The 144179-nt window shown below is 43.3% G+C and overlaps 2 protein-coding genes across 2 annotated transcripts; both read left to right on the forward strand.

Annotated features, from left to right (window-relative positions):
- The first annotated feature begins 2561 nt into the window (after window positions 1–2561).
- LOC116779967 lies at window positions 2562–9046 on the forward strand. Its single transcript, XM_032674475.1, has 4 exons — window positions 2562–2894; window positions 5256–5822; window positions 6315–6575; window positions 8981–9046. The coding sequence occupies exons 1-4, from the start codon at window positions 2562–2564 to the stop codon at window positions 9044–9046; spliced, it is 1227 nt and encodes a 408-aa protein (XP_032530366.1).
- Window positions 9047–28688: 19642 nt separating this feature from the next.
- On the forward strand, window positions 28689–98466 carry LOC116779968 (splicing regulatory glutamine/lysine-rich protein 1-like). The gene is given in 15 exon segments (XM_032674476.1): window positions 28689–28849; window positions 38841–38974; window positions 46472–46587; window positions 49766–49930; window positions 50894–51072; window positions 51600–51730; window positions 53079–53193; window positions 78819–78938; window positions 81616–81767; window positions 81770–81861; window positions 82013–82108; window positions 96057–96151; window positions 96856–96905; window positions 96908–97008; window positions 98314–98466. Coding segments are annotated over 15 exon segments (1860 nt in total).
- Window positions 98467–144179: the final 45713 nt, after the last annotated feature.

Consider the following 144179-nt stretch of genomic DNA (forward strand, 5'->3'; position numbering starts at 1 on the left):
AGCCCCCTTCTGCAGCCTGGTTGCAAAGGGAGGGGGGAAGAAGAGGGCTTAGCAGCAAGGCCTGCCTCTCTCTCTCTCCCACTTACCAGTTGTTTGTGAGTCACGTCCCTCACAAACACTCACTTCAAATTCTGCCTCTAACTCTGGCCTAGGCAGAGTTGGGAGCCGCGGGGCTCCCCTTCCCCCCCCGGAGGGGGGGAAGAAGAAACCCAGTCACCCCCTGGCCTTCTACATCTACACACAGCAGACACCAACAGAAAAACTGCCAACAGTTTCCAGTGCTGTGTATATATGATTTTTAGCAGAAGCGAACAAGACGAGTGGTGATTGGCTCTCCAGGGAACACTGCCCTGGCACCCAATCACCTCTGAGCCCCCGACTCTCAGGGGGGTCAATCTCAAACTATGACATGCCTGAAATAAATACCTCACTGCTTAAAGACTAAAGATTGTCTCTGAGCAGTTCCTTTGCACCTTTTGGGGCACAAAATTGGCATCATTTCTGGCAAGCCAGCCAGGAGATTTCCTGCTCCACCATGCTGTAATCCAGGGGGCCTGGGGACGCTTGTTGGGCCCCCCGACTGGATCTTCTGTCGGCAAAGTCTCCCCAACCCCTTGGCTTCACACGCCAGCGGACAAGGATCTCCTGCTATATTCAGAGGTATTTATATATTCATATGCTTAACTCATGAGATAAAGACAACATGAGGACAGGACGCTGTAGCTCAAGGGGAACAGGGGGGATGCCCCCGCATTTACCCCAGTTGGGTTAGAGTTCCAGGTATTTAAAGTTGCAGGTTGGAGTCCTGCAAGCAAGGGTCCCACGAGGGTCCCCAGAGGGGGTTCGAGTCCCACCACTGCAGTGTAAAAACGCCTTTACCCCATGTTGTTTTGTTTGCCTTTTGTGTTTCGTGTATTGCTCTGAAACATGTTTTAAAGTTATATATGGGAAGTGGTTGTAATTCAGAAGGGGTAAATAAGATCTTACCAGCGTACCAAAACCCTAGGATTAAAATTTGTCCTCTTTGCTATTGTTCATTATATGTGAGAGTTTTGTGTAACAACTGTGGAAAGTATATTTTAGGGCGGAGAGGAACACAAGAAATAGTGTTAGAATGAACTGCAAGTTTCTATTGTATTTACTGTGGGGCTAATCAAGATCTGGCAGAACCTAAGTGGGTAAAATTTTATTACTGCCTCACCCATAGACAATTATTAGTAACATCCTGTTCACATTTTCTGTAAAAGGTATATTTTGTAGTTCACAGTGACATCTTGTGACTTTGTGGTAACATAGACTGACCGATCAGCAGAGAACCTGTATTTCGCAGTCCACAGTAACATCTCGCCACCTTATTTGGTAACGCAAATTATCCAGTAAAGTCGTAAGGTAGGAAAGTCTCTAATCAAGTGTGTGTGTGTGGCAGTGTGCTGAGAGAGTGTGAGACGCAGTCTGACTGTGAAGCGATTGCGGAGTCCCACTCTGCGGTCCCGTGTTCTCCGCGAGGAGGTCGGCCAGAAACGGACGAAGCGACTGGATATTGTATGCATGAAGTGCTGGGACAAAGTTAAGAAATACTTTAAGACGGTGGAACAGATTAAGGAAAGTGTTGAAACTTAAATTAGAGTTTGATCATATACCAGAAACCACTCAGCTGGATGATATCGGTGGGAGCTTAGCTCAGTTAGACCTGGAACAAAGAGCCCAAAGGCAAGAATTGCTTGCTGTGATAGTGTATCATCTAAGTGGGTTTGTAAAACAATTAGTTCAAAGAAGAGATGAATTGGGGTATGACCCTCTAGTAATCCAGAGTATTTGCAACTGGGAACCGGTTTGGGAACATGATCCCTGGGTCAGTTGGTACATTACTGACGCTCGTATGGTTGGACGATCCAGTGAGGGTCCTTCCCTGAGAGATTAATATCTGTACATAGTGGGATAGATTGAAAAAAAATACCTTTAGACGGGAACCAAAAATCCATAAGAAACCAACGCCCAAGTAAAAGAGTGATATCGCGCAACCCCGGATAAGTGCATATTAAGCTCCTATAATAATGGGAGGTCAACAAAGTAAAGAAGTAAACTTAAAACCCCCCTTAGGATGCATCCTGAAACACTGGAAAGATTTGGGAGGAATCCCAGGGGGAAACGTGAATAAAAAGACACTTTTAAAATACTGCCAACAGTGGTGACCATTGTATATGTTAGATGACGGTGAAAAATGGCCACCGGAAGGGAACCTCAATTATAATACAATTCTACAACTTATGCTGTTTCTCCGGAGGCTCCAAAAGTGGGACCAAGTAATGTATTGCGATATGTTTTTTACCCTGAGGAACAAACCTGAATGGCAGAGGGACTGTGGAATAAATGTTCCACCCCAAGATCCCTTCATTCTAACGTTAGAAAGAAATGGGAAAAATCTCAAACCAAAGGAACGCTGTTGTGATGCCTGTAGCATCAGACAGCGATGCCTTAAGTTAGGAAGAAGGGACAGTGAGGAAGAAAGTGTAGTAAATCTCCGAGAATTACAGCTTTTTGCACCAGGGTATGGGGCGCCAATGCCAAGACCAAGGGATGAAAAAGAAAGTAACCTGCTAGAATCAGGAAGAGATGAGAAGGAGAGCACCCCGCAGGAGTCAAAACGGGATGAAAAAGAAAGTAGTTTGCCAGAATTAGGAAGGAAAAGAACAGAGAGCAGTCTTCAAAAGTCAGAAAGAGATAGAGAAGAGAGTAACTCGCAGAAACCAGGAAGGGATGAAAAAGAAAAGGACAAAAAGGATAAAGATGAAATAGATACCGAAAACTTAGAGGACGATCCAGAAGAAGGGACTAGCCATTCATACTATACTAGGGTTGCTGAACGGAAAGTCAAAGACAAGGAGGGGGGGAAAGTAAAAGCTAAAACTAAAGTTAGCCATACAATAGCCCCTCTTTGACGAATAATGCCCCTCATGGAAGAACAAGCACAGGTAAAGGTACCATTCACAACAAGTGACTTAAACAGCTGGAGGGAAGAAGCGAAATGCTTTAGGAAAAACCCAGAAGGGGTCACCAGGAGATTTGAATTAATTGCAAAAAATCAAGATATTGATTGGGAGGATATAGATCTAATGCTATCAGAATTAACAAAAACAGAAAAAGAACTTGTGTTGAAAACTGGGAGAACACATGCTACCTTGTTACCAGGAGACATAGGGAACATATTCCCAGCAAATAATCCAGATTGGGATCCGAACAACCCAATCCAATATGAATGGTTAACACAATATAGGAAATTAATCGCACTGGGCTTACGAAATACAATACCTAAAGCAATAAATTGGGCAGTTCTATATGATGTTAGACAAGGACGAGATGAGACACCTTCAGAGTTCTTAGACAGAGCTGCTATAAGGCAATATACACCCTTGGATCCTGCATTAGAAGCAGGTAAACAACAATTACTAGCGTTATTGATGGGACAGAGTAACCCAGATATTAGAAAGAAGCTGCAAAAACTCAAACATCCTGCAGACAAAGACTTGGAGACATTAATGAATGAAGTTTTGAAGGTATACAACAATAGGGAGAGAGAAGAGAAAAAGGAAGAGGACAAGAAGCTCGCTAGGGCTGTAGTAGTAGCAGTGGCAGCCCAAAACTCAAAGTTCCCAGGGATGAATACTAGAGGCAGAAGTCATGGCTACCCTTTACGGGGAAGAGGAGGTTTCCTCTCCCAACAAGCAGAATAGGATCAAACCAATGTTCCTATTGCTTGCAAATAGGTCACTGGAAACGAGACTACCCTAAATTAAATGGGAAGTCCGAGAGTGCTGCTATCGCCCATCAAAGCAGTGACTGAGGAGGACTGGTGAGTCATTCCCTAGCAGACCCACTGGTTAAAATGGAGCTAGGGGAAGGTGAAAAAGAATTAGACTTTTTAATCAACACTGGAGCTACATTTTTGGTTTTAAATCAAGAACTAGTGCCAAAAAGTGACAAATTTGTACAAGTCATGGGAGCGATGGGTCAACCAGAAAAAGTTTTTTTTCTGAAGCCCCTTAAGTATAAAATTGGGAAACAGATGGGAATTCATCAATTTTTATATGTACCCAATTCTCTGAGGCCTCTACTAGGTAGGGATTTATTAGAAAATTTAGGAGCTGTAATAAGATTTGACAAAGATAAACTTGAATTCCAGGTAAACGAGGAACAATTGATAATGTCTTTAAGCCTGACTATCAGTTGTGTAAAAAACCAGAACCTAGCAACCGCAATATTGAACGAATCATGAGTGAAACATATCCATTGGTATGGGCCACAGACATACCTGGGAAATCAAGACAGGCAGCCTCTATTATTATTGAACTAATACCAGGAGCAAAACCAGTAATCAGAAAACAACACCCACTGAGGTCAGAAGATAGAAAGGGAATCGAACCGATAATAGAGAAATTTTTAGAATTAGGGTTACTAGTAGAATGTGAATCAGATTTCAACACACCAATTTTGCCAGTTAAGAAACCAAATGGGACTTTGTACCAGGGTGAATTTATGCTGATACTTTTGGTCTGTGTTTGGCCCCAGCCACCTGCAGTAGTTTATATTCTCCCTGCCAAGTTCACTGATAAAACAGTGAATTCATCCTTGGAGGGAGAACTTCTGTATAAACTGTTTTAATTGGTGTTCTGTGATTGGCTAGTTGTCCTCCAAGGTCACTTGAAGGAGAAAGTGATGAGCAGGGGAGGAAGATTCGACCCCCCAACTCAATTAGAAAAGACCCCCAAAGCATACTGCATGTGCATTAGGGGATTTCCTAAGTTCTCATGCATGCGCAGAAGAGATGCACTTACATAACTGGGAGGTGGGACTGAGGGCCTCGGCTTGGGCGGTGCTGGCCACACCTGGGAGGTTGTGGTCACTCAGTTAATTGTATAAAAGTAGATAGTGCTTTCTTGGAAAAAAGTTAACTTCACACCAAGGACAACGTTGCCTTTTGGCAGGGATGCCTGCCAGTTTGTGAACTTACTGACTCTCCAAGGATGCAGTTTCTGCTATGGGTAATTATAGACATGCTAGGTCGGTAAGATAACTTTATGGGCAACAGTTGGGTAACTGGGGAGGTCATGCTGGGGGTTTATTTCTCTCCTCCTTCCTCCCTTTTGGGTTTGTTCATTTTGTTGGCCACCTCTTGGTAATAAATATTGATTTTTGTTAAGTTTTTAACGGTGTCATGGTTTCAAGATTCAGTATATCTCGAACCGTCCCTAATACAGACTTACAGACTGGTTCAAGATCTAAGAACTGTAAATGAAATCACGAAAACCCTACACCCAGTAGTAGCCAACCCTTATACACTTCTGACTAAATTAAAAGACAGTCTGATCTGGTTTACAGTGTTAGATTTGAAAGATGAATTCTTCTGCCTTACCCTAGCTACAGAGAGTCAGAAGATCTTCGCCTTTGAATGGGAATCTGTTAACAAAGGGAGAAAGACTCAATTAACCTGGACAGTTTTACCTCAAGTCTATAAGAGTAGTCTCACATTGTTCGGAAATCAATTAGCCAAAGAATTAGAACAATGGGAATGGCCACAGGGAGATGGCACTCTTCTACAATATGTAGATGATTTACTAATAACAACTGAAACAGAAGAAGAGTGCGTAAAATGGACAATTTCTTTATTAAATTTCTTGGGTTTAAATGGATATCGAGTCTCCCAACAGAAAGTGCAGCTGGTGCAAGAAAAAGTAGTATACCTGGGATACGAAATCTCCAGAGGACAACGATCCTTAGGAACAACAAGGAAAGAAGTCATTTGCCAGATGCCCAGACCAGAAACGGTGAGAGATCTACGAGCCTTCCTAGGGATGACAGGTTGGTGCTGTTTGTGGATATATCAATACAGGATACTTGCCAAACTTCTGTATGACTTGCTGAAAGAAACCAAAAGCATTCTAGTTTGGACTCCCGAGGCAGAAACAGCCTTTAAAAGACTGAAACAAGAACTTATGAAGGCCCCAGCATTGGGCCTGCCTGATGTAACAAAACCATTCTGGCTGTTCTCTCATGAACGGCAGAGGATGGCTCTAGGGGTCTTGGCACAGCACTTGGGACCATACAAAAGAGCTGTAGTTTATTTCTCCAAACAGCTGGATGAAGTAAGCAAGGGATGGTCCACTTGCCTGAAAGCAGTGGCTGCAGTGATTATGAATATAGAAGAAGCCAGAAAACTCACACTGGGCCAGAAAATGACTGTGTTAGTGTCCCACACTGTATCAACAGTGCTAGAACAGAAAGGTGGCCACTGGTTGTCACCTTCTCAATTTCTGAAGTACCAGGCGGTCTTAGCCGAATCAGACGATGTAACCATTCAAGTAACTAACATTGTCAATCCAACCTCATTCTTAGAAGGAAGAGTGCCAGCAGAACCAATCGAGAACGACTGCCTAGAGACCATTGAAGCAGTGTACTCCAGCTGCCCAGATCTCAAGGAGGAACCATTCAAAGATACAGACAACTGTTTCTCCGATGGCAGCAGCTTCATGAAACAAGGAGTAAGGGTGGTCAGCTATGCAGTAACCACAACAGAACAGGTAATTGAATCAAACCCTTTACCTGCAGGAACTTCAGTACAAAAAGTAGAATTGATAGCTCTTACCCGATCTCTCGAACTGGCAGAAGGGAGACAAATTAACATTTGAACAGATTCTAAATATGCCTTCTCTATCGTACATGCCCACGGAGCAATCTGGAAGGAACGAGGCCTGTTAACTGCCCAAGGAAAAACAGTAAAACACGCACAAGAAATTCTACAGTTGCTAGAAACCGTCCAACTCCCAGCACAAGTGGCCATAATGCATTGCAGGGGACACCTGAAAGGTAACACCGTTCCAGAAGTAGGTAATAGAAAAGCTGATGCAGAAGCTAAATTAGCTGCTGCAAAGACCAAAGAGTTGACGATAACAGCTCTAGTACCAGGAGAGCTGGATACCAATTTTCAACCAGATTATCAGGAATCAGATCATAAGTGGATTCAAAGAAATAGAGGTAAGCTATTAGATAATGGGTGGGGTCAATTAGAAACAGGGTAACTAATATTACCAGGGAAATTAATGTGGCAATTTGTAAAAACAGAACATGAAAAAGTCCATTGGAGTTTAGATCCACTTTATCAGTATTTGCAAACTAGAATAGCGGGGCCAAAACTATTCACCACAATAAAACAGGTCACGTCCCAATGTGAACGATGCCTGAAAAACAATCCAAATACAGGAACTAAAATACAACAAGGGGCAATAAACAGAGGGAAATTCCCGGGTGAAGTGTGGCAAATTGATTTCTCTGAGCTCCCAAGGAAAGGGGGGTATAAATATCTTTTAGTATTGACTAACACATTTTCTGGATGGTCTGAAGCATTCCCATGCTGAACAAACAAAGAAAGGGAAGTAATCAAGGTGTTGTTAAATGAAATCATATCACGATTCGGAGTGCCTAAGAGCATTTCCTCAGACAGGGGCTCACATTTTTGTGCAAAAGTTGTAAGAGCAACAAGCAAAGCATTACAAATCAAATGGCAATTACACACGCCCTACAGACCACAACCCAGTGGGCAAGTAGAAAAAATGAACCATCTTATCAAACAACAAATTGCTAAAATATGCCAAGAAACCAATTTACAGTGGTATCAAGCTTTACCTATTGCTCTGATCAGGTTAAGAGTCAAGCCCCGATCGAAAGAAAAGCTGAGCCCATTTGAAATTTTGTATGGTCGACCTTATGCTATGCAGATTGTAAATAGTGATGCTGTAGATCAAATAGGTAATCAATATGTATATGATTATGTTATAACTGTAGGAAAGTACTTTGATAAAAATGCCACAGTAGTAATAGACCGACAACCCAAACAGCCTGACTGTAAATTGCATCCATTTAATCCTGATGACTGGGTGTATGTTAAGAATCTTTTAGGAAAACCTCTTCAAGAAAAGTGGGAGGGACCCTTCCAAGTGCTGCTGACCACCTTCACTGTTCAGATAAAAGAGCGACCCACATGGATCCACTATTCCCGAATCAAGAAAGCTCCAGAAAATAAACAAGAAGACCTATGAAAAAAAAAACCAACACCATGAACTCATTTTTCTCCCAGATCTTCCCAGCATTGGCCCTTGGACTCTTGATAAGTATTGTCCTATCCCAGAGCCCCACTCCAGAATGACCATGGTCTAGTGCACACATATTTAAATCACTCTTCGATGATGAACCAGTTCTTGCCATTTATGCTTTACATAGCAACCAACCATACACACCACATGACTGGAATAGAGTTGAAGAGACAGGTAGGCTACTAGGACAGGAAGGAGACAACATTCAAGTAGGATGTAGTGATACAGGGGGTTAGGTCCAAAAGAGTTAACTAAGAAATTTGGGCCTGCTAACGAGTTACCAACAACTAAAACGATCTGCACCCGTTCTGTTCTACTTAGTGGACCAAAAGCTTAAGAGAACAGTACAAGAACATGTAATAGGCCTAGAGGCAATAAATTAGAAATACAGCAGGATCAGGTAGACATTTGAATAGGAGAAATAGGCCTGGAACCAGGGCCTTTTTCCGAGCTTCAGTGAGCGGGTCAAGAACAATGGAAAGGAAGAAAGGTCAAGCTGAGGAAGATGAGTTGAAGCCCCCTGCCCCATGGAGGAAGATAGGAACTACCCCTCGAAATGGGGTGCCAAGAGAAGCACCGCCCCAAGCTCCGCCTATTCTCCACCTATTTTTAATATGTATTGATAGATGTTGTAATCGTTTGAATATGTATTTAATCACATCTAAAAATTGTATAAAAGTGCTGATTTTCTGAAGAGCCGGTGAGCAAGTTTGTCCAGCGCGAGCTGGCTTACTCCCAACGTTGAATAAACAAATACCTTGCTGCTTAAAGATAAAAAAAGTCTCTGAGCAGTTTCTGGGACCGACTTTTCGGATTTATTTGGCGACCTGCGGCAGGACACCTTCTCCACCCGGCTGCAGAATCCCTCGGAGGACGGGACCCCCTTGGGCGCCCTCGGGTAAGTCTTTTTACCCCAAGGGGTTCCCTTCTTCGGTGGCTTCTTGCGGGGGCTGGACAAGAACACTGCCTATTGATAAAAGGTATTTGTATCTGGTTTCTGGTTTTGTCTGGTTATTCTGGTTCTGGATACCCGTGAGTCGAGGCGGGACGCCGTCTCGCAGGGAACACAGGAGAGGACGCTCTCCCGGGGGAATATCCCCTCTGGTCTGGTCTGGTTTTGTTTGTATTTGGCCAAATATTGTTGTTGTGTCCCTGATATATCTTGCTTACCTTGAAACATCCAGGGGCACATAGTTAAAGGTATTATCATGCTAAGAGTTGCTATATGAGAGGTAGTGCTGAAGAGTTAACTATAAGCACATCACTTTGGATAAGACCTAGAATTAAGATTTGTCAGTTTTGCAACTATTAGTTCTATGTATGAACCTTGTGTAACAGATGTAGGGTTTGCCTCCCCGACAGACAAGGCTGGGTCAGAACCAGTGTGCATATTGCAGAAAAGAGGGACACTGGAAGCAAGAATGCCCTGAATTAACAAGTTGAAATACAGGCATAGGAGGAGGGGCTGTTGTTGCTTACAGAATACTGAGTGAAGGGGGGAGCCAGCAGACCAGTGCCTAGGGGACCTGCTGGTAAAAATTAAGCTAGGGGAACAAAAAAGAAGAATTAGATTTTCTAATTGATACTGGGGTTACATTTTCTGTTTTGAATTAATACCTAAAAGTGATAAATATGTTTAAGTCGTGGGTGCCACTGGCCAATCAGAAAAGCTTTCTTTTGAAATCCCTAAAGTTCAAAATTGGAAAACAAATGGGAGTGCATCAAGTTTTTGTATTTACCAAATTTATCCAAACTCGTATTGGACAGAGACCTACTAGAAAATCTGGGAGCTGTAATAGAATTCAAACAAGGTAAAATTGAACTTAAGGTAAAGGAAGAACAATTAATAGCAGCTCTGAGTTTAACAATGAGCTATGCGGAGCCAAGCCAGGGTAATTCAAATGTCAGTCAAATTTTAGATCAGGTATACCCAGGAGTTTGGGCTACTGAAACATTGGGAAAGTCAAAAAGAGCAGTTCCCATCAAAATAGAATTATGGACAGGAGCAAACCCAGTAGTTAGGAAGCAATATGCACTGAGGTTGGAAGATAGAAGAGGAATTGAGCCAATAATAGATAACTTCTTGAAATTAGGGCTTTTGTGGAGTGTGAATCAGATTTCAACACCCCAATTTTACCAGTCAAAAAGACAAATGGAACACATAGGTTGGCTCAGGATTTAAGAGCAGTATATAAAATAGCTAAAACATACATGCAGTTGTTGCAAACCTATATACCTTATTAACAATATTAAAAGAAAGTGTAATTTGGTTCACAGTATTAGACTTAAGAGATGCCTTTTTCTGCCTTCCCTTAACACAGGAAAGTCAAAGGATATTTGCCTTCAAGTGGGAAAATCCCACCACAGGAAGGGAAACTCAGCTCATTTGGACAGTGTTACCTTAAGGGTTAGAAAATATTCCCACAATTTTGGGAATTAATTAGCTAAAGAATTGGAACAACGGCAGTCACCACCGGGAAAGGGTGTACTTTTATAATATGTGAATGATCTATTGATTGTTACTGAAAAACAAGGAGAATGTGTTCAATGGACAGCAAACCTCTTAAACTTTTTGGACTTAAATGGGTATCGAGTCTCTCAACAGAAAGCACAGCCGGTGCAGAAACAAGTGGTGGACCTGGATTACGAAGTATCTGAAGGACAATGATCACTGGGGACAACAAGAAAGGAAACTGTCTGCCAGACACCGAAACCAGAGATGGTGAGAAACCTTCGAACCTTTCTAGGAATGACAGGTCGGTGTTGTTTATAGATATATCAGTATGGACTAATTGCAAAGCCTTTATATGACCTGCTGAGAATGACTAAGGGCAACCTCATCTGGACCCCCGAAGCAACCCCCTTCAAACAGCTGAGATGAGAACTCATGAGGACTCCGGCGTTGGGATTGCCTGACGTAAGGAACCCCTTTTGTTTGTTCTCGCATGAACGACAAGGAAAGGCTCTGGGGGTCCTGGCTCAGCAACAAGGGCCATACAAAAGAACAGTAGCCTACTTCTCCAAACAATTGGATGAAGTAAGCAAAGGATGGCCCACCTGCCTAAGGGCAGTAGCAACAATGATCATAAATATAGAAGAAGCCAGGAAATGTACAATGGGACAGAAAATGACTGTGTTAGTGTCCCACACAGTATCTACAGTACCGGAAGAGAAAGGAAATCATTGGCTGTCACCCTCCCAGTTTCTGAAATATCGGGTAATCCTGGCTGAATCAGATGCCATAACCATTCAGGAGACTAACATTGTTAACCCAGCTTCATTCCTAGAAGGAAGAATCTCGGCTGCACCTGTCACGCACGGCTGTCTGGAAACCACTGAAGCAGTGTACTGCAGCTGCCTGGACCTTAAAGAAGAACCACCCCTGGATGCAGAAGACCGGTTTACTGATGGCAGCAGTTTCATAAGACAAGGTGTGAGGATGGCTGGGTGTGCTGCAACCACCACTTAAAGATAAAAAAAGTCTCTGAGCAGTTTCTGGGACCGACTTTTCGGATTCAGTAGAGATATCAATACACTAGCACAAGAGACAGAACAAATCACATTGACTATTGTATCTAAACAAAACTCATCAATTATATACAGTCATGTGGGAGACATGGGTCATATTGTTTGGGTTCAAAGAAAGGGACCGATTTCTTGTCAATGGGATAGTACAAGAAAAGATAGACAAGTTAGAGCACAGTGTGAGATTAGGTTACTATTAAACAAACCAGTTTCAATTTCATCTAAGTGGGAAAATAAAGATAAAAGCCGAACGGAACAGTTCAGTATTAAACCCACAAAAGGTCCTATCACTGATCCACCTGAAGGAACAACTAATATTGCCACGACTCCTTTTCCAGGCTGTGAAGGAGTGCATAATTTAACCTTCATAGGACCCCATGTGATAAGGCAGTCAAATGAATTAAAATTACTGTTAGATCCCACATATTCACTGAAGAAAGTTCAGGTAAACATCCAGACAGACATAACACACCTGCAAAAAGACTGTCGGCCTTTTGTGCAGCAAAACCTCAAGGGTTGGAATGCATGACTGGTAGCTAGATCACACCCCAGACGAACACGAAGAAATATATCTGGATGGGCTGGCACTGGGCTAGGTGTATTGAACACAATAGATCGAAGAAGTGTTGATAAATAAACTGCGTGCTGTCACTTCTATTTTAGGGAAAGCTCAAAGTTCCCTTGAGTTCATCTATGCTTACTCTGGCAGAAACCCAATCACTGGCAGTTAAATTGATAACCCTAATAGCTAACCACACTGCTGAAGATTTCCTTAAAATTGCTGACTATACTGATGATATCAGTAGAGAAGTTGCACTTGCCATCCAGTGCATCCAAACACAGCAGTGGGCACAGGGACATTGAAAGAAGGAACATCAGGGAAGAAATAAGGGAAATAATAGCAAGAAATAGCTCCACTACCCAATTTGAGAAAGATCATCAGGCCTGGTGGCAGCTAGTAAACTTTACTTACGATTCACATCACAAACAAATTAAGGCCTATGTTCTCACCATTAGCGCTGCAAGAGAGAAAATCATCTTTCTGGTTCTGACACTGGGAGCTATACATCAGAATGCTATAGTTAGATTCATAGGCCATAATGTTTGGGCAAGTTATGATCGTACCAAGAACAAATGGCAATCAGTTATTACAGAAGCATGCATTCCTAAGGGACAGTTAGGTCATATTTGTGAAAATGCAGTTGTAGAAAATGAAGACTTATGCTTAGATACTGAGGATAGTGTATGTCCCTTTGAAATGCTTCCTCAGAATAAGGCTCAATCACAAGGATTTTATGTAGGAAATGGATGTGCATGTGTTAGAACTGCTTGTGTTATTATTATAGATAACTGTCATGAGATAACTAATAGTACTAATTTTTGTGTATGTAATTTCACTAAGATTATAGGTTGTGATTTTAGTTATACTGTCCCTCTAACTACCCAGCAATTGATTGAAGTTGAATATACTTTATATCATGATGTACCAAGACTACAAATAGGTATGGACACTAATCTTTTCAAAACAATGCTTACGCACCCTGACATAGAGAAATTAGTCCAGGAAGTGAACAAAACCACTCAAGGCATGCTCTGGTAAGTAGAACATGACTCAGTAAGTATAAAGAATGTCTTAACAAAAGCTGAATGAGTGGGAGAACATCACTGCTGGGATGTCTTTACAGAATATTCCCCAACAGCAACACAGGTGTTCCACTACTTAGTACACCCGATGCTAATCATAGTAGTAGTTACGCTTCTGTTCCAATGTGGGGGTGGGGGAGGGGGTCTGACGGGCCGTGCGGTCACAGTGGGGAGGAAACCTGTGTACCCCTATGAGGTTGAGAGCTATGCTGGCGACGGTACATGCCGTCGGCAGGGTCTCCCATGCCAGACAGGTCAAAACCGAAGGGTCAGATATAATATGTCCATGGGCAGGATGGGTTCACTAGTCCTCTGGCAACCAACCTAGGAGAAGGACAACTCTAATCCCAAACCCAGGCAGATGGAGCTAGCTTAGCCCTGTAAGGCCATCCATCTAAGAGAAGGTCACTCTAATTAAACCTACGTCCTGAGGACCTCGCTGCCACCGTCCAAGCTTGCTCGGTCCTGGCAGATGAACCTTAGGATTAAAGGGTGGGTTCAGTTCCACGCATACTGCATCTCACCTAAAAAAATCCATTGCGCAGGCTTGAAGGCTTTACCCACATGCAAAAAGTCCTGTAGCAACAGGCGAGGGTAGAAACAGCAGGTGAAAGGTGCACTGGAAGCCGCAGACCCAACCCTGCATGCAGGCGGTTCAGGATATTGGTCATTTGAGACTGACCGGAGATGACAGTCTCTTGGGGTAGCACCCTGAATGACCAAGTAGCCTTTTCAAGGACAGCACTGCTTGCTCCACTCGGAGAGGGGTCTAGAAAAGGTGGTCTAAACAAAGCTCATCTCCCCCTTCACCCAGTTGGTTAACAACGAGCCAACGGGCATCTTCTTCCAATGCGGTCGCACAAAGATCAAAAGACAAAGGCATACACCTGCCTCCAAAGGTGTACCTAAATTAACTCTAGCATGTTGGAACACCAGAACCATGCTCTATTCTGTGGATAGCGGACGTCCTGAGCTACGTTCTGCCCTAATTGCCCATGAACTGGCTCGTCTCAACATCGACACTGCTGCTCTCAGTGAAGTTCGCCTTCATGAGGAAGGCAGCCTCAGAGAACATGGTGTCGGTTACACATTCTTTTGGTCAGGTAAGCCCAGAACCAAAAAACATCTCTCAGGAGTCAGTTTCATGATCAAAAAGCGAAATAAACACTTGAAGAAAAGTACAAAGATCAGTGTTTACAGAACCATAGTGCTGTCTACTCTCTTATACAGATCTGAATCATGCGTCATCTACTGCCACCACCTGCGTCTCCTAGAACGTTTCCATCAACGCTGTCTCCGTACAATCCTAAACATCGACTGGTCAGATTATGTGACCAATACATCTGTTCTGGAACAAGCAGCAGTCACAAGTATTGAGGTCATGTTACTGAGAACACAACTGCGTTGGGAAGGGCACGTCTCAAGGATGAAGGACCACTGCCTCTTTAAGATCTTGCTATATGGTGAACTTGCCACCGGTTGCCACAAGAGAGGATCCCCTAAGAGAAGATACAAGGACTCCCTGAAACAACATCTCAGCCTTGGCCATATTGATCACCGTAACTGGTCTACTCTGACCTCCAATTGGGAGGTCTGGAGACACACCATCTATAACGCTGCGGATGCTTTTGAGAAAGCATACAGGATCACCCTTGAGGAGAAAAGACAACGCAGAAAGAGTTGTGCCTTGCAGAATATACCACATAAGGAGTCTTTCTGCTGTGCCTTTTGCAACTGGACATGCCTATCTCGTATTGGCCTTTGTAGCCACCAATGTGTTTGTAACAAACGTGGGTAGAGCCCTTCCCAAATCTTCTGTTATCCCTCTTAAATGTGTGGCTGTGGTACAAATTAAACTCAATAGCCAAAAGAACACAAATTATCTGGGCAACGATGCACGCATATCAGCGCCCTCTGTCTATGGAACTTTACGAAAGAATTCGTAAGTTCTAAGAAAAGGGGGGAAATGAAACAGAGCAAGGCCTGAAGAGTTAACTGAGAATGCATGCTCTGAGCAAAGAAATAAAGAACCAAGATTCAAGGACTAGTGGAAGATAACACTTTACCAAAGAATGCTGACACGCTGACGCAAAAGAACATAAAGTAAGAGCACGGCGAAATAGAGCACCAAAAATGCTAACACACATACATAAATAGACATAAGGAAGGAACACAGAGAGATAAGGGGAAAGAGAAGGACCAGAGTCCAGAAACCCCTGCCAAATACATGTTGGAGTCAGCAGAATTAAGGAAAGTTCAAAAGTTTACCTGAGGGAGAAGAGCAAAAAGACGACCCCTGAGGTTGAATAACAGGAAGTACCACTGAGATTCTCCCCAAAATGATGACCCCGCCCCTAACTCCACCCTAACTCCACTTGCTATGAATATTATAACTAGATGTTGCAATAATATGAATATGCATGTAAAGATGGTGTAATCTCTCACAAAAATTGTATAAATAGTCCAACTTTTCACTGATTGCTTTGGAACTCTTTGTCCAGTATGAACTGGGAGTTCCCCAACATTGGCTGAAATAAATGCCTTGTTGCTTAAAGACTAAAGATTGTCTCTGAGCAGTTCCTTTGCACCTTTTGGGGTACAAAATTGACATCAATATATATGGCATGGGGGAACTTTATATGATAAAGAAGGATGCACACTCTTCTGAGATGGAGAACAAAAAGATTTATTTGAATTTGGTGCTTCCCTTTATACCCTGATATCACGTGACCTTCTTAATCAATAGGGTTATCCATTTAGACGCATGCTTCTTTGGGCTTCTCTGCCCCGGTACGTCCCCCGTACCTTGGACATGCCTCCTACATCACCCCCCTCTCAATTATATAAGAAGGTCACAAAAATAGTGCAAAAACAACAGTGCAAACAATCAGAACAGTACATTGTAAACTACCAAAGCTTGCAATGACCCAGTACATCGCTTGCTTGGCCTCTTATACCTCTATGGTAAACCTTATAAAACTTTCTTACATTTCTAAAGGGTAGCGCAACTTGGAGAAATAACTTTATTAACCTAAAGGTCTTAGCCCAACTGTGCATAGATTTATAACCTTTATTATTATGAGGGTTTTGAATAACTGGAGAGTTCAACTTTATTTAAGAAACAGGCTAAGTTTAGCAAAACTAAATTCTCTTAAAATGACCCTGTGGCGGAGGTAGTGTTATCTTGTGAGGTGTTTTGTGTTTTAATATTTGTCCAGTCAAACAACTCTTATTCATTCACCTGCTCATTCACTGACGGCTGTCATCCATTCATCACACACACACTCACAGATTTTTTACAGACTGCTTTTTACCACACTGGTCATCCCTTAATGTAAACCTGAAACATAAACATAACTCTTTTATAACTTCTGCGTTACTCTGGTTCTTGCTGCTGTGGTTGTGTCCTTAAGTAGGGTCTTACACAACTTGAAGAAATCCACTTAAGCTCTTTTCCTGCAACCACACAGGCGTAGCCTCGTCTCCAAGTCACGAGATCTAGTGGTCCCGTCCACTGTCCCGAAATCAAGTCTCTTACCATGATCGGTGGTTTGGGAGAGGCACAAACCTGGGGCCTGTGTTGCTTTTCATACCTGTTTCTTTCCAGCACTGTCACAATTTTAAAAAATTGATAACATACATAACTTTTTTGAGATGTTCTTGCAGGTTACACAGATTCCCCCCTTTTTTTTGTTGTTTATCTAACATGTATTTCAGTGTGTGATGTGCCCTTTCAATAATTGCTTGTTCAGTTGGTAAGTGTGTGAGATACCTGTGACATGTGAAATTATTTGATAGGAAGTAAAGCTGTTTTATTGTCAGATTTTATTTGATTTGGGGTACTCAGGGTTGCTAAGCAACTAAGCCAGTGTGTTTTTACACTCTTGGCCTTTTTCTCCAGTGGGTACTGTGGTAGTTATGTATTTTGAATGTGTGTCTACAGTTACATGTACATTCTTTAATGTGCCAAATTCGGAGATGTGTGTGATATCTGTTTGCCAGATCTCATTTGCCATTAACCCTCTGGGGTTAACGCCTTCCTGAGATGGCATGGGTGTGATTTTCTGACAGTCTGGGCATGCCATGATAATGTCTCGAGCTTGATTAAGTGTTATCTGGAATTGTCTCTTTAGAGAACGTGCGTTCTGATGGAAAAATGAGTGAGACAATTTTGCTTGTTCTAAGACTCTAGGTATGGTGTTAAACATAGTTGCTTTATCAGTTTCCCGGTTCCCGTTAGCTATTGGCCCTGGCATATCAGTGTGAGATCTTATGTGCATTATATAGAAATCAAACCTTCTATGATTGACAAGAACCCAAATAGTACGCATTTCAAATAACAGGTAGGGGTTGGAGACATCTCAAAGAAACAGGTTCTCAAGACGAGACACTAGCCCTGCAGCATAACAAGAGTCAGTTACAATATTAATAGGTTGATCAGAAAACTTCCCCAAGGCAATGCGAATAGCAGCCAGTTCCAGAACCTGTACAGAACCTTGGTTCATGGTCTGTGCCTCTCGTTCCCATTGTCCTGTGTCAGGGTTTACCCAAGTCATTGCAGCTTTTCGTGTTTTTCCAGATACATCGGTGAAGACCGTGAGGTCTTTCACTGGTTCATGTTTGCATCTGGTTGTGGTCTTTAAAGGTAAACTACCAATTTCTGCCCACAATCTGTGTTTAGGGAGATGGATTGAAATGTCACCGTCAAAGCTTGCTAAGGCAGCTTGGAATCCTGTGTCCTCAGATAGCATCCAATCTAAGTTGTTCTTCGTAGTTGGAATGTAGATGATGGCAGGATTCCTTCTGTGTAGTTCCTGCAGTCTTCCTCTGCCTTTAATGACAAGCTTTGCAAACATCTCATTAGCAGTCTACACAGTTTTAGGTGGTGTATGGGGCAGAAACAGCCACTTAGAATTTGCAGGGAAGCGGCGGTAAAGCGGTGAAAAAGCGGCGGAGGTTCCCCCGGGGCCCGCAGTGTTCCTGGTGAGTCTTTCTGCGGCTTGGAAGTGTTGTGCTGTTGTTAGAGGTAGACAGGGACCGGCAGAAGTTGGCTCTGGGGTTCCTGGGGTTCGCTGGGCAGAGTGGGGGTGTTCGAGTGCCGGCTGCGTTTGGCGCAGTTTCTGCAGGTCCCGCATGGTTTTTAAGTGCGGTGCGGGGGGCTGGCGGGGTCCCTGCAGCAGCTGTTTTTGTGCACTCGGCTGAGCTGCGGCGGCAGGGGGGGCAGGGGGGCGACTGGCAGCACATGCGTGGTTCAGCCGTTTCCCCGCGGTTACTGACTGCAGCACGCGTGGGGGGCAGGGTGGTTGGGCAGCATGTGGGGTTCTGGGGTCCCCAGGGCATCCGGGGAGGCGGTACGGGGCGGTTTTGCTGCCTTTGTTCAGGTCTCCATTGCTTTTTAGCTGAGGAGCGCCCGGTAGTAGCTCGCGAGGTATACACAAAGCAGCTCTGAACCCCCCTTGGTGGGGGTTGGGGGCTGCAGTGTTGATAACTCACTCAGCTTCACTGTTCGCTGCCCGCTTCAGCCTGCGTGGTCCTCGGTTCCTCTCTTCGTCACCCACTGGTCCGTTTCTCCTTTTTCTTTTCTTCTTTCTTTTTTCTTCTGTGCACTTTTCCTAATATTTTTTGAGCACACTAAACTAATATTGCGTTTCTCAGACGCCGCTGAGACAACGATTTACAGACGTCTAGGTTTTTTTCGGTGAAAATTCCCATCTCCAAACAATTGAGATGATATCCAGAATTACCGAGTTTTCTGCCTGATTCAGGAATGTTAAACTAACCTAATATAGGTTCAAAGTCCAGGTTCAGGGCGTCAAATATGGCGTGAGGGAACTTTATATGATAAAGAAGGATGCACGCTCTTCTGAGATGGAGAACAAAGAGATTTATTTGAATTTGGCACTTCCCCTTATACCCTGATATCATGTGACCTTCTTAACCGATAGGGTTATCTATTTAGACGCATGCTCCTTTGGGCTTCTCTGCCCCGGTACATCCCCCATACCTTGTACACGCCTCCTACAAATATATCCGGGAGGTACCTTCTAGTGGGTTAGACATGTCATAGTCCTGTCTGTTTTGCTTGACCCATGCCCACTGGAAACTGGCAATGCATTCACCCTTGCTGACTTCTCTTTTGCATTTGCTTTCTCCTTCAGTTCCTGTACTCCGGCTGCTAGGACACGGGTAGGTTTCCTGTCCCACCAACTCATGTCTTCTCCATTCTCAAGGAGGAAGTATCACAAGTTGATTCATGGGGAGTAATCCCCTCCCCCAGTTGGGGGGCATCTGTTTCTGATCTTGGGAGCTCTGGTTTGCACTGGTGCCACATGGAAGCTGTTCTCCTTAATCTTCTCTTGAAGTTTTTTGTGGCTGTCTTTGATTTTGTTGGTAATCTCCTCTTTGAATTTCTGGAGATTCTCAGCCAGATTTTCCATGGATGAGACTTGAGTTCGGGATGGAGCATGGACAGTGTCCTCATATGCCTGCAACTTCCTTGCCATGGTGCTCACTGTTTCCTGTCCTTCAACCCATTGAAGCGTGGCTAGGAAGTGGGCATACATCTGTGGTCTGAGTGGTGCAAGTTTTATACACATCTATGACGTACACCTGACGTTTTCTGGACTTCTGGAGTCTGGCCTATTGTTGGAGAAGATTATCTCGAGCACAGTTAGCTCTCTGAGTCATTAGATCCCCTGTTTCATGGTATTCCAGGAGCCTTGCTGCAGCTGCAGATCTCTACAGAAGTATCTCTCCCTCACACTCACTAGGAGGAGTTTCCAGACGCTGAGAGGTTCTTGCATCTCTATGAACCCCTGGTCGATAGCTGCATCTCGGGACAGAGATCCTAGGTGTCTTACTTCAGAACTGTCCAGGATGGTGCCATCACCAGAGGTGTTCCAAATGCAGAGCAGTCAGGTCACTATGGGCTCATCTTGTCATCAAGTGAGGTCTTTTCGCAGATTATGCAGCACATCTGTGGTGGGGGGAAACAGTTTTCCCCCTGAAGTTATAAAGTGGTAAAACCCCAGGGGGTGGTGACCCTTGAAATTTTGAGGTTTTACCCAATGAGCACTTCTGCAAAATATAAACATATTACAAGCAGAACGGAAGAGAAGGTTAGTTGTAGTTGTTGTAGAAGAAGTAGCCATGTTGTAGAGCCATGAGTGAAAAGGGCAGGAACCCCCTTGGGGGGTTCTGGCCCCCCAGCCCCGGCTGGGGGGGCTGCAGGGACTTGGAACAGCGGAAAACTGGGCTAAGTACCTGTGGTTGAAAGCTAAAGAAGTTTTCTCCACCGTGAGTAAGCAGAGACAGAGCAGCAGCAGAAGCAGCGTCCAGAGATTGTGGCTAAGAGCCAAGAGATAACTGAAGAAGCAGCAACAACAGCATGCAGCCAAGGAAGACACAGAGTTGTTCGAGAGAGAGAATCAGCAGCAGAGAGACAGAGTTTGGGTAAGAACTGAAACCAAAAACCCCCCAAACTCTTTGCAGACCCCTCACGTCCTAGAAGGGAGAAGTGCAGCCTGCACTGCAGAAAAGAGCTGAAAAGCTCCAAGAAGGAATGCAGAGAGAGTGACCTTGCCCCCCCCCCCCGTTGCTTGAGACAGAGCACAGAGCTCTGTAGGGAACTTGAATCCCCTGAAGATAAGGACCGTCATGAAGACCCCTGCGCTTCATGATATGACGTGGTGATAGTGCCCTTGTCCCGGTGAACACAGCCTATGGAAGAAGACCCTCGCTTGAAGACTAGTGGTCAAGGGGCTTGGATACCCCCTCGTGTGTACTGGCAGAGATCCAGCTACAGTTGCACCATGAGAAGAGGATAGATGCCTGCTGCCTTAGAGACATTGCTGCTCTGAGAGTGGAAAGGGATCTTTTCCTTCTTCCCTCCTGGACTTTTATTTGGAGGGGAGAAGAGATTTGATCCATTGTAAATACTTATGTCATGGTAGAGATAATTAAGATTGTATATAATGTATTGTAATATTTATTTTGTACAGTCATTGTAATATATTCCCTTTCCCCCATTCTGAGTCTCGTGTAGTGTCTGGAAAAAACACATCTCACACTGGGTTGAGATGTGGGAGGGGGTTTGGACTAGGGAATTGGATTTTGGAGCTCTCAAACCATGACAACATCTAAGGACAGGGACTCAGTGATGATTTCAGGCTCTGATTCCTCCACTGGTTGTGAAGGCCCTGGTTCCCCATCCTCACTAACCGGGTGTACCAACTTAGTTTTAAACTTTTTCTTTTGCACAGGGGCAACTGCTGCTTGCTGTGGCTGCCCTTCTGGTTTGGCTGCAGCCTGGGTGGTCATGATGTCCGTTGGTTTTCCTGCTGCACTCTTTTCCTTCCCTTCCAACTGTAGGTGGTGTTGCACAGTTAAGACCATGGTATAATAAGCATTGACCAGGGTCCAGCACATTGCAATGAGTTGATCCTCTCTGGAACTGATAGAGTGATTTTCCCTCAAGTACTCTGCTGTCTTACTAGGGATCTGTGTTTGGTCAGGGGGGAGCTTCCAAACTATTGAGGCAGAATATTCCTTCAAAACTCAGCCTATCTCTTCCCACCCTCCCATCCAGTCAGGATGGTTCATGTCTGGAGCAGGCTGTTGGGTGGTGTCAGCAGCCCCCAGGGTAGGTTTTTGGGTAGCGCCCCCAGCCTCTGGGGCAGACTTCTGGGCAGCATCCCTAGTCTCTGGAGCAGGTCTTGGGGTAGATCTTGGGATAGCTACCCAAGAAAAGCTCAGCCTGTCTCTAAATACATAGTGGACCGTAGTGAATAAACATGGCAGAAACATCAGCAAGAATATGGTCCCTTTAACATCCAGAGGGAATTTAAACACTTCAAAAACTGTTGTGGTGGACCTGAAGGAGAAATGGGTGAAGGGTTAGGAAAAACGCTCCCCTGCATTTTTCCCCCAAAATAGGTGCCATTATCAGTAAACCCCCAAGGACTATAGCTTAGGTTATGATAGCAATACAGCCCTGAACACACATTCCAAAGGAGACTTATAGGCATTGAATTTACCACCCCATGGATCCAATTTATGAAATGAATAATAGCCACAGTTGCCAGGTAACAAGCAACAACAGGAAATCACCTCAAGTTGCACCAGGGGAGGTATAGATTAGATATTAGGAAAAATTTCTTCACTGAAAGGGTGGGCAGCCATTGGAACAGGTTGCCCAGAAAAGTGGTGGAGCCACCATCCCTGAAAGTGTTCAGGGGACATGGAGATGTGGCACTTTAAAATATGGTTTAGTGATAAACACAGCAGTGTTGGGTTAACAGTTGGACTTGATGATCTTAGAGGTCCTTTCCAACCTTAACAATTCTATGATTCTATGTTTGCAGATGTCTCATTCTGCTACATGCAAGGAAAGTGATAAGTAAAGCTTTCAATACTGTCTCTCACAGTATCCTTCTGGACAAAATGTCCAGCACACAGCTGGATAAGCACATCACAAGGCATTTTACCTGGATTATAGATGTCCTGGATTCAACTGCTACCTCTGCAAGATTTTCATCTGTCGTGGCTTGAGACCCTCAAAAATCCAATTTCCAAGTCCAAGCCCCCCTCCCATAATTTGTTTCAGTGTGAGGCTGGTGTTGTGTGGTGTGTGCTGGAAGTGTGTGACTCAAACCACAGAGCAAGTAGGAGCCTGAATTTGCGTCTCTGTTATCTTGCAAAGGGCACAGCAAGAGGCAGGCAAAGTGAAAACTGAAAATAAGATGAAATACTTTATACTGATATATTCTTTGCTTTGGGGGAACACCCAGAGTAGCAGAGAGTGTGTGGCATTAATCTGGTCTCGCGAAATCCGTTTGTCCTAACTTTAGAATGAAAAAAAATCAAAGAGAGGGAATAGGAAAACTTAAACAATGTTGTTCAACATGTTTTATAAGACAAAGGTGTTTAAAATATAAAAACAGTGAACCAGAAAGTGGGTTTGAGGATTACATAAGTCCCTTTGGAGAAAGGGCAAATGACCTGTGGAAGATAAAGCTTCTGTCCCCCCTTCAGGGCTGGCAAAGGATAAGGACAATTTATTGTCCTCATCCTCAAGACAGCAAAAGAGGGATAGAGAAAGGAGAAGAAGAGAAAAAAAAAACCAAACAAACTTCTCTTTCCCCATCTTTATCTCCCCTGAGCAGGTGAACGTGCAACAAGATAAGAACAAGACCCGTCTTAAAGTTAATTTCTCTATGGGAAGTTTAAAACATATATTAAAACATATATTAAAACTTTAGGTCTGGACTGAGAAAATATTGATTTGATGCTAGATGCTTTTAACTGAAACTGAAAAGGAGTTGGTATTAAAAGGAGCAAGGGCATAAGCCCAAACTTTGTTAAAGCCTGATAACCAACTTCTTCAGACGTACCAGGGGGTTTGCACTCCAGAGACTCCTGGTTTTAATGGAACTGGGAAAGGACAAACATAAAATAGAATTTTTGGGTGGATACTAGTGCATCATGTTCTGTGTTAAGTTAGTAACTAAATGTTATCTATCTTTGAATGTTATAAAAGAAACTAGTCAACATCAGAAGGTACTGTTTATGAAACATTTTAAGTATGCACAAATTCCTTTATATGCTTCATACACCTATATCACTTTAAAGACAAGATTTATTAGAAAAATTGAATGCAAAAATTAAGTTAAAAATAGGGAGAGTTAAAGTACGAGAAAACAAACTAATCGAAATCTTAAGTCTTGCTTTAATTCAGCTACAAATACCAGGAGAAGTGCCATCATCAAGTTTTAATCAAGTTTTACCCTGGAGTTTGGGTCGACAGGACCTGAAAAGGGCTAAAACTAAGCAGTAAGGTTAAACCCAGAACAACTGGTAAGAAACAAACAATATACTCTATCTCCACCTAGTAGTAGTAAACCCATATACACTTTTGACCAAACTAAAAATAAATATGTTTCTGTTCTAGACTTAAAAGATGCCTTTTTCTGCCTGCCTTTGGACCCTAAAAGTCAAAAATTGTTCGCCTTTGAGTGGGAAAATCTGGACACAAGTCACCGATCCCAGCTCACCTGGGCCGTATTAGCTCAAAGATTTAAAAATAGTCCACAATCTTCAAAAATCAACTTGCAAAGATCTTAGAGAATGGACTGCACCGTCAGACAGTGAAGTCCTCTTGCAGTACGTGGACAATTTGTTAATTGCCACCAGAACCCAAGATGAATGTGAAAGCTGGACTGTGAGTTTATTAAACTTTCTGGGACTGAAAGGGTACAAGGTATCCAAAAATAAAGCCCAGATTGTCAAGAAAGAAGTTACTTACCTAGGATATGAAATCTCAGGAGGACAATGTCGACTAGGAACTGAGAGAAAAGAAGTCATCTGTAAAATACCTTTGCCCCAGACTCCGAAAGAGCTCTGCACATTTTTAGGAATGACTGGCCGGTGTAGACTTCAGATCTACAAATATGGACTGATAGTAAACAATTAACGTGGACTGGAGAAGCTAAGCAAGCTTTCCATCAACTTAAGAAGGAACTGATGCAAGCACCTGCACTAGGCCTTCCAGATGTGACTAAACCTTTTGCTTTTCTCACACGAAAGGCAAGAGATTGCACTGGGAGTCCTAATCCAACAGATAAGAACATATCGATGAACAGTGGCATACTTCTCTAAACAATTAGATGAAGTAAGCAAAGGATGGCCAGGATGCTTGAAGACAGTAAAAACAGCAGTGCTAAACATACAAAAAGCACAAAAAGTTTACAATGACACGTGGTTTCAGCAGTGCTAGAATGGAAAGAGAGTCACTGGCTCTCGCCCTCCAGTTTTAACATCGACAATCCAGTCACCTTTTTGTCCAGTTCAACGACTACGGAGGAATCAGTGCATCACGGTTGCATAGAAACAATTGAAGCAACATATTCCAGTCGATCGGACTTAAAAGATACACCGTTGCCTGAGGCAGAAACGTGGTTCACGAACGGGAGCAGCTATGTGAAAAACGGAACCTGCAAAGCAAGATATGCAATAACAACCACGGATCATATCATCAAAGCACAGACTCTCTGCTGACACCTCTGCACAAAAGGCAGAGATGATTGCATTCACCAAAGCATTGCAATTAGGAAAAGAAAAAGACATTAATATATGGACAGACTCAAAATATGCTTTTGGTGTAGTAAATGCCCAGGAAGCAATATGGAAAGAAAAAGGGCAGCTCTCATCACAAGGAAAACAGATAAAGCACGCTGAAATCTTTAAGCTCTGTTCAATTACCAAAAAGCTTGCTGTTATGCATTGCAGAGAACATCAAAAAGGTAATACGGACCAGGAAAAAGGCAATCGATTAGCAGATTGAGTGGGAAAAAGGCAGCAGAAAATGGCCAGGTAGGATTTGCATCCTTAATCCCAGATGGCAAAATCATGGAGGTAAGTTCTAATGTATCGTATTCAAAAGAAAATTTAAAATTAATAAAAAATCAACAAAGTCAACTCAAAGGTAATATATACCACTTAAAAACAGGATAAGTAGTAATACCTGAAAAGGTACTATAGAAAATTGTACAGACAGAACATAACAAAACTCATTTGGGGACAAATGCACTGCATAAACAACACTACACAATAATCCTCACACAACCAATAAAATAGAAACAGGGACAATTAGCAAGGGTAACCTCCCAGGGCAACACTGGCAGATAGAGTTTTTAGAACTACCTAAGAAAAAGAGGTACCGATACCTATTGGTCCTAAAAAGATACCTTCTCAAGTTGGTTAGAAGTTTTCCTGACCTGAAACAATAAGACTCGAGTTGTCAAAATATTACATTTTTATAACTAAAAGATAAGCAGCATTCTGCAAATTGATTGGCAATTGCATACTCCATATTGACCACAAGCAAGTGGTCAAGTGGAGAAAATGAATCATTTGACAAAACAATAATTAAAAACTCTGTCAAGAAGTAAATCTGCATTAGTACCAAGCCTTACCTCTAGCCTTATTGTAAATAAGAGTCAAACTTAAGACTAAAGAAGTGCTAAGCCCTTTTGAAATGTTATACAGGAGACCCTATGAAAATTATTATCAAAGAGAAGACCTCATACATGCTGAGGAAGGATATATAGGGGACTATCTGATCACATTGAGTAAACAATTGTCAGAAACTAACAAACAAGTAATGAGTACTCACTCAAGGAGAATAGACCAGCCCTTACATAACATTTCCCCTGGAGAGTGGGTGTATGTTAAAACTTTTTCAAGCCAACCACTAGATAAGAAGTGGAAAGGACCATACCAAGTGCTTCTGACAACCTACACAGCAATCAAAATCAAAGAACAACCCACCTGGATTCATTATTCATGAGTAAAGAAGTCACCTAGAGAAACATGGATGTCAGAACCTGTAGGACCAAGAACCCTCCAGTTTACTCGACACTAACCATTGGAACTCTGATAAGTATAATAACTCTGGACTGTACAAAGGGCGATGCAAAAGAATTTGCATTAGTTAAAAGAAAAGAGGAGAACTGAAATAAAGACAAGACAAAATAAAATAAAAATTTAACTATGTTATTAAATTTAGCTATGTTAGTGACTCTGCAAATTGTAACTGCTTGAAAAAAGGTTGCTGCCTAAACTGTGGGCAATTAAGATAAAGCAAACTTACGTAAACAAAAGGACTGTCAGGAAAGCAAGAAAGACTTTTAGCAGTAACAGAAGGAGGGGTGGGGGGAACCTAAACTGTTTGAAATGATAAAACTTTATGTAACTACTCTATTGTCGCTGACAATGTCCAAACGGCCAAAGCTACACAGATATCAGAGTCAGACATAGTCCAGGTGCAAGGTGATCAGGAAGCTGTTTATTGCTCTCAAGTGTTTCTTTTATACTCTTTGTACACTATCGTGCCATAACACAATTGGTCAAAAGTCTCAAGCATAAAACACTGCACACACTCTTATTGGTGCCACTGAAGACACTGTGCATGCTGTGACATGCTATTGGTGACACTATACACATTTTGATTGGTGACCTTTGATCTGGGCTGCATTACATTTGTTCTGTCCACCATTACAGTAAATATTCCCTAAAAGTTGTTTAAATTCCTCATCACTAATTGCCAGGCTGCTGACAGGTTCTCTGTCAACCCCGACACTCTATAATAGTAAAAATAGGAGTTAGGCAATCAAATGTCTGTTTAGATAAGGCAGACTTCATAAAGAGTGTATATGATAGATAATTTTTGAAACCCACTGTATAAAAAGTTGTGTGTTTCTTTTCTCAGCGGACATGCACGGGGGGACGAAATCCCCTGGCATTTCCCCGGTCGTAATAAAAGTGTGCTTTATATATATTGTTTAAGGATTTCTTTGAATCACTATCAGTGGTACATCCTTCTTCCCAAGCTTTGTTAACCTCCCCCTAGGTCTGAGATCATTGAAGCATGTCAAGCCCTAAACCTTAACAAGGCCATTCTATGAACAAGTAATTTATCTTTCTAACACCTGGACATTAAAACCATTAACAACCTACTCCATTATAACTCTTCCTGTTTAAACATAGTTAGGTAAGTTTTCAAGGGTTTACTCCCTAGGGTAATTTAGCTGCCTCTTACTGAACTTGGCTACCAAAAGAGCATGGGAAACCTATTTTTCCTTCCATTTCTTGTGGGCATGTTTTAATTTGCTAACAGAACATTCAGTGGATTCCATGCCAAATCAATTAATAGAGCTAAACATGACCTATTAAAGGTGGGGCTTTGTACCTAGACTCTTTGGTATTCCAGTTTTAAAAGAAGAAGCCTTTTGCTTTGCTAAAGGACAAGGAAACCAGTTAACAAGGTACTCCAGACCCTGTTCATGCAAGAATTAGGCGCTCGCAGCTGAGCTTTCCCCACGAGTGATGGAACTATCTAAACCCCCTGCGTGTGGCGTCCGTGCCGTCGTGCTCGCTTCCTCCGCTATGCAGCCTCCCCCTCGCAGGATCTGTGATCCAGTCCCCTGATAGCCTGGGACGGGTAGCGCGTGTGTGAAGGGAGGCCGGGGAAGGGGGGGACGCGGTCCCGCCCTGGTAACGGCGGCCTGGCTGGCTCCTTGGGAAAGCGGAGGGAAGAGAAGGTTGGGGTTTTTTTCCCCTCCCCTCTTGCAGGGGGACCTGCAGAGCTCGGAGTCCCGTTGGCGCGGAGTGAGGGCGCCTTCTCCTCCGTGAGCCCCAGTCGGCATGGGAGGAACGGCTGCCCGCCCAGAAACACCTCCAGGGAGCAGTCGAGTCCGCCGCTAGAGCGCCTGCATGCTAGGACGCTCTGGCAGGCGCCACGCGCTTGCCTCTGTGGTCAGACCCGCCTCTCCAACTGTCGGGCACTGCCGCGAACGGAGCAGTCGTGCAGGCTCCGCCATGATGAGCAGCGGAGGGATCGGGGTGCCGCTAGGCTTCCCCTTGGGCCCCACGTCTGTCATCCAGGTCACGAACGTCTCCTCGGCAGTGACCAGTGAGCAGATGCGGACTCTCTTCGGCTTCCTGGGAAATATCGAGGAGCTGCGCCTCTATCCCCCGGAGTAAGCAGGGTCTGCGTCGGCCTCCAGAGCAATAGAGACTTGGGATGAGGAAGAGGCCTAGAGGGGTCGAGAGGATGGAGGGAAAGGAAGAGGCAGAAGGTCCTATGTAACATTTTGAGTGTGGACACCAGAGTCTCCCGCGCGAGGGTGGGGGGGAGGTATGTGTTTGTCACGTAGTCCCAGCCCTTTGTGTGGGGCAGGAGCGTTAGGGGAAAGGGGTTTCGCCCGGACCTAAGATGGCGGCCCCGGTCCGCGGGAGGGGAGCAGTTGCGGTATTTCTGGAGTGGCCTGTAGAAACATGGCGAGTTTTGTGTTCTCGTGGTGGCGGTCAGAGCCGCGGTCACCCGGTGGGGGCTGTCGGCACTGAGTCGCAGCCTGACCAGAAGCGTGTTCGCAGGCTGCCCCGAAGCGCTTCCCAGGTGTAGGACTCGTTTCCCGTTTTCCTGAAAGCCTGTCTTCTGTGCCCTACCTTTTTCTTCGCTCGGACTCATCCCAAGTGGAGGAGGGGCGGGCGGGAGCGCCCCAGGCCTGACCCGCCTGCCTGGCTGGCTGGCAGCCCGCGCCACTTGGGCGATGCCTGCCGGCGAGACTAGCTCTTTTTGTTCGAACGGCTCTTTTCTCCTGTGAGAAGGGGCCACTCGAACAGAAGTCGGCACAGCTGTTAACAGAGGAACGGTACCAGCCCTGTGCTTAGAAATGCTTCCGATAGGACGTTTGCAGTAAATCAAAGTTAATAACGAACATTACATGTTTCTCTAAATTGTAACTGTCCTCATTATGTCAACTGCACACGCTCAAATGGGAGATAATATTGTTATTTTGCAAACCTCAATGTTTCTTCCAAGCAGATGGAACAACGGAGGAAAAGAAATATTTTTTTCTTACCACATCTGTTGTATTAGGAAGTGAATGACAGATGTGCCCTTTCAAACCATTTTGGTTTTGGTTGTTTTTTTTTTAATGAAAATTAAATAGGAATAGCAGGAATGACAGAAAGGAGCAGGGGGAGTCATTCACATTCAGACTTCAATTTTAATGTGAAGAAGATGGGAATAAAATTTCATTAAAAAAAAACCTTGCAAAGAAAGATGGTATTTGTCCATTTTAATCTGTTACTGGATTATACTTGGCTAGGTTTGAATGAGGAACGTTCAGAAAAATTCCCCCCACCCCTCCTTCCATGTTCTCCCTCCTCCCCCCCAGCAGTGCAGGGGGATGGGGAATGGGGGTTACAGTCAGTTGTTGGTCAGTTGTTGTTTCTGCTGCTGCTCAGAGAGAGGAGTCCTTCCCCTGCTCCTGTAGGGTTCCTCCCAGGGGAGACAGTCCTTGATGGACCTCTCCAACATGAGTCCATCCCTCAGGCAGCAGTTCTTCCCAAACTGCTGTCCCGTGGGTCACTCCTCCATGGGGTGCAGTCCTTCACGAATGAGTTGCTCCACTGTGGGTCCCTCACAGGGGCCACAAGTCCTACCTGGGAAAAACCTGCTCCAGCATGGGCTTCCCTCTCCACGGGCTGCAGGTCCCCAGCAGGACCCTGCTCCATCTTGGGCCTCCCACAGGGTCACAGCCTCCTTCATGCATCCACCTGCTCCAGCATGGGCTCCTCCATGGGCTGCAGGTGGGTCTCTGCATCCCAGTGGTCCTCCATGGGCTGCAAGAGGACAACCTGTTCCACCATGGTCTTCACCACGGGCTGCAGGGGCCTCAGCTCTGAGACCTGGAGCACCTCCTCCCCCTCCTTCTGCACTGACCTTGGTGTCTACTTTGTTGTTACCATGTTCTCAGTCCGCTCTTCCCTGGCTGGAATTCTTTCTGCGCAACAATCTTCTTAAATATGTTATCACAGAAGCTTTACTATTACTTCTGATTGGCTTGGCCTTGGTCAGCATCAGGAAGCCAGTTCTGGAGCCGACTGGCATTGGCTCCACGGGACAGGGGAAGCTCCTAGCAGCTTCTAACAGAAGCTACTCCTGTAGCACCCCCCCGCTACCAAAACCCAGCCACAGAAACCCATTACACAGGGCCACATCCATCCGGGTTTTGAACACTTTCAGGGATGTTTCCCTTTTTCCAGTCACCTGGGACTTCCCCTGACTGCCACAACTTTTCAAATATCATGAAGAGTGGCTTGGCAACTACATCAGCCAGTTCTCTCAGACCTCTGGGTCTGTACATAGACTTATGTACATTAAGGTTCCTCAGGTCATCATGAACCTGAACTTTACTTAGACAGAATATATAGACATATATACATGTACATGTGTATATACACGTACACGTGTATATACACTTTATAAATCATAGACAATCTCCTTTTTCTATTTCAGCATTATGATCTTCTCAAATAAAAGTATAAATTTTCCTTCATCTCTTCCAAATCAGTCATGTTTGTCAGCCTTCTACTTTTTCCCTTAATCTGCTGAAGTCTAATCCATAAAATCTGATTTGTCAGAGCAATCCAAGAGATTTTTAGAAGTGGTGAATTTGATCAGGTGATCATTTCAACTTTATAGGAAATTCATTTGAAAACACTGTTCCACTATAATTGTGCAGCACCCTACTGCTGACTTGAATAAAAAAAAAAAAAGAGAAGGTTTATGACTTAGTGGGGAGTGAGGATGATGTATCTGGCACCTATAGGCTCTTCAATGATTGTAGAACAAAGTATAGGGCTGTGCTATGAACTATCCTTATGAGAGGAGTTCCTTCTTATATGATGGTAATTTAATATATTCCACCTATCTAATATATATTCAATGTTTACTACTCTGCTATTGGTTACTCATAAAAGGGCTGATTGCACAAGGTATTTTGTAATTCATTATTAGCTACTGTGCATACTTGGGGCTCTTTCATTTGAATCAGGGGTTGATTGATGGTCGTGATCTCCCCCTGACGGAATTACCTTTTACCCAGTCCGAGTTGATTTCAGTACAGTTGATGAGTTGGCTTTGTTAGTTTCTTCTTATCTTGGGCAAAGGTCCTTTTGGTCTCTACATTTTGCATTCTTTGTGTCCATTATCAGTAACCTTCCCCTAGGTCTGCGACCCCCAAACCACGTCAAGCCCCAAACCCCAACAGGGCAATTCTACTGACAAGCAACCCATCCCAGACATCACTGTCATTAACATGTCCCTTGGTTTTATAGGGTGAAACAGAGAATTTCTTTAAAAAACTAGCAGAAAGTCTCAATTGTTGAATCTAATTACTTACAGTGTACATTAAATAGAAAACATATTAATGTTAGATTAGTTCGCTTAAAGTTCTTGTAAGCATGCACAATGAGGAGAGGGAGAGAAACCACCTCATTTTTTTAATGCATTGAATAAAATGCAGGTTCTGTAAGATGACTTTTCAGTATTCCTAGTAAACTTCCTGAACCTGGTGACTTTTCCCAGCAATTAATATCTTAAGACTGTGGTTTTAAAGTAGCAGTCAAGGTCCTTTATTTTGTATACTGAATTGATTTGGATAACTTTTATGAATGTTGAGCTAAATCACACTATGCTCTTTGGTAGTTTGTCAATTCATGTTTTATCTTCATTCATCAAAGCCCTTCAGTTTCCTCAGTCACTGCTAATCAGACATCCCAATAAGAAGGATGGATGTCGTATCTGTCATGTTCCTAAAAACCTAGTTCTCCGTGAGGAAGTGTCTCTCTCATGTATTAGAAGTTTTCAATCTTTATGCAGATGGCAGTACATGCTACTTTATTATTATTGTCATTTTCTGAAGAGACCTGTGTGAACTGTGAGTAGTCCACTTTCAGATTCAGCATTGAGGGCATTGGAAACTCTTGGTACTGAAGAAGTTGTTTCTATATGATCAACATCCTGATTTCAGCTATTTGTCAGTGAGTCTTCATTGACACTGAAAATAATATTTCTTTTTATTGAAAAACTATTAATGTGTATCATATTTTAGTGGGTCATAATGCTTGTTACTGGTGGCTGTTGGTATTTACCTATTTTCTTACAAGAAAATTTTAAATTTTACTTGATTGTACAACTATATACTGTTCTGCTCTCTGGAAGACTTTCCATTGGAACTTTAAAAATTGAAAACACCTATTTGATGAATAACATCAGTAAACAAGTTATGTGGAGGTGGGAAGAGGGTTGGGTATTTTTTAATCCACTCATTTTACTCTTAAGTAATTTGTATTTGATTATCAAATCTTAAAGAGACTGGCTGAATTTATATTTTATCATGCTGCAATTGTCTGCTGTATTGGTTTAAAATTGGTGTCAAAAACTTTCCTAAGAAACTTTGACTTCATGAGATTTTTAATAATTTCCTTGTAAGACTTGTCTCTTATAGACTGCTGTAAATAGCTTTCAGTGCTCAAAGACCCCTTTTATTCCATTTCATTACTATTGCCAAGCATTTTGGTCATCTCTTCTTCCCTGTCCCATAAACAGAGCTTTAGCCTTGAGAAGAAGGATCTTCAGAGAATTTGTACTTTTTGTCTTTCTTTTCCTAACTGCTCAGAAATGAAAGTAATGGATGTTTGTAAAATTCTTTCAGAAAATAGGATTTCTATGTTGCTGATTTTCTTTAATTTACTTGTACGTATGGTATTTTTCCCTTTTACATCTTTAGGAAAATAGGAGGACAGAATTGCAGGTTTCTAAGTTTACCAAATGAGATCTGATTTCTTTCTGAAGCTAAAAACTTAAATATCATAAAGATGTATATGAAAATTACTTGGAAAATTATTGTTAGATAGAGTGAAACAGTTAACAAGAACAGACGATAATATTACAGTCATAACCTGTGTAAGAGAATTCATGTACTAAGAGTTGTTACTACCTCAGGGCCTTGGTGTGGATTTGCCACTTGTGTGTAGAAGAGGGTGGCTTTAGTGGGGCTTCTCTGTCATCTTCGGTGATATTTTGTCATCAAAGTCTGAGGAAAAACTCCTGACGTTTTTAATATCTGTGTATGGTCCTGATTTAGATAGAGATCTGAACTCTCATGTTGAGAATGGAAAATTGCTGTAATTAAGTGCTCCTCAGTTTGCCATTTGCAAAACCTTCAGTGCTTATTGATTTTTCTCAAGTAGGAATACACAGAGGCCATTAGGGAGGTAGGCATCCTGCAAACCTGTATGTGTAAAGATCTCTGAGAAGCCATGCTTGCATGGTGATGCCAGGAGCATGAGAGGTGTCCTAGTTCCAACCAGAACAGGGTTCATTTTTGCAGTAGCCAGGAGGGGGCATGGCCAGAACCTGGATGTTATTCTATGCCACCTCACCTCATTGCCAGGGTTGAGGGGAAGGGAGTCTCCTCCTGGGAGAAGGGGTTCTTTCTGGTGGAGTAAGCATGGCAGAGGGAGCAGTGGGGTAATGCTGGTTCCAAGCTGGAGGGAGTGTGGGGGACCAATAATGTTTCTTTTCTTGTTCCCTCTGTCATTAGTATTTCTTGTACCCTCTGTCATTAGTATTGTTACTGTTACTTATAGCTGTTTCCAGTAAATTGTTCTTATCTCAAGTAAATTGTTCTTATCTCAACCTGTGATCTTTACCTTTTGTGCCTCCAATTCTCCTCTCCAGCTGGCTCCAGGGGAGGGAGAGGGGGAAAGGGGGTAGCAAGTGAGTGGCAGCATGGTTTGGAGAGTCTCACTGGGAGCACTAAACTGGGGAGTACCATTCCTAAACCACAAGAGGGTATGCTGTGTTCCCTGCTTTGTAGAATATTCTCTGAAACTTTGGTCTCTGCTGCATTTATGTGGGTTTTGTTTTTTAATCAGCCCAAAGCTACTGAAACTTACAAAATATGTTGTCTGAGTGATTCAAAGAAACCTTTGAATAATCTGAAAAGCACTTTTATTACATCTGGGGAATGCAAAGGGGCAGGTGTTTTTCCCCAGTGCACTCCACTGAGCTTTTTATACAGTTTGAAAGTAGCAAGTTTAAAATTATCTGTACACACACTCTTTTTGCAGTCTGCCTTATCTAAATAGACAGTTTTACCTCCTATTCTTACCATTATAGAGTAGTTACATAAAGTTTTATCATTTCAAACAGTTTCAGGTTCCCCACCCCTTTCTACGTGCTAAAAAGCCTTCCCTATTCTCTAAACTATTCTGCCCACAGTTTGGGCAGAAACTTTTAAGCAGTTTTACATTTTGCAAAGTCACACTTACATAGCTAAATAGCTAAATTTTATTTCATTTTCTATTTCATGAGAAAGTATTAACTTGCTACCTTTCTGTTGGCTGTTTAGACTTTTGTGTGAAGATGAAAGCATGCCTTAATTTTCTCACAGTTCTGAACAAAACCAAGACCAGTCTTTATAGATCACTTCCAGTTTGCAGTACAGTTGAGATCTGAAGCTGGTTAGGAGGGTGACAGGTCTTTTGCCTTGGGTATATACTTCCCTATGCCAACTACTTAAACAGCTTAGAATTGTTTTTCAGCACACTAGGAGACCAGTGACATTTGTAATCAGATTCTTAGTCCCAGTCATGCTTTTGTGTTAGGTTTGTCACCCAGTTGAAGTTTATGTTTCAGAGAAGCCTTCAAAATTACATTTGTAGCAATAAGCCTTCAAATGCAGCTGTAAGGGGATTTTTGATCAGTTAAATATTGAAAAGCTTTATAGAAATTGAATTTTTGCAGAATGAATTCTTTGAAAGCAGGGAGGTACAAAACACCATCAGGTGTTGAAAGCTCTGTTATAATACTGTTTGCTTCTGGATGTTTTGGAGTGGTCTTGGAAACTAGTACACACAAGTGTTTCAGATATTGTTATATCCTGCAGTGACTGCAATATAGATAAGGCCTTTGAGATAAAATACATAGAGCCTTATTTAAATGTGATCTGCACAATTATTCCAGAATATCTTATTTTGACAGGTTATTAATTTATGTTGTTGTCTTCTCCACCATCACTACCCTGAGAAGATTTGGATCCTTAGAGGGATGTTTTGTAGCCTTTTATTTGATTTTTCACTGTAGTTTTCTGAATAGGTCATTCTTATGTTTTTGTTTGTTGTTCTATTGAGAGATTGATGTTACTGTCTCCCTACAAAGGAAAACAAAAATGGTAGAAACATCTGAATACCATTCAAATCTTTATTTCCCTTTTGAGTTTTCTTGCTTTCCTAAAGAAACTGTATTATAGTAACCTTAAATCAGAGATGTAGGACTTGCTTTTTTGCACCGGTGCTTTGTAACCCTAGGAAGAAGACTATGGCTCTACCTCAATTCAGCCTCAAAAAGGATTGGCAGAAAAAAATTGAACAAAAGGAATTAAACCAGAATAGGACTTTTCTGTTTTAAGAAAGGCTTCTTAAAAGACCTACTGGGGAAGTTTAGGAGGCCCACTTAGTAAAAGAAGAGGACTCAGTCACTGTGAAACTTTTTAGAATTTTACATCTTTTGGATCTTAATCATCTTCCTTGATGTAGATGCAGCATTGATGTGTTTATTAATTCCATACAACAACTTTGGGAGTACCTGCTTGGAATTTGAAGGACTGCAAGATTGATTGGGCTAAATATTTTTTCTTTATAGCTGTGGTTGTAATCCATCTGGTAGACGGGGTGCAACCAGGAGACCCTTCAAACAGATCTTCCTCTTGACTGTCCTCTACCTGATTCTCTGGGTCCAGGGCCTCATATCTGTTCTTTAAGGGCACCCAGGGAGGTGATGGGGGTCAGGAGGGGATTCTTTTACCTCTCTGGTCAGGGACCTGTTTCCATTCCCCCCCATCTACTTGGTTTGCTCCAACTGCCTGATGACAGGAGGGGCAGGGCTTCACGGGCTCCTGCTGGACTTCTTTTGGGGTCGAAAGGGTATGACTCCACCAGTCAATTTCCCTTTCACTTTCCCTAATGCTTCTTATCCTCTCTACCTCTTCCTTGAGTTCTGCCACCAGGCACAGCAAATCATTCACCTGCTTGCATCGTACAGATGCCACTCGCACTGTCCTCAGGTACTAATGCCAGGCTCAAACACTCTGCAGAAACGGCTTTCACTTTTTGGAAATCATTACTGGCTTTAGTTTAGTTGTGGAAAAAAAAGAAAAAAAAAGCTCACCCGAGAGAACTGGGAGGTGGCTGTGCCCTTCCTGCTTGCCCTGCCTGTGCGAACTGCCTCGCTAACTGCTGTGCCACATCCCTGTTTGCCTGCTCCTGTTGACCGTGCTCTGGGTCGCTGGCACTCCTAGCAATCATTTAAATCCCTCGTACCTGGGCTGGATTCCACCCCTTAGTCAACTGATTCACCTCCCGGGGCAACTCCAGCAGATGATAAAAAGGATTTTTGTTACATTAGTGAACGAAGACCTAACAATTGAAAGAACTCTCAAGAACTGTTTTTATCTTAATATGATTTAACAAAATTTCTTTTGTGAAGGCCTAAGAAAGAGTATCAGTTAATATGGGCTAATATCCAAAAGACCCACTAAAAAATGCCTGGGCTTCTTATCATAGAATACCCTGAGTTGGAAGGGACCCACAAGGATCATCAAAGTCCAACTCCCGACCCTGCACAGGACACCCCAAGAATCACACCATGTGCCTGAGAGCATTGTTCAAGTGCTTCTTGAACTCAGACAGGCTTGGTGCTGTGGCCACTTCCCTGGGGAGCCTGATCAAGTGCCCAACCACCCTCTGGGTGAAGAACCTTTTCCTAATATCCAACCTAAACATCTGCAGACACAACTTCATGCTGTTCCCTCGGGTTCTGTCACTGGTCACCACAGAGAAGAGATCAGTGTCTGCCTCTCCTCTTCCCCTTGTGAAGAAGTTGTAGACTGCAATGAGGTCTCCCCTCAGTCTCCTCCAGGCTGAACAGGCCAAGTGACCTCAGTCGCTCCTCATATGGCTTCCCCTCTAGACTCTTCACCATCTTCGTAGCCCTCCTTTGGACACTTTGACTTTTCTAAACAAGGTTTATTTGGAGGATAAAAGATAAACTATAAATTATTTACTCTCCAAATATGTTGTGTAAAGGTGGTATTTACAATAGTAATGTAATTTTGTTTAGCAAGATTCATAAAGAAACTCAACCTTGTTAATTTGGGATTTTGGCTTCTGTAAATTTCCATTAAAAAGGAGGAAGGGCTATACTATGCATTTTTAAGTGACAAGGTGTTACGACCCACCCCAGAAAGGGAGGGGTAACCCAGGTTCTTATTGATAAATCCCTTGGGGTGGATTAGAGTGAAATGACACTGAATAATTGGTATTTGAAAACGTATATATGTAGGGTTTATTTTAGAACAATTTTGTTGCAAAGGTAAACATGTATGTTGCCATTTTGGGTGTTATCATCTATATCATCTATAGCAATAGGGTATAAAGATAACCTTTAGGGAAAATGCATAAGGGAGAGAAAGGAAAAGACAGGATAAGGGTAAGGGAGAGTAAGGGAAAGAAGAGAGTGGAAAAATGTATATAGTCACTGCCTATGGGGGCCAGCGATGAAACTTGGTAGTTGCAGCTTCCATGTCTGTTAGTTGAAGTGGGGGTCTTGTTCTGTTGGGGATGGGGGAGGGAAACCCCCACACTCTAAGAAGTTATGAGTTATTATATCCATGGATAGTGTCACAGGCCATGCCACAAGCCTCCAACGTGTCCTGGGCCTGGGCAGAGTTCCTGTGAGGGGCATGGTAAAAGGGTCTGTCCGTCCGTGTGTCCGTGTGTCTGCCCCCCCCCCCTTCCGCCTTTCAGGACTGGGAGGAGGATGGGCTTTGATGGGCCAACAGCCGCCTCTTCCCAGCCTGCAAAAGTCCCCTGGTGATCCTAGAATGTGTAAATCATTAACCATTTCAGTCTCTGACACAAGGTAAATTAGTAAATTTGTAAATTTTGTAAAAATTAGTAAATTTTTAAGTAGGCAAATTATTAAATTTCTATACTTGTTTTCTGTGTAACTTTTCCAGGAAATCTAAAACTTTTTCAATTAAGAAATAATAGTTGAAAATATATGCATACATTTATTTAATATGGCTAATTGGTTTTTTCCCTTTTATCTTGCAGCAATGCACCTCTTACTTTTTCCTCCAAAGTATGTTATATTAAGTTTCGTGAAGCATCAAGTGTTGGTGTGGCCCAGCATCTAACAAACACAGTTTTTATTGACAGAGCTTTGATAGTTGTGCCCTGTGCAGAAGGTTGGTATTTTAGACATTCTTCTGTAATGGTCTTTGTCCTGTCTGCTAATTGTTTTAAGCTTTCTATGTAAGGAGGCAGTGCTCTGTTGTTATTTTATTTTATTTCTGTAAAAAAAAAAGCCTTGAAACAAAATTGAAAATTGAATGAAGAAACCCAATTGTATAGATTAAATTGAAATCCAGCATTAGAAAAAAAATAGTTGATTTAAATTAGGATAATTCAATTTTCCACAGTTATTACACATTTTTTGGGAAAAGAAGGTAAAATAATACCCTTCAATATGGTTCGTGTTGGCAAGCTTATTCCCACACAAAGTTCTATCTGAAGTCAATGGAGCACTGAAAAGATAAAACAGTTTTCTGGCACTGTGATAACACTGCAGTTTGGATCTTAATGTGTCGCCCTTGGTATGGTGTTTTGGGTTTTGTTTTTTTTTTAAATACTAATTATTTTTCAATTTTTTTAGACCAAATCCCAATTTTGTTTTGTAGATATGTGATATATTCATTTGACCATTTTTGATTCATTTAATCTTAAATATTTTGCATTTGTGGTGATAATTGCTGTTTGAATATAAATATTTACTTACTAATTTAATAAAAAATATTTCAATTTTCCTTTCTTGTTCCTGTAGAAAATATTACTTTGTGTGCAATAAAAAGGCTTTCTTATGTATATTGGTACTCTTCTTTGATTTTAGATATCTTTAAAAATGCAGTCAACTGTACAGAATGGTTCTAGTGTTAAATATTTTTATAACTCTTAATAAAATAAAATGCTTGTTGAATGCTAAATTTACAAGTGTTCCTTTAACTAGCTTTGAGGTCCTGCTTTTACATATGTTGAATACAAGGTATTTCTTATTGTTAGTATACTATCCCAGATTTGAATACAGTTCTATGAAGCATGGCTCTACTTACTGTAGGCAGGTCACTGGAGTTAGGCAGAGCCCCATTGACTTCATTGTGATCATTGTGGGAATTGAGCATCTGCCCATTTGGATCTGGATTTTTTTACCTCTTTCAAGTGGAAGCATTCCAGATGGTGGAGTGAAGGTAACTTCCCATGGTAGCTGTTTTACCATGAATAACAATATTTAGAATGATTATTCCATAAACTGCAGCAAATGCAGAAATATCTCCTATTAACAGGACTTTTATAACTGCAAGAGTCAGGTTTTGTTTCAAAAAGTACTGTTGACTTCTTGGAGTTTGTTAACAGTGGTCCCAGATTGCCATTTTTTGGTATGTTTACCACATCATGATCTGGATAGTATGAGATTGGTGCTGCTGTAATGATAGTCTGGGGTGTTCCTAGCAAACTCTGACAAGTCTCCAAAATTTCATAGACTTTAAGATGACCTACAGTATACTGTCTATTCTTGTAGCCTTGTTAACATGGGCATATTAACAAGTATTTTTGAAACCTAGAGTTTTAGTTGCTTTTATGCTTTGTTTTGGGGGTTTTTGGTTTTATTTTGGGACTTGTTCTTAAGGATATTGCCGTATCCACTTGAAACTTTGTAGAGGCTTTGGGTAGGCAAAATGTATCAGGACAGAGTCCTAATAATTGAAAAATTGCCCTTCAGTAATTGACTGCAAATTCTTCAGGATCTTAGTTTTACGTTTCATTAAAAAGACCGTAACACTGGTTCAGTACTGTCAGAGAGGAAAGATTGCTGCCTAATGAATGAACAACACTTCCTGGTGTTTTTCTTGCAATATCACTGTCTAATGTGATATGGCAACAGGCAGGTAAAGCTACATTTTCCTGTGTCTCTTCATGGTAGACAATGAGTGGAAGGAGAATAAAATCAAAGTTCTGAGAAATCTTGTTCCAACCCTGTTTGTAGCTGACTTATTAGGCATTTCTCAGAAAATGTATTACAGAAAAATTGTCACCATTCTAGACCATTCTGGAGATTTAGACATAATTAGGTGAACAAGTGATTGGGTTGTGAGGTCAAATTTTTTTTCAAATCATAATGCTGTCTCCATGTAACTTTCTAACAGAATCACTACTTTTAATTTGTAAAGATGTGAATTCATATAGGTTTAACTTTCTGAAAACTTTATTCTGTCGGATAAGCATGGCTTTCGAGACCATAGTGCAACATTTTTTATTCACTATGTATAGTTGTTAACGGAGTCAGTAGAGCGTATCATGGGCTTTAAAAGTAACAATGGCTATATATTCTACTGGAAGGTTAAATTATATCCATGGCCAACAGTGCCAGCAATAAAACCTTTCATGTGCTGAATCAAACATATAGGAGGGGTAAAATGCAACTATGAAAACTTGGTTTTAAAAAACAATAAAATCTGAAATTTGGAGTGTATTTAAACAGTGCTAAATTAAAAGTACGAGGAAGGAATCACTACACAATGAAAACAATGTTATTTTTGTGACATTTAATAAACAATTTAACAAAAATATAATTGTAAATGAATTAACATTATCACATTGTCAAAATATAACTTTCTTTTGTGTGTATCATTAGGTTTTTCTTTAAACAGTATACTTAGAGAACACAAAGGTTGAAAGATAAACAGAGATACCACCCTAATAATTCTAAATTTTATGTCCACATTGTCTAGTAGATGGATTTTGACTATTAATTTGGTTTTGTATGTTTTCTCTGTGTGATATTTGTGCATTATTAGATGACTAGACTGGCCAAGGCAGACCTGTTACACTTGCCTGAGTTAGGCATTGTTTGCCATGCCACTAAACCTGACGCCAAGTGAAATCTTCATGGGGGAAATGAGATCGAAGTCTGGCCTGCTGAAGATGGACGCCCTGTCTCTGTTTTTATTTTACTTTCTTTCCTTTGTTTATTTTATTTTTATTCTTTGCTTTTTGTTTTGTTCTGTTAAATCTCTTACTCTTGTACTTGTGAACTGGTAATTCAGTTCTGAAAAAATGATGTTTTGTAAAGGGTTCAGAGTGTTTCATTTTGAAGTTGACCTGAAGCTTCTTGTGAATGGTATACACAGAATTTAGGATATGATTAAGTTTTATGCTGTGAATGATGGATAAATTTGGGTTGGAATACATTTAAACATCTAAATTCAACAGATGAGCACATTGTTTCAGACTGGAATAGGGAAAAATATATCAGTTTTAAGATGCGTTCTTTCCTATGTTATGCTTTGTGAGCTTATCTTGGAAGAGGAAAGTTAAAACTTTCTGGAGAAATTAACTTTACAAAGTAAAATCTTGATTTTTCTCTGCTATTTTTCTTCTCAGCAGAGTACTTTTAGGTTGCATGATCTGTTTAAAAGAAGGCTTTCTATTTATATCTAATATGAAGAGTTTAAAATAAATATTTCTGATATTGAACTTTCATGAGTACTGAATGTCATGAAATATTTGTTTGCTTCTGATGAAACCTTCCTCCAGTGAGGTCAGTGGCAGTAAGATTTCATCCTTTTGTTTTTGTAATTTTTATAAAAAACTGTTTACCACTCATAAGTACAAATGCAACCTGAGATTTTGGTTGGAATGTATTGTGAGGCACATTGTCTTTCAACACTGTTATTCATGGGAAGACTGAAAAGTTTTGTGTGTGTATATGTATGTCTGTATTGCACTTTTACATGCTCGTTATTTCAGTGGTCATTATTTCAAGAAGAGTTTAAAAAAAAGTATCTCACAATCTCAGAAGCCCTGGCAGTCCATGCTGGAGTGGTTGCGAAGGTTCTCATCCCTAAATGATGTTTGTTCTTGTGAAACGGAAGCCCTGAAAGAGAAGTTCTGGACCAGATGGTGTGTCTAGTCCTCAGGCGTTGCTCTTCCCAACCAGCTGCATTGGGACCAATTGGCTTCACTCTTGTAATGCACCAGGCTGTGAAATGCAGCTGGGAAGAGCTTTGTGATCTCTGTTGGATTTAGCTGTGCCAGTTGAGGTAATAACCAGTAACCACTTTAATCTCTGCTGCTAAATCCAATAAGAATCGTGAATTGAATCACACATTTTATTTGTAAGTGTGCATTTTCCATTGATTTAAAATAGTAGAAAAATAACAATTCCTTTTCTTTCAAGTAGATGTGAGAAGAAAGTATTTTAAAAAGAAACATACTTTGGTATTTTCGAAGGAGTTTTGAGGGGAAGGGAGGATTAACCATGTAGTTTCAGTATAAAGAGTAAGAAATTAATTTCTGCGCACATGGAGAGCGATAAAAATACTGTGATTAGTACCTGCTTAACACTGGTAGTTCTGTTCAGCATTTAGCAAAATGGATTCTGGTATGGACTAGGTTGACTAGGACTCTTAAACACTTAGGAAATCTGTATATTTCTGAAGAAGCATAAGATATCTCTAGTTAATACAGAGCTAATCTACGTTTGCTTCCAGATTCCGTTGCATAAGTAAAGAATAAATTAATAAATAAATAATGAACATAGAATCTGTAATTTACTAAACACTCATAAGCTTTAAAGAAATATTTCTAAGGATGTGGTATAAATGTGGCATATTTATTTTGTCTGTTTCCCTTATTAGAAAGTAAATATCTTTGCCTCATTTCCATTCAGCTTTTAAATACCATGAGTTTAAAAACCAAAACAGTTATTCTTAAACTAAAGTGTCCTAATTTGTTATGTCATTACCCTCATATTTTGTTGTATTTTTGTGGGCTTGTATCTCTTTTATAAATAAATAAATGGAGATAACACTCCAAAACTTAAAGACTGTAAGTTGTGAGGTTATTTGACCTTACATATTAATTTGTTTTTCAAAACTGTCTAAAGAACAGGGAAGTAAATTTGCAAGGTATTTCAGGTTTGTTTGTTTTTTTCCCCACAACAGTTTATTTTCTATAGAATTGTTAAAAAGTATGACCTGATCTTAAAACCTTAAAATCTAGAAGGGGGATCTTTTGAAAAGACAGCATCTCTGAAAATACAGGCCAATTTTCAGGGCTTTGTCTGTAGAAATAGACCCTTCTTCATTTTTGAATAAAATAATTAAACAGATCTTTGCATCATGGAACTGACCAACTAGATTTTGTATTTAAAATTAAACGTTACATTGTTGAGGGACCAAAGTATTCTGGAAATAATGCTGCTAACGTATGTTATTCATTTTTTGAACTATAAGTTTATTTAACTGAAATTGTTCAATTGATTCCTTCAGAAATGTTTGAGCAAATTAATAATTCCAATTATTTCGGTAAGATGACTCATATGCTTAAAGTTTAGAATTGTATTTAAGTACCTTTCTGAACTTCACTCCCTGTCTGTTTAGTTATATGCATAATTCAGTTCCTATTTTAAAGGGCTAAATGTCTTAAGCATCTCTTAGGTTTATCTGGTTAAGTGTGTATTGAATTGGCTGTATATAAGTGCGTACTTAATTTAGGCATATGCTTATGTACACTATTGACCAAGGATCTAAATTAGGATGCAGATGTACCGACTTTAGGTGCCATTTCTACCACTGAATTTACTTGAGCCATGTCTTGATCCTGTAGAAACCTATATGAGTATCCAGTTAATTGCAAGATGCTGGCTCAGCAATCATTTGAAAATACTTAAGTATTTTGTTTTTCAGAAGAACTGGTATATAATTGTATGCCTAATTTGCACATGCAGTTGTTGGAACTTTATATTTGGAAGCCTGTTAGTTAGCTACATAGTAGGCATGATATGAGGCAAGGTACCTGATTCTCATGAGCAGTCTGGCAAATCAGATACACCTCTCATTGCATGTCTGACTTCAAAATGAGACCTGTAAAGAGTGCTCAACATTATGATGATGACTCAGATATATGCATGTTTTTATAAAAGCCCTGGAAGACGTAATTCTTAAGTGTTAATAATTTTCCTATTTTTCTCCTTTATATAGCAAAACAAAGTGGTTTGTTACATCTTAAGGAGCAAGGTGCCTCAAAACTTAACATAAATAAAATAAATCTAAATAGAAGGTGTGAGAAAAAAAAGAGTACTGTTATTTTATCTTTTCTATTCCATTCATACTACATATAAATTAATTTTCATTTATATTTGTTTTGTCCTTTGATCCTCTCCAACTCTAACCTAGTCCTTGCTGCAGATCTGTAGAACAAGTTTTCAACTTTTCTCTTTTTTTTTTAAGTGGTATCATTCCCGTGGAGTTTATTTTCACTCATATAGCTAAAATTGCAATGTTTTGAAAATAATATTATATTTTGGGGTTTTATAACACTATTTGTATTAATTTTTAAATCCTGACGTTAGGGGTTTTATAGTTAAAATATATACAGTTTGAACCAAAGCAGTAAAAGCCACTGACACAGTATTTGTATATACCTTGACTTTTAAAACATTGTTTAAGTAAAAGCATTTACCTTATTAAAGTACATGGGGTAATAACCAAAGGGCTCAGTTGGATAGCATATATACAGTTACTCCAGTAATTTTAAATAAATCATAGATACCTAGCATAATTAGAACTTTCTTTCTGTACTTTTTCAGTTCAATATTTAATGTTTGTAGCAGTTTAAATCCCTTTGCATTTCAAATTTAAAACATACATTTAATTGCATTTGTGATTAACTGTTACATCTTTTGATTTTTGAAGATTTTTTATTCTTTATTTAGCAGTCTAATTGTAACTGACTGAATGAAACGTGTTTAGTACAGATTAGATATTGTTTAAACTTAACCATGACAGGGAAAATATAATATGGTTGACATAGTAGGAAATACATATCATAGGAAAATATAGCTTGATTAGCTGATCAGTTATGATTTTCTTCAATTTCATTAAATTTAAAGCTAATTTATCAAATTTTCAGATAAACTGAGGTGACCTAGAATGTAAGACAGTACAAATCCGAATTTTTCTGCCCTCCCTTTCTCCACTCCCAACTTCACTTGTAGTATGTCTTGTGTGGAGTCACAGTAGCTTTTATTTTATTTTTATTTATTTTTACATCAAAAATAGGTAACATGAGAGGGTGAAAAAACTCGCTCATTTCAGTTAGCACATACTTTGTTCCTTTTTTTTTTTGAACTGATTTGGTTATTTGCCATTTTGGGGGATTAAACTTTAAAAAATGTTCTTCTTTTCTGTATCTAATGTTCTGTGTGCTATTAGTGATGCAGCCAACACGAACGGTTGTCATGTGTAAAACAACTTTCGATCACCATGAAAACACCGCCCTGGGAAAGCGTCCATGCTTGATATCGTTTCGTTCATGAACATTAAGTTTCCAGTACAGGTGACCCATAGCTCCAAGTGTTAAATAATTGTGTACATTATTCAGTTTTTAAAATAATAATCCATTAATAAGATTGCTAGTCTTTGAAGTTTTGCTCACTTTTGTTTTTCCTAGTAGAGCAGGGTAAAAGGAAAAACTTAAGTTTGTATTTGTTTCTTTGTAAGGATCTGGTACATAGATTCATTCTTATTTATTATTTTTTTAAATGCAAGGGTAATTGTAAAATCATAGAAAGAGTAACATCTATGTAGTGTTCCAACTCTGTGTAACGCTTTCATTTGCTTCTTCAGGTAAAATCCCAGATGAAGCCAAAGCCCTTTCTCTATTGGCGCCTGCTCCTACTATGGCAAACCTGATGCCTGGTGCAGGGTTGCTTCCTATACCTACACCAACCCCTTTGACTACAGTAAGTAAAATTCAGTCCCTATTTGATTTCTGGTTTTACTTTATACTCGATAACCTTTCTGTGTTCAGAGAATAAGAACTATCTGATCTGTGGACATTGTCCTCTTATGTGCTCAATCAGTGAGGATTTAGCTGTGGTGCCTCTTTTGAGGGTAGATCACAAGATGTCCATGCACTACCTTTCCTGGGTGTTTCTTTCAGATTCTTGTTATGCAAAATAGTGGGTAAATACTGGGTTTGATTTTGTTCATTTTGGTTGTCCCTTCCCTACACCCATTAATTTGTTCCACTGGCAATGCTATCCACCTCCTAATAAACTGTTAAAACATCATAGTTGAATTGACAGAATTCTTCATAATATTAAAATGCTACAGTAGGATGCTTTTCCTTGATATCTCTATGACATGATTTTTGACTGTTAACCTAACAATGTTTTCACTGCAAAAAGCATAGGAGCTAGCTGCTGCTGCTTCTGCTCAATTCCCTTTTGCCTCTGTAAGCCTTTCTTGACATCAGCAAGCTGCTGTGCCCTAATCCGTGAGAATTCTAGAAATAGTAAATCCTACGTCAAAAAATTGAGCTTAATGTCACTAACTCCATGTTATTTGAAGATGAAAGTCCTCAGTCTTCCAAACATATTGCAGTAGTGTGTGTACTGATGTTACTGATACCATCCTGGATTTTTGACTCAAGGGTGTCCTTCAGATTCTCAAACCTTTCTGTACTTAAATGATTCCTCATCTGTCTCCATGACCAGAAACATTATTCCCACTCTCATATTCTTAACTGATACTGATCAACATCCTAAAAGAAATGAATATATTAGTCTTCCTTCTTTCCTTCCTTCCATAAAAACATTGCTTTAATCAAGTTTGATTTCTTCTGCATTATTTTAAAAACCTGCACAAACATCAGTATCTTTTGAAGCTTGTGCTCCAAGAGCTGTTTTAAAGAGTGCAACTTTTATAATGAAACAATGTACCCAAAATCACCAGTTAGAGGTTTAGACTAATTCTGTTTATGGTTCATAACTGTCATTGTATGAGAGACATTGGATGACTTTGAAAATAATTTTTAGTTTGCAAGAATGTTGGCTTTTTTTGGTCTTAAAATATGTGATACTGCTTTCATTGATATGTGAAGTAATAGTGTAGGCATTTCATTAAAAAAATGTGCTTACTCATGTTTCCACTGCATAATTGCTGCTAATGAACCATAAATAATCATGGAATAATTTAGATTAGAAAAGACCTTTAAGATCATTGAGTTCAACCATAATCCTAACACTGCCAAGTCCACCACTAAACCATGTCCCGAAGTGCCATATCTACATGTCTTTTAAATACCTCCACGGATGGTGACTCAACTACTTCCCTGGGCAGTCTGTTCCAATGCTTGACAACCATTTGGTGAAGAAATTTTTCCTAATATCCAATCTAAACCTCCCCTGGTGCAACTTGAGGCCATTTCCTCTCATCCTATCACTTGTTACTTGAGAGAAGGGACTGACACCCTCCTTGCTACAACCTCCTTTCAAGTAGTTGTAGAGAAAGATTAGGGCTCCCCTGAGCCTCCTTTTCTTCAAACTAAACAACCCCAGCTCCCTCAGCTGCTCCTCATAAGACTTGTACTCCAGACCCTTCACCAACTTTATTGCTCTATGGATGTACTCCAGCATCTCAGTGTCTTGTAGTGAGGGACCCAAAACTGAACACAGTATTTGAAGTGTGACCTCACCAGTGCCAAGTACAGGGGGACAGTCACTTCCCTAGTCCTTCTGGCCACACTATTTCTGATACAAACCAGGATGGCATTGGCATTCTTGGCCACCTGGGCACACTGCTGGCTCACGTTCAACTGTCTGTCAACCGGCACCCCCAGGTCCTTTTCTGCCAGGCAGCTTTCCAACCACTCTTTCCCAAGCCTGTAGTGTTGCATGGGGTTGTTGTGACCCAATTGTAGGACCTGGTATTTAGCCTTGTTGAATCTCATACAATTGGCCTCGGCCCATTGATCCAACCTGTCCAGATCCCTCTGTAGAGCCTTCCTGCCCTCAAGCAGATCAACACTCCCACCCATCTTGGTGTTATCTGCAAACTTGCTGAGGGTGCACTTGATCCCCTCATCCAGAGCATTGATAAAGATATTAAACAGGACTGGTGTATGTATTGGGTCTGGCTGAGCTAGAGTTCATTTCCCCATAGCAACCCTCACAGTGCTGTACTTTGTATTGGCAGCTAGAAAGGTGTTGATAACACACCGGTGTTTTGGCTACTGCTGAACACAGCATCACCACTGTAACATTCCTTCCTCAGTCAAGGGCAAGATCCTGGGAGGGGACACAAGTAGGCCAGCTGACCTGAACTGACCAAAAGGATATTCCATACCATATGACATCAGCTCAGATATAAAAGCTAAGGCAAGGAGCAGGAAGGCAGGCATTCATTGTCTCCAATGGCTGCCTGCTGAGAAACTGTTATGCGTGCTGAAGCCCTGCTTCTTGGAAGTGACCGACCATCACTGCTCATGGGAAGTAGAGAATAAACCGTGTTATCTTTTCGCTTTACTTTTGCTTTAATAAACTGCCTTATCCCAATCCACGAGTTGTTTTCCATCTTACTCTCTCCCCTGTCTGACTGGGAAGGGGAGTGATAGAGTGGCTGGGTGGGCACCTGGTGCCCAGCCAAGGTCAACCCAACACAGTGGTGTTTAGAGACATTTGTTTCTAAATTAACCATCTAAGGTAAATTCACTTTGTTTTTATATACATATTTAATAAATATTCTGTGAATTTTAGAATATCAAAGAGGAAGTCAAGCTGTATAACCCTCTGTTCAATAACAAAAAGATGATTTCAAGTAAAGAGAGTAGTTTTGTTACATAAAAAAAACTATTGGTGGCTTCGTTTGCTGGAAAGGCAGTTGCTTTTTTGGGTGGAGAAAATAAAATTCAAACCAGGAACTCAGCCGATCAATTTAGTAGTCATTTTTAAGTTACTTTTTATAATATTCCCCAGGAGAAATTTCAGTTCCCATTCTGGGACCTTACAGTTTAAAATCTTACCTATATTAATTAGATTTATTTTTACAGAAATGCACAAGTCAGGCAAGTATTTAAAAGGTGAAGTGTCTCCTTCCAGTGCTTGGTTGCAAAACACATCCTATTTTTATATTTCCCAGCTTGGTGTTTCACTTGGCACTTTGGGGGCTATACCAGCAGCAACATTGGACCCTAACATTACAACACTGGGAGAAATACCACAGCCACCTATTATGGGAAATGTGGACCCATCCAAAATTGATGAAATTAGAAGAACAGTCTATGTTGGAAACTTGAATTCACAGGTAGCTTTTTTGGGTTTTGTTGGCAATAATAATGGAAGATGCAGAATTGGAATTTGTGAATTAAAATCTTGCATTTTAAGAGTTTTCATTAGTTGATGCCAATAGAAATTTAAACAAAAATACTCTTTTTGGTTACTAGAGATATTTCAAATTCTTCAATGTCCTTTTGCCAATCAGATAAGACCAGACTGTGGAATTCATTCTAGCAGGAAACAATAGAAATCATGCTGTAGCTGAATTCAAGAAACATACTTATGATTGTGTGTGTTGATCAAATGTCCAACTGGGTTATATTAGCTGAACAATGCCCCAGAATTTGTGAGAGCATGGTAGCTGTCCCCCACAACACTGTGCAGTTGCTTAAGTACACTAAGAAGAAATGATTTCACCTAGTTGAAGTTGCAAAATTAGCATAAATATATTAAAGTTGCTCTGACAGGAAAGTTAGGTCTGTCAGGAATATGTTTTTTTCAGCAATTGATTGAATGAATTGAAAAACAATTTGCTTTTGACTGATGGAAATAGAAGTATTTAATTTTCGGATTTTTTGACTACCAGAGTAGCTACTAGAGTATAAAAGTACGCAATGAAATAAAACAAGCTTGAAACTAGTAGAAAAACAGATAAAAGTGAAGTCTTGTAATATTGTTTGGATTTTTTTTAATTGATCAGTTATTTCAAATAAGTTGTCTGAAAAGTGCAAAATCCTGTACAAGCACTTTTTTAACCTAGATGTAGGACTTCAGGGCTCATGGTTGCACTATTTTAAATTGTAGTATATTTTTTAGATTAATGGAAGAAAAAAATACCTTTCTTAAAATGTAACATTACCAAATTCATGTTACCTGTGTAATAATGATGAGAGATCTTTCCAAAATTTGTAGCGCTTAGATCATCTGATATGTTGGATAAGTGGTTTTCATTATATATTTTACTTCAGCTGAGTTCTTTGACTCTTTCTAGACTACAACAGCAGATCAGCTGCTTGAATTTTTTAAGCAAGTTGGAGAAGTCAAATTTGTGCGAATGGCAGGTGATGAGACACAACCAACACGATTTGCTTTTGTGGAATTTGCAGACCAAAATTCTGTACCTCGAGCTCTTGCCTTTAATGGAGTTATGTTTGGAGACAGACCACTGAAGTAAGAAATTAATTATCTATATGAATATTGAATGAGAGATTTCTTACTATCTTTATACATTTATGACTCTGATGTGAAGGAAACTGCTGTGATTAATATCTTTTCAATATAAGGGCCTATTGTTAGTAAACTAGAACGCTTTTATGAACTCAAATTTCAAGTTTGGATATAACTTTTTCCAAGAAGAATATGGATGGCATTGAGTAAAATCTAATCTTGAATTAGTGAAAACCATAACAGTGAGAGAATATGCAAAGTCCTTTGTACTAATTAAGCTTTATATATGATGTGTATGTAATTAGTAGGCATTGATGTAGAAATTTGATCTGAAATAGATTTCTAGACTTCTACTAAAAATAACACAGAAATATTGTACTGCAATTATTTAAAAGTCGTAAGATTTGAAAGCAATAAAAGAGACATTTCAGATACTTATTAAAGATGAGTGTTAGGAAAAATCTTATTTGTTTTTCATTTTTCCTTTTCAAGAGTTTGGAAGTTCAAGGTTTTATTTTTTCTTAATTTAGAATAAATCACTCCAATAATGCAATAGTGAAGCCTCCTGAAATGACACCACAAGCTGCTGCCAAGGAACTGGAAGAAGTGATGAAGAGAGTAAGGGAAGCCCAGTCTTTCATATCTGCTGCTATTGAGCCAGGTAGGTATATTATGTTCATTACCTAACAGACATGTTCTGTGTGTACCTTGACACATGCTTTTAAGAGAGCTTTGAAACATGAGAAAAGGGTACTCAAAGGTGAGCAACGTGTGGGGGAAAACAAAAGAAAATAATGTTGGTGCTTTTAAAGTTCAAAGTACTTACAAACTTAAAAAAATGCATTATATTTTGGGTTTTTTCTCTTCTAGCACCCATTAATGCCATAGTTCCATGATCAGAGGGAGCTAGTGTGCTGCTGAAAGCAGCAGTATTATGCTTTTTTTTGACAGGTTAATTTTGCCACTGTGTTATGCTCTTTTTCATACTGCCTCAAGACTATGTGCATCCTCATAGCAAATGGGATTAGAGAATGAATCTGGGATAAAACAACATATTGTAACAGATTTTTTTTCATTCAGATTGGTTCCCTGATCCCTGTTAACACTGAAATGTCAGGTCAAGGAGGAAGGTGTCAGTGGCTCAAGTGGTTAGACAGACATTTAAATGCTGATTTATACTGACTTTAACTGATTGCAAACCCACAATATAAAAAATTCTCAACTTGTTAAACTTGCAGTTGAAATCCTCCTTTTTCTTTTCATCAGCAAGATTTTGTCATTCTTCTTACTAAGAAACCCAGACATTGACTTATGTAGGTGAGATAGTAGAGGATCTTGAGCTTTTATTTTTTTTAGGGAGAAGGGAATAGAGTATTTTCTGTCTTTTTTGAGGGTTGGGAGAAAATAGTTCTAACATTTCCTCAGTGTTAAGCAGCAGAATAATAATCTTTTAGAGTCTGAACCATAGTCTGCAGAGATCACTGGTAAGTTTTCTGTTGACTTCTTGGCCTTTGGATCAAACTTTTTACTCCCTGCTCTCCTTTCTTTCCTCCCCCAAAACAGTGTTTGAGGAATAGAACTTCAATATTTGTACAGTCATTGGAATATTTAAAAGTATAAAAAGTACTAATTATTATTTACATTTTATGCTTGTTTTGAAAACTCTGCTTTTCTGAGGTTATTAAAAAGAAAGTAGTTATATTAAATAATATACCGGAGAACGTGTTGTAATATTGTGCATTGTGACAACAACATAAATCCCATTCCTAAAAGAGCTAGCTGCTGTTTATAGTTATCTGGTTTATGTGTACTGCTGCAGGATGGCTGCACTCAATGAGTATGTGCAATGATTTTCATGGATGTTTCTCAAGGATATTTGCAAAGAAGGAAGATGTACAAAGCATAGGCCCTTTGCACTATATGTGTGGTACATTCCACTTGCGCCAGATTGTTAACTGGGATCTTTAAATGTTCTGAGCTTACACTGCAATGTGTTTTTTTCCTCTCAGAGTCTAGAAAGAGCAGTGAAACAAAAGGCGGTCGATCTCGTTCCCATTCTCGTTCAGAATCCAGGTCTAGCTCAAAATCCCGATCTAGAAGGAAAAGATCACACTCAAAACACAGGTAGGTATATTTACTATTTTGGACTAAGAATTCATATTGTGGTTTTTTTGAGGGGTGGTGCTTACTGAGATTTCTTACTGAGTTATGAGACAAGTGTCCCTGTAGAGAAAATTAGTAACTTAAACTGACCAGATCAGAGTAACTAGGAACTTTGTCTCTGAACAGATACTCTTTCCCTCTAAATGCTGCATGTTTTCAGTATTACTTTCAGGTAAAACACACTAGAAGGTACTTTTTGTGTCATATAGCATAATAATTTTTATGGTTTCATGGTACGTTTTGTGCCATGTAGCATAATTTTTGTAATCTTTGTATTTTAAAAAGAAATAGCTATCTGTGTTTTGTGGATGGAACAATTAGTTTACTGTTAATACCCTGAACAGACAGGCTGGTTGATTTTGCTAGTAGAAAGCTGTCCTGAACTTCTAAATATTTTTATGCTGTATTTTTATGTACTCTACTGTAAATATAAAGCTGTATTTTTTAAAAACCAGAAGAAAAAGGCTTTAGAGGCAGTTTTTAATTCTTCAGAGGTTGTTTGCTTTGCTAATTTGTTGTGAAACAGGCTTTGAAATATAGGAGAAATAAAATTACTATATCATCCTTAAGATATAGTACAATAACAGGAATGTCTTTTGATCATTTACACTATCAGTCTAAAGATATTTGACTCCCTTAAGTGTCAAGAAAAAAAAAACAAAAAAGAAAAGAAACTTAGTGTATTTGAGAGTTTACACTTTAAAAAGGTGAGTGTTTTCAGTGTTGTAGCAACATCACTATTGCATTCTTTTATCTATTGTTTCTTAACACAGCAACTAGAATTCTTTTACATACAGAAAAGCTGGCCAGAGGGAATATACTACATCAGTTATACTACCAAGCATGATCTAAGTGTGCAGGCTTCAGTTTTCATTGAATCATAGAATGGTTTGGGTTGGAAGGGACCTTAAAGATCATCTAGCTCCAACCCACCTGCCATGGGCAGGGACACCTTCCACAAGACCAAGTTGCTCAGAGCCCCATCCAGCCTGGCCTTGAACACTTCCAGGGATGGGGCATCCACAACTTCTCTAGGCAACCTGTTCCAGTGCCTCACTACACTCACAGTAAAGAATTTCTCCCTAATACCTAATTCAAATCTACCCTCTTTCAGCTTGAAGCCATTCCCCCTTGTCCTATTACTGCATGCCCTTGTAAAAAATCCCTCTCCAGCCTTCTTGTAGGCCCCTTTTAGGTACTGGAAGGCTGCAATAAGGTCACCCTGGAACCTTCTCTTCTTCAGACTGAACAGCCCTGCCCCAACTCGCTCAGCCTGTCTTCATATGAGAGGTGCTCCAGCCCTCTGATCACCTTCATGTCCCTCCTCTGGACTCGCTCCAACAGGTCTATGTCTTTCTTATGTTGGGGACCCCAGAACTGTATGCAGTACTCCAAGTGGGGTCTCATAAGAGCAGAGTGGAGGGGGAGAATCACCTCCCTTGACCTGCTGGTCATGCTTCTTTTGATGCAGCCTTTGATGCAGATTATTTTTTATATGGTTGGCTTTCTGGACTGCAAGCGCACATTGCCGAGACGTGAAGCTTCTTGTCCACCAACACCCCCAAGTCCTTTTCTGCAGGGCTACTCTCAATCCATTCTTCACTCAGCCTGTACTTGTGCTCTGGATTGCCCCAAGCCAGGTGCAGGACCTTGCATTTAGCCTTGTTAAGCTTCATGTCGTTTGCACAGGCCCACCTCTCAAGCTGTCAAGATCCCTCTGGATGGCATCCCTTCCCTCCAGCATGTTGACTGCACCACATGGCTTAGTGATGTCATCAGACTTGCTGAGAGTGCACTCAATCCCACTGTCCATGTCACCAACAAAGATATAAAACAGTACCAATACCAACCCCTGAGGAACACCACACGTCACTGCTCTCCACTTGGACATCGAGCTGTTGACTGCAACTCTGAGTGCAACTATCTAGCCAATTCCTTATCCACCAAGTGGTCCATCTGTCTGTTGCGGGTGGAGTGGGAGCTTCAGACAAAGTTTATTAGAGAAGCCCTCCCGTTGAGTCATGAGGTGCAGAAAGGACCCCCTTGCTTTCTGAACTCCTTTTCAGAGAGGAGCTTGGGTGTGGTTGAATCCAATCTTAGCCCCAGACTTTGTCAACAGTTTAAACCTAAGGAATTATAGAGGTGTGATTGAACCTTTGTACAACTTGACCCACAGGATTAAGGATGGCAAACCAGATATATTTATATAAAAATGAATTATTTATTATGATAAATGATTAGACAAAAAGATCTTAATCAGAATTCTTAACTACAGAGTATAGAAACTAAAACTACTAGTATAGTATAGTGTACTATATCAAAGCAATGATGTTAAAGCAATTATATTAAAGCTAGCAAAAAAACCCAGTTATTAGGTAGAGATTGATGTTACTCACCCATACCATACCCAATGACTGTAGGCAAATCTCTTTCACTCAGCCTCAAGGAGTGACCTTGAGGGGTGTCCCCATCCAAGGGAGGAATTTCCACACACGCTCCAAGAAGGGGTATGTTAGAAGAACCTGCCATTTAAAAGTGGGACTGGACTTTTACAGTATAAAGTGATTGACTGTCAGTCATGTGTCCCCAGGCCAGCTGTGTCAGTTTAGCATTTTTTAGATAAGGATACTTTACCATATCTGCCACACCTTTACCTTACTATCAGGATGTTTAACTTTGGGGTTGATGAGTCAGACTGGCTTTAGCATAATTGAACACCAAAGCAGCATGACACACCATCTCAGTCCACCACTGATAGCTTTGCAAAACAGGGCATTGTTTTACTGCATTCCAGGCAGAGTATCCTGCTACATTGTCAAATCCAACTTTCCCTTTTAGAGACAGGGATGTCATGCAGGACAATGTCAAGGAACAGTGTCAAATGCTTTGCACAAGTCTTCTTCCTTCATCCACCACTGCTGTAACCCCATCAATAAAAGGCCACCAAATTTGTCAGGCACAATCTGCTCTTACTGAAGCCATGTTGGCTGTCAGCAATCACCTTATTTTCCACGTACCTGTGTTTTGTAATAGTGTTACACAGTATATGTTGTATAATGACATCAAAACATTAGGTACCTTTTTAATGCAAGAATCATTTGTTCAATTCTTTATTGCTTGTTTCTCTTCTCTGAGGACATAACTGAAAAACAGTCTTTGTTTTGTGTAACGCTGCAGTAATCAGTGCTATTTTGTACTGACGCAAATCAAATTGATTTTTACAATATAAATTTGGATTTTTTTTCTTGCAGAAAACCTCTGCTTTAAACCATTGTTGATAGTTACATATATATTTATATTATATATATATATTTAAATGATTTTACCACTGTTACTGTCAGTTTTGAGAATATGCTGGTTTGTGATTTAACCCCAGCCAGGAACTAAGTACCATGCAGTCACTCGCTCACTTCCCCTTGCTCCTCCCTGGTGGGATGGGGAGGAGAATCAGAAAAAGATAAAGCTCATGGGCTGAGATAAAAACAGTTTTCAGTAATAGAAAAAAAAGTAAAATGTAGTAATAATAATAAGAAAATCAACAATAATTTAAAAATGTAATGACAAGGAGAGGGAGAGAAAGGAATTGAACCCAAGAAAAACAAGTGATGCACAATAAAATTGCTCACCTGCTGACCATTGTCCAGCCTGTCCCTAAGCAGTGATTGGTGGTTCATGGCCAACTCCCCCCAGTTTATATACTGAGCATGATGTTCCATGGTATGGAATACCCCTTTGGTCAGTTCAGGTCAGCTGTCCCAGCTATGCTCCCCCACGGTTTATTATACACCTCCTCACTAGCAGAGCATGACACACTGAGAAGGCCTTGACTTAGGGTAAGCACTAAGCAACAACCGAAACATCAGTGGGTTATCAACATTAGTCCCATACTGAATCCAAAACACAGTACTGTACCAGCTACTAAGAAGAAAATTAACTTTGTCCCATCTGAAACCAGGACTGTATCCAGCCCTTATTCCACACCATTTATATCGTACCAGGTCCCACACTTGCCAACACACCATCACCTTTCCTGCCTTTTGAGAGATATACACACACATTGTTCCCTTAGTCTATGGACCATCTCTATAAAAGTCCATTGATTACATCACTGCTGTGCTTTTCCAGTTTCATCAAAGTTCATTCTTCATTAATGTGGTGATCAAAGGAGAGTCAGATTCACATCCCCAAATCTGGAGTGGTGGAGATGAGCGTTGAGAGATGCGTAGTGTGGTGATGAGCATATACCCATCATGGAAGTGATAATACACAGTACTATATAGCAATTAGCATAATACAATTTTATTGATCAGCTATTCTCACCCAAAATCAAATCCCCTTGAGGCACACACTGGACTTCCTCATCCTCCTGTATTACCCAACAAGTGTACCTGGGTCCTTGAGCAAAAGCAATCCCATGAATGGGATTGCCTTTGCCTGAGGCAGGAATAACCCAGATTATTTTCCCTAGCATATTTTTAATGTGCACTACAGAAACATTGTCCTCTTCTATAGTATATCAAGGTTTTGATTGGGCAGGGCCAGCCCAATTGGCAGATCCCTCAGTGTTAACTAACCAGGTGGCTTTTGCTAAATATGTATCCCAATGTTTGAAGGCCCCACCACCCATTGCTCTCACTGTAGTCCTTAACAGTCCATTGTATCATTTAATTTTTTGTAGGCTGGTGCATGATTGGGAATGTGATATCCCCACTTAATGCCATGTTCTTTGGCCCAAGTGTTTATGAGATTGTTCCAGAAATGAGTCCCATTGTCTGCCTCAATTCTTCCTCAGGTGCAAGTCTCCATAAGACTTGCTTTTCAAGACCCAGGATAGTATTCTGAGTAGTGACAAGGAGCATGAAATATGTTTCTAGCCATTAGGTGGTTTCTTCAGCCATTGTAATCACATGGTTCTTGCGTTCACGCGTTTGGGGAAATGAGATATAGTCAATCTGCCAGGCCTCCCCATATTTATATTTCAACCATCGTCCTCCATACCAGAGAGTCTTTAACCACTTGACTTGCTTAAATACAAGGTATGTTTCACATTCATGGATAACCTGGGTGATAGTGTCCATGGTTAGGTCCACCCCTCAGTCATGAGCCCATCTATCTGTCGCATCTCTTCCTCGATGGCCTGAGGTGTCATGGGCACACAGAGCTACTTCACTTTTAGCAGCCTGATTCACCTGTTTATTATTCTGAGGTACTTCATTGGTCCTACTCTTGGGTACGTGAGCATCTACATGATGTACCTTCACAACCAGGTTCTCCACCTGGACGGCAATATCTTGCCACAATTCAGCAGCACAGATGGGATTATCTCTGCACTGACATTTACTCTGCTTCCATTACTGCAACCACCCCCATAGGACATTTGCCACCATCCATGAGTCAGTGTAAAGCGTTGACCATTTCTCTCATTCAGCAATGTCTAAGGCCAACTGGATGGCTTTCACCTCAGCAAACTGACTTGATTCCCCTTCTCCTTCAGCAGTTTCTGTGACTTGTCATAGGGGACTCCATGCAACCGCTTTCCATCTCCGATGCTTTCCTATAATACAACAGGACCCATCAGTAAACAAGGCATATTGCTTCTCACTTTCTGGTAATTTATTATACAGTGGGGCCTCCTCCTCTGGTGACATCCCAAAATCTTTGCCTTCTGACCAGTCCATGATCATTTCCAAGATTCCTGTACAGCTGGAGTTTCCTATTTGAGCTTGTTGTGTGATCAGTGCAACCCACTTACTCCATGTAGCATCAGTTGCATGATATGTAGAAGAGACCCTCCCTTTGAACATCCAGCCCAACACGGGTAACCAGGGTGCCAGGAGGAGCTGTGCTTCAGTACCTATCACCTCCAAAGCAGCTTGAACCCTTCATAAATGGCCAATATCTCCTTTTCAGTTGGAGTATAGCAGGCTTCAGATCCTCTGTATTCCTGATTCCAAAACCCTAGGGTTTGACCTCGAGTCTCCCCTGGTGCTTTCTGCCAGAGGCTCCAGGTAGGACCATTCTCCCTGGCTGCAGTGTAGAGCACATTTTTTTACATCTTTCCCTGTCTAGACTGGCCCAATGGCCACTGCATGAACTACCTCCTTTTTAACTTTTTCAAAGTCTTTTCATTGCTCAGGGCCCTATTTGAAATCATTCTTCTGGATAGACATGGCTTACAATCAGGCTGTAATTTGGAATGTATATTCTCCAAAAACCCACAAGTCCTAAGAGAACTTGTTGTTTTATTCTTGTTAGTTGGTGGAGACGTTGCTGTTACGTTGTTGATCATGTTCATTGGGATCCATCCTGTGATTTTATTCCTAAAAACTGGGTCTCCTTAGCAGGTCCTTTGACCTTCCTTTGTTTTATGGCAAAATCAGTTTTCAGAAGGATTTGGACTATTCCCTTTCTCAAAAAGTTCTTCTGTTTCATTGCTCCACGTGTGATGATGTCATCTATGTATTGCAGGTGTTCTGGAGCTTCCCCCTGTTCCAGTGCAGTCTGGATCAGTCCATGGCAGGTGGTAGGGCTGTTTCCACCCCTGTGACAGTCAATTCCAGGTGTACTGGACGCCCCTCCACATGAAAGCAAACTGTGGGCTGCGCTCTGCCACCAAAGCGACTGAGAAAAACACATTAACGATATCAATTGTGGCACCACTTGACTACCTTTGATTCCAATTTCTATTGAAGTTCCAACATGTTCAGTACAGTGGCACTGAGCAGCTGTATGACTTCATTCAGGCCACGATAGTCTACTGTCAGCCTCCATTCTCCATTAGACTTTTGCACTGGTCATTTGGGGCTACTAAAAGGTGAGTGGGTTCTGCTGATCAGCTTATGGATGGGAAACAGGGAGTCTTGGTTGGTGTACCTTTGTGGTAGCAATCAACACCTCTTGATCTTCATCAACCCCACAATGGAAGGGTCCTCCAAGAGACCGGGCAAGGAAGACAGCTGTTTAATTTCCTCTGTCTCCAAGGCAGCTCCCTTTCCTGAAGTAGTCTATGCCAAGGATGCTGCATGGAGCCTCTGGGCCAGTCAGTTTTTGCCACTCATTCCCAGTCAGGCTGATTTCAACCTCCAATACAGTCAGCTGTTGGGATCCCTTTGTCACTCCAGAAATACAAATGGGTTCTGCCCCTTCATAACTTGATGGCATTAGAGTACACTGTGCACCAGTATCTACTAGAGCCTTATATGCCTGTGGGTCTGATGTGCCAGGCCATCTGATCCACACAGTCCAGTAAACTTGCTTGTCCCTTTCCTCCACCCAGCTGGAGGCAGGGCCTGTCTAGTCCTGGTCATAGGATCCTCAACTTACTTCTTGCAGAGACAGATTAGAATTCCTTTCCATAGGATCATGAGTAAAATTAGCTCTTCTGCTCTGCCTGGGGACCTGCCCACTGGAAACTGGAGCAGCAACTTTCCTGGAAGAACCCCCATGTTCCAACCCGCTTGGATATAGAGAGGCGAAGTGTGCCTCTATCCGTAAATATACCCAAAAGCAAGATTAAGACACAAACGAGGTCAGATGTTGGTATCCAAAACAATAATTCAACTTTATTAACTATAAAGGAGGCAGAGAGAGAAAGAAGGAAAAATAGAGAAAAGTGGGAAAAGCTAAGAATAACTATAAGAAGCACAGAAAAGACTTTACCATCACCATGAACTCAGCACTGGATTTTGTCCTTGATGATGGGGGGGAGTCTCCGTTGAGTCATTCTCCGGTCTGACCTTTTGTCTCTGTGGCGTGAGTAGAGTTCTTGCAGCGTGTGTCGGCCCCATGGTGAGTCCTGGGTCCAGCCCAGCTGGTCGCAGTGCTGAGCAGGTAGTGCTAGGGTGCGGCTTGTGTGCAGGCAGTAGCCTGCGTGTCTGCGGCATGTACGGACACCGGTGTGTGTGCCTGCTGTGCATGCCAGGCAGTGTGTGTTTGGGGGCAGGGTTTCCCACCTTAGTCTATGTGGCATGGCCCCAACCTCTTCCCCGCTCTGTGTGTTTACAATCTTCCCGGAATGTGGGGGAATTCCCGCTGCCGCTCTGCAAGTGTGGGGAAGTCCCACAGCTGCTCTGCAAGTGTGGCGATTGTGGTGTGCCCCCGCATGCGTGTAGGGGGTAGGATTTCCCACCTTCAATTTCCCTGCAGTGTGCCGTCTGATCTCACAGCATGTCTTCGATCTCTACCCCCTGGGCACATCTCTGGCACTTGCTTATATAGGGTCAGGGGTGCCATACCTTATGGCAGGTGGTAGCTATGCAGCAACAGCACATCCAACACGCACTGTGCGCAGGTACTGCCATCCCCCTGGCTCACGACCATTTGAACAGTCAAAACAATTCGCTTCTTGCAGTTCGGGCAATGGCAGAGCATGTACTGCTTCTGTCAGTTCTTTACACCCCATTTGTGATTGTTTTTCCCTGCAATTCCCACACTTGTGCCTGTAGGGTTGAGGTTGATTTTCCATCTTTTTTTCCTCATGTCCTCTCCACGATCCCTCAGGTAAAACCACAGGGTGCCCCATGGTGTGTACCTTCTATATCCCCCCTCTTGGAGCAAAAGGATGCCTACTGTTAATAGCTGAGGCACTGGTCTGTACATGTGGGGAGTAACACATATCATCTCTGAATTTCTGGAACTCCCAGGATGGTTTTTCAGACAGTTTCTCCACAGTCAAGATGAGGGTGGAAGAGTTATTGTCTTTCTATTCCCAGAGTTGGTGAGCCACTTGATCCACTTTTGGTGACGCTTCTTTTCTCCAGCTCTTTGTTGCCAATGGTTTAGTATATGATGATGTTGCGCTCCCTGAAATTTTCCTCCACATGGGTGGATCTGTAGATAACTGCATGTTGTTCAAGTCATAATAAATCATCTCTAGCATGACTAATTCCCTCAGGTACTGGATACTTCTCTCCACTGTGGTCCATTTGCCTGGGTGACATATAGCATTTTCCTTGAAGGGATACCTTTCCTTCACATTTGACAGGAGTTGCCTCCAGAGGCTTGGGATTTCTGTCTGTCTTCCCATCACCTTGTCAATGCCTTCTTCCCTAGAAAGCGATCTCAACTGCTTGGCTTCCCTACCCTCTAATTCCAAACTTCTAGCCCTGTTATCCCAGAATTGGAGCGGCCAGGTAGTAATGTGCTCACCTGGATGATGGCTGAAATCTTTGTATCTTCCACAGCTCACTTAGGGATAGGGATCGAGGGGTTGCCTCTTGTTTTGACTCTTCCTCCTGTTCTTGTGGTGGCCCCGGCTTCATCCTCCTTTATTAAATGAGCTGACTTTTGTGTCCATTTCTTCTTGTGTATAGGGGCAACTGATACCACCATGGGTTGTCACGGGTTTGGAGTAGCCACAGATAGTTGCTTAACCCTTACCTTAACTAGATCTGAATCTGAATCACGTTCAGTATTCCTAGAAATAGGACCAAGACCAGCAATAGGCTGGTTCCAACATCCCAAAATTTTCAAATGCTGCTGTGGTTAGCCAAGAAGAGAAAGGGAAGATGTCTCCACATGTCTCTCCCATAGGTTGGTTCTCCAAGGAGAAAAGGCAAAAGGTGTATTTATTAATAGTTCCCATTACATGGCTCCTGAAGTGATGGTGATGGCAGTGCTGAGTACACATACCAGATTAGTTTAATTGCCAGGGATTCTATCATATCACAAGCTAGTATTACAAAGGACAACAAAACGAGAACCTTAGCCCAAAACAACAAGCACATGCTGCAAGTAAGGTGTTATATAACATAACTCTGAAAGCATGTGCAACAACTCTGAGAGCAAATAAATCAACATTGTGACCAGCAACTATTAAACCAATTGTGGCGGGTTGACCTTGGCTGGATGCCAGGTGCCCACGCAGCCGCTCTATCACTCCCCTTCCCAGAGGGACAGGGGAGAGAGTTAGGTGGGGGGGAAAAAAAGAAAACAACTTGTGAGTTAAGACAGTTTATTTAAAGTAAAAAAAGCAAAGCGAAGCTTGGGTGCGCAGAAGCGAAGGATAGCAGGTTTTATTCTCTACTTCCCATGACCAGCGATGGTCGACCACTCCCGAGAAGCAGGGCTTCAACAACGCATGACGGTTTCTCAGCAGGCAGCCATTAGACAATGAATGCCCGCCCTCCTGCTCTGTGCCTTAGCTTTTATATCTGAGCTGCCGTCATATGGTATGGAATATCCGTTTGGTCAGTTTTGGTCAGCTGGCCTACTTGTGTCCCCTCCCAGGATCTTGCCCTCAACTGAGGAAGGAATGTTACAGTGTTGGTGCTGTGCTCAGCAGTAGCCAAAACACCAGTGTGTTATTAACACCCTTCTAGCTGCCAATGCAAAGCACAGCACTGTGAGGGCTGCTATGGGGAAATGAACTCCAGCTCAGCCAGACCCAATACACCAATACACTGAATTCTTATAACAAATTTGTTTTAACACACGTGGTTTGATTGGATCTGTCATTATCTCAACTCTTTGTGCCCTATGTTGGCTGCCAAAAAAGGACTGTTGTGGTTTACCCCAGCTGTCAACCAAGTACCATGCAGCTACTTGCTTACTTCTCCCTGTCCCCAGTGGGACAAGGAGAAGAATCAGAAAAAGGTAAAACTCATTGGCTAAGAACAGTTTAATAATTGACAAAAAAATTAAATATAACAAAAACATTGTAATGAAAAGGAGAGGGAGAGGATTAAAATTCAAGAAAAACAAGTGATGCACAATACAGTCGCTTACCACTCGCTGACTGATGCACAGCCAGTCCCCGAGCAGTGATCAGCAGCTCTCAGTTGACTCCCCCCAGTTTATATACTAGTGTATTAGGGAGGATTCGAGCATACTGAAATCTTGAAACCATGACACCATTGAAAGCTCAACAAAACTGAAATTTATTACCAAGAGGTGGCCAACAAAATGAACAAACCCAAAAGAGAGGAAGGAGGGGAGAAATAAGCCCCCAGCACGACCTCCCCAGTTACCCAGCTGTTGCCCATACAGTTATCTTACCGACCTAGCATGCCTATAATTACCCATAGCAGAAGCTGCATCCTTGGAGAGTCAGTAAGTTCACAAATTGGCAGGCATCCCTGCCAAAGGGCAACGTTGTTCTTGATGGGAAGCTAGCTCCCCTCCAAGAAAGTACTATCTGCTTTTATACAATTAACTGAGTGCCCTCAACCTAGGCAGGTGTGGTCATCACTGCCCAACCAGAGGCCCTCCGTCCCACCCCCTTGGTTATGTAAGTGCATCTCTTCTGCGCACGTGTGGCTTTCCCTGCGCCTGCGTACTGCACTCAGGGGGGTCTTTTCCAAATGAGTCTGGGGGCGTCCTTCATCACTATAGTCTTCAATTTCTCCTTCAAGCGACCTTGGAGAACGAGCCAGTCACAGAACACCAAATAAATATAGTTTATACAAAAACTCCCTTCAAGGACAAAGTTCCCGTTTTATCCGTGCTTGTTTTCTCATAACTTGGCAGGGAAAGAACAAAACTTTCACAGGTGGCTGGGCCGAACACAGACCAAAAGTATCAGTGTAATTAACCCCTGATACAACTAGGCATGACATTCTATGATGTGGAATATTCCTTTGGCTAGTTTGGGTCAGCTGTCCTGGCTACGCTCCTTCCCAGCTTTTTGTGCACCTGCTTGCTGGCAGACCATGAGACACTGAAAAGTCCTTGACTTAGGGTAAGCACTACTTAGTAACAACCAAAACATCACTGTGTTATCAATGTTAGTCTCATACTAAATCCAAAACACAGCACTGTACCAGCTACTGAGAAGAAAATTAACTCTATCCTAGCTAAAACCAGGATATGCTGAAAAAAGAGTAGTCTGATCTGGTGAGGCAACTTAATCCCTAAGAATAAACTGTCCTTACCACTTTCCATTTTTATTGTTTTATAAAACCCCTAAACCCTTTCATCTCTATGATATAAAATTTTTTCAAGACCTTATTTGGGCTAAATTGTAATTATTATCTCTGTAATTAGTTTGTATTTCTACAGTGATACATGGAGCAAAGCTGTAGGTAAAAAATAATATCCTTTCCTCTTGGTATATATTACTTTGTGTATCTTGATCTGCAGAAGACAGGTGCAGATGGTATTTTTTTGTATCTCCCTTATCTTCAGGATTAATTGAGTAAAATACATGAATTTCTGCCTTTGGTGAGTTTAACTTCATCGTACCTTAACCTTTCAGGCAAAATATCCAATGATGTGTTCTTTTGAAACTTTAATCTCCAAATTCAGCTTTTTATTTTTGTTTTCCTAGGGAATATGATCTTCCACATGTAGGGAATACTTTGCGGAAAAAAAGAGTATAGTAATTTTCAAAAGTCCTGTTGTCTTTATCAAATCTGAGACTATATAATAATGTTTATGAGAATAATTTAATTGGGTTTCTATTGGAGTATCTGCACATTATTTGCATTCCTTATTTATCGTGTAGTGAATGTTCATTCCTTTTCTTGAGAACTCTTTAATTCAAATCCATGCTAACATATCCTTTCAACTGAGAAGATAACTTGAGTAAATGCTGAACCACAGACAGTGTGGTTCTTATTTATTTATTTTTTTAAGGTCAATTAAATTTTAAGGCTGGAGAACAGAGAGGCCGATGTGTACTGGGTCTGGCTGAGATGGAGTTCATTTCCCCATAGCAGCCCTCACAGTGCTGTACTTTGCATTGGTAGCTAGAAGGGTGTTGATAACACACCGATGTTTTGGCTACTGCTGAGCACAGCATCAGTACTGTAACATTCCTTCCCCAATCAAGGGCAAGATTCTGGGAGGGGACACAAGTAGGTCAGCTGACCTGAACTGACCAAAGGAATATTCCATACCATATGACATGAGTTCAGACATAAAAGCTAAGAAAAGGAGGAGGAAGGGGTGGGCATTCGTTGTTTCTAATGGCTGCCTGCTAAGAAACCACTATGCGTTGTTGAAGCCCTGCTTCCCAGGACATGGCTGGCCATTGCTGCTGATGGGAAGTAGTGAATAAATCTTGTTATTTTTCCCTTCGCTTTTGCACGCAAGCTTCGCTTTGCTTTAGTAAACTGCCTTATCCCAACCCACGAGCCGTTTTCCATCTTATTCTCTCTCCCCTTTTCCGACTGGGAAGGGTAGTGATAGAGCGGCTGGGTGGGCACCTAGAGTCTAGCCAAGGTCAACCCACTACAGCCAGTTAAAGCCATCTTTCTTCATTGACCAAGACTGAAATAAGTGACTGGGTCTGGAAAAGGAGGAAAAATTAGCTAATTATTTTTAAAAACTCCTAGAAATTGTCGGTAGTAGATTTTATGCACTAGATTTACTATAATGACAGCTATCCTAATATGATATGAATTTATATTTTCCAGAATATTCATGGAAATTATTATGAAACATAGAATCATAGAATGACCTAGGTTGGAAGGGACCTTAAAGATCATCTAGTTCCAACCCCTCTGCCATGGGCAGGGACATCTTTCACTAGAGCAGGTTGCTCAGAGTTCCATCCAGCCTGGCCTTGAACACTTCCAGGGATGGGGCATCCACAACTTCTCTGGGCAACCTGTTCCAGTGCCTCACCATCCTCACAGTAAAGAATTTTCTCCTAATATCCAATCTAAACCTACTCTCAGTTTAAAACCACTCCCCCTTGTCCTATCACTACATGCTCCTGTAAAAAGAAGTCCTTCTTCATCTTTCTTGTAGGCTCCCTTCAGGTACTGGAAGGCCATGATTCAGTCACCCCTAAGCTATCTCTTCTTCAGGCTGAACAATCCCAATTCTCTCAGCCTTTCTTCATAGGAGAGGTGCTCCATCCCTCTGATTAACTTGGGGGCCCTCCTCTGGACTCACTCCAGCACGTCAGTGTCCTTCCTGTGTTGGGGACCTCAGAACTGGATGCAGTATTCCAGGTGGGGTCTCAGCAGAGCAGAGTAGAGGGGCAGAATCACCTCCCCTGACCTGCTGGCCATGCTTCTTTTGATGCAGCCCAAGATATGATTGGCTTTCTGGGTTGCAAATCATAGAATCATAGAATCAGCTGGGTTGGAAGGGACCTTCGAGATCAAGTCCAACCCTTGATCCACTACCGCTGCGGTTACTAGACCATGGCACTAAGTGCCACATCCAGTTTCTTTTTAAAAATCTCCAGGGACGGAGAATCCACTACTTCCCTGGGCAGCCCATTCCAATGTCTGATCACCCTCTCTGTAAAGAAATTCTTTCTAATATCTAACCTAAACCTCCCCTGGCACAACTTGAGACCATGCCCTCTTGTCTTGTTGACAATTGCCTGGGAAAAGAAACCAACCCCCACCTGGCTACAACCTCCTTTCAGGTAGTTGTAGAGAGTGATGAGGTCTCCCCTGAGCCTCCTCTTCTCCAGGCTGAACAACCCCAGCTCCCTCAGCCTCTCCTCATAGGACTTGTGCTTGAGTCCCTTCATCAGCCTTGTTGCCCTCCTCTGGACCTGCTCCAGCACCTCAATGTCCTTCCTGAACTGAGGGGCCCCAGAACTGGACACAGTACTCCAGGTGTGGCTTCACCAGCGCTGAGTACAGGGGAAGAATCACTTCCTTGGACCTGCTGACCACACTGTTCCTGATACAGTCCAGGATGCCATTGGCCTTCTTGGGCCACCTGGGCACACTGCTGGTTCATGTTCAGCTTCTTGTCAATCCAAACTCCCAGGTCCCTCGCTGTCTGGCTGCTCTCCAGTCACTCTGTCCCCAACCTGTAGCGCTGCAGGGGGTTGTTGTGGCCAAAGTGCAGGACCCGGCACTTGGCCTTGTTGAACCTCATCCTGTTGGAATCAGCCCAACTCTCCAACCTATCCAGGTCCCTCTGCAGAGCCCTTCTGCCTTCCAGCTGATCAACACTCCCCCCCAGCTTAGTGTCATCTGCAAATTTGCTGATTATGGACTCAATCCCCTCGTCTAAATCATCAATAAAGATATTAAACAGAACTGGGCCCAACACTGATCCCTGGGGGACACCACTAGTGACCGGTCGCCAACTGGATGCAGCACCGTTCACCACCACTCTCTGGGCCTGGCCCTCCAGCCAGTTCCTAACCCAGCACAGAGTGCCCCTGTCCAAGCCATGGGCTACCAGCTTTTTCAGGAGAATGCTGTGGGAGACGGTGTCAAAGGCTTTGCTGAAGTCCAGATAGACTACATCCACAGCCTTCCCCTCATCCACCAGGCGGGTCACCTGATCATAGAAGGGAGATCAGGTTGGTCAGACAGGACCTGTCCTTCCTAAACCCGTGCTGGCTGGGTCTGATCCCTTGTCCATCCTGTAGGTGCTGTGTGATTGCACTGAAGATGATCTGCTCCATAACCTTGCCAGGCACTGAGGTCAGGTTGACGGGCCTGTAGTTTCCCGGGTCCTCCTTCCGGCCCTTTTTGTGGATTGGCGTGACATTTGCCAACTTCCAATCATCTGGGACCTCCCCAGTGAGCCAAGACTGTTGGTAAATGATGGAGAGAGGCTTGGCAAGCTCTTCCGCCAGCTCCCTCATCACCCTTGGGTGGATCCCATCTGGTCCCATAGACTTGTGGGGATCCAAGCAGCTCAGTAGGTCACTAACTGTTTCCTTCTGGATTACAGGGGGGCTGTTCAGATTCTTGTCTCTTTCTGCAAGCTCCAGAAGCCAGTTGTCCTCAGGACAACCTGTCTTACTGTTGAAAACTGAGACAAAGAATGTGTTAAATACCTCAGCCTTTTCCTCATCTTTGATAACTATATTCCCGTCCATGTCCAGTAAAGAGTGGAGGTTTTCCTTACCCCTCCTTTTGTTATTGATGTATCTGTAGAAGGACTTTTTGTTATCCTTCACAGAGGTGGCGAGATTCAGTTCAAGTTGTTCCTTCACCCCTCTAATTTTCTTTCTACACAACCTAACTATATTCCTAAATTCTTCTTGAGTAGTCAGCCCTTTTTTCCATAATGGGTAGGCTCTCTTCTTTACCCTGATTTCTTTCAAAATCTCCCTGTTCAACCAGACCGGTCGTCTTCCCCGCCGGCTCGCCTTTCGGCACAGTGGGACAGCCTGCTCCTGTGCTTTCAAAACTTGCTTCTTGAAACATGTCTATCCCTCCTGGACCCCTTTGTTTTCAAGGGTTGTTTCCCAGGGTACACTCTGAACTAGTCTTCTGAATAGGTTGAAATCTGCCCTCCGGAAGTCCAACATAGAGGTTTTATTGATGGTCCTCCTTGCATCCCTGACTATTGAAAACTCTATTATTTCATGATCACTGTGTCCCAGATGTCCACCGACCACCACATCTCCCACCAGCCCCTCTCTGTTTGTGAACAGGAGGTCTAGCGGGGCTCCATCCCTGGTAGGCTCATTTACCAACTGGAGCAGGAAATTATCCTCTATACACTCTAGGAATCTCCTAGACTGCCTCTTCTCCGCTGTGTGGAGTTCCCAGCAGACATCTGGCAGGTTAAAGTCACCCACGAGAACAAGGGCTGGCAATTTTGAGACATCCGCCAGCTGCTTGTAGAATAATTCATCACCCTCATCATCCTGATTGGGTGGTCTGTAACAGACTCCCACCAGGATATCAGCCTTGTTGGCCTTCCCCCTGATTCTGATCCACAGGCACTCAACCTTATTGTTACTGACTTCAAGTTCTACAGAGTCAAGAGACTCTCTAACATATAGAGCCACCCCTCCACCTCTCCTACCCTGCCTGTCCCTTCTGAAGAGCCTGTAGCCACCCATGGTAGCACTCCAGTTATTTGAGTCATCCCATCACGTTTCCGTGATAGTGACTACATCATAGCTTTCCTGTTGCACGATGGCTTCCAGCTCCTCTTGTTTGTTACCCATGCTGCATGCATTGGTGTACATGCACTTCAGCTGGGCTGTTGATTTGGCTCTTAACTTGGGCCGTCCACCCTTGGACTCCTTTCTGGAGAGCCCAGTTTCTACCCCTTCCCCCTTCAAATCTAGTTTAAAGCCCTCCTTATCAGCCCTGCCTACTTATGGGCTAGAGTCCTTTTGCCCTTGCTAGATAGATGAAGCCCATCTGGTTTGAAGAGACTAGGTATGATGGAATTTGGCCCATGGTCAAAAAACCCAAAGTTCTGCCGGTGGCAGCAATCCCTTAGCCACCTATTGATAAGATAGGTTTTCCTACTCCTCTCCTCATTCATCCCTGCTACTGCAGGAACTGAGGCGAACACCACCTGTGCTCCTGTCCCATCAACTAGTCGACCCAGCGCCTTGAAGTCCTTTTTAATTGCCTTGGTACTTCTCCCATTAATGTCATCACTGCCAGCCTGGACTACCAACAGTGGATAATAATCTGAGGGCCGAATTAGCTGAGGGAGTCTCCTACTAAAATCCTTCACCCGGGCCCCAGGAAGGCAGCAGACTTCCCTGTGGGATGGGTCCGGTCAACATATAGGGCCCTCAGTTCCCCTCAGAAGGGAGTCACCAACTACAACTACCCTTCTTTTTTTCTTTGTAGTTGTAGTTGTAACCCATCTGGTAGACGGGGGGCGAACAGGAGACCTTCCAGCCAGATCTTCCTCTTGACTGTCCTCTGCCTGGTTCTCTGAGTCCAGGGCCTCATATCTGTTCTCTAAGGGCACCTGGGGGGATGGTGGGGGTTGGGAGGGGATTCTTTTACCTCTTCAGTGAGGGACCCATTTCCATTCCCCCCCATCCACCAGGTTTACTCCAACTGCCTGATGGCAGGAGGGGCAGGGCTTCACCATCTCCTTCTGGACTTCTTTTGGGGTTGAAAGGGTGCGACTCCACCAGTCAATTTCCCTTTCACTGTCCCTAATACTTCTTAGTCTCTCTATCTCTTCCTTGAGCTCTGCCACCAGGCACAGTAAGTCATTCACCTGCTCGTATCGCACACAGATCCCACTCACACTGTCCTCTGGTGCTAACACCAGGCTCAAACACTCTGCGCAGCCAGAGGCTTGAACAGCTGCATCCATCTTGGTGTCCCTCTGTAGTGGTTTGGATTTTGTTTTCCCCCAGAGGTTAAGAAAAGTGGTAGACCCCAAGGGGTGGAAATCCCTGGAAGTTTTGAAGTTCTGTCCAATGGGCGCTCCTGTAAAAAATGTAAACATATCACAAGCACTGGAAGAGACAAGTTGTAGTTTTGGTGGTTAGAAGAAGTAGCCATGTTGTAGAGCCACGAGGAAGGGGCTCTGAGCCCCTCGGGGCCTCTGGGGCCTCCCAGCCCCTGGTTGGGAGGCGACTGCAAAGACTTGGAACAGTGTTAGACTGGACTAAGTGTCTGTAGTATACCGGGAGATGTTTTCTCTGTGGGCGCAGAGCAGCAGCCGGCACTGACCAGAGAAACAGTGGCAGAGAGCCAGGACAGATAAGAACTGAACCAAACAGCAAACGACATGCAGCACACAGAGAGAACTCCTGGAAGGAGAGCTGAGGAAAAGAGAGTCAGCAGCAGAGTTACAGAGTTCTGGGGGTAAGAACTGATACCAGACCCCCCCAAACTCCTTTGATCCCTCTGAGAAAAAGAGGGAGATGGACTCCTATTTTGGAGAGCAGTTTTGGACATGCAGCACCAGAGAGAGAGAGAGGAGCTGAGAAGCTCAGAGCGTCCTGGGAAGCTGGACCGGGACGGAGAGGAATGTGGAGGAGGGCTTCGCTCCCCCCCCCCCGCTGCCTTGAGACAGAGCACGGAGCTCTGCAAAGGGGAATGTGAATCCCCTGAGGAAGGGACTTTCACGAAGATGCCCCTGCATTTCGTGATATACCTGTGGTGACGCAAGTCTTGTCCCTGCTGGCAGTCCACAGGTGAGGCCTTCGCTTGGACCGAAGGAGAGTCGAGGGGTTTGGAGACCCCCTTGTGTATGTTGAACAGAGATCCAGCTACAACAACCCAGTTACTGCTGCATGGAGGACAGAAGAGGAGTTGCTGCCCTAAATGTGGAAGGGATCTGTCCTTCTTTCCCTCCTGGACTTTTATTTGGAGGGGAGAAGAGATCTGATCCATTGTAAATACTATATGTCATGGTAGAGATAGTTGTGATCGTGTGTATAATGTGTTATAGTATTTATTTGTACAGTCATTGTAATATATTCCCTTTCCCCCATTCTGAGTCTGGTTGTGTTTTTGTCTGGAAAAACCCATCTCACATTGGGTTGAGATGTGGGAGGGGGAATGGAGCTAGGGAATTGGATTTTGGGACTATCTCAATCCATGACACCCTCTTAAGGGGGTCCGTCTGTGTGGACACACCCTTCGTCTTAACAGCAACAGCTTTTGCTTTTTTGGAAACCATTGCTGGCTTAAACTGAGTTATGACAAAAAAAAAAAAGAAAAAAAAAAGAAAAAAAGGCTTCTTCAAGAGAGCTGGGAGGTGGCTGTGCCCCTCTTGCTTGCCCTGCCTACGCGAACTGCCTTGTTAACTGCCGTGCCACATTCCTGTTTGCCTGCTCCTGTTCACCGCACTCTGGGTCACTGGCGCTCCCAGCAGCGGTTTAAATCCCTCTTGGCAGTGCTGGGTGCCGCCCCTTTATCAGCTGATTGGTCTCACCTGAGACCTCCAGCAAAATGTTCATTGCCAGCTCATTTCTAGCCTCTTATCCTCCAGTACCCACAAGTCCTGCTTGTCAGGGCTGCTCTCAGTCTGTTCATCCCTCAACCTGTATTGATACCGGGGGTTGCCCTGACCCACGTGCAGCACCTCGCACTTGGTCTTGTTAAACCTCGAGATTCCCGTGAGCCCACTTCTCCAGCTTGTCCGGGTCTCTCTGGATGGCATCCCATCCCTTCAGGCATGTCAACCACACCACTCAGCTTGGTGTTGCCTGCAAACTTGCTGAGGGTGCACTTGCTCCCTTCATCTATGTAATTAATGAAGATATTAATCAGTATTGGTACCAATATGGACCCCTGAGTGGCACCACTTGTCATTGATGTCCATCAGGGCTCTGAGCCGTTGACCACTACCCTCTGGATGCAACTGTCCAACCACTTTCTTATCCATCTAACAGTCCACTCATCAAATCCATCTCTGTCCAATTTAGAGAGAAGGATATTGTGAGGAACCCTGTCAAAGTCTTTACAGAATTCCAGATAAATGGCATCTGTAGCCCTTCCCTTCTCCACTCCATCATAGAAAGCCACTAGGTTTGTCAGGCAGGACTTGCCCCTGGTGAAGCCATGTTGGCTGTCCCAAATCACCTCCCTGTACTCTGTGTGCCTCAGCAGAGCTTCTACGAGGATCTGTTCCATGATCTTCCCAGGCACAGAGGTGAGGCTGACAGGTGGGTAGTTCCCAGGGTCCTCCTTTCTGTCCTTTGTAAAGATGGACACCATGTTTCCTCTTTTCCAGTCACCTGGGACTTCCCCTGACTGCCAGGATTTTTCAAATACCATGGAGAGTGGCTTGGCAACTACATCAGCCAATTCCCTCAGGCCTCTGGGATACATCTCATCGGGTCCCATAGACTTATGGACATTCAGGTTCCTCAGGTAATCATGAACCTGATCTTTACATACAGTGGGAGAGACTTTTCTCCCCCAGTCCCCATCCTGCTGTCCATCCATTCGAGAGGTGTGGGAAGAGAGGTTGCCATTGAAGACTGAGGCAAAAATGTTGTTAAGTACCTCAGCCTTCTCCTCATATGTTGTTACCAGTTTACCAGTGTTGTTTATCAGGGGCATACACCTTCTTTGACCTTCATTTTCTGATTAATGTACCTGTAGAAGCCCTTCCTGTTCTTCTTTGCATCCCTTGCCAGGTTCAGTTCCAGCTTTGCCTTTGCCTTCCTCACTCCCTGCACAACTGAACTTGATCTCTATACTCTTCCCAGGTTACCTGTCCTTGTTTTCACTGCCTGTGCGTTTGCTTCTTGCCTTTTAGTTTGACCAGCAGTTCCCTACTCAGCCATGCCAGTCTCTTGCCTTCCTTAACTGATTTCTTGCTCCTGGGGATTGCCAGCTCTTGCACTCTATAGACGGTTTCCTTAAAGATCTGCCAGCTCTGTTCCACTCCCTTGTCCCCAAGGGCAGTCTCCCAGGGGATCCCACTGACTCTCTCCCTGAAGAGCTGGAAGTTTGCTTTCCTGAAGTTCAGGGGCCTAACTTTACTCCTTACCTGACCCATATTCCTCAGGACTGCAAACTCCACCAATGCATGACACTGCAGCCTGGGCTGCCTCCAATCTTGATGTCCCCAATTATCGCGCTTGCGCTGGTGACCATCAGATCCAGTACCATACCTCCTCTGGTAGGGCTGTCTATTACCTGGCACAAGAAGTTATCCTGCATGCATTCCAGGAGGTCTCCTGGATTGCCTGCAGCTCTCTGTGCTACTTTGCCAGCATATGTTGGTGTTGTGGTTTGAGTCCCCCAAAAATCCAATTTCCAAACTCCTCACAATTTGTTTCAGTGTGAGAGTTTTGAGACATAACACAACTACTAGCATGGGGAAATTATATTAGAATTATTACTAACACAATAAATACTATTAATACATGTACATACAACAATCCTAACTATCTCTCCTATGGTAAAGCATATATTTACATAGATCAAATCCCTCCTTTCCCTCCAATAAAAGTCCAGAAGGAAAGAAGAAGATCATTTTCAGGGCAGCACAATCTCTTCCAAGCAGCAGTTTCACTTTGTCATAGTTGGAAAATCTCTCTCTCTCTTCATTACAACGCAGGGGTTTTTTCTCACCTCTCTCGGCCCTTCAGCTCCAGCCGAAGGTCTCTCCCGTGGGCTGCAAAGCAGGGACAAAACTCACCTTACCACGGTCATATCACAGGGTACAAGGCATCCCGTGAAAGTCCCTTCCTTGGGGGGTCAAGTTCCCCTGAGTCAGAACATTTAGGGGCTCTCAGCTCAGTTTTTGTCCCAAGCGTTCTAACAGAGCTCCTTTGCTCCGTCTCTGCTGCAAACGTGGCAGGGGAGGCCACTTCCCCCACATTCCTTGGTCTGACCGTCCTGGTCCAGCTCACAGGACGTCTCCGAGTTCTTAGCTCCTCTCTCTTTCTCTCTAGCTGCTGCATTTCGGAACTCCCTTCAAATGGAAGCCCACCCTTCCTTCCAAAGGAGGGTCTAAAGGGTTTTGGGGAGTAATTCAGTCTTACCCCAAAACAGTCTCTACTGAGTTTTCTTTGCTCTGTTGCTGGCTCTCTCTCTCTCTCTGTCGGACATCTCTGTCTCTCAGCCTGGCTATGTGCCATGTTGCTGCTTGCCGGTTATCTTCTCTTGCTCTGTGGAATTTCTCTGTATAGTCCTCTGGCTAGAAGCCAGTCTTAGCTCCGGCCATTCCATGCTGCCTCCACTGCCGCTCCGGCGTCTTTCTGCCGCCCACTCACAGTGGAGGAACTCCTCCCAGCCTTTGGCCACAGCACCTGGTCCAGTTTTAACACTGCACCGGGCCCCCCGCAGCCCGGCCAGGGGCTGGGGGCCTTGGCCCCCAGCGGGGCTCACTGGCCCCTCTCTCTAACACATGGTGTCTCAAGTCATGGCTGCCTCTCCTCCGGCTACGTATCAGGTCTCCTTTTCTGGTCTGTTGTAATATGTTAATTTCACAGGGGCAAACCTGACTGGCTCAACACCAAGAACACTACCACAGTTGGGGTGGTCGAAATTCCCCAGCAGGACAAGAGCCTGTGAGCGTGATGCCTCCTGTATCTAGAGTAAGACAGCTTTGTCAATGGGCTCCCCTTGATCACGTGGCCTGTAGTTAGACACCAACTGTAAGGTTCCCTTTGTTGCCTCAGTCTCTGATTCTTACCCACAGGCTCTCAACCTGCTCATGGCTGTTCTTCACAGATAGCTCTTCACACTCAGTTCACCTCCTGATGTAGTGGGCAACCCCTCTGCCTCTCCTTCCTCCCCTGTTACTTCTGAACAGCCTGTAGCCATCAATAGTCTCATTCCAGTCATGGGATTCGTCCCACCAAGTTTCAGTAATTGCAGCAAGGTCATAGCTTTCCAGCAGCACAGTGGTTTCTAATGCCTCCTTTTTGTTGCCCATGCTGTGTGCATTGGTGTAAAGGCACCTCAGCTGGGCTGTTGGCCATGTCGCCTTCCTAGAGGAACACCCCTTAATTCCTTTGAGATAATTTCCTGGTGTTTCCTTGCTGACTTGTATTAGCTTAGGAGTCCATGGCTTGTCCCCATAAGACTGTGAATGTGTTCCAGTGTGGCCAGTTGTAGTGGGTTGACCCTGGCTGGATGCCAGGTACCCACTCAAGCCACTCTCTCACTTCCCTCTGCAACTGAACAAAGGAGAGAGAAAAAAAAACAACTAAGGATTCATGAGTTAACAGCTGGGAGAGGTCAGCTACTGATACCTTCATGGGCAAAACAGACTCAAAGTGGGGATAGTACTTAAATTTATTACTAACAGGAATAAGAGCCAAAGAGTGAGAAATAAAACAGTCTTAAAAACACCTTCCCCCCACCCCCCTTCCTTCCATGTTCTCCCTTCTCCCCCCCAGCGGTGCAGGGGGACAGGGAATGGGGGTTACGGTCAGTTGTTGTTTCTGCTGCTGCTCAGAGAGAGAAGTCCTTCCCTGCTCCCGTGGGGTCCCTCCCACGGGAGACAGTCCTTGATGGACCTCTTTGGTGTGAGTACATCCCTCAGGGCAACAGTTCTTCCCAAACTGCTGTCCCGTGGGTCACTCCTCCATGGGGTGCAGTCCTTCACGAATGAGCTGTACCAGTGTGGGTCCCCCACAGGGGCCACAAGTCCTATCCGAGAAAAACCTGCTCCAGTGTGGGCTTCCCTCTCCACAGGCTACAGTTTTCCGGCAGGACCCTGCTCCATGTTGGGCCTCCCACAGGATCACAGCCTCCTTCATGCATCCACCTGCTCCAGCATGGGCTCCTCCATGGGCTGCAGGTGGGTCTCTGCACTCTGATGGTCATCCATGGGCTGCAGGGGGACAGCCTGCTCCACCATGGTCTTCACCACAGGCTGCGGGGGCCTCAGCTCTGAGACCTGGAGCACCTCCTCCCCCTCCTTCTGCACTGACCTTGGTGTCTACATTGTTGTTCCCATGTTTCTCACTCCGCTTCTTCCCTGCTGGAATTCTTTTCTGTGCAATACCCTTCTGTTCTAAAATTTGTTATCACAGAGGCATTACTATTCCTTCTGATTGGCTTGGCCTTGGCCAGCGGGCAGGAATCCTGTCCTGGAGCCAGATGGCATTGGCTCCGCCAGACAGGGAAGCTTTTAGCAGCTTCTAACAAAAACCACCCCTGTAGCCCACCCCCGCTACCAAAACCCAGCCACAGAAACCCACTACACCCAGCACACTTCAGAGTCAGTGGGAGTAGAGCATTTCAACTGGGCTATTGATTTCACCCCCCAACCTGGCCTGCCACCCCTTCATTCATCTCTGCTGAGCCTGTTCTTATCCCCTTCCCCCTTCAAACCTAGATTAAAGCCCTCTCAATCAGCCCTGGCAATTCACAGGCTAGAATCCTTTTCCCTCTTTTAGACAGGCAAACCCCATCTGTCTCCAGCAGGCTTGGTGCCGTATAAACCACCCCATGATCGAAAAAGCCAAAATTCCCACCGATGGCACCAGTCTTTAAACCATGTGTTGACAAGGTGGGTTTCTGCTCTTCCTTTTGGCCATTCTTTGCTGCTACCAAAGGAATCAAGGAAAACCCACCTGTGCTCCTGTCCCTTCAACCAGTCGCCCCAATTCTTTGAGGTCCTTTTTGATTGCCCTAGGACTTATCAACCTCATTGCTGCCGACCTGGACAACCAGCAGTGGGTAATAATCAGAGCGCTTAATCAGTCCAGGGAGTCTTCTGGTAATATCCCTTACCCAGGCCCCAGGGAGGCAGCAGACTTCCTTGTGGGATGGGTCCAGTTGGCATACTGGGCCCTTGGTTCCCCTCAGAAGGGAGTAGTCCACTGCAATTACCCTTCTTTCTTTCTAACACCCATAGCTGTGGGTTACTGACTTGTTCTGGGCAACCCTCCAGATAGACCTTCACCTCCGTATCATTTGCCTGACCCTTGAGTTCCAGAGCCTCATACCTATTCTGTAAGGGCACTTGGGAAGGTGAGGGAGGCCAGGAGGAGATTCTCCTACGACCCCAAGCAGGGACCTGTTTCCATTCCCCCCCATCTTTTAGGTCCCCTCCTTCTGCCTGATGGCAAGAGGGTCGGGTCTCCTCTGACTCTTGCCAAGCTTCCGTCTGCTGCATTTCTCTTAGGGATGGAAGGGTGTGACTTCACCGTCTGTTTTTCTCAGACTCCCTGACACTCCTCAGCCTCTCCACTTCCTCTTTAAGCTCTGCCACCAGGCTGAGCAGATCATTCACCTGGTCACACCGCACACAGGTGTCGTCTCTGTTGTCCTTGATATTACTGTCCAGGAGTACATGAGTATTGCTTAAATGGTGCATTGTTCAAAGGAGAGCAATGTGCACCTGGTGAAGCTTAAAGTATCCATTTTTACAAAAATGTTGGTAGGCAGTATATTACTGAGGTGTAACTATAGAATTTATGTAGTGAGGCAAGATTTAGCAGGGGGGTTATTTCCTTCTTGGTTGATCTAGTTTTTATGAAGTTTCAATATTAAAATATTTTTCTTCTGGCATTATTCATATAGAAGTAGATCTGGCAACAGGTCACTCTCAAGACATAAGGACAGACGCAGATCCAGAAGTCCCCTGAAAAAACGGTCTAGATCTAGGGAAAGGTGGAAATCAAGAAGTCGGTCTTATTCTCGGTGAGTTTCATTCCTCAGAAATTAAACTGTTCTTCTAGTACATGGTACGAAGTTTTTGAAAAAAATCTAACAAACCTTTAGGTACTGGCAATAATGGAATCTCTAAATGCTTTTAACCTGTCCCCAGGCTTTGTTCGTGGAACAAAGAATAGAAAGTAATTTTTTTCTGCTGAGTGTACTGGTTTTGGCTGAGATATAGTTAATTTTTTCATAGTAGTTCATATGATGCCTACAGGGGTTAAACCACAACAATGAGGTACCTAAACTTTGATAGCAAAGTCTAGTCTACATTTATACCAACATCAAGCTGATTGAAATTAGGTAACTTTAATTGCCCAACTTGAACCAATGAATTAGTTATGTTCTGTGTAGCCTGTGCTACAAAAAAAGTGGATATGCTTCTTCAACTTTGTCAACAGTTATAGTTTGGATTCCTGCTGAACTTGATCCTGCATTCTGAGAACATGTACAACGTTTTTGTGCACGGGATTTTATTTTACCTTTGGCTATTTCATATTGGCCATACACTGCTGTAGGCACAGATGCTATGTCTGTTATGTGAGATATTACATTTCAGATCTAATACACCTATATTTTTACCTAGTCTATTAATTTTTAAGTCTGGTTGTCTAGTTATTTAACTGTGAAATTCCATAAAACTAATTCCTTTATCTCCTTGAGATGATAATTTAATTTTCTGAGGGGTAAAATAGTGAATATTCACAAAATAAAAGTGCCTGTAAAAGTCACTTCATGAATAGAAGCCTTGGTACTTTTCTTTCTGTTTCATCTCTTTAATTCCCCTGACTCATTTAAAGGGAACTTCATACTTAGGTTGTGCGGTTGTCTCTTGTTTTCTGAGGAGAAAAGTTTTGTGGGAAGGAGAATTGCAGATCTGTGGACCTCAGTGGGAACAGGTGATAGGCTACATAACTGGACTTCGTTGATGGATCCTTTTGACTCCGTTGCTGTTTTCTGGAGCTTCTTGAGATATCTGCTCACTGGAAGGGGCAAATCCAACGAAATCTCTGTGATAAATAACTGGAAAGTGCTTCTTGGGTCATTTTGAAACCCCTTGCTATTGCAGGGATTGTGTGCTGATTCATCTTCATGATCATACATTCCTTCTGTGAGACATCTAAAAAGGTATTTGCCAAAACCTGATGGGAACCAAAGTCTTCAGGTCACAGACCATGAAACAAACCTACTATTTATTAGCCAGACACTTGTTCCAGTGAAGAAAGGTGGGGGCTGTGTGTATATATATCCTAGAGGCAGGTCTAGGAGTCATGTGTCTCCTTTGTTAGAAAGATGGTTCAGTCTCATGCTTCCAAATAATCCTTTATCAAAATATAATCTTCCAGCCAAAGCTGTGATCTAAATGTGTGTTGTTTTAGGCACCATAACATAAGAAAGATATAAACCTATTTGAAAGTGTCCAAAGGAAGGCTACAAAGATGATGAAGAGTCTAGAGGGAAAGCCATATGAGGAGTGGTTGAGGTCACTTGGTTTGTTCAGCCTGGAGAAAAGGAGACTGAGGGGAGACTTCATCACAGTCTACAGCTTGCTCACAAAGCGGAGGGGCAGGCACCAATCTTTTTTCTCTGGTGACCAGTGACAGGACCTGAGGGAACAGCATGAAGTTGTGTCAGGGGAGATTTAGGTTGGATATTAGGAAAAGGTTCTTCATCCAGAAGGTGGTTGGGCACTTGATCAGGCTCCCCAGGGAGTTCAAGAAACATTTGGACAATGCTCTCAGGCACATGGTATGATTCTTAGGGTTGTCTTGTGCAGGGCCAGGAGTTGGACTTTGATGATCCTTGTGGGTCCCTTCCAACTCAAGATATTCTATGATTCTATGATTAATAAATTTTTATTTGGCTTGACTACTAGAACATCTAGTGGAATTTTTCTCACTGTTTTTATGAACATGTATCATTCTCCCTATCCCAAAGCAGCTGACTTTTGTTACCTTTCTTCTGTTTTTATGGTCTTACTGATTTTTCAATAATTTTCAAATTCCTAATGATGTTACAGATAATTGAATTGTCTTGGTTGAGTTTTGACCTTACATCTACCTTTTGAGGGAATGTGGTGAAATTTTATCCCCGTTTTTTTGTTTCTGTGTATTAACTGATGTTGGATTTCCAAGCAATTACAAGATATTTATGTGAGAGAACATAGAATAAAGACTTCAGTCAACTGTCATTATTCACATGGGGGTGGTTAATCTGCAGTCCATTTACATGGACACATATTTAGTAAAGAATGAATTTACAAATTGTAAAGTTTGTCTTACTCCTGACAAAATGTAGAAGATTTATGTATGAATGGTAACGTAGCTGTGAGGTGAAAAGACTATTCTTTCAAAGTGTAAAATTATCACTTTGAGGATTACAGTTTGATTTGATTTTTGCCCCCTCTTCCCCAATTTGATTTCCAAATTTTTCCTATCTGTATAAGCCTCTCCCTCATGTAAACAGGGGTGCAATGAAAATTTGTAAAATTACTATTTTTCAACAGAAACACACCTATTTCTCTTGAAAAAATTAATGTATGCTAGAGTTAGTTGTAATTTTTATTGGAAAGTTCAAATATTAATTAATGATTCGTGTTTGGCTTTTCACAGGACAAGAAAAGAGACAAGAAAAGGTCAAGGAAAAGAGAAGGCCAAAGAAAAGGAGAGAGAACCGAGACACGAGAAGAGAGAAACTGGGACATGAGACAGAAAGGGAAAGAGCGAGATAAAGAAAGAAACAGGGATAAAGACAAGAGAAGGACCGGAGAGAGAGAAAGAGCGCATAAAGATCGAGAGAGAGTCAGAGACAAGGAAGGGATAGAGACAAGGATAGGGATAGAGACCGGGTATAGGAGCGACAAGATAGGGACAGGGACAAGGGGAGGAAAGGACAAGATATGGAAGTAAATACGAGAAATGTAGACCAGAACAAGAAAAGATTACATTTGAAGAGAGGGAGAACAAGATAAGATTAGGACACGGAGGGAGATAAGGACAGAAGGGAAAAGAGTAATGACAGATACAAAAAAAGGAGAACGATGAGAAGAATGCGAGAAGATCGAAGAGAAAAATAGAGATATGATAAAAAGAAGAAAGAGAAGAGATCCGACACCCCCCAAGAACTATAGCTCTCATCAGATATCTCGTAGCTCAGCAGGTTTGTTTGGGATTTTTTAATGCTTTTTCAGGCTTGTCAGTACGTGATGCACCATGTAAAATGCACATCTAATTTTTATGTATCATATCACCATGTCACTTACTAAGTCAATTTGTATTCATTCTATTTTTTTAGATTTCCCTATAAATAAGATCTATTACTAAGAGGTCTATATTATGATGATAAAATAGTTTCTTGTTTGGTCACTGGTACTTGCCTTTCATTACTGTATAGTGTAGTCCTTGAGGACAGTAAGTAGATGGTTCTTATGCCATTTCTCCTCCCGTTTGGAGCTGTCCAAAAGTTTGATACAGGAAAATTAAACTCATCTTTGTTCTGATGAAAGTTTGAGTCCCAGTACCTAGTTTCCTTGGTTACTTACATACTGTACATGTTGGTCTGTAAAGCATTTTGTGTGGTTTATGACAGTTGTGGTGTAGTATTTGCCACTTGGCCACCTTAGGATGGCGAGCAATGAATTTCTTGGCTGGATGGCTGAACAGAAGGAAGCAAGCATGTCACTTGGCTGGCTAACCATTCAGAAAATAAATGTATCTCAGTTGGAAGATAAGTATACCTTGTTTAGCTGGTTAAATGTCCAGATACAAGTAAAAATTAACCTTTCTTAACCATTCTGATAGTAAACAGGAAAGCAGTCAAGGTTAATCTAGCTGTTGTTTTTGCCTCTGAGGGAGGGTAAACTGGGTGGAAGTCTGGGTAAATTCAATCCAGTAAAAGGAGACTCTGAGATTATAAACTCTGTAAGTAGACTAACTCGGGCAAATTCTAAAAGCATAGCAGCTAACTTAAGTTCAGAAGCTTTGGTGGAAAAAGTTCTTTCCAAATACCTCAGCAATTATGGAGTTCAATAATATCATGTGTCAAATTCAGATAGCAAATTTTATCTGTTACCTTGAGAGAACAAAATGCTGGATGAATTGGGAAAAGTTCTACGTATTATAATTGCTTCCCTGGAAAAAAGCAAAATTTTCATAACCCTCATAATTCAGGAGTTCATGGTTCATATAATGCAGAAAAGGCTGTAATGGTTTCTGAACATTCTGTTTGGGTTATATGAAATATCCATGTTGTTCTGGAGGTTTATGGGCAAAATATTGTGGCTTCTTTAAGCATATACAGCTTCCTGTTATAATGCATTGTTAACATTATTTCATGGGTTGAATATTTGCACAGAGTAGAGGTAGTTCTGTAAGCTTTGAAAACAACAATTTCTGCATGTATGCCTCAGGAGTCTTGAATTAGATAAGTACTGGATTGACCTTGGATGAATGCCCTCTCCATAACTGGACAGGGGAGATAAAATAAGATGGAAAACAACTCGTAGGTCGAGATAAGACAGTTTACTAAAGCAAAAGCGAAAGTTTGCACATGCACAAGCAAAGAGAAAAAAAGGTTTATTCTCTACTTGCCATCAGCAAGCGATGTCCAGCCACTTTCCAGTAAGCAGGGCTTCAGCACATGTAGTGGCTACTCTGGATGGCAAACACTGTAAATAATGAGTGCCCCCCTTTCCTCCCCCTTTTCTTAGCTTTTATATCTGAGCTGATGTTATTGGTATGGAATATCCCTTTGATCAATTTGGGTCAGCTGGCCTAGTTGTGTCCCCTCTGTTGTGGTTTAGGAATGGTATTCCCCAATTTAGTGCTTCCACTGAAACACTCCAAACCACATGCCACTCGCTCACCCCCTCCCCCTTCCCCTGCAGCAGGCTGGAGAGGAGAATTGGAGGCACAAAAAGTAAAGATCACAGGTTGAGATAAGAAAATTTACTGGAAACAGCAATGAAATAAGAAACGAACAGTAACAGCGACAATACTAATAACAATGTGCAAGAAAGAGGAAAATGATTCACGTGCGATTGCTCATTACACGAAGCCCAGTAATACATGAACCACCACCACGCTACCCCACAACAAGAGGTGGTATAGAATAACCGCCCCTCCTGGCTACTGCAAAAATTACCCCTGTCCTGGCCAGAACCAGGACATTATCCACCCATTATTCTATACCGTCTACGTCATGCCCAGATGCTACACCTTCCAACTGTATACAAACACATATATATATATATACACAAACACAGGTATCATTTCCATAGTTAATGGCTGTCCCTCCAAGATGTCTATTGAGGTCATTTAGTCCATTACTGTGGGTTCTCTCTGTCCTAGATGTCTTCCAGGGCAGGAGGGCTGCTGTGCTGTCAGCTGGTTGCAAGCTGCATCAGGACCTCACGACTGGTGTATCTGGAACAGTCCATATTCATTGCCCATGGTAGTTATGGCACACAGTGGCAGTGTCATTCAGCAACCAATATTATACAATTCAACATCACTATTCTCACCCAAAAATCAAATCCCCTTGAGGTACACATCGTGTTCCCCATCCCTCTGCATTACCCACCAAGTGTCCCCAGGTCCTTGAGCAAGAACAATCCCACAGATGGGTTCGCCTTTGATTGAGGCAGGACTGATCCAAACTGTCTTCCCTAACATATCCCTCATATGCACCACAGGGACTTTATCCTCTTCTATGGTATGTGGAGGTTTTGATTGGGCAGGGCCAGCTCAATTGGTAGAACCTCTAGTGTTAACTAACCAGGTGGCCTCTGCTAAATGTAAATCCCAATGTTTAAAGATTCCATCGCCCATTGCTTTCAGTGTGGTTTTTAACAGTCCATTGTACCATTCAATTTTCACAGAGGCTGGTGCATGATAGGGAATATGATACACCCACTCAATACCATGCTCTCTGGCCTGGATATCTATGAGGTTATTTTTGAAATGAGTTCTGTTGTCCAACTCAATTCTTTCTGGGGTGCCATGTCACCACAGGACTTGCTTTCAAGGTCACAGATGGTGTTCTGGGCAGTGACGTGAGGCGCAGGGTATGTCTCCAGCCATCCAGTGGTTGTTCCCACCATTGTCAGCATGTAGTGTTTGCCTTGGTGGGTCTGCAGGAGTGTGATGTAATTGATCTGCCAGGCCTCTCCATATTTATATTTCGACCATCGCCCACCACACCACAGAGGCTTTACCCACTTGGCCTGCTTGATCACAGCACATTTCACAGTTCTGGATAACCTGGGAGATAGTGCCCATGGTTAAGTCCACCCCTCGATCACGAGCCCATCTGTATGTTGCATCTCTTCCTGATAACCTGAGGCATCATGGGCCCACTGAGCCAGAAATAATTCACCCTTTTGTTGCCAGTGCAGATCCACCTGAGACACTTTAATCTTGGCAGCCCAATGCACCTGTCCATTGTTGTGATGTTCTTCAGTAGCCCGACTCTTGGGTACGTGTGAATCTACATGACGTAATTTTACATCCAACTTCTCTACCTTGGCAGTGATGCCTTGCCACAATTCAGCAGCCCAGATGGGTTTACCTCTGCACTGCCAGTTGGTTTTTCCATTGTTCTAGCCAACCCCACAGAGCATTTACTACCATCCATGAGTCAGTGTAGAGGTAGAATGCTGGCCGTTTCATTCAGCAATATCTAAAGCCAGCTGGATGGCTTTCAGCTCTGCAACCTGACTTGATACATCTTGTCCCTCAATAGCTTCTGCGACTCGCTGCGTAGGATTCCATTCATCACCTTCCATTTTCGATGTATCCCTATGATATGGCAGGAACCGTCAGTGGAGAGAATGAACTGATTTGGTCTTGTATTTCCTCTTTTGGACAGGGGCAACTTCTGGCTTGGGTTGCCCTTCTAGCTTAACTACAACCTGAATGGTCGTGGTGTCTGTTTTCGTTTCCTTTCCTACCTAAGGTGCTGTACCATACCGAGCAGTGTTTGGTAGGCAGTGGCCAGGGCCCAGCATGTCGCAGTAAGCTGCCCCTCTCTGGAGTTGCCTCAGCATTTTTCCTTCACAGATCTTATCACTTTAACAGGGTCTTGAAGTTGTTCAGGGGTAAACTTCCAAACCATTAGAGGAGAAAAATTCTCCAAAAACTGGCCCATGTCCTCCCACATTCCATGCCAGTCAAGATTATCCACCCCTGGGGCAGGCCTCTGGAAAACTTCCCTAGAAATCTTGGTTGTCTCCAAACACGAGGTAGACCATACTGAGGAAACCTGGCAGACTGTACTGGTTTAAAGGTAAACTGGCAGGATAAATGAACCCAACTCAAAAGAGATTATAAGTCAGAGTTACAATTTAATAAAAATAATACAATAAATACAATTATACGGACAATTGGTTTTAACCCACAAAATCCAGATGTATAACCCAGCACCCTGGGGCATGAACAGAATGGTGTTCGTTGGCCCCCATGCTGAGCCCCACGTGGTCCCCCTGAGTCCAAAGTAAAAGGAAAGGAAAACCTGTTGGTGAGAGTGCTGGTCACACTCTGATCAAGGGTGGTGATCGCAGTCTGGTCGAGAGTGGTGATTGCAGTTCAGTCAAGGTTCTGGTCCTCCTCTGGATCCGACGAGTGGGGCCAGAAGTCCCAAAACCCCAAGATTATATACACTCAGGTTCGAGTGGGAATGCCCATTACCTCCCCCAGGGTGGGGAGTTCCACAATGAGTGATTGTGAGTCATGAGATATTTTTGGAATCCTTGGTGGCCCATTAGCAGACATGACCCCTCAGGCTGGGTGTGGAGGTGCTAATGACTCCCTGGAGGGGAGTTATCACACCTGAGTCATTGGTGTGAGGATAGGAACATCCTCCTATCTCACAGGCTTTTTAACACCCAGCTTATAGCCTGAGGGGTCAGGTGTGCTGCTGTCAGGGGACAGCTGCTGCAAATGGTGTATTGTTAACAGTTCCTGCGAAATGACATAGAGGGTGTAGAATACACAGTTTGGGTTACACCCACACAGTGATGAACTGGTCCCAGCTGCTCTAACTAGGACACAGACACAGCAAAAAGATTATGCTATCCCTAGCATCTAGAGGGAATTCAACCTTTTCAAAAGCTTTTGTAGCAGACCTGAAGGAGAAAGGGGCCAAAGGCTGGGAAAAATCACCCCTCAGAAAGAATTGAATCAGACAGTGGGACTCATTTCAACAATAGCCTAGTCACCACCTGGGCTAAAGAGTATGGTATTGAGTGGATATATCATATCCCCTACCATGCACCAGCCACTGTGAAACTTGAATGGTGTAATGGACTGTTGATAACCACATTGGGTGGGGGGACTTTCAAGCATTGGGATCAGCACATAGTGAAGGCCACCTGATTAGTCAACACTAGAGGCTCTGTCAACCCTGCCGGACTCCATCTATGGTTTGAAGGGGCTCTGATTGGGCCGGCTCGGTTGACAGAGCCTCTAGTGTTGACTAATCAGGTGGCCTTCACTATGTGCTGATCCCAATGCTTGAAAGTCCCCCCACCCAATGCCTTCAAAGTGCACCTCAGTGCACCTGAGAGGTATGTTAGGAAAAACAGTTTGGATTAGTCCAGCCTCAAGCAAAGGCAAATGCATCCGTGAGATTGTTTTTTCTCAAAGGACCAGGTTGCACTTGGTGGGTAATGCAGAAAGATGGGGAAACACGATGTATCCATCAAGGGGACATAATTTTTAGGTAAAACTGTAACACTGTACCTATATGTGTACATATATATGTATGTACAGAGTTGGAATGTGTGTATATCTGTATGTTTATAGCTTAAAGGTGTAAATCCAGGCACAACGTGAATGGTATAGAATAAGGAGTGAATAATGTTATGGTTACAAGCCAGGGAAGAGAGTTATAGCAATGAATATTCGTACCATTACGTCATCTGAAGGAGGCTGCCCCCCCTTCCAGCATAGAGAGTAGAGAAGAGGGGGGGGTTGCCGCAGGTAAAAGATGTTTCTGGGGTGTCAGCTGCACCTGGAAGCCGTGCTTTCCTGAGCAGGACAGCAGAAAAGCTGTACTGGGAACCGGAAGTGTGCCATCTTGCCTCAGTTGCCAAAGCGATGTGGACTGTCCCCAAAAAACCCATGGCAAAACTTTGTCTCTTCTTCCACCTGCCAATTTTCCTGCTCCCATTTCTCCCCCGGAGCACTAGTATGGAGTTGCGGTGCAGAAGCGGACAGCTCCAAGGTACAACTGAGCCAGTCAGGAACTTCTCCATTTCGCTCACTGCTCACCTGGTGTGGGACGGCTCCACCCCTCCCCCACTCTGCTTCGCTCGCTGCTTGCCTGGTGCAGGACAGCTGCACCCCTCGTTGTTCCAAAGCCAGGGAACAAAGAGACTTCAAACTGGAACCACCACTGCAGTTAAGACCTGAAGGAGGTGGTTGGTGGGGGAAAAACCCTACGTCATTTTGTTTCACCTTTGTCCCCAGGGGGCCACGTGGGTGGTGGATTTCCCTCTTTCTGGGTAAACTGTTTTCTCTATATCTTTGCAGTTTCTGCTATTTCCTTTTAGTAAAATGTGGTGGTTTGGAAAACAGGAATTTCAAAAAGCTAATTTTAAAAGGTTTGCTACAATTTGTTCTAATGTGAGAGAGAAGACGTTTTCAGACACGCACAACTTAGTATAGGGGGAGGGAAATATATTACAATTTATTATTAAAATATATACATATATATATATATATATAACAATTTTAACTATCTCTTCTATGGTGAAACAATATATATACATAGATCGTCTCTCCTTTCCTTCAAAAATGAGTCCAGAAAGAAAGGAGAAGTCCTCTTTTCACTTTCAGACCACAACTCTTCCAAATTAATTTCTGCGGCTCTTGGAAGTGTCTCTTATTTTTAAGGTAGTAGTTTTGATTTGTCACAGCTAGAATTCTTCTTTCTTCTGCAGCACGAAATGCAAGGGATTAAAGTCTTTATCCCCTGCTCTTGCTTCGCAGAGATTCTGGTCCCTGGGAAACGAGCTCTCGGGGATCTCCACCCCTCCTTCCCGGGGTCAAAGAGTTCTAAGGCTTTTAGTTTAGTTCAAGTTCTTACCCTAGAACTGAGTCCAACTGACTCTCTCTCTCTCTTCGTCTGCTCTGTTCTCAGATTCACTGGCCCGGTTTGCTGCTGCTGCCATCCCTTTCGCAGGGGCCTCTTTGCTCCGAGCTGCTGCAGGGTCCAGACAGCTTCTCAGCACCCCTCCCCCCCACAGTGGGGAAAGGCAGTGAAGCTGGCTGGAAAAACTCCTGGGGAGTTTAACTCCTGCAGTCCTGGCTGAGCCAGGACAGCAGGGGCCCAGGGGCTCCCGCAAACCCGGGGGGGGAGACTCCCCTCGGCACTTACATGACTGTGTGTTGCAGCCGCCTCTCCAAAGGGCCATGGCTCATCAACCTGGCCCACTCCAACCCAGGGGGTCTTCCTGATCTTTTGGGGTCCCCCTCAGTCACTAACTTCAGGGGGCTTCAGTCAGTAGTTGTGCTGCTCCCGGCCCCCCAGCCCCATGCCACACATGGCACTTTCAAGGCATGACTACTTCTCCTTTTAGCTATGCAGTTAAAAATTAACCTCTTTTCTTCCACTTCTGTGAGCATGTAATTTCCACAGGGCGCATGAGCTTTCAATTGGTCCAGTATTAAAAACGATACCCCCTGGGGAAAGACCTTTTTTCAAACCACCAGTGTTATATTTTCACTTTTAACCTCCATGCATTTTTTTTTTTTGTCCCTCTATAAAAGGGGAGAGAAGTCATCTTATTGGAGTTCCCACCTTCCAATATTTGTCTTTAAACAAAGACATACTTGAACTGTGTGTTTCCTGGGTAACCTGGAACCAGTTTGTTGAGTATCCATCCTAGGAGACTTTAAAAACCTGACTGGACATGGCCCTGATTAACCGCTGTACCATGAATCCTCTTTTGGGAGGGTGGGGATCTGGACTAGGTGGTCTCTGGAGGGCTCTTTCAACCTCAATAATTCTGTTATTCTGAAAATTATTTTTCAATAGGTTGGGGTATCAAGTCCCAGTTAGTTTGTATTTAGGGATGTGTGTTTACTTTGGTGATTGACTGCCTAGTTTAATTTCTTTGCAAACCATTCAGGCGAAGATTATTGAACAACCTGGCATCTCAGCTGTCTGGATTTACACTGCAGCATTGAGTTGGAACCATTTTTGAAAATGCAGATCCTTTTTCTGAAGAGTGTAAAATATTGAAAAAAAGTCTTCTAGTCTTTATTTTGGAGAAGGGGTGGAGGTGGAATGGAATATGCAATACCTTCTAAGAACTAGGTGGCAACTCACCTTGCTTTACTGACAAACAACATGCAAGTGCTAGTAATCAGATGGTAATTTTGATTCCTAGATGAAGGAAGAGAATCACAGAACCACAGAATATGCCGAGTTGGAAGGGAACCACAAGGATCATCAAGTCCAACTCCTAGCCCTGCACAGGACCATCCCCAAGAGTCCCACCATGTGCCTGAGAATATTGTTCAAACTCTTCTTGAACTCTGGTAGGCTTGGTGCTGTGACCACTTCTCTGGGGAGTCTGTTCCAGTGCCCAGCCACCCTCTGGGTGAAGAACCTTTTCTTAATAGCCAACCTAAACCTTGACACAACTTCAGGCCATTCCCTCAGATTCTATCACTGGTCACCTCAGAGAAGAGAGCAGTGTTTGCTCCTCCTCTTCCTCTAACGGGAATTGTAGACTGCAATGAGGTCTCCCTCAGTCTCCTCTTTTCCGGGCCAAACAGACCAAGTGACTTCAACAGCTCCTCATATGGCTTCCCCTCAAGGCCCTTCACCATCTTCATTGCCTTAATATTTCTTATATTGCAGTGACCAAAATTGCACACAATATTCAAGGCGAGGCTGCACCAGTGAAGAAGTAGAGCAGGACAATCACTCCCCTCGACCGGCTGGCGATGCTTTGCCTGATGCACCCCAGGACATGGTTGGCCCTCCTGGCTGCCGGGGCACATTTCTGACTCGTATTCAACTTGCCGTTGACCAAAATCCCCAGGTGCCTTTTTGCACCACTGGTGAGACACAGATGAGTGGAAGAGGCTCCTTGTCCAAGAGACATCTACAGGCTAGCAAAGGAGATAGGTAGATACTTTGTCCAAAGAAAAGACTTCTTGATGGCTGAAGTGATATCCTTCATAACCCAGTAATGGTCCAACCTGAAGGTGGTAATATCAAGTCCAATCAACCTTACCCATTAAATATTGTTTGTCTGGGATTTTTTCTTAATTTTTTTTTTTTTACCTAAAGAAGGCAGAGAGATCCCATATATTCCACTGGCAATTTCTGCTGGCATTATCAAGTCTCAGATTCCATTGGGGTCAAAACCAAATTTGTTCCTTAATTAGGATCAAACAATTTGAAGAAGCTGAAAGCTAGCTACTCTCTCTGGTCATAGAATCATGGAATGGTTTGGGTTGGAAGGGACCTTGAACATCATCTAGTTCAAAATCCTCTGCCATGGGCAGGGACACCTTCCACTAGACCAGGTTGCTCAGGGCCCCATCCAACTCCGCCTTGAACACTTCCAGGGATGGGGCAGCTACAACTTCTCTGGGCAACCTGTTCCAGTGCCTCATCACCCTCGCAGTAAAGAATTTCTCCCTAATATCTAATTTAAACCTACCCTCTTTCAGTTTAAAGCCATTCCCTCTTGTTATCCTTACATGCTCTTGTAAATAGTAGGCCCTCTTTATGTACTGGAAGGCTGCTATAAGGTCTCCCCAGAGCCTTCTCCAGGCTGATCAGGCCCAACTCTCTCAGCCTGTCTTCAGCCCTCTGATCATCTTCTTAGCCACCTCTGGACTCGCTCCAACAGATCCATGTTCTTCTTATTTAGGGGCCCCAGAGCTGAATGCTGTACTCCAGGGGGGTCTCACTGTTAAGGAAACCTTCCTGTGACCATTCAGGAGGTACTCAGTCACACTCCCACCACCAGAGACTTTAACTGCTGGGACTGAAGCCCCTTTGCAGCAGGTGGTTACAGTGAGCCAATTGGTGTCCCACTTGACTCCCTACACAGAATCACAGAATTGTTAGGGTTGTAAGGGACCTCTGGAGATTTATCTAGTCCAACCCCATGCCAAGGCAGGGTCACCTAGAGCAAGTCACACAGGAATGTGTCCAGGTGGAGGTTTAATTTCTCCAGAGAGGGAGAATCCATGACCTCCCTGGGCAGCCTGTTCCAGTGCTCTGCCACCCTCAATGTAAAGAAGTTCTTCCTCATGTTGAGGTAGAACTTCTTGTGTTTTAGTTTATGGCCATTGCTCCTCGTCCTGTCGCTGGGCACCACTGAAAAGAGTCTGGCACCATCCTCGTGACACCTGCTTTTGAGATATCTATATGCATTAATGAGATTGTCTCTCAGTCTTCTCTAGACTAAACAGGCCCAGCTCCTGCAGTCTCTCCTTGTAAGAGAGATGCTCTAGACCCCTCATGATCTCTGTGGGCCCTGCTGGACCCTCTCCAGTAACTCACTGTCTTTCTTGTACTGAGGAACCCAGAACTGGACACAGTACTCCAGATGTGGCTTCACCAAGGCCTAGTAGAGGGGGAGGATCACCTCTCGACCTGCTGGCCACACTCTTCCCCATGCATCCCAGGATGCCATTGGCCCTCCTGGCCGCAAGGGCACACTGCTGGCTCATAGTTACCTTGTCATCCACTGACTCCCAGGTCTTTCTCAGCAGAACTGCTCTCTGGTAGGTCAGCCCCCAACCTGTACTGGTACTCAGGGTTATACCTCCCCAGGTGCAGGACCCTACACTTGCCCTTGTTGAACCTCATTAGGTTTCTCTCTGCCCAACTCTCAAAGTTCCACTGAATGGCAGTACAGCCTTCAGGTGTATCAGCCACTCCCCCCAGTTTTGTGTCATCAGCAAACTTGCTGAGGGTGCATTCTACCTCTTTATCCAGGTCATTGATAAACAAGTTTGTTGTGTTTTTATACACTCCACTCACACGCACTCAGACCAGGTTTCCTTACCAGTTCAACCCCAGGTTTCCTGTAGCAGTGTCTCAGACATCTGGTTCCTTAAAGCAATTTATTCATGGCACAGTAACACAGAAACTGGTACGTCCAAAGAGGGACCCCAAACAACTGAATCTCTTGGGCTTTTATACCCTTCTAGTCTATCTGTGTGATAGTCTGAGGTCTTCCCACTGAGTCCTTGGCTCCTGCTGTGTCTCTGAGTGTCCAGTCACCTGGCTGGTGCTATGAGTCCCCTTGCCCTTTGTTGTGCAAAGTGTCGGAGCCATTTCATGACCTCTTCCTGGGGTTCCCACTATTTCCCACTACCTAGAGCTCAATCTGCAGCTTGCAAAGCAGTTGCACTCTGAGCTACCTGCACTAAATGTATTCCTCAACATTCATGAGAGCTGAGTAGAGAGGGAGTTAGTCCACACTACCACAATTCTTCGAAGTACTACTAGTTGGAGACAGGTGTTGAGAAATATCTCTGCCTCAAATCTTCTGTCTACCTCAGAATTAAAAAGTTCTAGCAGTGCTAAACCTGATGTTGGTCTAAGACAAATCTTGGAGCAATTTCTAGTGAACTTTATTTAAAGCAACAGGAAGTTGGCTCCAATCATGAGCCTGTGGAATTTTTCCTTTGAGACAAGAATGTTAGTTCTGTGTATGATTTAGAGTCACAGGATCAGTATCAAAGTTTTCAAACTACTTTTCCTTAAATTCTTTTCCTTAAATTCTACTGTATTAGTATTCCTTAAGAATGTTAATAAAAACAGGTACACAAAAATCTTTTTGTAGACAAATGTCACATAGAGGTAGGAATGTTATCAGACACAGCTGTAGTTCTTCAACTTGAAATATGAAAAGCAGAAACTGAAAATTAGATTTCATGAATAAACAGTTTCTAGTTGGAACCCAATTACTAGGGCACTTACTTGATTGCTCACAGATATGTATACAAGAAAACAAAATAAAGGGTATGTGCTCAATGTAAACCAATTGGGAACAGTATCAGAATAGTCCCCAATTTAAAAAAATTTCAAATGTTCCCATTTGAAAAAAGGTAATGATAAATGTGATGATGTTCCAAATGAGGTGCATGTTAACCAGTTAACCAGCTGATCAATGACAGTGGGGGTTTTTTCCATGATTTTGAGACCACTTTATATTTTTGTTTACCAAAGATTGAACCAAACTTAAAAACTTACTGAACAAAATAGTTACAAACTTTTGTCCCATGCAGCTTCAGGAGATCAGTCTAGATGACACTGTCAGAGTATGAATCCAAATAGTGATACTAGGTATATCTTAATATATCCTTCTGTAATTTATCTAATAACTGTTGTTTTCTTGGCCTTTCTAAATATTAAAGAAAATCAGTGTGAATTGCAAAAGCTTGTAAGCATAAGTGTATCTTTTGTGGTGTATCTTAAAATGCCTTGTCAATTAGTTTTTAACTTCCCTGTTTTCTTTGATGGTTCTTCCTGTCTGCTTTTCCTGCTCTATGAAGAGGTGACAGGAGTCATCTTTGACAGATAGGTTCTATGTTTATGTTGAATTAAGCTTTTACTTGCTCAAGTTTTACTTTAACATGTGCTTCAGTATGTTTGCAACCAGTTATTTAATGTTCCATTCTATTCAAGATCAGACTCCGTAACGGCAAGTTCAGCAAATTTCATACATCTGTTTAAATCAGCTGTTTTGTAAACTACTAAGAACTCTTCAGTGAGTTAGAGAGTGATGCAAAGATTTGCTGAGCATGAACTGCTAGAAAAACAATAGATATTAACTTTTTCATTTTGATTTTGACAACAGCTTGAGATTCATTTTGCACTGCTTGCTACTAAACCAATACAAATGTTAGCTTATGTATTCAGGAATTAAATTTCAGTCATGCTGAACTGAAATTCCAGTGATCTTAAACTTGCAATGGTTATTTTTGAAGTTTGTATTGCTCAAGTTTATGCCTTTGTCTTAATATGGCTTTTCATTCAATTGGATTATTTTCCTGACTGAAGAAAATCTTAATACAGGATTAGTGAATTCAGTGTGTTTCCATTGTTATCACATACAAATACAAGCATGTGAGGATGTCTCAGTTTAATGAGACTGAAGTGTTTTGCTAAGGAGGATGAGTTATGAGGAAGACCAAGCTCCTCCCTCTAAGCATTTGTAAATCCGAAATTAAGAGGCTCCAATTGAGTAAGTGTGGAGAAAGAAAAGATAACAACCCTTTATTAAAGGATATATGTGTATTAGCAGAACAACAAAAGAACATAAAAACAACTAAACAGTAATCCTGTACCCAAAAGTCCCCTTCTAAAAAGGAAACAGTTCAGTACTTTCCACCTTTTGGCACAATTCTAACCACAATTGGGAGGGGACGCTGTTGGCTCTGGAGGTGCAGAGCCTGCAGTTGCTCGGTGTTGGTCAGCAGGGGGCGCTGTTGGGCTCTGGCGGTAGCCGCATGGAGGCCCCAGTACGCAGGAGAAGTTGAAAATGGAAATCTCCCCCACACCAAGAAGGGAAAGGGTAAAAGGGTTCTTCCCATGAACTCATGCTGTCGGCAGCTGACTCCGGTCGGGACTCCCCCAAAGATTCCTTCGCAGAAGGGTCAAACCTCTTCCATGAAATCTGAGCAAGTCCAGGTTGAGGGCAGAACAGGGCGCAGGATAACAGAGGCGAACCAGGGCCAGAAGCAGCCAGATGACCTGGCTGAAAACCAAGTGAACCCGGAGCCTTTCCACACACATACCCTGCCTGAGTCAGGGCAAAAGTACCGTGCCTGCTGTTTCTGAGGAGAGAAAAAAACCAACTCCCCACCCCTCCCACAGTCTTTGGAGGGCCATCAGCTTGGAATGTGGGTCTGCTGGCTAGTTCTTTTGTGTGGGTCAATCATCCAAGGCAAACTGAAACATATGAATTTTTTTTGCTTTGTACAGTTCATATATTATTGGTCATATATAATGTTAAATTCAGGGATATTTACTTAGCTGTGTCAGATAATTTTAAGAGCTTTCTGGTTTTATGCAGTTCCTGAGTTTATTATTTTTCTTTGATGATCTTGAATTTCTTGGTCCTCCAGAGAAAGGCGTAAAAGGAAGAGTAGAAGTCTCTCCAAGTCTCCTAAAACAACAAAAAAAAAGTCTTCACAAACTCCTTCTCCCACAAGGTCAGTTTGACATAAACATTAAAGTTAATGGGCAGTAAAGGAGGAAAAAGTTATAGCATTTCTGTTAAATTGAAATGTGATACAGAGATCAGTGTTATGTAAGGAGCTAACTCAATTTCTGTTTCTTCTTGGTTGTTTTTTTTTTTTTTTTTTTTTTGTTATGGAAGAATCTCTAGTAATAACTTTCTAAGGAAAAGATCTATTTTTCAATAAGCAGAACACTCAAAGGTGGATGCAGATACATATATTGAAAACAATTTAGGAAGTATTTTCATTGATATACTGGCCAACCCTGGCCTTTTCAATTCATCTCAAATAATTTCAGTTGGTCAGTATGATTCAGTTCTAATTTAAAACCGACCAAAAAGCCCTTTATGGATTTGATCTTTTGTATACTTTCAACTGGAGAGTTTTAAATCTGCTAGCGATGCAAATTTGCTTCAAATCAATAAAAACCCTTCATTGGATACAGATTAATTTGGTTTCCTCTTTTCAAATACCATGTACACTGAACACATGCATTCTTTAACTGCCTTCCTTTGTCTTTATGAAGAGGTTTTTATGTTTGAAAGTGACTAAACCTTTCTGAAAGAAAGCAAACCAGGATACCAACTTTCATATTTATTGTGCAATTTACTGTACAGTACAGTTAGAGTATGCATTGGTAGTACATTTGTTGGTGTTGGATCAAATTCTGATTTGAGTAAATATTTTCTTAAACGAAACAAGAAAGAAAAAAAAAGAGAAAAAGAGAAAATAATGAAAGAAGAGAAAGGGAATACTCCACCTCCAAGAAAAAAATTAGTAAAGAAAAAGAAGGAAAGGAGAAATCTGACAAAAGCACCACTACTTTGAAGGTAAGCTGTGTGACCAAGTGATAAGTAGAGTGCTGCAAATGGAACAATTACTGGAATTTCCTCCCTTCTTTATCTTTCTTTTCCTCACCCTTCTTTTCCCCCTGTTTTGCTTATCAAAGTATTGCCACTTGGTAGAGCTTGTGTGAATAGGTTACTGAAACACTTTCTTTTGGTTTCTCTTTTCTGTTCTGTTCCATATGTTAGCAGTTCGCTGGCTACCTATCTGTATGAGCAGGCATAAAGGAGATTGTACAACTAAGCATCAGGGTTCAGGGTTAGTTTGCCTGTGTCCTGTTTTAACCCTGGCCAACAACTAAGCACCATATAGCTGCTTGCTTGCTCACTCCTCCCTGATGGGATGAGGGAGAAAATCAGAAGACTAAAAGGGAGAAAACTTGTGGGTTGAGATAAAGGCAGTTTATTAGGTAAAGCAAATTCCAGACATGCAAGCAAAGCAAACCAATTAATTCATTCACCACTTTCCATCAGCAGGTAGGTGTTCAGCCATCCCCAGGACAGCAGGGTTCCATCATGCATAGTGGTTACTTGGAAGACAAACACCACTGCTAAGAATGTCCCCCTTTCCTCCTCCTTCCCTTTTTAATAAACTTTCACTCTGCAGTTCAGCCTCTCCCTGGTTGCTTTGGTCCTGGACTGCATATCTGACTCTGCAGGAGTAAAGTTGAAGATTTGAGGAAAGAGTAGTATGGGATTTTTGCCTTGCAAAATAGAAAATGGTGTGATTAAGAAAACAAACATCTTCAAATGTTTAATCTTAGAATTTGAAAAGCAGCATACTTCTAAAGAGTAGTTTGTGGTACTCAGAATTATTCAACTGTTATAAAACAGCTGATTTAGGTGACTGTCCACATGCTTAAGTAACTCAAGAACTCTTAAAATTTATCAGTTACCTGACAAAAAATATAAAAGAAAAATTTTAATTCTGTTTTATTTAAAAAATATGTTGAAGTCCTAATTTCTGGAGCTGTTTCTCATAGGTGCCATGATACTGCTTGTTCTGTATTACCTGAATATTGATCATAAAGACAGATGACTTTATCGCAATGATTTCTTGGATGACAGGTTATATGAGTGCCTAACTTCAGCCAATCAAAAAGGAAAGCTTTTTTAAATTAAAAATTATTTGATTTAAAATTTTTAAAAAAAGCTGACACCTCTCTTCTGAACATGGCTGAAACAAGGTGTGTAAAGATTGAGACAATCAAAATACCAGTAGTTGGTTGGAAGTCATATACTGTAATGCTAAGAGAGTGATTTTTTTTTAAATAACTTTATCTTTTGTAGGACAAAGATCACACTGAAGAGGATCTGAATTCAGAAACTGACAAGGAAGTAGACAATAGTGATACAGAAAGGACTGATGAAATCAAACTACAACAGAATGGGAACTGTCAACCAAATGATGAAAACCTCTCAGTTAAAATGGAAGAGTTTTAAAGCAAAGAATGGACCTCTGACTCAACTAAGGGATGAAATCTGAAGCTTTTTATTTTCCAGAATGAAGAAGAAAATGTCAAAGTAATCAACCTGAACATGGTGATAGTACTAGTAGCTCTCTCAATTGTAGTGATAGCTTTGTTGACTTCTTGCTGTAGTAAAGCAAGAGAGCACGAACCAGTAGTTATACCATGAAAAGGCAGATGCCATCAGAACTATTCATGTCTGAAAACTCATGAAGTCTCCAAGATGGCTGTACTTATTTGTAAAATGATTTATGTTAAGTTTTGCCATAAGCTGTTACAAATAAGTGGAAACTGAAAAATGTAAACCTGTACTATCAAAAAAAAAAAGCTGAATATATGCATTGAAGATTGTTTAAAATACTGCTTGTTGATGAATTTTGTATTGGTTTACTTTTCTGGTTAAAAAATCCACAAAAACTTCAATGTGTACTGTTTGATGTGCTTGGAAATGGTGCATAAATATACACACTTTCTTTAGTTGTTGTCCTGGGTTACACAAAATTCTGGTATTCACCTTTTTCCACCTTTTCTCTTTTTCCCAAATGTGCCTACTAATTTGGACTATGATGGGAACTTGAGATAAGGCTGGTACTATTATCCTAGAAGAATGTATCCACAAGTGTGAAAGACTGGAATGCTGATGACTCAGACATTCCAGGTGCAAGGTGATGATGTGCAAAGTAACCACCCAGGTGCTGAGGGTCTGCAAACCTGCCACTTCAGGCTACAAGCTGGGTGTTGTTTCTTTGTCCTTACACAAATGACTCAGCTGTGATAACTCCCCTCCGGGGAAGCATCAAAACAATTCACACATAGCCTGAAGATATTAATTTCTGCTGGTAGACCATAATGGATCCATCTGTGCTGACATAACAGGCAACTGTAACATCTTAGAAGGTGTCAAAGACTCCTGAAATTCAGTATTACATCATCCAGTGTAGAACTCCCTGCCCCAGGGGAGGTACTGGGGGCATTCACACCTAGCCTAAGCCAAATAAAAGACCACACTCAGACTTCACTCAACATGGTGTTTTTTTCTCTCACCACCTGGGACTTTCCTTACCACCCTGGGGCTTCCACCACCTCCTCAACAGATCCGGACTGTGACCACCACTTCAACAGGACTCCAACCACCACTTTGACCAATGAACTTTGAAATTGCAACAACTGAGTCTCGCCACTGGGTCCAATGGGTGTCTTGTGGGTCCTTCCAGTCTCCTGGGGGGTCCGCAACCCTGCTCTGACTGCCTGTACCAGCACCGCAGCCTCACTCCAGCGCTGACTCTCCAACTGTTCCTGCCAGGTTTTCTGGGTGTGGGGGAGGTGAATCATGTGGCAGGATGGCCATCTTGTCTCTGTCCTGTGTGATTTTTTTCTGGGTGGGGAAGACTGTCCACCATCTTGATTTGGTCTGGTGGGTAGGGCTTGGGAAGTTTCTCCTCATCGGTTGGTTTAACCCAGTTCTATCAGTATTGTTATTAGCATTCTTTTGGTAAAGAGTTATTTTTTTCACTTACATCTCGGCATACTTGATCTCTCTTTCTGTGTTGGAGAAACCAGAGGTATTGAATCCGAGGGAGGAGATGTCCGTCTGAGGTCTCCGCCCCTCCAAATTGTCTCAAACCAAGACAGTTGTAAATGAAAATTATTTTTAAACAAACACACTTTTATGGTTCTTATGTTAAATGCCCACTGACTAGTTTGTTTTTCATTTGCTTACTGCTTGAGATTCTTGGGGTTTATTTTAAAAAAAAATCTTACTGTTATCCTTAAAATGAAAGTTTCTTTTTAAGTACTTGAACAATGCATGATATTTTTGTGTTCCAAAAAGGAACATTGCCATGTTATAGATATTAGGTTAGCTTATTGGGTTATTTTGGGGTGTTTTACTTTTTGTTTATTTTTGTCCATCCAGAAGTGACCACATCTGTATAATATTAGAACTTACAGCTTTGTTTTGAGATGTACTGCAGTGTGTCTGTTCAGCTGAAAATACTACAGGTGCCATTATGAAAATAATTATTTTTTATTTGTTTGTTTAAAAAATATGGGAACGGGAGCAGAAGCTTTAGTGCCTTCTTGAAATAATGTGCTATTTTCTAGAAGTGTTTGGCTATTACTCATTTTCATCTAAATCTTAATTATCTCTGTTGGTATTTGCCATCACAATACTGTAGACAAGAACACAAGTTATTTGTCAGAACTTGTTAAAATACTAAAACTCAATTTTTACTTTTTTTTATTTTTAGAAGAGATTTATAGGTGAAAGCAAGATGCATTTGGGAACCACTACTGTACAAAAGCAGTAGCTGAATACAAAGCGTTTTCTGATCACCTGTATCAAAGACAACCCTTTAGACTTGGATGACCTTAATTGTTACCTCTCCATCATCATCTCTGATACCTGATTGGTGATATAAAAGGAATCATATGCAAAGCTGAGGGGATAAATAATTAAGAAAAAAAAGTTCTAATTTACAGAGGAGTTATATGGTAGAGATTCTGTTTTCATTCTTTAAAGACAAAGCATATAAGAAGAGAATGACGAAGCAGATATTTTTGTCAAGCTAAAACATGGCTTGTGTAACTAATTTAATCAGTTTCATCAGCGTGAGGTTTCTTAACTCATACCTTAAAAATTTATACCTAAAATCAAGTAGATTATTTTAAAACAATACATTAAATTACTTAATTGCCTTATCTCATGGGAAGTTATATCTTTCAGTTAAAAGCAATTAATATCATATTAGCAATTTGCTTTCAATTTGGTTTTATTTTCCTTTGCGTAGGTAATTCTTACTACAAAAAAAAGGCATATTACAGGGAATGAAAAATAACCCAATTTGACTGTAAGCTGCTTAATCACTTTTTTTTATAGGATTCTATCTTCATGAGACTGTGTACATTTAAGACTATAGAAAATACTTTACCATGTAAAGTATAGACACTCATTTTTGAGATGTTTAAGCTACTTGCTGTTGACTGGTAAGCAGCTTATTCTGATAAAAGAATGAAAAATCTGTATGATTATAGAAAGACTGTGAAGGATTGTTTCTTGCAACAACAGCTGTTTTATTTATGATGTGTGAGTAGCATAGAGCAAAGAAATTCTTTGTATACTTGTTATCCTTGGTACCATTTCACTAATAAAATTAAATAAAATTTAGACGGAAGTTTATGCTCTTACATACTTTCAGTTGATCTGGTCTTAGGCAGCTTCTTTGATTTGAAATGGGGATACAAATGTAAATATACATGTATTATTTATAATATCTTTGAAAATCTAAGTTTCTCATTTGGGAGAAATTAGAAGTCTTGCAACATATCACATTTCAGGTGAGATTAGTTTGATTTCCTGAGTTTTGTTATTCTGAAATTGCATAGCTCTATTATATAGCAGTTACAGAATATGTAAAGGATTGTGTACAGTTAGCTAAGAACATGCCTTTGAAAATTAATAGTTAAGGATGAAGCCTTAATAGCTAATGTATCACGTTTAAGTCAATATGCAGCACATTGTTATATTGTATGTGAATTAATGGGTTCCCTTACAAAAAGTGTTGGGTTTTATGGGGGGTTTTTTTTAATAAAAAAGGCAAACAAAAGCAAATCCACCAAGCACATAAATTCCCTCCCCACCCCAAGTCATATTTTCTTACAAATGCTGTATTTTCTGATTTTGCTTTATAAATACTATGCAGATTTCGTAAGTTGTTATATCTATTGGTATTAGGTGACTTAGTTTCCCTCTTCCTAAAAAGCCACCACTAGAGAAGTATTCTGTAAAATGCCTATCTCTGCAGAGGGTAGCTAATTTTTAAACCAGTAGCATAGCACAGTAATGAAGTTCCTGCTTGCTCCACCAGGACTGTGTGCATCATCCATTAATGTGTACATCTTCCACTGAAAGTTCATTGCCTTCATCATTAATAAATTTGCATGTTACCCTGCCAGATCGGTTATTTGCTTTTGCACTTTATAAATGAGATGAAATTGAGTGGAGGTTTTGAGAACAGTGTAGTTCATGCTAGTTGTATTGTTTCAAATGTAATTTTATTTGAATCAGCCTTTATTTGAAAATGCCATGATTCATAATTGCTCAGAAAACTGATGATATGGTGCCATTTTGCTAAGATTATTGTAAAGAACTTATGTGGAAGCTTCCATTAGTGACCACAGTTATTTCACAATGGCGTTTCCAGAAAGCAGATAGGATTTTATTTTGGATTTTAAGAGGAAGGTAGCAGAAGACAATTGCTGGTGGATGAAGCAGGATTCCAAGCTCAAAATAGAGGTGGCTATGGCTTAGATAAATTCATCAAAGTAAATGGTAAACCCAGATGTGAAGGATGAATTTCTGTTTGCAAACACTGTTAGTAGTATGGTGTTTAAAAATCTTGGTTTTCAGATTTCAGATTTAGAAGTAAGAGGGGAAAAAAGCACCTAAGTTGTAAACTAGAAACATCTAAACAATGCCTGAGAAATTGATGAGACATGAGTTATGCCTACTCAGTAGTTGCCTGCTAATTTTTTGGATTGCAATTTCAGATAAATACATCTGAAGTATCTTTAAATTATCTGGCTAGCAATGGCAACCTACATACAGCTTGGACTCTGAAATGAGTTGACCATTTGAATGCACTTACTTTGCTGTTAAGAAGGTAAACTGTAGTCTGAAGCATGCTTGTATTGCTTGCTAGTGTTCTCCAGCTCAGGTACATCCAAGGCAATACCTGAAATTAATTTGAAACTGTAAATCTCTTTGTTACATGGTGGCTTATCTGTGTTGCCCTTAGCTTGAACTGGTATTTTGTAATAGTTTTCAGATTTAGGGATTTCTGTGATTTTTCTTTTGGTCCAAGGAAACCATAATAAGTAAAGACTGCTTTGTATGATAAAAATTCTTTTATACTGCATACTTATCCTTATTACTGTGACAGGTCATTTTTTCATTCATGTGTATGACAATTGTAAGCAGTAATGTCATAGTGATGCCTGTATCTTCTACTTTTAGGTCTGAAGAATGCATCACAGTCTTATGTTAGCTACTAAAGAATTTTTTGTTGTTAGTTTGAAAATTGCATTATACTGGTAAACCAAATAGTTTTAAAGATGTGAATTCTGATCAACAAAGTATTGCAAAATGGGGCATATTATGGGTCCCATCTGCCACTTGGTGATACTTTCAGTTTTATAGCAATGGATTACGGCCTTTGGTGTTGTCATAATTTTAAAAGTGAGAATTGGACTTAGTGAAACAAATGCTGGGATTTGTAAATATGAAAAATAATGTAAATCAGTAGGAGCTCACTTCAGAGACACATAGCTTTCTCACCAAAGAACGGAGTGTGGACTATTGAAATTTGTAGATATTGTTAGTATTATTACCTAAAGAGAATCTAAAACTTAATTTTGTTTGCTATTATGTAAACAGGAAAAAAGTTTTCAGCCTGTATCTTAGGTTTATTTTTATATGTTGAAAAGTGGAATTAAAATAATATTGGAAACTAAAAGCACTGTATAAAAGGGATTTTTTTTTAATTATAAGAGAAATATACTTTCAATTGTGTTTAAAATTAAACTCCTAAAAATGTCTCTGCATGAGGTATTTATTTTTATTTCCAATTCAAGAATGCTTCATTTGTGGGTAAGTCCTATTGCAGAATCTGAGCATGTTAGTATGGGGTCTTCTGCTGTACTGTCTTCAACATAAAACAACTTAATAAACTTGTCTGACAATATGTGGAGGCAGCTACTTTCCCCCTAGTTTGAAGAGGCACAGCTTTAACTTCAATTCTGTATTTAAGTAAATACTACAGTTGAGAAGCTATCTATGAACCTGAGTTTTCACGATGTTTTCTGAAACCATAAATTCTTACTACCCAAGAGGAAAAAAATTATCATGGTGGTTTTATGTCTGTTGAGCTTAATACAGGAGGACACTGACAGCAAAAATAAATTTGTAACTGTTCATATATTTTCTTCTGGAAAGTTTAAGTTTACAGTTGGTTTTTTATTAATTGCATTTTTTTCAATTCATTTTTCATTTCATGTCTAGGCTTCGCGAACGAAGATTTAGGAAGGACTCTACCCACATTTGCTACAAGCACGCTGGTGACTAAAGAGGCCAACGCGAAATAGACAAGTCCGGTTGCAAAAGGCACAGCAGAAAGACTCCTTGGATGGTATCGGAAAGACACGATTCTTTCTGCGTTGTCTTTTCTCCTCAAGAGTGATCCTGTGTGCTCTCTCAAAAGACGCAGCAGCGTTATAGATAGTGTGTCTCCAGACCTCCCGATTGGAGGCCAGAGTAGACCAGTTATGTTGATCAATATGGCCAAGGCTGAGATGTTTCCGGGAGTCCTTGTATCTTCTCTTTGGGGCTCCTCTCTTGCGGCAGCCGGTGGCAAGTTCACCATAAAGCAGGATCTCAGGGAGGCGGTAGTCCTCCGTCCTGGAGATGTGTCCTGCCCAATGCAGCTGTGTTCTCAGCAACATGGCCTCAATACTTGTGACTGCTACTTGTTCTAGAACAGATGTGTTAGTCACATAATCTGACCAGTGGATGTTTAGGATTGTACAAAGACAGCACTGATGGAAGTGTTCTAGGAGACGCAAGTGGTGGCAGTAAATGACCCATGATTTGGATCCATATAAAAGAGTAGACAGCACGATGGCTCTGTAAACACTGATCTTTGTCCTTTTCTTCAAGTGTTTATTTCGCCAAACTCTTTTATGGAGTTTTCTGAAAACTCTATATGCCTTTGCTAACCTGTTGTCTATCTCTCTGTCGATCTTACCATCCGAGGAGATGAGGCTACCTAGGTAATTAAACTGCTGGACTGATCTGAGCTCTGATTCGCCAATGGTTATATGGGGATGATGGAAGACTTCCTGAGGTGCAGGTTGAAAAAAGACTTCTGTCTTTTTTAAGCTGACTTCCAGCCCAAAAAGCTCAGCAACCTCAGTAAAGTAGGATTTTAAACGCTGCAGAGGTTCTTCTGTGTGGGCGATGAGGGCGGCAGCGGCAGCATAAAGCAGCTCCTGGACAAGATGGTTTAAGGTCTTGGTGTGGGCCTTCAGTCGCCTTAGGTTGAAAAGGCTTCCATCAATATGATATCGAATGTAGATACCATCTTGATCATTGAGGTCTGCCGTGGCCTTTTGGAGCATCATGCTGAAAAAGACTGTGAATAGGGTTGGTGTAAGAATGCAGCCTTGTTTCACAACATTCTTTATTAGAAAGGACTCAGAAAGTGCGTTGCCATATCTGATTTGACCTCACTGATCCTCGTGAAGTAAGATGATCATTTTAAGGTACTTGGGGGGACATCCTAAACGTTCCAAAATCCGCCACAGACCTTTTCTACTCACAGTATCGAAAGTCTTGGTGAGGTCAACAAAGGTTACATAGAGTCCTTTGTTCTGTTCCCTACACTTCTCTTGCAGTTGTCTGAGAACAAATACCATGTCTGTGGTACTCCTGTTAGCTCTGAAACCACATCAGCTTTCAGGTAGAATTCCTTCTGCTATAGCGAGTATTAGTCTGTTCAAAAGTATTCTTGCCAGAATTTTGCCAGCAATGGAGAGCAGAGTAATACCATGGTAATTCAAGCAATCTGATTTAATTCCTTTCTTCCTATACAAAGTGATGATGACTGCATCTCGAAGGTCTGATGGTAGTTCACCTAGTTCCCAACAGTGCACCACAAACTCATGAAATTTAGCATGGAGTGCTTGGCCCCTGTGCTTCCAGACTTCAGGTGGAATTCCATCAACCCCAGATGCTTTGCCAGTTTTCACCTGCTGTATGACCTTAAGAGTTTCTCCCATAGTAGGGGCAATGTCCAATTCATTCTTCACCGGTTGTTGTGTGATGGACTGAATTGCTGAGTCTTGCACTACATGGCTAGTACTGAAAAGAGTCTGAAAGTGTTCAGACCAATGATTCAGAATGGAGATTTTATCTGTGAGAAGCATTTGACCATCTGAGCTGAGTAGAGGGCTTTGGACCTGGTATGTAGGCCCGTATGCTGTTTTCAAGGCCTCATAGAATCCTCTGTAATCTCCCGTATCTGCGCATAATTGAATTTTTCCTGCTAGATTGATCCACCACTTGTTCTGGATGTCACAAAGTTTCTGTTGGAGCTTGTTGCATGCAAGATGAAAGGCTGCTTTTCTTACATGACGAGATGGCAGTGCAAGGTGTGCTTGGTGAGCAGTTCTCTTCTTCCTCAACAATTCCTGGATCTCTTGATTGTTTTCATCAAAGCAGTCCTTGTTCTTGAAGGAGAACCCTAAGGACTCTTCAGAGGACTGCAGGATACTATTTTTAATATGTTGCCAAAGTGTTTCAGGAGAGGGATCTATGGAATGAACTTCGAGCCTAGTTTGAAGATTTGCCTGGAATCTGTTTCTCACTGTGGCTGATTGGAGATTGTTAACTTGGAGTCTCCTCCTTGGAGTACCACCCCTTTTAGGTTTGAACTTAAGGTTGAAGTTAAGTTTACAGTGCACAAGTCGATGGTCTGTTTGGCATTCTGCACTAGGCATCACACAGGTATGATGAACATCGCGAACATCTCTCTGTCGCACCAAGACATAATCGATGAGGTGCCAGTGCTTAGACCTGGGGTGCATCCAGGTTGTCTTCAGACTATCTTTCTGCTGAAAGATAGTATTAGTGATGGTGAGCTGTTGCTCTGCACAGAATTCGAGCAGAAGTCGACCATTATCATTGCAATTTCCAACGCCATGCTTACCTAATACTCCTTTTCAGGCTTCCAAGTTCTTTCTTATTCTGGCGTTGAAATCACCAAGGAGAATGATCTTATCATATGCAGGCACCTTTCGGGTAAGGTGGCACAGGTCAGTATAAATTTTATCTTTTTTGGCAGGGTCATCTTGGAGCATATATACTAAAGAGGACAACATGTTGCTTGTTGTGTAGTGGAAGGCGTAGGGAGATAATGCGATCAGAATGACCTGTTGGCAGATTTTCAAATTTAGGAACAATAGAGTTTTTGATCATGAAGCCAACTCCTGAGATACGCTTTTCGGTTCTGGGCTTATCTGACCAAAAGAGTGTGCAACCAGCACCGTTTTCTTTAAGGTTGCCTTCCTTGTGAAGGTGAACTTCATTGAGAGCAGCAATGTCGATGTTGAGACGAGCCAGTTCATGGGCGATTAGGGCAGAACGACGCTCAGGATGTCCGCTATCCCCAGAATGGAGCATGGTTCTGATATTCCAACATGCTAGAGTTAATTTAGGTACACCTTTGGAGGCAGGTGCATGCCTTTGTCTTTTGATCTTTGTGGGACCACATTGGAAGAAGATGCCTGTTGGTCTGCGGTTAACCAACCAGGTGAAGGGGCAGATGAGCTTTGTTTAGGCCACCTTTTCTAGGCCCGTCTCCAAGTGGAGCAAGCAGTGCTGTCCTTGAAAAGGCTGTTTGGTCATTCAGGGTGCTGCCCCAAGAGACTGTCATCTCCGGTCAGTCTCAAATGACCAATATCCTGAACCGCCTGCATGCAGGGTTGGGTCTGCGGCTTCCAGTGCACCTTTCACCTGCCGTTTCGACCCTCGCCCATCGCTACAGGGCTTTTTGCATATGGGTAAAGCCTTCAAACCTGCGCAATGGATTGTTTAGGTGAGATGCAGTATGTGCAGAACTGAACCCACCCTTTAATCCTGAGGTTCATCTGCCAGGGCTGAGTTTGGACGGTGGCAGTGAGGTCCTCAGGATGTAGGTTTAATTAGAGTGACCTTCTCTTAGATGGATGGCCTTACAAGGCTAAGCGAGCTCCATCTGCCCGGGTTTGGGATTAGAGTTGTCCTTCTCCTAGGATGACTGCCAGAAGGCTAACGAGCTCATCCTGCCCAAGGATGTGTTGTATCTGACCCTTCGGTTTTGACCTGTCTGGCATGGGCGACCCTACTGAAGGCATGTACCATCGCCAGCATAGCTCACAACCACATAGGATTACACAGGCTACATTCCTACTATTAAAAATGATTAGGGCAAGTCTACATGAAATGTGAAGACTGAACAAATGTATAAGGATCTGCTTTCATCAGACCTGTGCATTACTGTGGAGACCTAGTATTTTCCATAACTGCTCCTTTACTTTGTTCAATTTTAAGGGGCTAGTATTATTTTACTAAGACTCATTTAATAAGTCTTCTGAGCTGTTGTTGTGATTTAATCCCAGCTAGCAACTAAGCACCATGCAGCCACTTGATCACTTCCTCCTGCCTCCCCAGTGGAATGGGGAGGAGAATCAGAAAAACGTAAAACCTGTGTGTTGAGATAAGAACAATTTAATAATTGAAATAAAGTAAATAATTAAAATAATAATCATCATAAAAGGAAAAAGGGAGACAGGAGTTAAACCCGAGAAAAACAAGATATGCACAATAAAATTGCTCCCCACCTGCTGACCAATGCCCAGCCTGTCCCCAAGTAGCAAATGGTGGCTCATGGCCAACTCCCCCCAGTTTATATACTGAACATGTTGTTCCATGGTATGGAATACCCCTTTGGCCAGTTCAGGTCAGCTGTCCCAGCTATGCTCCCCCATGGTTTATTGTACACCTCCTCACTAGCAGAGCATGACACACTGAGAAGGCCTTGACTTAGGGTAAGCACTACTTAGCAACAACCGAAACATCAGTGGGTTATCAACATTAGTCCCATACTGAATCCAAAACACAGTACTGTACCAGCTACTAAGAAGAAAATTAACTTTGTCCCATCTGAAACCAGGACTGTATCCAGCCCTTATTCCACACCATTTATATCGTACCAGGTCCCACACTTGCCAACACACCATCACCTTTCCTGCCTTTTGAGAGATATACACACACAGATATTGTTCCCTTAGTCTATGGACCATCTCTATAAAAGTCCATTGAGTTAATTTTGTCCATGACCTTGGGTTCCATCTGTCATGACAGTCTTTCAGGGCAGGAAAGATGGTGTGTGGTGTTGTCACATGTAAAAGCCAATTCAGATTCCATCACTGCTTCACTTGTCCGGTTTCATCAAAGTTCATTCTTCATTAATGTGGTGTTCGAAGGGGAGTCAGGCTCACTTCCCCAAAACTGGAGTGGCAGAGATGGGTGTTGCCAGGCCTCCCCATATTTATATTTCAGCCATGGTCCTCCATACTAGAGAGGCTTTAACCACTTGGCTTGCTTAAATACAAGGTACGTTTCACAGTTATGAATAACCTGGGTCCGTGGTTAGATCCACCCCTCAGTCATGAGCCCATCTATCTGTTGCATCTCTTCCTTGATGGCCTGACGTGTCATGGGCCCACCCAATTACAAATATTGCACCTTTGTGTTGCCAATCCAAATCCACCTGAGCCGCTTCAATCCTAACAGCCCGATCCACCTGCTGGTTGTTCTGATGTTCTTTGTTGGTCTGACTCTTTGGTACAAAAACATCTACATGATGTACCTTCACAACCAGGTTCTCCAACCAGGCAGCAATATCTTGCCACAATACAGCAGCCCAGATGGGATTATCTCTGCACTGACATTTACTCTGCTTCCATTGCTGCAACCACCCCCACAGGGCATTTGCCACCATCCATGAGTCAGTGTAAAGTGTTGGCCATTTCTCTCATTCAGCAATGTCTAAGGTCAACTGGATGGCTTTCACCTCAGCAAACTGACTTGATTCCCCTTCTCCTTCAGCAGTTTCTGTGACTTGTCATAGGGGACTCCATGCAACCGCCTTCCATCTCTAATGCTTTCCAACAAGACAGCAGGACCCATCAGTAAACAAGGTATATTGCTTCTTACTTTCTGGTAATTTGTTATATGGTGGGGCCTCCAATTCCAAAATCTTTGCCTTCTGGCCAGTCCATGATCATTTCCAAGATTCCTGTACAGCTGGAGTTTCCTATTTGAGCTTGTTGTGTGATCAGTGCAACCCACTTACTCCATGTAGCATCAGTTGCATGATATGTAGAAGAGACCCTCCCTTTGAACATCCAGCCCAACACGAGTAACCAGGGTGCCAGGAAGAGCTGTGCTTCAGTACCTATCACCTCCAAAGCAGCTTGAACCCTTCATAAATGACCAGTGTATCAGGGAGGAAAAAGGTCCGAGAGATACTGGAACGTGAAAAACTAGACACCGTTGCTACTTAACAAAGTAACTATTTATTACGAAAGGTGGCTAACAGTGAAAAACAGGCACTCAAGAGAAAGGGATTAGGAAGGAGAAAAGTGAACAAAAAGAACCTAAAGAGGAAGGCACGACACCCTACTCACCTAGGTGTCACCTATAAGAGAGTCTTACCCACTCTAGCCACTTATAAGGCCTCTCTGCAGCAGCTGCGTGTTCCTAAGGGTTGGCAGGCTCCCACTTCAGCAGGCGTCCCCACTAAAAGCAACTTGGTCCTTCGTGTAGAGCCGGCAACCCAACACAGAAAGCGTGTCTGCTTTTATACAGTTCATTGAGCACACCTGCCCAGGGAGGTGTGGCCAGTACCGCCCCATCAGGGGTTCTCAATCCCACCCTCTTGGTTATGCAAGTGCACCCCTTCTGCGCATGCGTGAGAACTTTGGAAATCCCCCCACGCATGCGCAGTGTGTCATGGGGGTCTTTCTCAATTGAGTCTGGGGGCTAACCTTCCTCACTTCATCATCACTTTCTCCTCCAAATGCCCTTGACGAGCCATTAACCAATCACAGGAGACCAATTAAAACAGTTTATACAGAAGTTCTCCCTCCAAGGACAAATTCACTGTTTTATCAGTGAACTTGACAGGGAGAACTATAAACTACTGCAGGTGGTTAAGGCCAAACACAGACCAAAAATATCATCACAACTTCGTCCCAATACAGGCCAGTATCTCCTTTTCAGTTGAAGTATAGAGGGCTTCAGATCCTCTGTATTCTTGACTCCAAACCCTAGGGTTTGACCTCGAGCTTTCCACCAGAGGCTCCAGGTAGGACCTTTCTCCAGTCTTTCCTTAAACACCTCCAGGGATGGTGACTTCACCACCTCCCCAGACAGGCCATTCCAATGTTTAATCACCCTTTCTGTGAAGAAATTCTTCCTAATGTCCAACCTAAACCTCCCCTGGTGCAGCTGGAGACTATGTCCTCTCATCCTGTCTCTGGTTGTCTGGGAGAAGAGACTGACCCCCACCTGGCTACAACCTCCTTTCAGGTAGTTGTAGAGAGTGATAAGGTCACCCCTGAGCCTCCTCCTGTCCAGGCTAAACAACCTCAGTTGGTCCTTTTCGGCTGGGCTGCTTTCCAGCCACTCTGTTCCCAGCCTGTAGTGCTGCATGGGGTTATTGTGGTCAAAGTAAGACCTGGCACTTGGTTTTGTTGAACCTCAAACCATTGTTCTCTGCCCATCTATCCAACTTTTCCAGGTCCCTCTGTAAAGCCTTCCTACCATCCAGCAGATCGACACTCCCACCCAACTTAGTGTCATCCCCAATTTTGCTAATGGTAGACTCAATCCCCTCATCCAGATCATCAATAAAAATATTAAACAGGACTAGGCCCAACACTGATCCCTGGGGGACACCACTAGTACCACCCTGGGGTACACCAACCGGATGCAGAACCGTTCACCACCACTCTCTGGGCCCAGCCATCCAGCCAGTTCTTAAACCAGTGAAGAATGCACCTGTCCAAGCTGTGGGCTGCCAGTTTTTCCAGGAGAATGTCTTGGGAGACTGTGTCAAAGGTTTTGCTGAAGTCCAGGTAGACTACACCCAAGCCTTCCCCTCATCCACTAGCCGGGTCACCTGGTCATAGAAGGAGATCAGGTTGGTCAGGCAGGACCTGCCTTTCCTAAACCCATGCTGGTTGGGTCTGATCCCTTTGTTATCCTGTATGTGCCGTGTGATCACACTCAAGATGATCTGCTCCATAACCTTGCCAGGCACCGAGGTCAGGCTGACAGGCCTATAGCTCCCCAGATCCTCCTTCTGGCCCTTCTTGTGGATGGCCTTCACATTGGCCAACCTCCAGTCATTTGGAACCTCCCCGATTAGCCAGGACTGATGATAAATGATGGAAAGCAGCTTAGGAATCTCTTCCGCCAGCTCCCTCAGCACCCTAGGATGAATCCCATTCGGTCCCATAGACTTGTGAGCATCTAAGTGTCACAGCAGGTCACTAACTGCTTCCTCCTGGATTTCAGGGGGTCTCTTCTGCTCCCTGTCCTTGTCTACCAGCTCAGGGGGCTGGTTGCCCTGAGGATTACTGGTCTTACTGTTGAAGACTGAGGCAAAGATGGTGTTAATTACCTCAGACTTTTCCTCATCTTTATTGCTCTCCCGTGTTCAATAAAAAATGGAGGCTTCCTTGGCCCTCCTTTTGTTGTTAATGTATTTATAAAAACACTTTTTATTATCCTTTCTTTCACGGCTAGGCTTCGCGAACGAAGATTTGGGAAGGCACTATCCACTTTTGCTACAGGCACGCTGGTGGCTTATGAGGCCAATACGTGACAGACATATCCGATTGCAAAAGGCACAGCAGAAAGACTCCTTAGATGGTGTAATCTGCAAGACACGGTTCTTTCTGCGTTGCCTTTTTTCCTCGAGAGTGATCCTGTGTGTATTCTCGAAGGAGACAGCTGCGTTATAGATGGTGTGTCTCCAGGCTTCCCGATTTGAGGTCAGAGTAGACCAGTTATGGTGATCAATATGGCCAAGGCTGAGATGTTGTTTCAGGGAGTCCTTGTATCTTCTCTTAGGGGATCCTCTCATGCGGCAGCCAGTGGCAAGTTCACCATAGAGCAGGATCTTAGGAAGGCGGTGGTCCTTCATCCTTGAGACGTGCCCTGCCCATCGCAGCTGTGTTCTCAGCAACATGGCCTCAATACTAGTGACAGCTGTTTGCTCTAGTACAGATGTATTGGTCACATAATCAGACCAGCGGATGTTAAGGACTGTACGGAGGCAGCGTTGATGGAAGCGTTCTAGGAGACGCAGGTGGTGGCGGTAGATGACCCATGATTCGGAACCATATAGGAGAGTAGACAACACTATGGCTTTGTAAACACCGATCTTGGTGCTTTTCTTCAAGTGTTTATTACGCCATACTCTTTTGTGGAGTTTTCCAAAGGCACTATATGCCTTAGCTAACCTGTTGTCTATCTCTCCGTCGATCTTACCATCTGAGGAGATGAGGCTACCAAGGTAGTTAAACTGTTGGACTGATCTGAGCTCTGATTGGCCAATGGTGATGTGGGGATGATGGAAGACTTCCTGAGGTGCAGGTTGATGGAGGACCTCTGTCTTCTTTAAGCTGACTTCCAACCCAAAGAGCTCAGCAGCATCTGCAAAGCAGGATGTTAAATGCTGCAGGGCTGCTTCTGTATGGGCAACAAGGGCGGCGTCATCAGCATAAAGCAGCTCCCAGACAAGATGGTTTAAGGTCTTGGTGTGGGCCTTCAGTCGCCTTAGATTGAATAGACTTCCATCAGTACGGTATCAGATTCAGGTCTAACTGAGCTTTTGCCTCCCTAATTTTTTTTTTTTTTTGCATGACCTAATGACATCTTTAAACACTTCCTGAGTTACCTCCCCCTTTTTCCAAAGGTGATACATCCTCTTTTTTTCCCCTGAATTCCTGCGAAAGTTCCTTGGTTAGGTGTCGGGGTTGACAGAGAACCTGTCAGCAACCTGGCAATTAGTGATGAGGAATTTAAACAACTTTTAGGAAATATTTACTGTAATGCCAGACCGAACAAACGTAATGCAACCCAGATCAAAGGTCACCAATCAAAATGTGTATAGTGTCACCAATAGCATGTCACAGCATGCACAGTGTTTTCAGTGTCACCAATAACAGTGTGTGCAGTGTTTTATGTTTGAGACTTTTGACCAATTGTGTTATGGCACGATAGTGTACAAAGAGTATAAAAGAAACACTTGAGAGCAATAATCAGTTTCCTGATCACCTACGTCTGATATCTATGTCGCTTTGGTCGTTCCAACATTAACAGTGACAGGCAGGCCGGTGATGCCTAAAATCAGGTCTTTAGAGAAAACCCCTAAGACTCAATTCGTGAGTTTCAGAAGGCAGCATTCCCTTTTATTACGATGTTGGATGCACGAGAATCTAATTTCTTCAAAAGTGTGCATGCCTGAGTTACAAAAGCCTCTTGCTTTTATTTAGTTACCTAATTAACAATTCAAAGCATTACCTAATACTGCTACACCCACTTCCAAAACCATCCTTCCCACAGTACAGCCCTCACCACACACCTGACATGCCTGCTGAATTTGAGTCAGAGGTCCCAGAAGACCCCTATCTTCATCTCTTCTTCCTCTTCCTCATCTCCTTTGACACGGGATGACACCTGGAGCCATTTCAAGGCTCCTGAGTAGCTTTGACTGGTTAATCAGGTGTTATGTCTCTTTCTCAGTACATTTTCACAGATAAAAAACCCCTTTACCTTGTTCTGTTGAAGCTCTTAACAAAGAATTATAAACATCATTTTAGGAATTTTGTACAAAGGTACTAACAAACTACACAAGAAACCCATACAATATAGGTTTTACAGCTACACCAGTCTTCTTCCCTGCCAGTTCATCTTTCAGCACATAGGGACAGCCTGCTCCTGTGACTTCAAGATTTCTTTCTTAAAGTATGTCCAACATTCTTGGACCCCTTTGTTTTTAATGGCTGCTTCCCAAGGAACTTTCGAAATCAGTGTCCTGAATAGGCCAAAGTCTGCTCTCTGGAAGTCCAAGGTAGAGGTTTTGTTGACCACCTTCCTTCACCAGGAATCAAAAACTCTATTTAGTGGTTGCTATGCCCAAGACAGCCTCTGACCACCACATCTCCTACCACCTGTAAACAGCAGGTCTAGCGGGGCTCCACCCCTAGTAGGCTAATTACGAGCTGCAACAGGAAGTTCTCTTCCACACACTCCAAGAACCTCCTAGACTGTCTCCTCTCGGCTGTGTTGAGTTTCCAGCAGACATGTCAGGTTAAATTCTCCCACAAGAACAAGGGCTGGTGATCATGAAATGTCAGCCAGCCACTTATAGAATAGTTCTTCTGCCTCTTCATCCTGGTTGGGTGGTCTATAACAGACTCCCACCAGGATATCTGCCTTGTTGGCATTCCCCCTGATTCTTACCCATAGGCGCTCAATGTTATCGTCACTATCCTCAAGCTCTATACAGGCAAAACACTCCCTAATGTACAGAGCCACCCCACCTTCCTCGCCTGTCCCTTCTGAAGAGCTTGTAGCCATCCATTGCAGCACTCCAGTCAGGTGAGTCATCCCACCACGATTCCATGATGGTGACTACATCATAGCTTTCCTGCTGTACAATGGCTTCCAGCTCCTCCTGTTTGTTACCCACACTGTGTGCATTGGTGTAGATGCACTTCAGCTGGGCTGTGCTAACTGGCATGCCACCCCTAGGCTCATCTCTAGCAAGCCTGGTCTCATCCCATCCCCCTTCAAATCTAGTTTAAAGCCCTCTCAATCAACCCTGCCAACTAATGGGCTAGAATCATTTTTCCCTTGCTAGATAGGTGAACCCCATCTGTCTTCCAGCAGGCCTGATGCTGTATAAATCGCCCCATGATCAAAAAAAACCAAAATTCTACCAATAGCACCAGTCTTTAAGCCACTTGTTGATCACATGGGTTTTCCTGTTCCTTTCAGCATTCATCCCTGCTACCGAAGGAAGGTCTTCTTCCAGGTCACTTGATAGAGAGGGCTTACAGTCAGGTTGTAATTTGGAATGTGCATTCTCCAGAACCCCACAATGCCTAGGAAAGCTTGTGTTTCTTTCTTGTTAGTTGGTGGAGACATTACTGTTATTTTTCTTATCACATCCATTGGGATCTGATTATGTCCATCTTGTGATTTTATTCCTAAAAGCTGAATGTCCTGTGCAGGTCCCTTGTCTGTCATGGTTTGAAAATTGCCCCCCCCGGGAGCCGGGGGGCCTAGAGGTGATTAGGTGCCAGGGTGGTCTCCCCTAGAGAGCCAATCACAGCTCGTCTTGTTCGGTCCTGTGAAAAATCATATATACACAACCGGCGGAAGTTGCTGGCAATCGGTCTGTCTGTCTGCTGCTGTGTGGGTGTGAGAAAGGCCCAGGGGTGGCAGGGCCCCCTTCTTTCCCCTCCGGGGGGAAGGGGAGCCCTGCGGCCCTCAACTCTGGCCAAGCCAGGGTTGGAGACAGCATTGGAGTGAGTGTGTGTTTGTGAGGGAAGGGACTCACAAACAGTTGGTAAGCGGGAGAGACAGATGCAGACCTTGCAGCCAAGCCCTCTTCCCCCCACCCCCCCTTTGCAGCTAGACTGCGGAGGGGGCTTCTTCTTTTTCCTCTCACCGTAAAGTGGAGGGGAGGCTCGGCGTTGGAGCCGAGCCAAAGTGGACGGGCAGAACGCAACCCGGTGCCAGGGAGATAACCCCAGGAGAAATTGGAGACGGACCACAGAAAGGCCCGGAGGATGTCCTTGCAGTGATTTAAACAGAGGACAGCCGAAAATTTGGAGGAGGAATAAAGATTCCAAGACACGTATGTGTGATAAGCTGAACTGAACTACAGCAGCACGGAACCAAGGTATGAGAGAGAGAATCACACAGCAGAGATGGCACGGAACCAAGGTATGAGAGAGAGAATCACACAGCAGAGATGGCACGGAACCAAGGAGGATGGACTCAGAGCTATCTTCTTGGACTTCGTGAGAAAGAAAAGACTTCAGCAAACAGCTGGAGGCTGGTGGGGGGAGTGTTCAGGTTCCCTGAACACAAGAGAAAGACTGGTTACCTATCAGCCTGAAAGGGCTTTTCCTGGACTGAATTGAGGGACAAGCTTAAAGGGACTGATAGAAGTGTGTATTATTATATATATAGTTGGTTTTAGCTTGTACAGTATTTATTTGTATAGTAATATATAATTTGTATATATTTCCCTTACCCTCCCTCCCCGAGGTGTCTGCCTGAAAGTTTCTCTTCGGTGTTGAGATAAAATTGTGGGAATGGGTGAGGGAAGCCTGGAAATTGGATTTTGGATTTTTGTGGTGGCTCAAACCACATGGTCCTTCCTTTCTTTTATGGCAAAACTGACTTTCAGAAGGATTTGACCTATTTTCTTCCATTTCTCTGATGCCCTAAAGATCGCAGGAGCCAAAAAATAGACTCATCAGGCAATTATTAATAGAGATAAGATATCAGCAGTTTCTTTAATTAAGGCCTTCAACCTCGGGGAGTACAGAGACGTGCGCACCCACGTGTCTAGGTGTTACACTCCAGATACAAACTATAAGCTGCCCAGAGCAGTTACATTTTTATTTAAGACTTTTTAAAAGCCTTTTGGTTCATTATAACCTCTAATTAGTGCCCAGAGAGTCACACACTCTTCTCTAAGAGAAATTCTTTTAATTTAGTGAGAAAAATAAGATATTTTGGCAAAAGGTTTTTACAGGAGTAAAATACAACCAAGAAAAAAAATATTTCACTAAAACATTCAGCACAAAAACCGATTTTACAGGAAATACTCACTACAAACAATCAATATACCAGCTTTAGTAAAACACAATTCATTGGTTTTAAGTTACCCATAAAAGAAGAAAACAGATTAAAAGGGTAAAGAAAGAGAGAAGAAAGAGAGAGAGAAAAAAGGAAAAATGGTTACCGGTCACATGGTTCAGATTGCAGGAGAGGAGAGGAGAAGAAAGTAACTCATATGGAGTCTCGTGTATTTATACTGTTCAGTCTTCCCTCCCAGGCAGGATATCCAGTCAGTGCCTTCCAGGCCAGAGTGAGGTGTGCTATAGCCAACCAGAGGCTGCAGGGACATGGTGTGGGTGGGCTACCAGGCAGATCTGCTTTGACCGATAGCCCAGCTACATGGCCTTCAGCTCTGCCATGTGCTTTGCATGGGCTGCAGGCATTCCGGCTCTGCCATGTGCTCTCAGCACAGGCCTTACCATGTATTTGCAGGTCCAGGCCCAACCCTTCCCCACATGCACACACATACAGTGAGTTGGTTCTGACCCATATCAATAATTCAGTGAGATTTGGATCCAGTATCTCACACCAGGGGTTCCACAATTTATGGTATTATCCATCCAATCCCAGAATTATCCACACCCCAGATCCTCCCCAGTTCTACCCCCAGCACACCTCTCTGGAAATTGAGTCAGGGGTCTTAAGACTCCTTCTTCCTCATCTTCTTCTTCTTCATGGCACGTACAGTCCTTGGAGCTCCTCCAAGGTTAAGGGCTTGAAGGTTGCTTTGCCTGTTGGTGGTATCTTGTTGTTCAAGCCAGGGTGCAAATGTTCTTAAACAGAATGAAGGCCTACCTTGAGAGAAGTCTAAACAAACTAAAGAATTTAGAAAATTCGATATGAAATAGGGAGAAAGGGTTTAGTGTGTACTAACTACTGTGCTAAAGTGTGACAGACTGCAACTATTTCTAAACTCTACAGGTGCATAGACTGTAAGGATACAAAAGCCCAGGGATTCCTTTGTTTGGGGCCCCTTCTCGGAGGCACCCAGCTTTAACTGTTATTATGTCACTCCACCAAAATTAAATAACTTAAAAGAAGACATTGTATTTCCAGAGTTGGTGAACCACTTCATCCATTGTCGGTGGTGTATCATCTTTCCAGATTTTTGTTGTCAATGGGTGGGTATGCAATGATGCTGCACTCTGTACAAATTTCGTCCACATGGGTCATGTGCATTGCACTTCATCTAGGTCTGTGGGTGACTACATGTTGTTCAGGTAATAATAAATCATCTCTAGCATGGCTAATTCCCTCAGGTACTGGATACTTTTCTCCACTGTGGTCCATTTGCCTGGGCAACATAAAGCATTTTCCTTGAAGGTATACCTTTCCTTCACACTTGACAGGAGTTGCCTCCAGAGGCTTGGGACTCGTGTCCATCTTCCAATCACCTTGTCAATGCCTGCTTCCCTAGAAAGCGATCCCAACTGCTTGGCTTCCCTACCCTCTAATTCCAAATTTCTAACCCTGTTATCCCAGAACTGGAGCAACCAGGTGCTCACCTGAATGACAACTGACATCTTTTTGTATCTCCCACAGTTCACTCATGGATAAGGATTGATTACCTCTTGGTTTTGTTATGACTCTTCCTCCTGTTCCTGTGATGATCCTGATTCATCCTCCTTTACTAAATGAGTTGACTTTCGTGTTCATTTCTTCTTGTGTATGAGTGACTGATATTGGCAAAGGTTGGTTCTCTGTTTTTGTTGCAGTGCCTGTCACCAGGGTTGGAGTGTCTGCAGTGCCTGTTGCTGGAGTTGGAGTAACTACAGTGTCTTGTCGTGGGGTTTGGAATATCCATAGTGCCTGTCATTTTGTCATCAGATCTAGAGACCTTCTTTTCCCCCTGAGAGGACTGAGTAGTTGTGGCAGAGTAGTACAGAGAAGATTCTTGGTCAGGTATGAGAAGTATGAAACTTATCACATAGATGATTATATTTATTGCTAATACAAATACAGTATCTAAATATTGTCAATGCAGTATATCATATAAGCAGGTCTAAAGGGTTATAATTGTGCAAGTTTCGAGCTGGCTTCCCACCAAGTCTCCAAAACTTGACAACAAGACCTGCTTCCCAGAGGGAAGAAAAAAAAGAACCACAGGAAAAAAACTGAAAGAAGTTTGAACGAAACAGGATTCTATCAAAAATATATATTTTTACAATTATATATATACAATTTGAATATATTATCCACAACAGGGAGCTCCCAAGGGGGAAAAAAGGGAAAAGGGAGGGGGAAACAGGGATAAACAGAAGCCTAAAAACAAATATCTCCTAAATATACCCGTTAATAGAGAGCTAGTCAATTAATATAAAAATGAATTAAATACTTCCCTGATCGGGACAGCAGAGCTGTGCAAGGCAGCAGCCAACTCCCCCACACCTCCCGGAGAGACTGGAGATAACGGCAGGTCTGAGTAGCAGGCCCTGGCCTATATAAGCAAAGCCTGTCTACGGAGAGACCTGTCGCCTTCAGCCACCGGAAGAGAGAAGAGAGTGAACTCTCTTATCTGGGCCTTTTTATATGTTGTGTTACGGAAAGGAATAGCATGGAATACTTCCTAAGTCATTACCCTAGTTCCTTCCTGGTTACAAGCTGGTCTCCAGGAAGGCCTAGGGTGAAAACTATCACAATAATATAAGCAGATTTGGCTAGAAACATGCAGGTTTACAGTCTTTGACCTTGGAGAATGCACAATTACAAAGCAACAAAGCACCTATGGAGCTACTTTAGGGTTTTATCTCCATATGTGACCGGATCTTAATGCTTTTACACTGATAGGAGAAATAGAAACATTACTCACAGCATTCTAGTATGACCAAATAAGGAACAGTATAATCTTAGAGAAGTCCTTGAGAATTAGATAAGGGATGTAACTCAAGTAAACAAGATGTAAACTGAGCTCTGTGTACCTAGATAAAATAAAAAACAAACATTACAATTTTTGTGGTGAAACACAATGACACTGTGCCTGCTCAAGAACCAAAGAAGAAGAACCGGAAGGACCGAAGGACCAAATAAGGACTTCCTATAGGGGTGCAACTATGTACAGCCAAATAATGAATATGTATTGAGTGAGAGTGTTGCTGCCTTCATACAATGCTAAACATCCACTAGTTAGATTATGTGATCAATACGTCTGGTATAGAACAAGCAGCAGTCACAAGCATTGAGGACATTTTTCTGAAAACACAGCTGCCATAGGCAGGGTACATCCCAAGGATGAAAGACTAGTTGTTTTACGATGAATATTGCCACCAGCTGCCACATGAGAGGAGCCCCGAAGAGAAGACACAAGGACTCCCTGAAACGACATTGCAGCCCTGACCACACTGATCAACATAACTGGTGTACTCTGGTCTCCAATCAGGAGGCCTGGAGACACACTATCTGTAACACTGTTGATGCTTCTGAGAAAGGATGCAGGATGGCCCTGACAGTCTGCAGGGTCCCCCGCAACAGGCTGATCAAGCAGGGCAGCAACATCGACAACCCTTGATTTAAACCCTGGAAAACACAGAAAAGCTCAAATGACTGCCTCCTACACAACCCCCACAGCTACAGTCCATGGTGTGCTGGTTTAAAAGTTAACCAGCAGAGGAAACCGAGCCAACTCAAAGAGAGATTACAAGTCAGAATAACAATTTAATAAAATAATACAATAAGTACGACCACACAGACAAGCAACAGGCACTAACCCACAAAGCCCAAATGTACAACCCAGCACCCCGGGGCACAAACAAAGCGGTGCTACCTGGACCCCCCCTTGAGTCCAAAGCAAAGGGAGAGGGGAAAAACCTGCTGGTGGGAGAGCTGCTGCAGTCCAGCCGAAAGTGGTGATTGTAGTCCGGCCGAGGGTGGTGGTGAGCTGCAGTCCGGCCGAGGGTGGTGGTGAGCTGCAGGTTGACAGCGATGAGTTGCAATCCTCCTCTGGATCCCATGAGTGGTAAAAAGGTTTCGAAACTCCAGGTTTATATACTCTCCAGTTCAGGTAGGAATGTTCAGTCCTCCCCTCAGAGCGGGGAATTCCATAAAAGGGTATGAGGGTGCTCATTCCATAAAAGGGTATGAGGGTGCTCAGGAACATTCCCCCCCCACATCTTGCAGGCCTCTACTGACAACAGTGTCTGGGAAATGGCATGGAGGGCTATAGAATACACAGTTTGGGCTATACCCATTCAGTGATGAATCAGTCCCAACTGTTCTAACCAGGACATTATCCACCCCTTATTCTATGCCGTCCATGTCATGCCCAAATTAACCCCCTTAAAAACTATGTCTCCTTAAAACTATATACACTTACGTATATATATATATATATACAATGAAACATTACAGACCAGTCTCACTCAAAATTAGGTCCCCTTGTGGTACACAACGTGTCTCCCCATCTTTTTGCATTACCCACTAGGTGGAACCAGGTCCTTGAGCAAAAACAATCCCTCGGATGGGTTTGCCTTTGCTTGAGGTGGGACTAATCCAAACAGTCTTCCCTAACATTCCTCTCATATGCACCACGGGGACTTTATCTCCATCTACAGTATGCAAAAGTTCTGATTGGGCAGGGCCAGCTCGATTGATGGAGCCTAAGGTGTTGACCAACCAGGTGGCCTTGGCTAAATGCAGCTCCCAGTGTTTGAAAGTCTTCCCACACAGTGCCTTCAGGGTGATTTTCAGCAGTCTGTTGGACCGCTCAACTTTTCCAGTCACTGGTGCATGGTAGGGGATATGATATACCCACTCAATGCCATACTCTTTGGCCCAGGTGTCTAAGAGACCATTCTTGAAATGGGTCCCATTATCAGACTCAATTCTCTCTGGGATACCATGTCGCCACAGGACTTGTTTTTCAAGGTCCAGGATGGTATTCCGGGCAGTGGCATGAGGCACGGGGTATGTCTCCAGCCATCCAGTACTTCCTTCTACCATGGTCAGTACGTAGCGCTTGCCTTGGCGGGTTTTGGGGAACGTGATGTAGTCAACTTGCCAGGCTTCCCCATACCTGTACTTTGACCACCGTCCACCATACCATAGAGGCTTCACTCTCTTGGCCTGCTTGATGGCAGTACATGTCTCACAGTCATGGATGACCTGTGAGACAATGTCCTTGGTTAAGTCCACCCCTCGGTCACGAGCCCATCTGTATGTTGCATCTCTCCCCTGGTGACCGGAGGCATCATGGGCCCATCGAGCCAGAAATAATTCTCTTTTGTGCTGCCAATCCAGATCTACCTGAGAGACTTTAATCCTGGCAGCTCGGTCTGCCTGCTCGTTGTTACGATGCTCCTCAGTAACCCGTTTCTTGCCTACATGAGCATCTACGTGACCGACCTTCACACTCAGTTTCTCCACCCGGTCAGCGATGTCCTGCCACAACTCTGCCGACCAGATGGGTTTCCCTTGGCGCTGCCAGTTGGCCTTTTTCCATCGCTCCAGCCATCCCCACAGAGCATTGGCCACCATCCATGAGTCAGTGTAGAGATAGAGTCTTGGCCACTTCTCTCGTTCAGCTATATCCAAAGCCAACTGAACGGTTTTAAGTTCTGCAAACTGACTTGACCCACCTTGCCCTTCAGTCGCTTCTGCAACTCGCCGTGTGGGACTCCACACGGATGCCTTCCATTTTCGGTTTGTCCCTACCATGAGACAGGAACCATCCGTGAAGAGCGCATATCGCCTTTCATCTGCTGGTAGCTTATCATATGGTGGGGCCTCCTCAGCCCGTGTCACCTGCTCCTCTTCTTCTTCAGAGGATAGTCCAAAACTCTCACCTTCGGGCCAATTGGTGATAATTTCCAGAATCCCAGGGCGATTAGGATTCCCTATCCGGGTTCGCTGCGTGATCAGAGCGATCCACTTACTCCATGTGGCATCGGTGGCGTGATGTGTAGAAGGAACTCTTCCCTTGAACATCCAGCCCAGCACTGGTAGTCGGGGTGCCAGGAGGAGTTGCACTTCGGTGCCGATCACTTCTGAGGCAGCTCGAACTCCTTCATAAGCAGCCAGGATCTCTTTCTCAGTTGGTGTATAGTTGGTTTCAGATCCTTTGTATCCCCGACTCCAGAATCCCAGCGGTCGTCCTCGGGTCTCCCCAGGCACCTTCTGCCAGAGGTTCCAGGAAGGGTCATTCTTCCCGGTTGCAGTGTAGAGCATGTTCTTCACATCCTGTCCTGTCCTTACTGGCCCAAGGGCTACCGCATGGGCAATCTCCTGTTTAATTTGTTCAAAGGCTTGTTGTTGTTCAGGGCCCCACTGGAAATCATTTTTCTTCCGTGTCACAAGGTAGAGAGGGCTTACAATCTGGCTGTACTCAGGGATATGCATCCTCCAAAAACCCACAGCGCCTAGGAAAGCCTGTGTTTCCTTCTTGTTGGTTGGTGGGGACATGGTTGCTATTTTGTTAATCACCTCCATTGGAATTAGGCGGTGTCCATCTTGCCACTTCACTCCTAGGAACTGAATTTCCTGAGCAGGTCCCTTGACCTTACTCTGTTTAATGGCAAAACCAGTTCTTAGGAGAATCTGGATTATCTTCTCTCCTTTCTCGAAGACTTCCCCCGCTGTGTTCCCCCATACAATGGTGTCGTCAATGTACTGTAGATGTTCTGGAGCCTCGCCCTTTTCCAGTGCAGTCTGGATCAGTCCATGGCAAATGCTGGGACTGTGTTTCCACCCCTGAGGCAGTCGATTCCAAGTGTACTGCACACCTCTCCAAGTGAAAGCAAATTGTGATCTGCACTCCACTGCCAAAGGAATGGAGAAAAAGGCATTGGCAATGTCAATGGTGGCATACCACTTGGCTGCCTTGGACTCCAACTCGTACTGGAGCTCCAGCATGTCCGGCACAGCAGCACTCAGGGGTGGTGTGACTTCATTGAGTCCACGGTAATCCACCGTCAGCCTCCACTCTCCGTTGGACTTACGCACTGGCTATATAGGGTTATTAAAGGGTGAGCGAGTCTTGCTGACCACCCCCTGGGTCTCCAGGTCACGGATCATCTTATGTATAGGGGTCACAGAGTCTTGGTCGGTGCGGTATTGCCGACGGTGCACTGTTGCTGTGGCTATCGGTACCAATTGTTCTTCAACCTTCAGCAGTCCCACAGCAGAGGGGTCCTCTGAGAGACCAGGCAAGGTGTTCAACTGTCTAATTTCCTCTGTCTCCACAGTAGCTATGCCAAAAGCCCAGCGAAGTCCTTTTGGGTCTTTGAAATACCCACTCCTCAGGTAATCTATGCCAAGGATGCACGGGGCCTCTGGGTCAGTCACGATGGGGTGTCTGTGCCATTCCTTCCCAGTCAGACTCACTTCAGCTTCTAGTACAGTCAGCTGTTAGGATCCCCCTGTTACCCCAGAAATGGAGATGGATTCTGCCCCTACGTATCTTGATGGCATTAAAGTACATTGTGCGCCGGTGTCCACTAAGGTCTTATATCTTTGTGGTTCTGATGTGCCAGGCCACCGAATCCACACTGTCCAATAGACTCGATTGTCCCTCTCCTCTACCTGGCTAGAGGCAGGGCACCCCTAGTCCCAGTCATGGTACTCGTTGTGCTCTTCTTGTGAGTATGACCTGGAGGTCCCTTCAAGAGGATCAGACGTATCATCATTCCTGTACCGTCTGGAGTCTTGCCCACGAGAGACTGGAGTAACATTTACCCTTGAAGAGTTCCTTGTGGTACTTGTTCCTTTTTTCAGTTCACGTACCCGGGCTGCTAAGGAAGAGGTGGGTTTCCCATCCCACTTCCTCATATCTTCTCCATGCTCACGGAGGTAAAACCATAGATTGCCATGTGGAGTGTACCCTCTCTCCTTAGCTGGGGGACGCTGGCTCTTGATAGCAGAGACACTTGTTTGTCCTGTCGAGAAATGGAAGATCCCTTCCTTAATTTCTTCTCTTAGGTTCTGGTGTCCCTCTTCAATCTTCTCTTCCAGGTTTCGGACATGTTCGACCAGTTTGGTTTCCACAGATGAGACGTGGGCTCGTAGTGGGGCGGTGACAGTGTCTTCATAAATCCTGAGTTTACTGACCAACGCACCCACCTTGTCCTCTCCTTCCCTCCATTGCAGCGTTTCTGGCCTGAGTCGTGCAAACTTTAACCACATCTGGGATGTGCACTGTACACCATCTGGACTTTTAGGGAATCTTTCATCCTCTGAAAAGATTATCTCCAGTACAGCAGCAGGTTGAGAGCGATGAGCTGCAATCCTCTCCAGTTCAGGCAGGAATGTTCAGTCCTCCCCTCAGAGCGGGGAATTCCATAAAAGGGTGTTTAGTCCTTCCCTCAGAGCGGGGAATTCCATAAAAGGGTATGAGGGTGCTCATTCCATAAAAGGGTATGAGGGTGCTCAGGAACATTCCCCCCCACACCTCACAGACCTCTACTGACAACAGTTTCTGGGAAATGGCATGGAGGGCTATAGAATACACAGTTTGGGCTATACCCATTCAGTGATGAATCAGTCCCAGCTGTTCTAACCAGGACACATGGGCAGCACGACACATGAAAAAAGAACAGCACCAGTGGAAAGGTTCCACCTGAGATTTAACCTCTATAAGTCTCTGAAACAAGGCTGAAATAGAACACCAAATTTTTGTAAGAATCTCTTATTTAACGTCAGTCCTGATCAAATGGTTAGCCAGACAGGGCTAGTCTTGAAATAACTAAAACCTCACCAGTTTTCATAAGAGTGGAATTACTCATGGTGGGAATTTGAAGAGTTCATATACCATTCAGAATAAGGACTCACTGTGGTTCAACAGAATCATGTTACACATCTCTTTAAAATCTTGACACCGGCAGAAAGTATTTTTAAGTTTACACAGTTACACATTCATGTAGCTTTTCTCTTTCACACAATCTTTTTCCAATCATACATAGGTGGCCACCTCAGTCATTCATCATTCACACACACATCGTAAGTTGTTATTGGCTGTGTAGTTCTCATCAGTCTCATAACTTAAAGGGAATTTAAGGCATATTTGCTAATATTAACTTGTAAATCTTGTACAACTCTCCATGCAAAAGACAAATACGATGGGAATGGACAGGATATTACCTTGGAAATTTTCAACCTTTTTCGTAGAGCAAGGACACACTATTTCTCATAACGGCAACAGAACCACTTCTGCAAGAGGCAGGACTACCCCCTTTTGTCTTCCCTTCTTCACCTTTTCCCGCCCTCTGCCCCCCCTGCGTCTCCTGTTTCTCTTGAGCACTCGACCCCCCTGGAAGCAAGTGTTGCTTCATTAAGGGAGTTTTCACCAGCATTTGCCGGAGGACGGGGGAGAGGGAGGGAGGGAGGGGGAGGAGGGGGAATAGAGGTTGGGTTCATTCGGAGAAAAATCAGGAAGAGAAGTCAAATTGCCCTTGCTCTCCTTATGTCGCAAGTTAGCTACATGGTCTGCTGAGAAAGAACGATACATAGGAGAGAAGGAACAGCTGCAGATGGACACGTTCCGGGGAGCGGAGGGGGGGGGGTTGGGGGGGGTATAAAACAGGGGAGAACACAGACAACCCCCCCAGTGCACCACCTGACACAGCAGCTACCTCTACCAGTCTGCTATGGCGGGACCGGGGCCGCTCCGCCTGGAGCCGGCGCCTGGGACTGCAGCTGCTACCAGTCCCCCAGCACCCAGGGCACAGATGGACTCAGCAACGCCGAAGCCGAACCTGGCACCGCCCCGCAGCAGGCGGACCAGACATGGCACCATCCGGAGGAGACATAGAAAGCTCCTCAATGTGAAAACCAGTCACCGTGTCCACAGGATAGTCTCCCAGTTCATCAGCAGCACATTCATGCCGTAACTGTCCTTGATCATCTTGGACACATACTGCCGAGTCGCTAGCAGCGCGTCCATCTTGGCGGGGCAGCTCGGCTGCCCCCGGCTCTGCTCCGCAACCTCCGGTCCCGCTTCGGTTCCCTTCGGTTCTGCCCAACCTCTCTTCTTTAGCACTCTAATGTCCTCCCAGGCAAAGCAGCCTCTCTCCCAGTCCGAAGACACAAAACTAACAAGCGACATAAGTTAGCTTCGTCAGTCTAACACCAAAACACCGTAACAAAGCTTTCCAGGTGATAAATACACGCCTTTCGTTTGCACTCATGGTCTACCCCCATGGTGACTAGGAAAAAGTTCTCAGGAGCTCACCTGCTCCTTACCAAGTGCCAGATGCACCCAGGCTCTCCAGGCAACTTGTGCCTTCCAAGTGTGGCAGAAACACTTGCCTGCAGGTGTAGAGAACGATCGGACCTGGGTCCTGCAGCGCCATGCTGCTATAACAGCTCCTGAGCACCAAGACCTCGCTGCACCTTGCCCCGCAGCTCACCTGCCTCCGGTCGTGATACCCCGGACGACCCAGGCAATACTTGACAGTCTTTTTCTGGTCCACACGGGGCACCATTGTCGCAGGGTACCTGTCGGAGGCCTTGGTCTGTGTGGGAAGAAAGACGCGATACACACACACTAGGATGATGAGACACTAGGATGAACCAGAGAGATGCCTGCCTACTCAGCGCAGCAGGCAGCTTTTTATTAAGTTCTCTAACTTCTACTTTCCCACACACACAACACAAACATATTCTTACAAAAACACCGAGGAATGCAGCACCTGCACTCAGATTCAACCTTGTACTCTTTACAACTCAAGGTTGTGTCCATGGGAACTATCTAATTAGCTCCACTGCTCCCATGGAAAACGACCCAACACTTTGTAACATTCCAAATCCCTCAAACTTCAGTTGTGGGGTTGTGACTTCACCCCACAATTCCCCCCTATTCTGTAGTTGTGCGACAAAGTGCACCTTTTTTCATCATAGTCATTTTAGTAAAACATAAAGAGCGAATATTAATACAATTGCAAAAATCAATCCTATTATTTTCCTGAACTAACTCCCCAGGTCTGGTAACCAGGATGTAAGCCACTTCCATACTACAGCAAAACCCAAGGATGTATTATCCATTTGTACTCCATGCAATATTTGTACTTGTTTCCAGACCTCATTTAAATAATGTGATACTCTTACACCTTGATCTACATACCTACAACAACTGGTGTTTATTACTGTGCACACTCCCTCTTGTAAGGCTAGTATCATGTCCAATGGCATTCTGTCTTGGATAGTAATTTTAGCCAATTGTGAAACTTCCTCTTGCAGTGCCGTTATGGCATTGGCTGTTTTATTTCCCACTCTTTCTATCATTGCTGAAACATTGATTAATACCTTCTCTATTTCATTAACACCTAACCAAAGGAATGGAATGAAGTTGGTCTGTTTATCAGTGGATTGTGTGCTCTCTTTGTCCTCTTCATAAAGGTCCAGAGACATGCCCCTACTTTATTACTCAAGTTTTCTACCATAGTCATGTTAGGCAATACAACTACCAGAGCACAAATTCAAGACCAGTCCTGTGGTAGAACCTTTTGAGCTTTGATTCCACATATCCAATACTATCCTTTTTCTGCAGGGGCTAGCCAATGCTTAATGAAACTTTGAGAACCACTTCTCACTGTATTTGTGCATCCTGAATACTTCCCTACAAATGTGTGTCATGGTTTGAGAGCCCCAAAATCCAATTCTTGAGTCCAAGCCCCCCCCCCATCTCAACCCAGTGTGAGATGGGTTTTCCAGACAACACATGAGACTCAAAATGGGGGGAAGGGATTATATTACAATGACTGTACTCTGTACAAATGAATATTATAATACATTACACACACAATCTCAACTATCTCTACCATGATAAAACAGTATTTACAATGTATCAAATCTCTTCTTTCTCCAAATAAAAGTCCAGGAGGGAAGAAGGAAGAGATCCTTTCGACTTTCAGAGCAGCAGTGTCTCTAGGGCAGCAGGTTCTCTTCTTTCATGCAGCAGCTGTAACTGGATCTCTGCCAGTACACACGAGGGGGGTATCCGAGTCCCTCTCAGCCCTTTGACTCCAAGAGAGGGTCTTCTCTTCCGTGGGCTGCATAGCAGGGACAAAACTCACTTCACCATGTCATATCATGGGGTGTAAGACATCCTGTGAAGGTCCCTTCCTCAGGGGATTCACCCCTGAGTCAGAACATCTCGGGCAGCTTTCAGTTGAAGGCCTTTGCCTCAAGAGTTCTATCAGAGCTTCTGTGCACTGATCTCAGGCTGTTAGCTTAACTTGGCAGCGGCGAGGGGGGCCAAGGTCACCCCCTCTACATTCCATCTGGCCGTCACGGTCCAGCTTTCCAGGACGCCTTGAACTTCTCAGCTCGTCTCTGCAGTGCTTTAGCACTCCAAGACTCTTCTCAAGTAAGAGTCCATCATCCTCCTCCTAGGAGGTCTCAGAGGGGTTTGGGGAGTTTGTTTCAGTTCTTACCCAAACTCTCTCTCTCTCTGTAGAGTTTAGTTCTCTCTCTGCTGCTGGTTCTCTCTCTTGGACAACTCTGTGTCTTCCTTGGCTGCATGCTGTCTCTGCTGCTTCTCTCTTATCTCTTGGCTCTCTGCCACTGTCCTCTGTACGCTACTGCCTCTGCCGCTGCTCTGGTGGAGGAGAAAAACTTCCAGCTTCTCAGCTACAGATACTTAGTCCAGTCTAACACTATTCTAAGTCCCTGTAGCCCCCCAGCTGGGGGTTGGGGGGGAACCAGTCCCCAGTGGGCTCCTACCCTTTCTCCTCATGGCTTTCACAACATGACCACCTCTCCAACAACAACTACAACTACAACCCTTCTTTTCCAGTCTGGGTGATATGTTTATATTTTGCAGAAGCGCTCATTGGCTCAACCTCAAGGGAAACCACCCCCTGGGGGTTTATCAATTTATAACTTCAGGGGGAAAATTTTTTCCCCCACCACAATGTGTTAGTGTTGTAATCTATTTTTCCTCAACCCTTTGGAGGACTGCATCTTTGTATACATTTGATGTAAAGTAGGGTGGTGTGGGAATCAAGCCAGTAGCACCAGCATTCAGTTAATTAGGGTCAAAAAGGAGTGTTTTGGCCTTGACTGATGTTTTTGATAAAGAGAGTGCTGTGTTCTCAAAGTGAAAACCACTCTGAACAGTCTTCATGATAGCGTGTTTTTCTTTCATGGTTGAACACAGCTACCACATGATGCAAGGTGAATGTGTGGGATCAAGGCACTGGTTTAGGATGATCCTGGGAATTCTGGTTAACTAAAAGACGAACACCAGGTGTTCTTTACAAAGGAACCATAATAAAAAGGGAACACCAGAAAGATCAGCAGACAAATTCTGACATAAACTCTGTGTGGTGGTAGCCTCATTTCTTTCGGTGTCCATAGGGTGGCTTTAGGGGTTACAGTTTCCCATTCCTGAATGTCTATTGTGTGATAATCAAAAGAAATGTTTACCCATAAATTTCTCCATGAGATGTTTTGTGGGATTGGGATTCCTATTAATGGAACTTCTTTTGGGTACTGCAAAGGAAAACGGGAAAACTGCTCATGCCACGGTAAGTGCCCCAGCATTGTCAAGTTAATGGGTGGGATAAATCCACCTGGAACTGATGTGATGAATTGCCCCTGAGGAATCCAGGGCCTTCCAGGTCATAGGACCTCATTGATGTTGTAATATCACGGATACCTGGCCTATTTTTGGAAGGTCCGTCATTACAGACTGCCCCAGACTTTTATCACAGAGAATTGCTTTCCAGTTTCATTTTATTGGGGTGACTTTGTCACTTGGATTTGGGCAAAAAGCCCTAGTTTTGGGGGTTCTCCATTCTCCCCATCTGTTGTTTAGGTGATAAACTGCCTGAGACAGGTCAGACAACCACTGTGCCTGTTTCAATCACATTGGTTCATGGGAAATATGGTGCATATGGTCCACTGTATTCCTTCTTCTCTTGTGCAATTTTGTATGTCTTCTGATGTAAAATGGCTACCATTGTGACTTCGAATTTCTTTTGGAGTAGGAAAATGATCAAATCAATTGTTTAACACTCCCACAGTATTAAAACTAGTAACTTTACTTACAGTTGTTGCCATGACTAATCCTGATACTACCTCAGCTCCCACCAAAGTATATTTCTTCTCCATACTGGGTCTCAGTGGTCCTATGTAATCAATTTACCATGTTTTCCACAGCAGTCTGTCAGTTTTAATATACAGCGGGTCTGCTTGAGCCAGATGATTTCTCATCAGCCTGAGCTGGCATTCTAGGCACTTGCTAATGAGTCATTTGCACATTCTCTGGGATACCAGCCACCCACGAGCCCTACATTCATGGTAAAGTACCTCTCTCCCTTGATGCCCTCCTCTGATGTGGGTCCATTCAGTTAGCCTTTCCCATCCATCATCATCTATTTTCCCATCTATTTCATCTGACTCTGCTATATCTGTTTTATTTACGTGGGCTAGTTGGTCAGTGTATGCATTCCATTTACTGACTGGGTCATTTCCCTTTCTATGTGCCTTTACCCATCCCAGGGTGTGGTGGGTTGACCTTGGTTGGACGCCAGGTGCCCACCCAGCCGCTCTATCACTCCCTTTCCCAGTTGGACAGGGGAGAGAGTAAGGTGGAAAACAACTTGTGGGTTGGGATAAGGCAGTTTCTTTAAAGCAAAAGCAAAGCAAAAACTTGCATGCACAAAAGTAAAGCGAAAGATAGCATGGTTTATTCTCTACTTCCTATCAGCAGTGATGGTCGGCCACTTCCAAGAAGCAGGGCTTCAGCATGTATAACAGTTCCTCAGCAGGCAGTCATTGGAGACAATGAATGCCCACCTGCCTGCTCCTTGCCTTAGCTTTTATATCTGAACTTACATCATATGGTCTGGAATATCCCTTTGGTTAGTTTGAGTCAGCTGGTCTACTTGTGTTCCAGAATCTTGCCCTCAGCTGAGGAAGGAATGTTGGTGCTGTGCTCAACAGTAGCCAAAACACTGGTGTGTTCTCAACACCCTTCTAGTTGCCAATGCAAAGAACAGCGCTGTGAGGGCTACTGTGGGGAAATGAACTCCAGCTCAGCCAGACCCAATACACAGGGCTAAAGACCTTTTCCATCCAATTTCTAATAACTCTTGCCAATCCTCTTTCTGCCATACACTTATGTTACTCACTTTCCAATTATTTCTTTCCCAGAACATTATCCAATCAGTGGCTCCCTTATACACTGATGTAGGAGGCGTGTCCAAGGTACGGGGGATGTACCGGGGCAGAGAAAACCAAGAGAGCATGCGTCTAAATAGATAACCCTATTGGTTAAGAAGGTCACGTGATATCAGGGTATAAAGGAAAGCGTCAATTTCAAATAAATCTCTTTGTCCTCCATCTCAGAAGAGCGTGTTCATCCTTCTTTATTATATAAAGGTATAACGATGTGTGGTTCCTACATGTGGCGCATCGGACAGGGACTTGAAACCTATATTAGGTAGATTAAAATATCCTGGATCAGGTAAAAAACTCGGTAATTCCGGTTATTGTCTCAATTGTTTGGAGACGGGAATTTTCACCGAAAAAACCTAGATGTCTGTAAATCGTTGTCTCAGTCCCGTCTGAGAAACGGAAAGTTAAGATATTGAGTTCAAAAATATTAGGGAAAGTGCACAGGAAAAAAGAAGAAAGAAGAAAGAAGAAAGAAGAAAGAAGAAAGAAGAAAGAAGAAAAGAAAAAGTCGACAGATCGAGGCAGTCGGAGAGAGCGGAGAGAGGTCCAACATACACCGGAGAGGTGAGTCAGGCTGAGAGGCAACCCCAACATCCAACACGCAGCCAGGACGCTTCCCTAAGCGGCAGTGTGTCTGCAGGTTGGAAACCTGGGTGGCGGAGCATGCTAAAACCGCTGGGACACCCCCTGCCGCTGCCATGGCTAAACCAACCGCACGGAACTGGCCCCACCGCTGCCTGTAACACCCCAGCCCCACTGCCAGACCCCGGGAAGCCCGCATCAGCACACCTTTCCTCCCAGCGGAAAGCACTGCAGCTCCACGCAACCTGCCGCCCCTGCCTGCCACCCTGTGCCACCTCCCCAGACGCCCTGGGGACCCTAGGACTCCCCATGCCGCCCAGTTGCCCTTCCCCCTGCGCGTACCGCAGTCAGCAAGCACCGGGAAACAGCTGAGCCATGCACGTGCTGCCGGCCGCTCCCCCCCCCCACCTGCCACCGCAGGGACCCCACGTCGGACGTACCGGGACTGCCGCTGAATGGAACCCAACGCCGCCTTAACATCGCCTGTGCCGCCACACCGTGACCCCCTGCCACAGCGCCGGAACCCCCGCACTGCCCAGCAGACCGGGGGAACCCCAGACCCGCCTTCTGCCAGCCCTGCACCACACTTACAAGCCACACGGGACCCGTCAAAGCTGCTTCACGACCCCGCCAGCAACCAGACCCCCCACCCCGCCCAGTGAACCGCAGGAACCCCGGAGCCACTTTCTGTTGTTCCCTACCTGCCTCTAACAGCAGTGCAAAGCGGTCAAGCCCCAGAAAGACCCACCAGGAGCAGTGCAGACCATGAAAGAACCTCCGCTGCTTCCCACCGCCGCCACTGCCACTGCCGTCGAAGCCGCGCTAGGACCCCCCGCCGCTGTCACCCCCAGAGCCCGCACCACACGGAGGGACACCCCTACCGCCACTGTCGGAGCAGCACCGGACACAGACGGAGATGACGAGAAGAAAAAAAACCATGGAGAAGCAGTCAATTCAGAAACCGAATGTAAAAGCAGTCAGACAAAAGACTCCCTCCATTTGTCCCTGCAGCCCCGGAGCTAAGGTAAACACGGGGAGCTTTGTCTCCATAGAAACCTCACAGAGACATTGAAACATTAACTTTACTACTGAAATCTTAGCATATTCTGAACCAAAACATGGACACAGGCAATTGCCAAACTTGCAACATAGTACCAACACACACCTCCCTACTCACGCTGCTAGCAGTAGCCTGACTTTTAGACGTAGGAACACAAACACACAAAGTCCAGCAGGGGGAGGGAAAGGAACCGTTCGTGAGTTAAATTTCGGGTCGAGTGCAGGTCGCCGGGAGGGACCAGGGTCTGTAATGTGGCATCCCAACCCATGGGACCAGCGCAGAGAGCCCTGTTACAGAGATGGGGAGGGTAACCCAACATATTTGCCACCCCACGCTGTGGATGACTGCCGACCGTGTGCCCCGGCGTGACTACTGCCATCTTGCCTGTCACATGGACCGGAAATTGACCCATCTCTTCCGACCCCAACGCCGCCCCACCCATAGACAGGAGGGGGGAGGTAACCCCACCCCCTCGCTGCCTCCACCACCTACCACCACCACCCCACAGGGAACCGGGCTTACTGGAACCACAGGGGGGAGGAATGGGAGGATGATGAGGAGGGACCAGAGATGGTTCCAGCGAGAGGGAGTGAGGAGGTAAATGGGGGAAGGTCAGTTAACAAGTGGGAACAATGTCAGGATGAGGCATTTCGAGTGAGAGGTTTGAAAGATATTCAGGTATGCTCAATCGATACTAGCCAACGTCAGCCCCCTCAATTTCAACCTCTATCATATGAGGCTACAGAGAAATTGAGACAGTCAGTAAGAGACACTGGCATGGCCTTAACCAATACTTTCAAGTATTTGGAGACATTGAGTTCCATCTATTTTTTCACCCCACATGACTGGAAGAATCTAATGAAATTAGTTCTTAATAACACCCAGTATACAGTCTGGTTAGCTGACTTTCAAAAGAATTGTTCTGAGTATGCTAATGATCCACGAGCAGGCGTCACAGCACACCAGTTAACTGGAGATGGAAATTATAGTTCAATAGATACACAATCTAAATACCATAGAGAGATATACGGTGTAATAGCCAAACAGGCCCTAAAAGCTATGAAAAACCCTCCCACTACAAACCAAGAGAGCAATCTGTCCCCCACAAAAGTGTTACAAGGTTGTACTGAACCAAATTCACGATGCTTAGATCAGCTGCAATCTGCTTTAAACAAGCAAGTTGAGTACAATAAAGCCAAAGAGATGCTGTATAGGCAACTGACTTTTGAAAAGGCGAACTCAGACTGTAAAAGAACTTTGCAAGCCCTTCCTGAAAGGGAAGGCTACAGCATTGTTGAGCTGGTTCAACCCTACCAAAGAGTTAACTCTGTGGAGCGCCAATCTGCCCCTTTTGCTACAACCTCAAGAGCCCAGTTAGGAGTAAAAGATGAAGCCAGACATAGGGCAAGTTGTGTCAGATGTGGTGACACTGACCACTTTCAAAGGGATTGTCCTTGGAGACCCTTAGCAGCAACATCCCACAAATACCCAAACAGCAGGGAATGGACTGAGTTATACCAAGGGCGTCGTTGACGAGGCAGAGACCATGCCATGAGCATCACATTGCTTGTTGCCGTGCTGCCCGCTATCCTCCTCTCTGCCATCCGCTTTCCCGAGCAAGAAAGGAAGCAGTTTGAGGCAAGCCACAATGTACCAACAACCAACCCCAAAAATCCCCCTGTATTCTGCACCCCCAAGAAAGGTGAGGAGTGGAGGATGCTGCAAATGTTAAAAGCAGTAAAAAACACAGTCATAGAGCCTACGGAACCATCGCAGCTTGGACTGCCCTCACCTACAATGCTTCCAGCAATTTGGCCACTCGAAGTAATTGATTTAAAGGACTGTTTCTTTACCATCTTCCTGCACCCTGAGAATGGGCCAAAGTTTACCTTTTCCATCACGGCCTTGATCAATGCACAACCCATGCAAGGCTATTACTGGGTTGTCCTTCCTCAGGGGATACAAAACAGCCCAACGAGAAATCAGACAACTATCATACACCATCATGTAGATGATATTTTAATTACCATGGCCACAGAACATGAACTGTAAATTGTTGTTACTGCTCTAACTGATGTTGTCCAAGAAGTAGGGTTAAAGATTGCTCCACAGAAAATCCAGTGATCACAACCCTGGACTTACCTTGGATGGAAGATCATGCAGCAGGAAATTTCCCCACAACCACTGCAGCTCGAGGGAAAAAACATTTTAACTTTATACGAGTTGCAAAAACTCCTGAGGGCCATCAACTGGTTAAGACCTATTTTAGGCATAACCACAGAGGAACTACACACTCTATTTGAGCTGCTAAAGGGGGACTCCAGCCTAATGTCTAACATGTCTCTGACAGCAGAGGCAAAGCAGGTATTAGACATTTGTGCCAAGGCGATAGAAAGCAGGCAAGGCAGGAGGAGAAATCCTGAACTGCAAATCTGCCTGACCCTTATCCCCAGCAGGTACTAGCCATTTGCAGTTTTGTTTCAGTGGGATCAGACTGAGAAAGACCCACTGCTAATTCTGGAGTGACTGTTTCTGCCCCACACACCACCTAAAACTGTGTGGACTATTAACAAAATGTTTGCTAAGCTTGTCATTAAAGGCAGAGGACGACTGCAGGAACTAGACGTAAAGGATCCTGCCATCATCTACATTCCAACTACGAAGGACAACTTAGATTGGATGCTAGCTGAGGATGCAGGATTCCAAACTGCCTTGGTAAGCTTTTGACGGTGACATTTCAATCCATCTCCCTAAACACAGATTGTGGGCAGAAATTGGTAGTTTACCTTTAAAGACCACAACCAGATGCAAACATGAACCAGTGAAAGGCCTCAGGACCTTCACAGATGCATCTGGAAAAACACAAAAGGCTGCAATGACTTGAGTAAATCCTGACACAGGACAATGGGAACAAAAGATACAGACCATGAACCAAACTTCTGTACAGGTTCTGGAACTGACTGCCATTCGTATTGCCTTGGGGAAATTTTCTGAACAACCTTTTAATGTTGTAACTGATTCCTGTTATACTGCAAAGTTAGTACCCCGTCTCGAGAGTTCGTTTCTTCGAGATATCGTTAACTTTCACCTGTTGTTTGAAATGCGTTCTGTTTAGTTTTGATTTCTATGTAATACATACAAGATCACATGCTGACATGCCAGGGTCGATAGCTGACAAAAACTGAAAAACTGATAAAGCAGCTATGTTTAACACCATACCTGGAGTCTTAGAGCAAGCAAAATTGTCTCACTCATTTTTCCATAAAAACGCATGTTCTCTAAAGAGACAATTCCAAATAACACTCAATCAAGCTCGAGACATCATAACGTCATGCCCAAACTGTCAGAAAATCACACCCATGCCATCTCAGAAAGGCGTTAACCCCAGAGAGTTAATGGCAAATGAGATCTGGCAAACAGACATCACACACATCCCCAAATTTGGCACATTAGAATATATGTGTGTAGACACACATTCAAAATACATAACTGCCACAGTACCCACTGGAGAAAAAGGTCAAGAGTGTAAAAACACACTGACTTACTTGCTTAGCAACCCTGAGTACCCCAAATCAAATAAAAACTAACAATAAAACAGATTTACTTCCTATCGAATAGGGAAATTTCACATGTCACAGGTATCTCACACTCACCAACTGTACAAACAATTATTGAAAGGGCACATCACACACTGAAACACATGTTAGCTAAACAGAAAAAAAAAAGGGGGAATCTGTGCAAGAACATCTGTGAAAAGTTATGTATGTTATCAATTTTTTAAGTTGTGACAGAGCTGAAAGAAGCAGGTATGAAAAGCAGCACAAGCCTCAGGTTCTTGCCTCTCCCAAACCACCGGTCATGGTAAGAAACTTGATCTCGGGACAGTGGATGGGACCACTAGATCTTGTGACTTGGAGACGAGGCTACGCCTGTGTGGTTGCAGGAAAAGAGTTTAAAGTGGATTCCTTCGAGGTGTGTAAGACCCTACTTAAGTACACAACCACAGCAGCAAGAACCAGAGTAACACAGAAGTTATAAAAGAGTTATGGTTATGTTTCAGGTTTACATTTAGGGACGACCAATGTGGTAAAAAGCAGTCAGTAAAAAATCTGTGAATGTGTGTGTATGATGAATGGATAACGACCGTCAATGAATGAGCGAGTGAATGAATAAGAGAGTTGTTTGACTGGACAAATATTAAAACACAAAACACCTCACAAGATAACACTACCTCCGTCACAGGGTCACTTTAAGAGAATTTAGTTTTGCTAAGCTTAACCTGTTTCTTAAATAAAGTTGAACTCCTCAGTTATTCAAAACCCTCATATTAATAAAGATTATAAGTCTATGCACAGTTGGGTTAAGGTCTTTAGGTTAATAAAGTTATGTCTCCAAGTTGCACTACCCTTTAAGAATATAAGAAAGTTTTATAAGGTTTACCATAGAGGTATAAGAGGCCAAACAAGCGATGTGTTGTGTCATTGCAGGTTTTGGTAGTTTACAATGTACTGTTCTGATTGTTTGCACTGTTGTTTTTGCACTGTTTTTGTGACCTTCTTATATAATTGAAAGGGGGGTGATGTAGGACATGTGTCCAAGGTATGGGGGATGTACCGGGGCAGAGAAAGCCAAGAAAGCGTGAGTCTAAATAGATAACCCTATTGGTTAAGAAGGTCACGTGATATCAGGGTATAAAGGAAAGTACCGATTTCAAATAAATCTCTTTGTCCTCCATCTCAGAAGAGCGTGTTCATCCTTCTTTATTATATAAAGGTATAACGACACGTGGTTCCTACACACTGACCATGAGTCGCAATAAATAACCTCTGCTACTTTGTCTTCCCCTGCAATCATTATGTCATCTACATATTGATACACAGTTATTTCTGGGGGTAGTCTAATACTTTCCAGTTCTCTAGTTAAAGCACAATGAACCAATGTGGGTGAATGCTTGTATTCTTGGGGGAGTCTACTGAAGGTATACTGCTGCCCATTCCCAGTAAATGCAAATTGATTCTGTTCTTCCTCATCTAAAGGAACGATAAAGAACATGGCTTTAACATTCAGTACAGCCATCCATTTGTGACCCTTGCTTTGTATCTCATTATTCAGTGCCGCTATATTCTGAACTGCAGCTGCTAGTAGTGTTCTATTGGCATTTAATTTTCAATAGTCTACTCTTAGTCTGGTTTCTGGCAGACCACAAAGGTAAATTATAAGGTAAATGTTTTGTGCATGTGCTGGTTTAAAAGTTAACCAGGAGGGGAAACCAACCCAACTCAAAAGAGAGATTACAAGTCAGAATAACAATTTAATAAAATAATGCAATAAGTACGACCACACGGACAAACAGCTGGCCCTAACCCACAAAGCCCAAAAGTACAACCCAGCACCCTGGGGCACAAACAAAGCGGTGCTCCCTGGGCCCCCCCTTGAGTCCAAAGCAAAGGGAGAGGGGAAAAACCTGCTGGTGGGAGAGCTGCTGCAGTCCGACCAACAGTGGTGATTGCAGTCCAGTTGAGGGTGGTGGTCTCAGTCTGGTTGAGAGCGGTGAGCTGCAGTCTTCCTCTGGATCCCATGAGTGGTAAAAAGGTTCCAAATCTCCAGGTTTATATACTCTCCAGTTCAGGCAGGAATGTTCAGTCCTCCCCTCAGAGCGGGGAATTCCATAAAAGGGTGTTTAGTCCTTCCCTCAGAGCGGGGAATTCCATGAAAGGGTATGAGGATGCTCATTCCATAAAAGGGTATGAGGGTGCTCAGGAACACCCCCCCACACCTCGCAGGCCTCTACTGACAACAGTTTCTGGGAAAATTGGTATGGAAGGTTATAGAATACACAGTTTTGGGCTACACCCATCCAGTGATGAATCGGTCCCAGTTGTTCTAACTAGGACAGTGCATGATTCCCCTGGGTTTTAAATTCCTGATTACCTCTGAGATGCCTGACTTTGCAGCATTAGAGATGGGGTATTGTCTATGGTTTACTACAGCAGAGACTGGTAATTTAATTAATTTCTTCAGAAAATAGACTTCTGTCAGATTGATGTCTCTGGTTTTGTGAACCTGGTAATCATTAATATCATAGCCAAAACTCCACATTTTTCCTTGATGTCACCATCGTTTTCATTTTAGAATGTCTAACCCCAATATACTCTGACCAAAAGGCCCTGTCACAGCAGTTATTTTAGTTGATTACCACATCCAGACTCTTCTTAAATACCTCCAGGGATGGTGACTACCACCTCCCTGGGCAACCCATTCCAAAGCCCAATCACTCTCTCTGTAAAGAACTTCTTTCTAATGTCTAACCCAAACCTCCCCTGGCACAACTTAAGACTGTGTCCTCTTGTTCTACTGCTAATGACTTGGGAGAAGAGACCGATACCCATCTGGCTACGACCTCCTTTCAGGTAGTTGTAGAAAGTGATGAGGTCTCCCCTGAGCCTCCTCTTCTCCAGGTTGAACAACCCCAGTTCCCTTAGCCACTCCTCATCGAACTTGTGCTCCAGTCCCTTCACCATCCTTGTTGCCCTTCTTTGGACATGCTCCAGCACCTCAATATCCTTCCTGAATTGAGGGGTCCAGAACTGGACACAGTACTTGAGGTGTGGCCTCAACAGTGTTGAGTACAGGGGAAGAATCACTTCCCTGGTCCTGCTGGTCACACTGTTCCTGATCCAGACCAGGATGCCATTGTGCTTCTTGGCCACCTGGGCACACTGCTGGCTCATGTTCAGCTTCCTGTCAATCAGAACCCCCCAGGTCCCTTTCTGCTTGGCCACTCTTTTCCTTTTCCTCATTTAACTGATAGTGCAATTCTTTCACCAAATCTTCTAAAGATCTTATTATTTCACCTTCAGATTTCTGAGTAACTAATCACTCCTTTTGTGCTGCTATAACAGCAGCACCCAAAATGGTACATACAACTGCCTTTCCTTTGCCAGGTTTTAGTTTATGTTCTTCTGTTAGGATTGTAATCCGTTCCACCACTGTTTGTGGGTCATGCCAATTGTTATGTGCTCAGGTCATACTGTGAGGAAAGGTTTTTTCATAGCTTTTTAATTTCATCACGAGGGGGCACTAATTCGTTCTGAATCGGTCATTAACCCACTGAGGGTTAATGCCTTTCTCCCCATTAACACTCCGAGGATCAGACTGACTTTTTCCTGGGGCAGATTAGAGTGCAATGACACTGAATGACTGGTGTGTATATATACATATGTATATACATATATATGGCAGGTTTATTTTAAAACAATTTGGTTGTAATAGAAAGGAGGTATGTAGCCATTTTGGTTATTATCTATAGAAATATAACAATAGAGCTCTACTCTGTGCTGGTGTGGCTTCACCTTGAATATTGTGTGGAGTTTTGGGCACCATAATATAAGAAACATATTAAGTTATTGGATAGTATCCAAAGGAGGGTGACAAAGACGGTGAAGGGCCTTGAAGGGAAGTCATATGAGGAGTGGATGAGGTCACTTGGTTTGTTCAGCCTTGAGAAGAGAAGACTGAGGGGAGACCTCATAACAGTCTACAACTTCCTCATGAGGGGAAGAGGAGGGGCAGGCACCGATCCCTTCTCTCTGATGACCAGTGACAGGACCCAAGGAAACAGCATGAAGCTGTTTCAGGGGAGGTTTAGGCTAGATATTGGAGAAAGGTTCTTCACCCAGTTGGTGGTCAGGCACTGGAACAGGCTCCTCAGGTGCCCAAAATTGTTTTGCATCACAGCTAAGGGTAGCTTCCCAAGCAAGTGGGCCATGAGATTTAGTCAGTCATAGCCACAGTTCCAATTTGTGGTAATTTTACCATAACAGGTTGTCTTGGTTGCAATGCTGTCAGATGTTTCCCTTTAATAGAAGGTGGAGCATCTGATTCAGGTTTTGCAAAGAATACTCAGCTTACAGGTGTGATAAATAAATAATTGTGATTCGTGAAACAAATGGGTGATTATATCAAAATAAAACAAACGGATTGTAAAACTTAATTACACCCCCATAAAGAAATAAAACAGACCCTCACAAGGTCAAGAGGCCTAAAACCTCCTTACTATCCTAAGAATGAAATATAGTAGAACTTTAAATCTTTAGACGCCTGTTTGTCCAAGAATACATGAATTATGACTGGTTGTAGAGATAACCCTTTTAGCTTTAGCTGTAAGAAAACCCATATATTAAATACTTAGCAAAAACCTGTGGAATGTATATGTATATGATATAATTAATATGCATGAAGTAGCTAAGATAAATACTAAATGTACCCTGTAGTAAGGGTGTGCAGATTTGGGAAATTTCTGTCACCCATTTCTGTCACCCAGTCGGCTGCTTGCTTTTACCATATAATAAACTATTATTCAAAAACTTATAGAAACTCGAGACTTTGTTTATCACAATTGGTGACTTTCCCGACGTGATGTTCTCTGAACCCTGTTGGGTTAATTAGTACTCGAAATGGGGGGGGCCCCCGCTGAATTCAGCGGCCTGTTTTGGGTCTAATTTTCCACAGGGCTGGAGTAACACGTTATATGGTTATATGGTAAAAGCAAGGATTGCTCCTGGATTGCTGCAGCAAAAAGGGCCCATAATTCTCATGCACGAAGACCCAGGGAAGAACAACGGACTGTGAGTATTCCCTGGTTGGGCGGGTAAGAGGTCGGAGTGGATGAGTGGATGAGACGCAGCTTTACTGCGAAGCAATTGTGGTAGCCCTTCTAACTGCGTTTCTGTCTCCGTGCGAACAGAACAGCCAGTGACCGGGTGAAGCAAGAGAATTGGTGATTGGACCTCTGGGGTCGGTGGAAAAGTCTTAAGGAGAGACCTTTGTGTCAGTGGGGAGAGTTTAGAAGGGATCCCAGAGAGTCGGTGGAGAGATTCTAGAAGGGACCTTGGAAAACTATGGGGCAAGGATTCAGTAAGAATGGTAGCCTCAAGGGAAAAGGGAGCAAACAAGCATTGCCCAAGCAGGCGTTGCTGGATATTACCCCTACCAGTCCTTTCGGGGTAATGATATCAAATTGGGAAGATATTGAGAATATTAGTAAGTTAACCCAAGAAAGACTAAAGAAAAATTTACAGCAATATTTAGGCATTAGTCCTGATACACCAGCTGGTCTAATATTGTTGAAAGTCCACTTTATAAATTATGCCTGGAGTGATATTAAAAGAGAACTAAAGAAATTAGATGGATGGGAGAAAGGGGAGCTCAAAGACTTACTGAGAGAAGTCCAAAAAGTATATATAAGCAGACCCCAACAAATTGTTTCAAGAGTCCAGGCAGTAAAATGTTTTTATTGTAAAAGAAAAAGTCATCTAAAAAGAAATTGTCTGAAAAGACAGAGAGACTTGAAACTATTTGAATAAAATAAATTATAGATTAAAAGTGTCAAGAGCTCTATTTTCCA

Source organism: Chiroxiphia lanceolata, chromosome W, assembly GCF_009829145.1.
Source record: "Chiroxiphia lanceolata isolate bChiLan1 chromosome W, bChiLan1.pri, whole genome shotgun sequence".
Lineage (NCBI taxonomy): Eukaryota > Metazoa > Chordata > Aves > Passeriformes > Pipridae > Chiroxiphia > Chiroxiphia lanceolata.

What these genes read in the sequence shown, in the direction of transcription:
- LOC116779967 (XM_032674475.1), top strand. Translation starts at nt 2,562, where the DNA reads ATGCCAAGACCAAGGGATGAAAAAGAAAGTAACCTGCTAGAATCAGGA. An exon ending in AAGACAAGGAGGGGGGGAAA is followed by an intron (nt 2,895 to 5,255) that starts GTAAAAGCTAAA and finishes TCCCTAATACAG; the next exon opens with ACTTACAGACTGGTTCAAGA. An exon ending in CAGTAACCACAACAGAACAG is followed by an intron (nt 6,576 to 8,980) that starts GTAATTGAATCA and finishes GACCTGCGGCAG; the next exon opens with GACACCTTCTCCACCCGGCT.